General features: G+C 40.6%; 2 protein-coding genes across 3 annotated transcripts; one reads left to right on the top strand and one right to left on the bottom strand.

The window, feature by feature from the left end:
- Positions 1–6,241: 6,241 nt before the first annotated feature.
- On the top strand, positions 6,242–7,858 carry CHAC1 (ChaC glutathione specific gamma-glutamylcyclotransferase 1). 2 transcript variants are annotated; one of them, XM_068966246.1, is made up of 4 exons: positions 6,257–6,478; positions 6,913–6,948; positions 7,390–7,431; positions 7,567–7,858. In XM_068966246.1, the coding sequence occupies exons 1-4, from the start codon at positions 6,257–6,259 to the stop codon at positions 7,789–7,791; spliced, it is 525 nt and encodes a 174-aa protein (XP_068822347.1). In that variant the 3' UTR covers positions 7,792–7,858. The 2 variants fall into 2 exon arrangements, with proteins under 2 accessions (XP_068822348.1, XP_068822347.1); XM_068966247.1 differs by having other exon boundaries at positions 6,242–6,478; positions 7,390–7,858.
- Positions 7,859–25,987: 18,129 nt separating this feature from the next.
- On the bottom strand, positions 25,988–118,864 carry INO80 (INO80 complex ATPase subunit). The gene is made up of 35 exons (XM_068964067.1): positions 118,722–118,864; positions 118,304–118,473; positions 118,142–118,209; positions 115,270–115,449; positions 112,896–113,016; positions 111,610–111,824; positions 105,782–105,835; positions 104,522–104,725; positions 102,213–102,408; positions 101,271–101,338; positions 99,961–100,170; positions 99,429–99,509; positions 98,481–98,576; positions 92,864–92,923; positions 92,311–92,453; positions 90,700–90,784; positions 89,706–89,823; positions 88,698–88,783; positions 85,636–85,803; positions 85,282–85,415; positions 84,139–84,206; positions 83,325–83,418; positions 82,385–82,556; positions 68,941–69,081; positions 63,167–63,392; positions 58,336–58,463; positions 48,887–48,981; positions 42,871–42,943; positions 34,347–34,505; positions 33,609–33,711; positions 32,691–32,779; positions 31,035–31,190; positions 30,574–30,733; positions 29,654–29,869; positions 25,988–27,508 (listed from the first exon to the last, which is right to left on the bottom strand). The coding sequence occupies exons 1-35, from the start codon at positions 118,862–118,864 to the stop codon at positions 27,291–27,293; spliced, it is 4,698 nt and encodes a 1,565-aa protein (XP_068820168.1). The 3' UTR covers positions 25,988–27,290.
- Between the last annotated feature and the right edge of the window lie 25,315 nt (positions 118,865–144,179).

Below are 144,179 nucleotides of genomic sequence, written 5' to 3'. Positions count from 1 at the left end.
ACATGGAAACAACCCAATTGCTGATCAACAGATGACTAATTTAAGAAGATGTGAGATATATATATCAGTTCAGTTCAGTCACTCAGTCGTGTCTGACTCTTTGCGACACTGTGGACTGCAGCACGCCAGGCCTCTCTGTCCATCACCAACTCCCGGAGTTTACTCAAACTCACATTCATTGAGTTGGTGATGCCATCCAACCATCTCATCCTCTGTTGTCCCCTTCTCTCACCTTCAATCTTTCCCAGCATCAGGGTCTTTTCACATGAGTCAGTTCTTCACATCAGGTGGCCAAAGTATTGGCTTCAGCATCAGTCCTTCTGATGAATACAGGACTGATTTCCATTAGGATGGACTGGTTGGATCTGCTAGCTGTCCAAAGGACCCTCAAGAGTCTTCTCCAACACCACAGTTCAAAAGCATCAATTCTTCAGTGCTCAGATCTTTACAGTCTAACTCTCACATCCATACGTGACTACTGGAAAAACCATAGCTTTGACTAGATGGACCTTTGTTGGCAAAGTAATGTCTCTGCTTTTTAATATGTGGTCTAGGTTGGTCATAACTTTTCTTCCAAGGAGCAAACGTTTTTTAATTTCATGGCATATATATATATATGGCCTAGTTCCACCATTTACCATCTGGGTGACCACCCAGATGGTAAATGGTGGAACTAGGCTAAAATCTGGACAAGTTAGTATTAGAGCTCATGTATGGGGAGATTTTTCATTCTTCTGGAATCAACAGCTTCATAAAGCAACTTCATCATTTAGCATAATAAATTCACACAATCCCTGGGCTCCTAAGGTACAGCCTTCCCTTGTTTCAGATAATGGTGCCCACTAACACCAGGAGTTGATTACAGTGACTGGAATGAGGAGAAGGAAATTAGAAGTGACCGCTTGGAGGAACAATAAGGAAGGATTAATTTGGGAAAGATTCAGAGAAGGAAGCCACCAGGTATGCATCATGTGCCAATCATGTGCAACTCTGCAAGGTGGAGGCAATAGTCTCATCAGCTGTTGTGAGCTGGCATCTCTGTGTGTATGACGTCTGTAGCCCCACCGAGGGGATTTTAGGAGGAAAGATGGGATAGTTGCTGCCAGTGTTGGAGAGAAACTGGATGAGGTGGGCTGTTTACTGCCTGGGAGTGTCCCACTGGGAGGGAAAGAGACAGATGTTGGCAAGGATAAGCAAGGAAGAAACAGGCGAGACAATTTCCTGGGAAGGTGGTCAAGACCTCTGGGCCAACTTCTGTGGGGGTTCCTATTTTGAAATGGCAACCCACTCCAGTATTCTTCCCTGGAGAATTCCATGGACAAAGCAGCGTAGCAGGCTACAGTCCATAGGGTTGCAAGAGTTGGACACAACTGAGTGACTGACAGTTTTACACACTATTTTAAGAGGGTCAAAGTTAAACCTGTGTCACAAGATTCCTCCTCCTCTGAACTCCAGGGTGCCCTGGACTTTTCCAAGAGCGTCACTTCTACCTCCTTTTGCAGAGAACCTTCCACGAGCCAGGACTGTGCTGGTTCTGCTGGGCCTTCAAAAATGACGTCTGCTCTCTGGGAGCTCTCAAGTTCGTAGGAGGCAGGGTGTCAAAAGCTCATTAACAAGGAGTCTCTGGGGTTGGACTGCCTGCCTTGGGCCCCAGGCTATATCTTGCTGCTGTGTCACTGTAGCGGGTTACCTAACTTTCCTATGTTCCAGACTGCTCATCTGTGAAATGATATTTACCTCGCAAAGCAGCAGAGCTAAATCACTTAGCAAACTGCCTAGCTCGAGATAAGCACTCGATACATGTTTCTGTTATAAGCATGAAGTGGAAGGGACAGAACTGAGGTAAGGGGTCTGGGAGCACAGAGGAGGGAGTGACTAACTCTGCTTGGAGCAAGAGCTGGTCACTGATGAATTCTTCAAAGATGAAGTCGCTCAGTCGTATCCGACTCTTTGCAACCCCACACACTGTAGCTTAACCAAGCTCCTCCATCCATGGGATTTTCCAGGCAAGAGTACTGGAGTGGGTTGCCATTTCCTTCTCCAGAGGATTTTCCTGACCCAGAGTTCGAACCCAGGCCTCCTGCATTGTAGGCAGACACTTTACCCTCTGAGCCACCAGGGAAGTTATTAAAGCCTGGGGCTTTTAGGAGGAAGTCATGGAGAGTTTAGGAGAGTGAGCATCATGAAGATATTGCCCAGGTGATTCTGATATGCTATATCAGAGAACCATTAACTACTTAGCCAACAGAGAACCATTAACTACTCTTTAAAAGTAATTTTCTATTGTTACAAGTTACATTTCATAAGCCTTGCAAAATAGAGAAAAAAATCACCTGTACTCTTAATACCCCAAATCCATCCAACATTAGTATATGGTGTCCCCATCTTTTTCCTCATGAATCTTGTTTTTGTTGTTTTAATAGTTTTAATTATAGTGCATGAAATAGTTCCTGTTTTTGTCTTACTGTGCAATCAAAAGAATTTTTACTACATTGTTTTCCTATTTTAAACTTCTTTTTCTAAACATGAGTAATTTATGTTCTCTTGAGAAATTCTCAATCTCAATTGGTATAAAAAAGGAAGTGCAAATCTCAGTAGTCCTACTACTAAGAGATAATCACTGAGCATTTTTATGTTCTTCTAGATTTTTTCCTATGGAAATGAACACATATAGATTTTTTTAAGTTAAGAAAGTTATTTTAGGTTATTTTATAATCTGCTTTTCACTTAATTACATAAGTATAGTCATACATAATTGTTCCCAATGACTGCACAGATTTAATTTCATGTCTATATCAAATTTATGTAACTAATCATCCCAAAGAAAGGCAATGCCAAAGAATGCTCAAACTACCACACAATTGCACTCATCTCACACGCTAGTAAAGTAATGCTCAAAATTCTCCAAGCCAGGCTTCAGCAATACGTGAACCGTGAACTTCCTGATGTTCAAGCTGGTTTTAGAAAAGGCAGAGGAACCAGAGATCAAATTGCCAACATCCACTGGATCATGGAAAAAGCAAGAGAGTTCCAGAAAAACATCTATTTCTGCTTTATTGACTATGCCAAAGCCTTTGACTGTGTGGATCACAATAAACTGTGGAAAATTCTGAGAGAGATGGGAATCCCAGACCACTTGACCTGCCTCTTGAGAAATCTGTATGCAGGCCAGGAAGCAACAGTTAAAAGTGGACATGGAACAACAGACTGGTTCCACATAGGAAAAGGAGTATGTCAAGGCTGTATATTGTCACCCTGCTTATTTAACTTATATGCAGAGTACATCATGAGAAATGCTGGACTGGAAGAAACACAAGCTGGAATCAAGATTGCCTGGAGAAATCTCAATAACCTCAGATATGCAGATGACACCACCCTTATGGCAGAAAGTGAAGAGGAACTAAAAAGCCTCTTGATGAAAGTGAAAGAGGAGAGTGAAAAAGTTGGCTTAAAGCTCAACATTCAGAAAACGAAGATCATGGCATCCGGTCCTATCACTTCATGGGAAATGGATGGGGAAACAGTGGAAACAGTGTCAGACTTTATTTTCGGGGGCTCCAAAATCACTGCAGATGGTGATTGCAGCCATGAAATTAAAAGACGCTTACTTCTTGGAAGAAAAATTATGACCAACCTAGATAGCATATTTAAAAGCAGAGACATTACTTTGCCAACTAAGGTCCGTCTAGTCAAGGCTATGGTTTCTCCAGTAGTCATGTATGGATGTGAGAGTTGGACTGTGAAGAAGGCTGACTGCCGAAGAATTGATGCTTTTGAACTGTGGTGTTAGAGAAGACTCTTGAGAGTCCCTTGGACTGCAAGGAGATCCAACCAGTCCATTCTAAAGGAGATCAGTCCTGGGTGTTCTTTGGAAGGAATGATACTAAAGCTGAAACTCCAGTACTTTGGCCACCTCATGCCAAGAGTTGACTCATTGGAAAAGACTTTGATGCTGGGAGGGATTGGGGGCACGAGGAAAAGGGGACGACCGAGGATGAGATGGCTGGATGGCATCACTGACTCGATGGACATGAGTCTGAGTGAACTCTGGGAGTTGGTGATGGACAGGGGTCCTGGCGTGCTGCGATTCATGGGGTCGCAAAGAGTCGGACACGACTGAGCGACTGGACTGAACTGAACTGAACTGAATCATCTATTGCAGGATTTTAAGTCATTTTCTCTCTGTGTGTGCATTTCTCCACCTGTGGATTGACCATAATTTACTTGAACATTAAGCTATTTTTGGATATTTAAGTAGCTTTACTTCTTTTGCTTTTGCTATAATAAGGAACAATGCACTGAAAAACCTTGAGGAATATGGCCTTCCACATATTTTTAATAATTTCCTGGAGTTGAAGTAATGGGTCAAAGGGCAGGCTATTTTATGATTCTTGATTTGTATCATGAAGCTGTTTTCAAAGGGTTGTCTGTATCAATTTAGATACTTTCAGCAATGTATTAGTATCCCATTTTCACCTTCCTCTCAACTACCAAAGGAGATAGATGGAGGGGGGATATTTCCCCTGAGCAGCAAAGGAGGTGCTCATATGGACCAAAGAGAACACGATAGAGAGGAGACGAGAAGAGGGGAGGGTGCACATGGCAAATGGAGGGAAGGAGAAAGGAAGAACCAGAAACAACCATTCATCTGTATTTTCCTCCCCAGTTGGACAAGTAATTCATGTTCCTCGAAGAAAATCCAAACTTTTCCATAAATATTTACGTTTAATATAAAAATCCTCCTCTGGTGACAGTCTCTGCTAAAAGTTTAAATATATTATTCCATATTATTTCTTTTACTAATATTAATGTATAACTTACTTTGTTTTTAAAGATCTAGCTTCATACTAGACACACCACAGTGCATTCCTACTGGAGACTTTATCTTAGACACCTTCGGTGTCCAGATCATTTTTAGTTTAACCACCTAATTGCTTTGTCCCCTTTCCCTGCCAGAGGACTCACCCTGCCCCTCATCAGCAGTTCCCCGACCTCGGCAACAGTCCTTTGGAGCCAGTTCTGCCAAGTGCAGGCCTTCTGCTGCCTGTTTCCGTTTGACCCTGGCCGCTACTTAGGGGGTAGGGGGTTAACCCCAGGCGGCACGACATTCTCTGGGTCGTGAAGCCAGTAGCCAAAGGCTGGTAGCTGCTTACGGTCCTCTAGAGACCTCACCTGGGCCCTCCTTGCCTTCCACTTCCAGAACCTCCGTGCCTAAGATTAACCCAACCATTGTTGCCAAAATCTCCTGTCCGAACAAAACTAAACCCATCACCTTGGGGTAGGATTGGCCTGGCTTGCTGGCTTTATGGCTTCTCTCCGCAGGCCTGGCCACCACCACCAGACTGCTGTTCCAAGCGCTCTGACCGGCTTTTCCCAAATCTTATTTTGGGCTTGGAGCGTCTCACACCTGGCCTGGGGCGTAGCCCCCACGTGATGCCCGCAAGCCCTGGCCGCCGGGTCTGACTCAGTCTCGTAGCTTCTGCAGAACACTTTGTCAGCCCCGTGACTCAGTTTCTCCATTTGCTCACGCACGCCAATAGCATGAGGCACTTATGCGGAATGCGGAGATGCCTCCGATAGCTTTTCAAGAGTACGTGCTCCCAGGCGAAGCCCCAGAGATGCGCGTTTACGCCGCCCAGAGCTCTCGTTCTTGACGTGTCCTGCACTGACCCTGGTAATGAATCCGTGCTGCCTGGGGTGGCAGTGACTCGGCCAGGTGCACTGGCAGGAGTGCTTGAGAGGCATCCTCCGGAGACCCGCCCACCATGATTCTTGAAGGGGCCAAAGCATAAAGGGGCTGCCAGGGAAATAACCAATGCCCGCGTCCGTGCCCACTGCCGGCCGCCTGACGCAATCTGAAGCGCCCTTGCTGCATGCCTGATCTGGGAAAACCTCCTCCGCCGTTGCATCACTCCTGCCAGGTTTGCTACAGAGGTGGAGTCGAACCAATCAGCGGGCTCGCTGGGCCCGGGGCAGGCCACGTAGTTACCCACTCAGAGGGCGGCGCGGTTAACTGGACAGGAAAATCCGAAGCTGATTGGCCAAAAGGGAATTTGCCCCGCCCCAATAAACGCGAAAGCTGGCTGCGAGGGGTGGGGCTTCCCGGCCGAAGGGTTTAAAGAGCGCCTCGGACGGGGCCGCGCAGCTGGAGCGACCAAGCGGTGCCAGGCCAGGTGTGCGCGTCGGTCGGTCCTTCCGTGCCCGCGCCGGAGACCAGCCCCGGAGGCCGCCCGGGCCCGTCCCTGTGCCCGGCACCATGAAGCAGGAGCCTGCAGCCCAGAACTCCCCTCCCGCCTCTCCGCCCTCCTCACAACCCCTCTCCGAAGACGGCGACCCCCAAGCGTTGTGGATTTTTGGATACGGCTCCCTGGTGTGGAGGCCCGACTTCGCCTACAGTGACAGCCGTGTGGGCTTCGTGCGCGGCTACAGCCGCCGCTTCTGGCAGGGAGACACCTTCCATCGCGGCAGTGACAAGATGGTGAGCATCCGACCCTGCCCGGGTGAATGACGGGGGTTGGGGCAGGATAGTGGGCGCTGCGCTGGTGCCCTGGAGTATCCGGGCCTATTTGGGCTGACAGTGACTCCGTCCTGATGGGGGAAGTGGGAGAACCTTACAAGGCGTTGTGACTTAAATTCGTGCGCCTAGTGGGTCACTGTGTGATGGCTAGAGCCGATCCTGTGGATCACCGTGTTGATGAATGTTTCTGATGACCAGTCTGGACCACTCCCGTGTGTCTACCTCTCTTACATACATGCATCACTCCCTCCACTCCCACGCCCCCCACCTCGCCCCCCAAGAGGGGGGCTATTTGAGGCCTGCGATAGAAGGGTTACTAAGGGTTTTCTCTACCAGTGATGGCTGAACTCATTTCTAACTTGTTTTCTTTTTCAAAATCTCTCTTCCCTCCCTAGCCTGGTCGTGTGGTGACCCTCCTTGAAGATCGTGAGGTAAGTGCCAGAGTCAAGAAAGAGATCCAGCATGGAGGGGTGCAGACAGGCAGAGCTCATGGACCCTTGGCCACAAGGCTAGATTAGATAGATACCCCCCTGGCTGAGAGGAAGGTTGAGTCTTGATAAGTGCTTCTCACAAGAATCACCTGAGGATCTTTTTAAAACATAGATTTTAATATGAGATTTAGAGTGGCCTGAAACGCATTCCTAACAAGCTTACAGGTGATGCCATTGTTTTTCAGACCAAACTCTGAGCCGAATTTTTGTTCTCTCTGGGGCTAGTCTGCCTTCTCAACCCTGAGTAAGGGAGGGTGAGGGTTTGGTCTGTTGATAGTAGAGGGCTCATCAGCAGTCTGCCCACTTCCCTTATCGAGCACAGGCCTGGGTGGGATCAGAAGGAACTTTGTGACTGACTCTGGTACCCATATTTTCTCCCAGGGCTGCACTTGGGGTGTGGCATACCAGGTGCAAGGCGAGCAGGTGAGCGAGGCCCTGAAGTACCTGAACGTGCGGGAGGCAGTGCTTGGCGGCTATGATACCAAGGAGGTCACCTTCTACCCTCAAGATACCCCTGACCAACCACTCAAGGCATTGGCCTATGTGGCCACCCCACAGAACCCTGGCTACCTGGGTCCTGCCCCCGAGGAGGCCATCGCTACACAGATCTTGGCCTGCCGAGGCTTCTCTGGGCACAACCTTGAGTACTTGCTGCGCCTGGCGGACTTCATGCAGCTCTGTGGGCCCCAGGCTCAGGACGAGCACCTGGCCGCCATCGTGGATGCTGTAGGCACCATGCTGCCCTGCTTCTGTCCCACTGAGCAGGCTTTGGCACTGGTCTGAGGGGCTGAGCCCCTGCAGGGAGTGCCTACATGGACACGGGGGCCAGGTCCCCACTCCAATGCACATAGACAAGACTTGATACAGCTGGAGCTCACTGAGAGGACTCAGTGGGCTGACAGGGGCCTCTCTTAAGCCCCTGCCTGTCCACCAGCCCCCAGATCTCCTGCTTGACACCGACTTACTACTTGAAACTTTATTTATTGCACCATGTTGGTGTGGTGGGCAGGGTGGGGGGCCTGCCCTAGATACAGGGGAACTGCTGAGCAGTGCCCCACCCCAGGTGCCTGGTGCCTGGCTGGAATCCCCCCAGTGCTGCTGCTACTGTCCCCATGCTACCCAGGCCTCCATCTTCCCAGGGAACCTCCAAGAGCCTTGACCGTCTGCCCGCCCCCTCCAGACCAACCATTTCCCAGCCCCAGAAACACCACCTGCCAAGGGTCCCAGCCTGCTGGTGAGGGTGTAGAAGGCAGTGAGGAGAGGGAGCCCTGTAGGATCTGAGGCCCTGCAGCCTGTTCATCCTCCGGGTCCCCAGGGCAGGCTGGCTCTGCAGCCCAGACACAGCTGCTGAGGCTGAGCCAAGGCCTCTTCCCCATTTGGCTTTGTTTCCCTGTTCCTCAGTCTGTCTGTCTGGGCTACTTCTGTCTGTCTGTCTATTCCTGGGAAGCTTATCACTGTAGGTAGGCCCTGGCCCTTTCCTAGTCTGTCCCATACTGTAATCCATAAACTGACCTCATTATCTGTGCTGTGCTGGAATATGGTTCTTTCTTCAGATGGGGGTTTGGGATGAGTGAGGGGGTGTGCTCCCGAAAGACTCATTAGAGGGGGAAGGGCTCCCTCTTCATCCCCCATGGCTCTCCCAGAGAGGAACTGCTGAGCAGGCAGGGCTGCGGGGTTCTTAGTGCACACGAAGAATGCCCCCCAAGGCATGCAGATTCTGCCTGGGCCGCTCCACTTGGCAGCCCTGTGAGTAGTCCTTGCCAGTGGCCTGGTAGCCTGCATCTCCCCCAGCTGCTCTGAAGAGGTGGACAGGTGTGGAGTTCACATCAGGTCTCCCTCCACTTGCAGGGTCAGCTGCTGCCTCTTCTTAACAGGGAAGCTAGACCTCTGGCTTCCTGATGAAGGAGCCATGTGGGTTCAAAGGGCTTCAAGGGCAAGGTGATGACAACTTGTGAGACAGTGCTGACAGTGCAGGCCTGGAGGACCTGGTGGCTCTTTGACTTCTGAGGTCCAGGAGCTTGTTTTTGCCTCCTGGCCCTTGGTGTGGTCTGTGCCTTCTCTGTCACCCTGACCTACCTGCCAGGACTCAAATCCAAAAGGGAGTCCCCTTTTGGACTGGGCACCCCCAGCCTGCTGTTTGTTCAACATCTGCCTGCCTCTGGCTACTCTTCCCTCCCCCAGCCCTCCCCCCCCCAACCCAGGTGCAAGTCCCAGACCCCAAGATCTCAGCCTGACCCTGGGCTCCTCAACTGGAAATGGCCCTTCAGTGGATTGACCCTTTACTCCTGGACCTGTGGAATGGGTGCAGGGGCCAGATAAGGCTCTTGCAGCAGAAGCGCCTGGCTGTAACCCAGCCTCTCCCACACTTCCTCAGTGATCTCCAGAAAAGCCGTCTCTGAGCCTCTGTTTACCCTGGGGTGCTGTGTGGTGGGTGTTGCTGCCACTCTTGTTACGGCTGGTGCCCTGGTTTGGTCTTGGTGTCCCCAGCAGGGTCAGCTCTGACCAAGCTGGGCAGCCGTTGTGCCTGGGAAGGGTGCCCATGTCTTGGCAGCCTCGTGTCTTGGCCATTGATGGGAAAAGAAGTCCAGCCAGGTTCTTCTGGGAGCTTGGTCAGGACAGCACAACAGGAGGAGGTGATGGGAGGCAGGGAACCCTGGGCAGCTGCCTTCTGTGGCAGGGCAGGGCCAGACAGCCAGTCTGGATACTCACATCAGAGCCTGCTCTATATGAATAGGTGTAGCGGTGGGGAAGGTCACTTGCCTGCTGCACATGGTCTCACATACTTCAAGTCATTCATTCAGCAAGTATTTACTAAGGTGCTGCTACATGCCACGCACCAATTTAGACACTGGAGATAGAATAGAGAAGAAATCCTGCTCCTCAAAGACCTCTGAATGGTGACCATTCAGCCTGAAATGTGTCATGATGGGAACAGGGTACTCAGTGTAGAAACGGGTCTTGACCCTGAGGTTGAGGGGAGGTCAGGAAAGGCTTTCAGGAGGAGAAATTATGAGGTTGAGAAGGGGTCTCTAGCAAACAGAGGCAGGAACAGCTTGTACCAGAGGGGTGCAAGATCAGCCCTGCTGGGACAGTGCGGTGGGGAAGAGGGCATGGGGAAGGATGGGTAGCAAGACCTCATTTCACTGGCTGCTCTGGTGAGCTGTGCTGTGGAGGTGGAATTCCTTCTGGGTTAGTGGGGGCCCCCTGTGGATTCTGAGTGGGGAAGAGGCTACTTAAAAAGGAACACTGGCTGCTGTGTCAGACTGGAGGAGGAAGGTCAAAGGCCAGGGAGAGGGGAGGTGGCTGGAGCTGTGGGGTGCAGTGGGAAAAGACAGGAGGGTAGATTTGAGAGCCGTTTAGATAGTGAGGTCAGCAGGATTGCATGTGGCTGGCTGATGAGGAGAGAGTAGACAGCCAGGGTTCTCTGCAGTGGCAGCCTTGGAAAGGGTGGGGGTGGAGATCTGCCCAGATGTTTGCCTTGGGGGCGCCTGTGGGCAGTGGCATGCACATGGGTGTTCCAGTGGCAGCTGGATATGTGGGGCTGGGACTCAGGACAGTCGCATGGGCTGGAGGTAGAGGTTTGGGAGCTCCACCCATCAAGCCAGTGCTTGAAGCCGTGGGAGCAGAGAGAAAGAACAAGCCCCAGGCCAACCCTGAGGCCTCCGGCCCTGGCAGGGTGAGAAAGCAAGAAGCGTTGGGAACAAGCAGCTGGAGAGGCAGGAGAAACCAGGAGAGCGTGGTTTTCTGAGAGCCAGGGTCACACTGCTGAGATCTCAAGGGAAATGAGACCAGAGGAATATCCACTGGATGAAATGCCAGGGGGTCCTCAGTGGTGTCAGTGGTGGGGAACCACAGGGTGGGGCTGAGAAGCTAGTGGGAGGGAAGTAGACAGCTCCCCAGAAAGTTGCCTCTGAAGAGAGAAGCTGACGGGTGACTGAGAAGGCATGGAAGTCTTAGGACCCCAAGAGCTTCTGTTGATGTGGGATATAGCAATTGACAACATTTAGTGTATTAGAAATTGAGAAGTGTAAAACATATTTTATCAAATAAGAAAAATCCATTATATGTTAACATATTTTAAGGAAAAATGATTCTACCTTTTTAATGGAAGCAGTTGAATTCTTTTCCAAATTCACGTATAGCTCTTGAAAACTCTTCTGTACCCTTGTGAGAAAATGAGAGTGAAAGGCTAATAACCTCTCAGTAGTGTTATGAAAATTGTTTTGACCTCACAGACCTCCTGAGAGGGTTTTGAGAACTCCCAGGAGTCTGTGAGCCATTTTTATTTATTTATCTTTTTATTTTCTGTGTTAGTTGAAGGGATTTAGGCAGGATGGGTGCCCAACCATAGACCACTGGCATTCTGGGATTCAGGAGTTAGCAGGGATCTTGGAAATCATGGCTCAGTGGTAAAGAATATGCCTGCAGTGCAGGAGACATAGGTTCCATCCCTGGGTCGGGAAGATCCCCTGGAGAAGGAAATGGCAACCCACTCCAGTATTCTTGCCTGGAAAATTCCATGGACAGAGGAGCCTGGCAGCCTACAGTCCATAGCACCGCAGAGTCCCATAGGGTCTCAAAGAGTCCGACACGACTGAGCGACTGAATGCACGCACAGAGAAATCATCATCTTGTCCATCATCCCTCAAGGGCATCCTTCTGGAGAACAGGGGATGAGCAGGAAGGATCAGTCAGTTCCCTCGCAGTTTGTTGTGTCTACAGCAGGCTGAGGGGCCCTGGACCTCCAGCTGCGGGGGAGCCGGACTAGCAAAGTCTCTCTCACACCTAGCCTGGGGCAACTCCGAGCTCAGGGAATAGGGCAGAGGCAGCCGGGTCAGGGAGGGCCTTAAGGAAGCTGCTGGAATCCACAGAGAGGAGGCGCACTCCAGGTTTGTGGGGATGGCATCAGCAAATGAGGGAGGGACAGCGCGGAGGAAGCCTGCGGGTGTTGGGGACAAGGTGGCAAGCTACCTTGGAGTCAGTCCTTGGAGGAAGTGTTGGACTTTATCTTGCAGGGAAGTAGAGTTCGGTGGTGATGTTTTTGTTTTTCCCACAGAAGGGTCTTTGTTTGTTTTTGTTCTTTTGTTTTGTCTGCTTGTCAAGCAGACAAGTGTTGTGTTCGGGTCTGGGCTTAAGGAGGCTTGTGCTTGTGGCAGGGGAAGGCCGTGAGGCAGGCAGGGGCTGGGAAGGGCTGAGCCAAAACCAGCAGCAGGGAATGTGGGGACACCTCCTGGCAGCCAGTTGAAATGGGGGATAAGCAGGAGGGGATCCCAGGGTTTTGCTGCGTAAGAAGGAAATGGCACCCCACTCCAGTATTCTTGCCTGGAGAATCCCATGGACGGAGGAGCCTGGTGGGCTACAGTCCATGGGTCGCAAAGAGTCGGACATGACTGAGCGACTTCACTTTCACTTTGCAAGGGCACGTGAGCAAACACGACTTCAGCCTACAAGCGCCTTTCTAGGGCTGACGGGCTCTGGGGGCTCTCCAGGTGGCTCCCCGACTGGGTCCCAGGAGGGAGATTGCTCCTGCTAGTGCTGCCATTCCTCTGAGGACAGTGATGGCAGAAACGCGAAAGGAGCTGGGCCTTGAGCGGGGGACACCTTGTCTCTCCCCGGGCCTGGGTCTGAGGAGGGTCAGGGCGCTCTGGGGCCAGGCTGGGGGGATAGGTCACAGGGAGGGTGTCACTGTGGGCCTAGGTGGGAGCGCAAACGCCAGCCTCCTGCCCCAGCTCTGGGATGACCACATACCCCAGAGTGCCGGGTAGACAGTCAACAGGCCTAGTTTGCTCCTGTTGTTCTGAGGTAGTTATTACTTTCACTCTCAGAACATCCAGGTTTGGGTAGTTTAAATTGCATGCTGGCTGTGGGAACTGGGACCCAGCAGTTTTTTGCCGTTGTTGTGGGTTTTTGTTGTTGTTGTTGTTTAGTTCTATTTTTCAGCCATGCAGGATCTTAACTCCCCACCAGGGCCTGAGCCCACGTCCCCTGCAATGGAAGCACCCAGCCTTAACCCCTGGTCGTCTAGGGATGTCCTTGAGCAGGGCTGCTTAATCTGGCGCCTGTCAGAGGCAGTTGACGGAAACCCCTGATCACCCCTGTCCCCTCCTGCCCTCTTCGCCCTGTCCCTGGACCCCCGGACCCTGCCCAGGGGCGCGAGGGCACCACTCTTCTCTGCCCTTTCTGGGTGCCCCTGGAGAGTCCGGCCAGGCCTGTGCTTCCTGGTTCATGGTTGCCCGGGCATTCCGTGGGCGTGAGGGAGAGCAGACACACCCTGAAGTTGCAGCCACCAGGCACTCTCCCCCATCACCATCATCATCCTTGCCCCTCCAGGAAGGAGAGGACACCGGGCAATGCCCACACCCTCCAACTTGATCAACATCCCTGCCCTGCAAACACTCTTCAGGGTAGACCATTTCCCTCCACTACCACCCCCCCCAGGAAGGTAGACCCCCGGGGTGAGCACCCCCTCTGTCACCCTTAAACGTGGGCCCAGTCTCCTTTCTCAGACCTGCTGCTGTCCTCCCTGACCTAAGGGTGCCCTCCCAGCCCTCCCACCCGCTCCCTAACACTGCCTCTTTCCCCAGACCACTGTCATGCCCTCCAAACTGATCCGTGTCCCCAGTTCGATGCCCTCCTGGATATTCACCTTCTACACGATTTCAAATGTAACTCTGACCACCACTCTGCCCACGGATGACTTCCCATAGCGCGTTGTGTCCATCGGGGTAAACGTCCCCGCCCCTAGCCCCTCCATCCTGCTCCTGCTTGCTGTCTCCTCCCACCTCGTGCTGTTTCTGGTCACCATGCCTTTGCTTCTACTACTTTGCCCATGCGACACTTTGCCCAACATTCTCACAGCCTTCGGAACTCAGCGCCAGCATTGTGCCTGCAGAAGCTGCTGTTGACCTGGGCTGGGGCTGGCTGGGGCTGGCTGGGTCCCCACCTCGTGCCCAGGACCCCACCCGCAGGGACGTGATCGCTTGCAGAAATGTCCCCGCTAGGCCCCGCCCATCCCCCTTCCCCAGGGCCGGAGCTGAATGTCACCCTGCACGTAGTACAGCTCTGGGCCCCACAGAAACTCAGGGGACCTATGGGGAGTGGGGTTTAATGAGACACCCCTTCTGAGCGCAGTGTCACGCTTCCCCTTGGAGGGAAAGGCCCCGTGAACACCACGGTCATGGCCAAGGGAAACGACGGCCAAGCTGCCTCCTAGGGCTAGCGTTCAAAGTGAATGTTTCTGTGCATGGCCCAGGAGTGTGGGACAGGGAGCTGCTGGGGCCAGGGCGGACCAGCTCTGCTCGGCTTGGGCAGACCAGCGTGTGCCTGTCGGGGGGCCACTGACTTACCCTGGGCCGTCCCTCTCTCCCCTTCAGTCAGTCGGAGAGAGGTCAGGCCCTAAACACACCAGGGGAAGGCTGCTCTTTGCAGGCAGGTCAAGGGCAGGCTCCGAGACCTTGCTAGCCCTCTCTGTTCTGGGCACCAACCTGGAGGGCTGTTTGTCCTGTCTCCTGGGCTAGTGATCCCTGTCCCCACAGGAGGGGGAGCTGGGCCCTCCTGGGAACGACCTGAGGGTGTTGGTGACTGGTGGAGGAGGGGCCGGTAGTCATGTACCCACCTGTGTCTCCTCCCCCACTCCCATGGTCAGACTCCTGCCAGGCAGGCCGTCATGTCCCTGCCAGGTCAGCGGGGTGGCCCTGGCTGGGAGGATGCGGAGTCCATGGTGGGAAAGCTGCCCACAAGGGGTGCCTGAGTCATCCATCCGCAGGAGTAGGCCCTCATTCATGGGGATTTCTGCAAGAAGGGAGACCCACTTCCTGCTCACAGGTTGCTTGCTGCCCTGAGAGGCATGACACACACCTGACATGCCTGCCACACACCTGCGATGTCCAGGGTGCCTTCTTACTTTGTAATCCACTCTCCATTAAAGCCTCATCCCTGCCGGCTCTGGCCTGGCTAACTCATCACGCAGACCTGAGGGCTCAGTTGAGATGTCCCTTCTCTAGGAAGCCTTCTCTGAACCTTCTCTACTTGTCCATCATGGCCTGGCTTTGGGGCCCTGACACGCATCCCTAATATCTGTGCTTTTTATCTTGCACATTTGATGGCACTGTGCTCCTTGTTGGCCTCCCCAGTGGACTGTGCGCCCTTGACGTGCTTCCCAGAGCCTGCACAGAGTAGGTGGTCACCTTGTTTGCTGAATGAAAGCCCACGCCGTCAGTAAGAAGCAGACCCTGGCAAGGGGAGGATGGGGTCTGAGGAGGCCGTTCTGGGCTCTATCTTCACAAAAGGGACAGTGCAGCAGACGTGGGTGGGCCAGTGGGGGTGCAGGGGATAGGAGGAGACAGACCTGCAGTGATTATCCTCGACCTCAAATCTGCCAGGGCCTTACACCCTGGGCAGGACATTGAATCACTGTTCAGATGCAAAGGAAGAGAACTGGGCCGGGGTCCAGAGTTTCCAGTCCTGTTTTAAGCCTTGTGTGTTAGACCAGGCTCTTTTCTTCTCTCTGGGTCTTCATTTCCTCAAATGTAAAATGAAGAGCTGCATGAGAAGCCTGCTCCCATCCAGCTCCAGGGTCTTCCCTTTTACAGGAAAGACATGGGCTTGCATTTGAAGGGACTGAGTTCAAGAACCAGGGCTCCATGTACCCTGCGAGCCCTGGGCCAGGTTATTCAGCCTCTCTGAGCTGCAGTTTCTTCCTCTTTAAAGCAGGAATGATAATCATATCTCTTGGCTTCTTGGTATTAGATGTGCTATCAGGTGGAAGACCCTTACACACTTTAAAACAACATGTGAATGTTGGTTATTATTTAACGTTGTCATTTTCCACCAACACCTAATTAGTTACTCACCAGAGTGTAAGCTCCACAAGGGCCAGAGCTGGCACCTCCCTGTTCACTGCTGTGTTCTTGGGGCCAAGCTTTGAGCCTGGCTTATCTCAGGCCTTCAAAAAATATTTGCTGGACAGAAAAATGGATAAGTGAAGTTTGTTGAATGACTGTATGAATGAACTCCGTTCACTTAGCAACCTGAGGACAAGTCAGGTTGATGGGCAGAGGGAAAAGGGTGGGGAGGCATAGGAGGAAGGGGGGTGTTCCCTCGGCTGCCCCGCTTTGCTGTGTTGGGGAGGGTGAGTGAAGAAAGGCAGGAGGGGAAATGAGGGAAAAAACAAACTTAGGGCCATAAGACAAGGCCATACAATTCTGCTGGATGTCTTGCAGGTGGCCCCACTGTATCAGCTGTCTCCCTGATGAGGGCCCACCTCCACCTCTCATGGCGCTGCCAACAAATGGAGAAAGGGAGGCGAGAGGAGGGCTGGGCCATGGTGGTTTGTTTACCAATAGCATAGTCCTCCTGGGTCATGACACAGCCAGCAGCATCTGGCCCAGCTAAATATATCTCCTCTGCTGGCCTGGACCACACAGCCAGCCCCTGAAGGCCAGGGACCACCCGCTTGTCCCTCTGGGTTGGGCCCTGGGCCTCCTCCTGACCCCAGAGTTCTGTGTCCCCAGAGAGCCAAAGGCTAATTGGGGCCCAAACCAAATGCAATTGCTGGCTGAATCCAGGAAGATGGTTTCATTTAGATGGTCCCTCTGGGACTTACGGGGAGAAAATCCAAATTTTCCAGCAGTAAGACAACCAAATGGCCCATCTCCCTTCCGTGGTGTATTTGCAGTCATTATGAATGTTTAGAAGAATATTTATTACTGTTCAGAAAACATTTTACTCTTTTTGCAGTACTTTCTTAACATTGCTGTATAATGTTAAATGGAAAAAAAGAGATACATAGTATGAATACAATCATGTATTTAAAAAGCATAGAAATGTCTGGAAGGAATCACTAGGAACTGTCAACACAGTTTGTCTCCCAGGAGGGGAGCTGGGGGCCAGGGGCTGGGATGGAAGGGAGACTTTTTATTCTTATGCCCTTTTGTATGTTTTTGATTTTGAACTGTACAAATAATTACTTATTCATAAATAAGTCAAGTATATAATAAAATGCAGAGCTGCAAAACAAAAGTCCTGAGCACAGAGGCCCTGGATATCCTCTCAGAGGTTAAGAGCACTGATTTGGGTGATGGGCCATGCAGAGAGCTCCCTTTTTCTACCCAGAGGAAAAGCTGGCCCCATGCCCAGGTAAACCAGAATACCTGTTCTGTAAACCCAGAGCAGATATTGATACTCAGAATCTAATGTGAGGGGTGGGAAAACCCATACCTGCCTGAAAATATCTCCGCATGGTATCTGAATTTCTAGTCTATGCTTTTCCCTGACATTCAGCTTCTCTAAAGTCCCCTTGAAAACATTAAGGTGTTGGGGAGGTGCTGCCTTGTCATCATTTTATCAGGAGAACTGAATTGAAATTGGAAGACAATTGTAAGAAAATTTTTTCTATGGAAAATATCTTACTTTCGTTTGGCTTTTGAGTTTTTTTCTAAATTTCCCTTAAAAACCTACTTCTTTTATTAAAGCACTTATAATGATTATATAAAAAATAACACATACTCATAATAGGAAGTTTGGAAAATACAGAATGGTATGAAGAGTTAAAACTCATTCATAATTCCACCATCCAAGAAAGTTTACTTCCTTCTAGTTCTTCTTACTACTCTATTGAAAAACTTACATATATACATAAAAACATAGACCTCATCTATTTTGTGTCCTAGTTTTTCAGCCTAAGATTGAATTGTAAGCGTTTTTCCTATGTCATCAGATACCCTAAAAGATATGATTTTTAACGGTCACCTAGTTCAACATAGTGATGTACAAAATTTATTTAACCAATTCTATGTCATTTCCATTTGGGTGGTTTCCAATTTTTTTGCTAAATTCTATTATGCTGCCACAAGGCCTTTGTTTTAATTGCATACAAAACGGTCTTAAGCCAAGGAGTTATTGGTGAAACTCAAAAGTTATGAGGAAGGGAGATTCTGACAAGACTCACTCTGGGTTCCTGCTCCATTCCCCTAGGGTTCAAAGCCCTGCCCTACATCACACTTGATTATTCCTGAAAATAGACCCCTAAAAGTAGAGTGGCTGGGCCAAAGGCATGGCCATTTCTTAAATTCCTGACACAGATTGTCAAACTGTCCTACACAAGGCCCTATCCCTTTTCATTCCCACCCTGGAACTGGGTGTGTGAAGCCTAAAGCCCCTTTTAAGAAAAAGTATACAAAATTAAGCACAAAAGTGAATATTTAGAACAGAAAAAGAAAAATACCTCAAAAATCAGAAAATAACATTATTATATATAAATAGGTTGAAACATATGAAATTGCCATATTTGTGGATTAAAAAGCAGTTTCATGCTTTTCAACCTAAGATTTTTCCTCTTAAGTTTTTGGCTCCATCTTCTTTTTTTAATGTCTACAATCCTGTTTATTTGGAAAGTCTATGAAATGTGTCTACACTGTAAACTATATATATTTTAAAAATTTTATTTATTTTATTTTTGGCTACACTAGAACTTGGCTGCTGCACACGAAGTTGCAGCGAGTGGGGGCCACCCTTTAGTTGTGGTGCGGAGTGTAGGCTCTAGGATTCGAGGGCTTCAGTAAGTAGCAGCTTGAGGCCTCAGTAATTGTGGCTCAGGGCTCCAGAGCAGGGGCTCAGCAGCTGCAATGAACAGGCTTAGTTGCTACACAGCATATGGGCTCTCCCCAGACCAGGGATCAAGCTGGAGTCCCCTGTGTTAGCAGGCGGGTTCTTAACCATTGGGCCAACAAGTCAGTTAAGGATCACAGGAGAAGTTCAATTAAGTATCTAACTTTTAAGACAGTAGCGGCACCTTGTCCTCAGACTTTCCTCTTCCTATATTTCTGCAAAGCAGCACTAACCATGTAGATGAGGACAGAGCATGGAGATGGCAGAGAAAAAGGATGAAGAGAAACTTGGACCTTAAATGTGTAGTGAAAGTGTTAGTCGCTCAGTTATATCTGACTCTGTGCGACCCCATGGACAGAAGCCCATCAGGCTCCTCTATCCATGGGATTCTCCAGGCAAGAATACTGGGTCGCTATGCCCTTCTCCAGAGGATCTTCCCAACCCAGGGATCAAACCTGGGTCTCCTGCATTGCAGGCAAATTCTTTACCATCTGATCCCCTGAAGGAAGTCCTGAAATGTGTAGAACATACTCAAATTCTTAAGGGAGAGATATATGGATTTTCCTTTTCATATTGTTCATGGAGTTCTCAAGGCAAGAATACTGAAGTGCTTTGCCAATCCCTTCTCCAGTGGACCACGTTTTGTCAGAACTCTCCACCATGACCCGTCCATCTTGGGTGGCCCTACACGGCATGGCTCATAGTTTCACTGAGTTAGACAAGGCTCTGATCCAAGTGATCAGTGTGGTTAGTTTTCTGTAATTGTGGTTTCTGCTCTGTCTGCCCTCTGATGGATAAGGATAAGAGGCTTGTGGAAGCTTCCTAATGGGAGAGACTGACAGTGGGGGAATCTGGGTCTTGCTCTGATGGGCAGGGCCATGCTCAGTAAATCTTTCATCCAATTTCTTTCTGTTGACAGGTGGGGCTGTGTTCCTTCCATGTAGTTTGGCCTGAGGCAAAACAATGGTAGGAGTAATGGCAGTAATGGAGACCTCCTTCAAAAGGATTTATGCCAGGACTGTTGTATTCAGTGCCTCTGACCGCACGGCAGACCACTGTGGACCCGTGCCTCTGCCGGAGACTCCTAGACGCTCACAGGCAAGTCTGGCTCAGTCTCTTGTGTGGCCACTGCGCCTTTCTCCTGGGTCCTGGTCTGCACAAGGTTTTGTTTGTGCCCTCCACGAGTCTCTTTTCCCAGTCCTGTGGATGTTTTGTAATCAAATCCCACTGGCCTTCAAAGTCAAAATTCCCTGGGAGTTCTCAATCCCTTTGCTGGATCCCCAGGTTGGGAAATCTACTGTGGGCCCTAGAACTTTCATAACAGTGTGAGAACTTCTTTGGTATAATTGTTCTCCGGTTTGTGGGTTGTCTGCTCAGTGACTCTATGGTGGGGTTCACATGCCAGGCCTCCCTCTCTGCTACAGCCAGAGCCTTCATCCCCACTGCAGGTAGTCACTGCTGGCCCGTGGCTCCACAGGAGAGACTCAAACACTCAAAGGCAGGTCTGGCTCAGTCTCCCGTGGGGTCTCTGGGTCCTGGTGCACACAAGATTTTGTTTGAGCCCTCCGAACATCTCTGGTAGGTATGGGGTTTGATTCTAAATGTGATTTCATCTCTCCTACCATCTTGTTAGGGCTTCTCCTTTGCCCTTGAAAGTGGGGTATCTTTTTTTTTTTGGTGGGATCCAACATTCTCCTGTTGAAGCAGTTAGTTGCAATTTTGGAGTTCTCACAGATGACCGCACATCCTTCTACTCTGCCATCTTGTGGATTCAAGATCAAACAAGTCAATCCTAAAGGAAATCAGTCCTGAATATTCATTGGAAGGACTGATGCTGAAGCTGAAACTCCAATACTTTGGCCCCCTGATGTGAAGAACCAACTCATTAGAAAAGACCCTGGTGCTGGAAAAGATTGAAGGCAGGAGGAGAAGGGGATGACAGATGATGAGATGGTTGGCATCACTGACGTGATGGACATGAGTTTGAGCAAGCTCCAGGGCTTGGTGATGGACAGGAAAGCCTGGTATGCTGCAGTCCATGGGGTTGCAAAGAGTCAGATAGGACTGAGTGACTGAACTGAACTGAACTGATATGGATTTACATCTTATTTAGAAATTGCATTTCTGGATCTTTCTTATAGATGGTATGCTGCCCTAACCAAAATAGATGATGACATTATTTGCTCAGAGAATTTATGGTCCAACCCATGGAGAGCTGTAATTGAACAGTCCCTAGGGATGACCAGACTTTTCCCATATAGGTGAAGCATGGGGGAACGGAGATTAGAGATCAGGTTCAATTACACTGGCCTTTGAGATCAATCACCCAGTTAATTTTTCTTGCTCTGGCTGAACCCTAGTGATAGAATACATTTGTTTGCATTACCTCCAGCTCTTCCTTGGCAGAGCTGTTCCTAGGTGTTTAAGTTAATCAACTTTTTTTTGGGGGGTTTTAAAAGAGAGATTAAAAAAATCTACAACCTTTAATGAACTGATTCAAACCAGAACAGCCAACCTAGAATACTGGGTTTATCCAGAACTCATGTACTAGAGCCCAGCAGAAGCCACAGGCACGCACTGAAGCTCAATGTCTTTATTCCCAGGAAACTGGGCAGTTCCTCCTTCAGGATATTTACTTTTCCCTGGTTCAGAAGTTCTGAGCTAGGTTAAATGGCTTCTTGCCTCCAGTTTGGAAAAGGTAACTCTGAAAAGGAAGGTAAGTTAGATTTCGGCACAGACACTCAAGGGGCACAGGTTGTGTTCAAAGCAGACTCGAACAGCATACCAGTGTGGCTGCCAGCATGGCTTAGTGTTGGGCACATGGCAGTCTCAGCGAAGGGCACCAGATGCTTCTGTGACCCAGGTCCTCAGGAAGGGTGAAGATATGTTCAGAAGGGTTAAGCTGTGGTATTCAGAAAATCTCTTAAAAAGAGTCCTGTGCGTGCATGCTAGGTTGCTTCAGTTATGTCTGACCTTTTGAGACCCCATAGACTGTAGCCGACCAGACTCCTCTATGGGATTCTCCAGGCAAGAATACTCGAGTGGGATGCCATGCCCTCCTTCAGAGGATCTTTCCAACCCAGGGATTGAACCCTAGCCTCCCTGCGGCTCCTACACTGCAGGCAGGTTCTTTACTACTGAGCCACCTGGGAAGCCCTAACCGAGATAAATTCTGGTGCTTTAAAGGGTTACACATCAGCTCTCTGAAAGACCAAGCTATTCAGATTCTGCATGACAGGGTTCCTGCTGCCTTTTCCACACCCACGGGCTGAGGACCGAGACCTCTGAAACTGCACGGCCCTTGTAATCCACCGCATCACCCCTCAGCCCCTCACACCCTCCACTGCCCTCCCTCCTCAGACTTTCCCAGGCAAGTGCCTTCATGATGACAAGGCATGAAGCTGCCTGGCATCTTCTAGGCCCCCTCACCTGGGAAATGTGAAGAAACAGCCCACATGTAAGCCTGATTCAGGGTGGGGTTTAGGGTGGTGGGTGCTGGTGCAGGGTTTGAGATGTTGAGTGTCCTTGGACGTTCTCCCAGAGCGCGGCTCTCAGGAGCAACAGCTGGGCTGGTGGTAGGGGATGGGGTGGGAGGGGGCTTAGAAAGCTCCCCATCATCTCCTGCAGCTGTGACCCTCTATGCCCCTGCTTCCTCTTCCCTTCAGAGGCTGTGCAGTCTGACTTCCAGTCCAGACTAGACCGAGAGGTCACCTCATCCCTTAGCCCAGGCATTCATTCTTGGCCCTTGGATCCCAGGACCTCAAAATCCCAAGGGGCAGGAGAGCAGAGAGGCACAGGCCCTGCAGGGGTGCTCCCTAGACCCCCCGGGACTTTGGGGAGACACTCTTCCCTCTCTAAGAGAGAGTCTCATGCTCAGGAATCTGTGTTTCTCTCAGCCAAGGTGCCAAGAACCGAAGACCAGGGACTCAGAACTGTGAAATGTATCCTGAGCTTTGTAATTCCCAATGTCTGGTTCTGATTTTACCTGCTGTCTTTGATGAACAAGAAAACCTTTACTATAAAAGGAAGCAAGATGCTCATTTTTGGCAGCAAGGCAACCCCTTCCAGTATTCTTGCCTGGGAAATCCAAAGGACAGAGGAGCCTGGTGGGCTACAGTCCATGGGGTCGCAAAGAGTTGGACACGACTGAAGCGATTTAGCACGCGTGCACACAACAGGAGAGAACCAAGAGGACACCTCCTGCAGCTGGAGGTAAAGGAGGGTAACTGGGATGAGAATGGGCGGCGACTGAGTCCCAGGACCTGATGCAAGGACAAAACAGGAGCACAGGAATTCAGGGGCCTGGTGATAAGGGAGGCACCCAGCTTCCACAAGGACCCAGGAAGTGGGTCTCAGGCATATGTCATCCCTCCTCTTTTCCTTTCCTTCTGCCTCCCCCTACACCCAGCCCTGGGACTTTCCCCTGGGACTGGGATCTCTATAATCCAGCCATGGCACTATTTGCCCCGGACACTTCCAGGATGACAGAAGGGGTTATTCTTTTGAGGGCTGACATAGGTCAAGCTCCTGCCACCCTAGAGTCCTTAGGAACTTCCATGCAGGGACCTCCCCTCCAGGCAGATGCCTCTCTAGCAGCAGCATTTGCTACCATACAGCAAGCACTGGGGTGCACAGTTTTAAGACAACAAGAAGCCCTGTGTTTTCTAGAACAGAGCCTGCTCTCCACAGCCAAGTAGTCTGAAAGCACCATGAAGGTGGCTGGCTGGGACAGCCAGCACCAACCAGGGCTGCCTCCCAAACTGCACGGCTTCACCACACTGGCAGACTCAGCAGGAGAGACCTGGCAAATTTCTCCATGCCTCTGAGAACGGCTTAGGAATTAGTTGAGAAAGCTGACTGGATGTAGCTGAAAAGTGGGCCCAGGGATCACAGACTTTCCAGCAATGAAAAAAGCTACAGCTTGGTGATGACTATACAGGAAAGGGCAGCAGCAGATCAGGGCCCTTCCTTTATACCTGACATGTTTAAAAGAGGTCTGCCCAAGAGAGAAAGGCCATGGAGAATAACCATGGACTGATAGATGTAAAGGCAAAAAAGTGAGAAAACATGTATGGGACCTAATTTTCCTGGTAATGCTAGTTTTTCATTTTCTCAGGTGGATTGAGTAATATAACATAAAATGTATTTCCTGCACAGGGCTTCCTGGCTGGGTGGGGCACACAAGCAGAGATCAGAGTTTATTCTGACAGGGCTGGAGGGGGTGCCAATGCCTTGTTATTCCAGGTGTGGTCCAAGGCAAAGCAGCCATCACCTGAGGCATGTTAGAGATTCGGTTTCAGGTGTCATCCTAGACCTTCTGAAATTGAATATGCACTTCAAGAGGATGCAAGGTGATTCATATGTATATTAAACTTTGATAAGTATTACTTAAGTAATTATCACTTATTAAATGTTCCAGAGGTATTTTTTTTTTTTTTAAAAGCCAAGCCTTTTTTTCCCTTTAGTTTAACGCCACACAAAATCTTAACCTGGCAGTAAAAGCAGAGCTGCTGTTTAATTTGGAGGGCCCACGTCCCTTTTCGCCTATCACTCACAAAAACCCTTGAGGGACACCTGAGGATCTCTAAAACTCCAGGTTCAGGGGGTTTCCAGAGACTCCTGCATGGAGACTGTGCTAGAAAGCCCAGTGCAGTCTCCACATTTCCAGGGCTGTTCACAGGGACTCACAATCTTAAAATCTACTTACCTAAGGCCCCACAACTGGTTCATGTGGAGAGAGGACTCTAGTGGAAAGGATGGCCTGTGTTCCAGGCCTTCTGGAGGGATGATTCTAGCAGGTAGGATCCCTCAACAGCCCTCTTCTGTGTTTAGGGACTGGTTCTTTGGGTTCATAGGTGAGTTGGGCTCTCACGTGGGAGGCGGACAAGTGTTCATAAAGTGTGTAAATTGGGGACAGGACTCAAGTTGTTAATGAGTTTGAAGCCTTCACTTTTAAGATTCAAGCTCCATCTATGAACCCTCAGGTAAGGGAGGGACAGGTGAGAGAAACATCAAGGCCATGAGCATCCCTGAATATGACATGTTAGCTGCTGCTTCAGGGACTGGATTGAAAATGCTAACAGGGGAGCATGGCAGTGTGTCTGGAGAAAGAGATGACTGGAGAGCTCTGGTCCAGAACTCACATGCTTTTCAGGAGGAGACTTTATCTAGCCTATCCACATCTGGGCGAAGGATGAGTTGTCAGGTCTATAGAAAGGTGACCACCGTTGACCTTGGTGCAGTTTGAACAGTCTTGTCACTGAGGGGCAGGCTAGGTAATGAGAACTAGAGAGGATCCATCCTAGTGGGCTTATTGACCAGAAGCCACAGTGGTGACAACAGGGTATGGCTCATTGGAAAACTGACACAGGTTTGCTCTGTGCAAGGCCATGGTCAAGTTTACCAGCAACAAAACAAGACCCAGCACGTATGACAGTGCTACTTAAGATCAGCAAAAGGAGGAAAAGGCTTACCCTTGTGACCAGGAAGCAGCAGATGCTCAGGAGCCAGCCCGCCCCTATCAAGGGTGTGCAGGGTGAGCCAAGGCCCAGGCGGCCACACAGCCAGCACAAACCCCGCTGGATGGTGACGCAAGAGTACATCACTGTCTTATGAAGCTCAATCAGAGAAATACTGCTAGCACAGGCTGGAGGGCTCACTCTTCCCAACTGATCAGAGAGCTAAGTTTTCAAAGCCTGGATGTCTCTGGAATCCCTAGTTACATATTTCACTGTTTTCTTTCACGATTCTTACGACAGCTAACTCTGAAAACAGTGTTCATTTCACAGTTCCTCAGTATTTCTGCCAGCTTAACTGATAGTGGGTACTGCAACTGCAAATGGGGCAGGTTTCTGGGGTTTATATACACATATTTGTATACACATCACATTTCTAGAAACTGGGACCCTTAAGTTCCTATTAGTTGGGGATTCTATGTATAATACATTGCTAGGATAACCTCTCACTTGTGGTTTTTGAAGAAAGAATGTGTCAGTTTTTAGACTGCCACTGTGTAAACCCCTAATGGTGGGCCCAGTCAAGCAGCTGACATTAAAGTCCTGGAGGCAAAGTCCAGAGTCATAAAGAGCCCACACCCCGAGGGCCCTGGCCTGTCAGGCACTTGGTCAAGCCACCCCTCTGATGGCTGGAGGCACATTCCTATGCCCATCAATGCCTACAGGGCACTCCTCGTCCCACTGACCACCAAGAACGATGATGATGTCGGGGTTCTGCTTCCTCTTCATCCTGCCACTCTCCCCCAGGAGCCCTATGATGGCCCCAAGGAGAGGCAGCTGCAAAGACCACAGACACCTCAATTTACATAAAATTATCTCACTCCATTTTATTTAAGATTTTTCTCCAGTTAGTAAAAGAAAGATGTGTCTCTCTTTATACATATGTACAGGTTCAGTTATAAAAATAGACAGCACATTCAAAGAGAAAAAAGGCTTGGCATTTTTCTGATTCCCTCTAAATAGCATCTGTACACAGGAGTCTGGGTTTGGGCAGGGGAATCTTAATGATTTAAATTAAATGATTCCCCTACCACCCCTACTCAAAAAAAAAGTTTAAAAAATCAATCTATCTAAACTCAATTCTGCGATTTTCAGGTGTGCAAATTAGAGGCGGACCCGCCCAGAAGCACCTGCTCCACCAGGGACATCAGGCTGGGGGTAGGCAGAAACACCTCCCATGTGAACACCACCCCTTTGCCGCTTCTGAAGGGAAGCGAGCTTGGGCTGGCGGGGCCAGGCTGGGAGGTGGGTGCTGAGCCTGCCCTTGCTCCATCCTCTCCATCTCACTCCACCATCCCTTCCTTTCTCAGTGCAATACAGACAGTGCATACAGCCAAGCAGGGGGCCGAAGGGCAAGGGCGGGGAGACTGTGCATTCAGGAGGGGAAAGGGGAGCCTGCAAGAGGGGCAGTGAGGCTGTCCTGCTGATTGAGGTGGCTCCTGGTCTCTTACTGGCTTCTGGGAGTCCCGGGGTGGGAGCTGCGGCTAGTTGCTGGTGGGACCTGAAGGTTCTCTGATGCGAACCATGCAGGGCAGGAGAGGAAATGCTGGGAAAACAACTGCCTCTATGCCTGCTGCCTCTAGCCTTGTGCCATCCTCACAGCCACCATCTTGTCCTGTATTTGCTGCTCTCAGCTGTAACACTCTGGTGAATGGGTCTGGAGACTTGGGTTGCTCAGCTGAGAACGCCAACTACATGATTTCCTCCCTTCCGAGCCCCCCAGGAAATCACAGCCCTAAGAGAAGTCTCCACCATGGAAGGCTCTTCACAGCACTTGTAGAGCCTTTGCAAGGGACATGGCCAGAGCTGAAGAGTGGAATGGGGATGGAGACTATGTGCCTGAGCATTGAGACGGGGTCTCTGTCAGCCCTTCCCCAGTGTGAGGTTTAAGACTTGCCTATAAGGTCCTTTGAGAGGCTGTGGGTCTGATCCCTGTCCTTAGGCCTTTTTCTTACAGGCAACCCCAGAGCATTCCTCTAGAGACATGGATGATCCAAGTGCGCACACCAGCCACCTGCCTGTCTTTCCCTTGCTGCAGCTGGTCCTTGCTGCCCCGTGGCTTGGGATGGAAGATGCTGCACTGGGCAAGCTATCCACAGACCGCCTGCAGGCCAGGGCGTGAGCCCCTGTGTGGCTGAAGGAAGCTGGAGGGCCAGATGGTTACCGTCCTCCCGCGGCGTTGGTGCCTTTGCCCTGTTTGCGGACCAGGGAGTCTGGGGCTAGGCTGCTGGTCAAGTGGAGGCTCTTGGGAGTCCCAGGAAGATTATTTCCTTTGCCTAAAGGGGAGCTCAAGGGAGAAGAGGCGCTTGAAGGTCCAAAGTCAGCAAGGCCAGCAGGCCGAACGAGGGACGTCTGCAGAGGACTGCTGGCAGAGATTCCTGCGGGGAGAGAAAGAGAGGCAAGAAGAGTGTAAGCGCCCATCCCACCTGAACTGCCTCAGCGCCTGACCCTGGTTCCTGGAGTCAGGTCTGGAGGTGAGGTTGTGGGGAACCCCGTACCACTTGTTCCTGTCAACTGTTTTTTCCTGTAAGAGAAAACCAATACCTGCCCAGCCCTCTCCACATTACTACATCTACAGGGAGCAGATGTCACCGAGGCCCTCAAGAGCAGAGCACATGTTACCCGTTGGGAAGCCAAGGCTACAGGAAGAGCTGTGACAGGCACTGATGTGTTTTCTTATACAGGCCGGCTTCCTTCCTGGGACAGCACTTGTGAGCTGCTTCCTTCTTAATTTCAGAAGATGTCCTCTACTCTGCAGTCCATCTGACCAGAGGGCACAAGGCTGCCCACTCTATCCTATGTCTACACATGCAGCTCTTGCGTTGCACACAGCCACACTGCTCTCTAAGACCTACTGCTTTTAAGGAGCTGGTTCAAATCTCCTGTACAGCAACTCTTTCTAACATTCCTAAAAAGGAATTCTACATGCTCGGTAGGCAGACTCGTGAATACTCTCACCCACAGTGGAGCTGTAGGCAATGACCGAATCCCTTGCTTTCCAAGCCCAGTCACCAAGCACTGCCAATGTTTCTTGTGACACTCTGCCTCTTGCTGCCTCTAGAAGAAAGCCTGATGAGTGTCATGTTTTGCCCCATGTGGGGGTGAAACCCTGCCACGGCAGCCTTAGCTGTTGCCAGGACTGCTGTTTCCCAAGGATGTGATGAGCTGGCAAGAAGTTAAGAAACACAGGGCTAGGCTATTATACTTTACAGTTGTTGAACAAAGGAGAAAGGAGGAGAAAGGGGAGGTAAATGAACACTTATTGAGAACTTTCTATTCAATAATGCTTTTACTTGCTGCAACACCCTAAATTTTAAGCATGTGTTCTGAATGGAGAGCAGTGCCTGAACGGCAAGCGCTGCCCTTCTCACCACTCTGACTGCCCATGGTCACACGTCTGACGAGCTTCTGCCCATCAGGTCTTTCCAACCTTGACTCCCACAGGCCCTTTGCAGCACAGTCTGACTGACCTGCTTGGTGACCTCCAATATGCCTAGGTCGTTAAACCCTCTGTCAGCAGTGGAAATCTTTGTCAACCTTCTCTTTCCTTCTGAGTCTGGAAACTTAGTCATCAAGTACATACTTCTTCCTCCTTCTGATCTACTACAATTAAGGTCTTTCCTCTTCTCTGACTCAATGCTAACACACTACCTTCTACTGCCGCTAAACACATTCCAGGCATGGCTTCCTTATCTCATTTTCATTATATATTCAGGTACGGGGTCCATGTGTTATACTCCCATGCACACAGGTGTTGGGTTTTGTGTGTTTTGGCACAGTGTGGTTTGTGGGCTCTTAGTGGGATCTGAACCCAGGCCCTCAGCAGTGACAGCAGAGACCTAACCCCTGGACCACTAGGGAAATCCCTACAACAGGTGTTTAATCCTAAGGTGGTGGCTCACAAAGCTGAAAGTTGCTGAGTTGTGTCCGACTCTTTTCGACCCTGTGGACTATACAGTCCATGAAATTCTTCAGGCCAGAATACTGGAATGGGTAGCCTTTCCCTTTTCCAAGGGATCTTCCCAACCCAGGTCTCCCACATTGCAGGGGGATTCTTTACCAGCTGAGCCAAAAGGGAAGCCCAAGAATATTGGAGTGGGTAGCCTACCCGTTCTCCAGCAGATATTCCCAACCCAGGAATCAAACTGGGGTCTCCTGCATTGCAGGTGGATTCTTTACCAACTAAGCTACTGGGTAACTGTTAACTATACTAGTCTGCACTACAGAAATGTAATTATTAAAATGTGAGTCTGGGGGAAAAAATCAGTTCTCAAAGCAGGAGAAATGTTTAAGCAACATGGTCAAGAAATTCACCTTTTTGTTTTTCAGTTACTTCCACTCTGAAGGCAGCACTACACTAGGTCACAAGAGCACAGGGAGTGTCAGGACCACTTGGTGCAGAGGCGCGCTCCAACACGGGCTCTGGGCCCAGGGGTCCTGCCTGCTCTACCTGGCAGAAAGCTCAGCAGCCCTCCAGCCTGGCCCCAGCCAGAACGGCGCCTCAGTCCCTAGGGCCCCCGCACCTTTAGACACGTTGTACCCGTATGCAGCATAGGCCGCGGCGGAGGCTGCGGCAGCCCCTGCTTTGGCTCCTGCCATGGCGGCAGCACTGCCTGCAGTGGACTTCCGGCTCCGGCCCTTCCCGGCTCCTTTGGCTGTGCTTCCCGAACCTTTAGGGCGGCCTCGGCTTCGGGCTGAATGACCACGTCCTGCGGCTGGCATTTCCTGAATGGAAATCCCTGTGGGAACAAATTGGTCAAGAGGGGAAAGAAAGTCAATTTCTTATCTGTGACGAGAATCTTCTCCTGGACACAGAAGATGGCTTTCGGGGTGTTTTGTTTCAGGACTCCTAGGGAGGTCTATGTCCCAATCTAATGGCTGAGCCACACAGTCACACAGCATTAGTAAGAACTGTGAGTAGCTACAATGGCCTGACATGTCAAGTTGCTCTTCATTCTCTAAGAGTGGCGCCATTGCTCCTGATTTTTTCTTTGAACTGGGTCATTACTAAATGAACTCTGGGGGTATGCTACTCGTGATTCACCTGCACAATCCAATGCTCTCCTGCCTTGGGGAATCGACTTTTACTCCCAAGTTGCAAACCTAGAGGGACTCAAGAAATAGCAGCAACACTGGGCCCCATAGAACAAAGAGCGGAAAGGCCCGGAGAAGTTAACTATAACTAAAAACTAGCCAAAATACGGGTGAAATATGAAGAACAGGAATGGCTAGAAAACAAAGAAGTTCGAAATCTTTATGAAGTTCTTATTTTGTTTTCCTTAAGCCTTCTCGTTCTCCCTTTCACTTGAATAGGCTAGTAAAACAAAGAGACTTCAAATGTTTTCTGCTCTACTCCACTCTTCTTTAAAGGAGGTAGAAAATGCCATTATCTGAGAAGGAACCAGGACCTCGCCCAAGTGGCAGGGACAGCTGCATCACTCACCATTCACAGTGTCTGAGACAGAGCCCGTTATGGAAGCAGGAGAGTTGGTGGCTCGGGACTGAGGGGCTGAGGAGGCAGGGTCATCCACAATGACCAGCATGTCGCTGCTGCTCTCATCGGGGGGAATGGAGCCGGTGTGCAGCTCACTGCTGATGGAGATCTAGAGGCGGAAGGGTCATGATCACCACTCCTCTCAGAGCCTTCAGCCCTCGTGCCTCAGTGAGGACATGCTTCCTAGGCCTCCCCACCATTCCCTCTCCTCGCTGGCATCACTCCTGAGATTCAGACCCCCTACTGTGGCTCTGGAGAAGGCAGTTCGCCTTCATTTGCTTTTCTCCTGATGGATTCCTTGTGGAACCCCCTTTACAAGGCAGGCAAATCCCCAAAAAAGCAAAAGCTACCCAGTAAGGACACAGCCCCCATTGCTGCGATGAAGGCATCACTAATAAAAGGAGCCTCACCTCACTGAAAGGGCTGGGCATGGCTGAGTCCACGCTGATGAAGGAGTCGTCCCCATCCGCAGAGAGATTGGAGTTATCAGCTGAGGGAACAAATGGGATCACCAGGTTCATACCCTCCTTTCTCCTTTTGCCATCCAATTCATCTTCTTTTTTCTTCTGGGAACACACAAATCAAGAAATACAGAAAAAAACATGAGGCTAGGCACTGAGAGAAAAGTAGGGTTGGAGAAGAAAGTGATGACAGATATTTGACTCTTTGTAAACGTCTAAGTTTCACTTTATTCAATTAGCATATTATTAAAAAAGAAAAAAAAAATCCCAAGGAAGGAGGAAAGGAATCACTTAGTACAAGTTTATGCATATTCTACCATAATAATACAGAGCTGAAAGGCCAGTCACACTGAATGGAGCTGCGCCAAACAGAATCCGAACAGGGCGAGGGTCGGTCAGCTTCCAGGGCAGCCTCGCAGCACTTATCAGGCTGAACCAATGCAGCCGCACAAGTGGGAGAGCCCCTGCTCTTAGTTTATTTTTGCACATCTGTTTTTACTCTGCCTTCTTTTTAAATATGCATAAGGGGAATGAAGGTTCTTCTCATACACAAGGAATACTGAAGTGGCTTTTCATTACCTCCTCAATTTACACGAAAATGCTTAAGCACTGAATACTGAGCTACACCAAACAGTGCTAGAGCCAAGTTCAGCAGGGCTTTGTCACGGGTTAGCGACATGGAATCAGAGTGTGCTTAGAAAATTCTGGGAATCACATTCGTCCACTGCACCTAACAGCACTTGTATCTAGATCTATGTTAGGATTAATATGGTATGTCTTCGGGGTGTCCCTGGTGGATCAGATGGTAAAGAATCTGCCTGCAATGTAGGAGACCTGGGTTCGATCCTTGCGTCGGGAAGATCCCCTGAAGAAGGAAATGGCAACCCACTCCAGTATTCTTGCCTGGGAAATCCCATGGACAGAGGAGCCTGCTGGGCTACGGTCCACGGGTTCGCAGAGTCGGACATGACTTAGGGACTAAACAACAATAAAGACTAGGTTATGATAAGGATTACTGGCACATGTGCAGAAACAGCAAGACAGGAAGAAATGGAGGGGAACTACATCCCATGTTGCAGCTAGGCTGGTGGGCTCAAGCAGGAAATGTCAGAAGGGATACAAAAACAAAAACAAAGCAAAAAACAGCTCAGCCCAAATCCTTGGCACGAATTGGAGAAAGATGAATAGCGTGACAGTGATTTAATTTTCCAGTAGTAGATGATACTAGAAGAATTGTGGCAGACAAGCTGGATCTAATGACCTCTTAGGCCCTTTTTAAGATTCTGCAGAATCTAATAATCTAACATTCATCTTACTCACATTTGGACTTAAGCTTTTAAAAAAAGTCCCAGCAAAAGGTTTCTACAATTACATGTGACCACAGACCCATATAATATAATTATGTCTGTGTGGGGAGTACAACCCTACCAAGGCTGCATTTCTCCTGCTCGATAGTCAGTCAGGACAGAACTGTTACATAACACACACAGATGGAGCTGGATACCAACCAGCAACCAAGATGACAAGCCTGTATTCTACAGTCTTTTCTGGAAGGACCACTCAGCACCCGCATCAGCCCCAGTCCACCACCCCAACTTGACATACCTTCTCTGCGTACTTTTCCCGCTTGCGCTTGCGTTCTTTAACTCGGTTGGTTTCCTCCTGCTGGCGTTTCTCTTCTTGCCGAAGTCTCACTATCAAGAAAATTTTAAGATCTAATGAAGCACCTGTGGCAATGTTGATACTTATTCTCTGAAACTAAGGTGGGCTTATTCTTTGATATTATGATTCAAGGTATGACTTCTATCCATTTAAGGCAGGCAGGTAACTGGTGGTTTCCTAACTTGGAGAACGAACAGAGTTCCTTGGGTTCTAAACAGTTTTGGGGTTCAGACCATGATTCAGTCTCATTGTCATGGGCCTTTCCATGCCTTTCCTTTTCCCTTTTCTTTTCAGCCTTTTAATATCTGTGCACTGCACAGATCGAGATGGTTACAGAGTCCTGAAAGGTTTTCAGAAGGCGGTGGCACACGTGAGCACCATAAGAAAGGTGCTTCAGCACATTTTCTGATGTGATGCTGTCCACGCCTGCAGAAGTTTACAAGGTTAAGTCTGAAACCCACTTTTTGGCTTCTCAAAAGCCAGAAATACTGGGAGAAGGGTCTGAATATTACATATGGCAGTGTGCTTTTCCAACTTTTCCATTAATTTCACACAAATATTTCTCTGGACAGAAGTGAGTAAATTCATTACTGCTGAGGAAATCTAGGAGATAGCCTTCCTGTACACATTTATTTGAAGTCGTATTACTCTTAAAATACACCTATTTCCTTATACTCCGTAACATATCCTTGTATGAGCTTTAATACAAAATACTAACCAAAAAAGTGTTTCTCCTCAAACATAGTCTGCCTTTGTCTACCCTTGGGACATAGTCAAGGGCCCTTTCGTTTTCAGATACGTGGAGCCAGAGGAATCATCTCTGTAAGGACAGCGCATTAATAAGAGGTCTAGAGTACGTACATTTCTTTTCCAACTCTTCATCGTCTAGAAGAAGACTAACCACCTCTTTGGGTTTCAAGGTATCTGGTTTGAAGTTTCCACCAGAAATCACCATCCGTTGAATCTAATCCAAAGCAAAAAAAAAAAAATCACCGATAGGCGTCTGTTCCCTTATGGAAAATATCCAAAAAGAAAGAAACATGTTTCTCAATCTGTAATTCTGGTGAGGCCCCTGGATTTCCTATTTTTTTTTTTTCATTCATGTGACAGGCTCACCCAGGTCATTTGTGCCAACAGAAAGGACAATGAGAACGTCTTTGCTTGAAACTGTTGATATCTGTAAGATCCAATTATATTGAATCAAGAAGGAAAAGAACCAAAAATGATAATTTCTTTAGAAACTAGCAAATTAAGCATACAGCTCAGAGGCCGATCACACCGAGAATACTAGGGCAGGAACAAAGGCCATTTCTTCTTCCCATGAACGAGAAACTATGTCAAAAACGAGGGCCACAACTGGGGTCTTCTTCAAATGAATGACAGGAGAATACAGGGTGTAGATACCGTTCCAGAAGAAAAGGAGTGAGGAGTGGCTAAGCCAGTGCACGCTGCTTTTGTACAGACTTCATTTTATCTTCTAGTCACAAGAAGTTTCAGCGCTTTCATGACCAGGGAAAGCCGAGCGTCTGCGTCTCGGTCAGTCACTGTGGCTGAACTACTTTCTCTGCCAGCACAGTGCCTCCTTTGCCTTCTGCTTACCTCGCTCTTCTCCTTGGCTCGCTGCAGAATGCGTTCTTCAATGGTGCCCTTACAGATGAGTCGGTAGACGGTAACCTGCTTTGTCTGCCCCAAGCGGTGGGCCCTGTCCATGGCCTGCTGGTCTACAGTGGGGTTCCAATCGCTATCGTAAAAAATCACCTGTGCAGGCAGGACAAGAATACAGCAAAGACTGAGGCGCTCTCAGGGCAACACCAAGAATTCTGACAGCAACCCATCCATTCATCTATTTCAACAGTTTGATACCAGATTTTTTTCTATGATATAAAGATGAAAGATATCTACTCATAAAACCAAGCCATTCCTTCACCTGCTCTGGGTGAAAGACTCTGAGGGTTAAAAAGAGAGTGGCAACAATATTAACACTTAACATCCAGGGCTTACTATTTGCCAATCATTGCACTAGATGTTTTATGTGTATTAACTCACTTAAATTCCACTACCATATGATTTAGTCACTATTAAAAACCCCTACTTTATATAAATAGATGAGGAAACTGAGACTCAGGGAACTCAAGAGACTTTATCCAAGATCACACAGACTAAATAAGCAGTGGGCCTGGGATATGAAATTCTTCTTTTTAACCCTAAGCCTACCTTGGTAAGAGCCAGGCATGGCTTTCCTGGCATTCTCAGGTTCCCATTAACAGGGTCATTTCCTGTCTCTTGAATTTCAGGCAAGAAATGTTTAAAGGGTTCTCTGGAAGCTACTTCTAGCTTGCTAAACAACAAACACAAAGAACAAAATGTACTCCCTACTCCCCTGACCCATAGGTGATCCTAAAACCAATAGAATCTTGGATCTTCAGTCCTGAAGCTACTATCAACACAGTGGATCTCTTAAAAGAAAGCCAGTTCAAAGTTACCCTCATTGCTCATGTGTCTTCCTCTACGTTCAACCAAGTCACCAAATCTAGCCAGTACTTCTTCAGAAACAAACCCATTCTTTCTATATTCCCACTGTCCTTCTCCTGGACCAGGACCTCACCACCTACATCTGGCTCACTGATGCTTCAGTGGGCTGCCGTCTATGGGGTCGCACAGAGTCAGACATGACTGAAGTGACTTAGCAGCAGCAGCAGCAGCAGCAGGTATATACCAAGACAACTTCACTTTTATTCTTTCCTAATATAAACACACCTCTTCCCTTTTGTCAGATAGTTCTCTGGTATCCCTCACTTATGTTAGTTTGACTGTACCACTTCTTGCTCAAGCTGATTTTCTGACTTAGACCTCCCTGATCTCTCTTGCCTGTAACAATGTTTCCTTTTCCTATTCCTTATGAATTCCTATTAGAAATTACAACGGTCGAAACCTGTTAAGCACTTAAAACAGATGTGCATACATATCTCACTAAATTTTCATAAAAACCTGATATATTTCCTTCACCTCATAAATTAGGAAGACTGGCCTGAGTTCACAGTCTTAATAGTCTCCTTTTAGAAGCTGCACTATTAGCAAAATGTTGTATTGCCTATCCTGGTCCAAGCTCCCACGTAATCACTATTTTCTAAAGGTATCCGATTATTTCATATGTATTATGTATTTTACAAATTTTCCTGCCTAGTGCTATTGGAGGACAGACACCATCCACCAGAACAAAGTAGAATTCTACAAATACTAGTCAATTGATACTAGAATCTCTAAGATGTGATCCAAACTAGAAAAAGCGCTAAAATGTAAGCAAAAGAGTAATTCATCTCTCTTGACACTGTTCCTCTAGATGCTTTTTCCATTGCTTAACACTACTTCCCTGGTGGCTCAGATGGTAAAGCGTCTACCTAGAATGCCGGAGACCCGGTTCAATCCCTGGGTTGGGAAGATCTCCTGGAGAAGGAAATGGCAACCCACTCCAGTATTCTTGCCTGGAAAATCTCATGGACGGAGGAGCCTGGTAGGTTATGGTCCATGGGGTCGCAAAGAGTTGGACATGACTGAGCGACTTATGACTTATGACTAACACTGTTCCTAAGTAATTTATTTTCTCATTTAATAATGGAAGCAATTCTTTTGCCATTTTCTGCAGAACTCACTTGATGTGAGGATGGATAAAAGGCATCAGCATTTTTAATGTTTTTTCCTCTAATAGTAAGAACCCCCACTGGCTCTTTCTTATGGAGCTCCTTTTGTCTTGCTCTCATATGAGGTACAATTCCTCAACTTTTAGTGTAAGTTAGAATCCTTGAGGAAAAAGAAATTACAAACTGCCTGCCAAAGAAAGAAAATCATTATGAAAGCTTATTGTTAAGCCAGTGTCCACAGATCTAGGATCTGGAAGTATACAACGTTTGTCACTTGTTAGAGGAATACAGAAAACCTGACCACAGGACATTTTGGAACTTCAACAGGATAGGCAAAATTCTAGAAAATTCAGTTTAAACTTTCAGGGAGAACAAAGGAAGAGAGGACAGAGTTAATGCAAGTGAGACCTCCAACTGAACCGGGGTGGAGGCAACTGTTTGCCCAACAAACCTAACATGACTGCATATGTGGAAAATGAGAGTTGATGTCACACCCAAAAGACAGTACCTTCAGTAGTCCAAGCCTAAGGCAACGAATAGTTCAGCATGAACTCATAATGGGCAACCCTATATTATGAATCATTTCACAAGTGTTTCCTCCATATTTACATTTTTCCTAGAAGTCTCAGTGGCAACCAAACCTGACTCAACTTGGGTTTTTTTGAGGTCATCAACAGTAAGAAGATTGGAGCCTAAGGAGATAGGTTTGCAATTTAACTTTCAAGTCCCCTCTTTCCCCAATTTAGTAGCTTTTATCATTCAAATGGATTAGAAGAGGTAAAGAACTGGTGAGGAAGAGAGAATAAATTAAGATTCTACTTAGCCCTATCTAATAAGCTGTTGATGTTTAAAAAAAAAAAAATTCTACCTAGAAAAAGATACAGAGAAAAATAATATGAAACATGTATAAGCTAGCAAGTTAAGACAAAAATAAGAGAGATATAAACACCAGATGAGATGTATGGTTATTATCTACCTCAACAATAAAAAATGAACATTGAATCAACAATGACATAAACTCAGGGGAGAAAATGTCCACCAGAGTAGGACAGTTACGACACCCGTCTTTATGGAGCTCAGTGACATTCTAGAGAAAAACAAGCAACAATTAAGAATGCAACAACTGACTTAACTAGGAAAGATCAGAGCCACTCCATTCCCAGCAATGACTAATGGGAAATATATTAATTGTCAGCACTTTTATGAAGTTGTAAACAGCAAGCTGGGAGGGCACTGGGAAGGGGAAGCAAAGGAAGAAGGTGAGAGCTGAGATGTGTGGGATGCTCTTGGCTCTCTAAGTCAAAGACAGAGAGTTTCAGGGGATGAGGGAGTGAAAATGGGAAAACTGAGAGGAACAACTGCAAACAGCTGGACCAACACTTGGAGGGAATAGGGGGAGAATGCGTTAGAAGTTCAGTTCCTTGGGAGGGCTGAAAGCTGTCCCATGGTGTCTCATGGGACATAAGACTTCTCACACTGCTTGCTACTATGGGACAAAAGCTCCTCAATCTCTTTCTACACAAACATTTAAAACAGTCTAACACAAAAACAAAACCAACAGTGCAGTTTATAACAATCCCTTACTAAACAATGTCAAATGCCTACTTTAGGAAGAATACACAAAGAACAAGGCAGAAAGTAAGGGGCAGCTGCCATTAATTTCATGCTAAAATCATGTTTTTATTAAAAGAGTGAGTCAGAGTCTCACTGTTTACAAATACATGTTTATATATGCATTCTCAATCATAAAACATTAAGTTTTTCCTGACAGTTTAGGGTGACTAACCTCTTCCTTGTCCATAAATGGTTCTGGGGATCTTCCAAAGCTAAATAATCTCAGGGCAAAGGAAAAATGCCAGGCAAGTGGTTAAACTTATTGTTTCTCTAATAATACACACAGGGAGTATAACTTGACTCCACACAAACCATTACTTAGCAACTCATTTCAATCGTGTAGTTCCATTTTTTTTTTCCCCTGAGTATTCTAAGAGGTTCTAATCTGTGAGTCCCTTAGCCTTCCCCTCAAAATTAAATGTAAACTATATCAGAATTGGAGACTCAGAATATTCAGAGCCTCTACGTCCCAGGATGTAAAGAGAATACCTATTTCTGCTCCTCTAGTTGTGGGGTTAGGGTTCTTCCTCACCAGCAGGAGTAGTTCACCTGTGAAAGACAAGCTGTGAGAACTAGAAGCATGGGACTTCCCTGGTGGCTCAGTGGATGGGAATCTGCCTGCAATGCAGGGGATACAGCTTCGATCCCTGGTCTGGGAAGATTCCACATGCCATGGAGCAACGAAGCCCATGCACCACAATCACTGAGGCCACGTGCTCAAGAGCCCACATGCTCCAACTACTGAATCTCCACCTAGAGTCCGTGGTCCACAACAAGAGAAGCCTGAGCAAAAAACCCACAACACCAGAAGCATGATGCAGCTCTGCCCCCTCAAACTTGCTTATTTTTTGGTTATTCCAATGAATGACTAGGTGAACCATTCCTTAAGAAACCATAGTTCAAACTTGAGATAGCCAGGCTGAGAAGGGAAAGATAGGTTAATCAAATGAACCAATGCTAGGTCTCCCCAGGTGACCTCATCCAGCCTCACGGCCTTAAACATTACCTATGACCTGGTGACTCCAAAATATATCTTGAGCCTCAATCTTTTTCCTAAAAACTACACTCTACTGCCTGCATGACACGGCTACTTAATGTCTGCTAAGAACCTTGAACTTAATACACCCCAAACCGAACTCTTGAGTTTCTTTCTCAAACCCATTCCTCTGTGCACTTTCCCTTAACCAGTAGCTGGTACCTCCACCATCCTAGTTCCTCACATTGAACACCTTGGACTTCTCCTTGACCCACATGATCCACATCCAGTCTTAGCAGCAAACCTCACTGGCTGTGCCGTCAAAATATTGATACACGCAGATTCCAAATATCTCTCAACACCTCCACTACTTCAATCCTTGCCCAAGTCACCACTGCCTTATGTCTAATTCCTAACTGAACCTCCTGCTTCCACCTTTCTCCCTATGGTCTTCCCCAGTCCACAACCCTTGAAGCCAGAAGCATACATTTTCTCTGTTCAAATCTGTCCAGTAGCCTCTCTCTTCAAAATCCTAACCATGGCCCATGAAGTCCCACACAATCTGCTTCTGTCACTCATTTGACACCACTCTGCCCACCTTCATTCTGTTCCCCCTACTAAAGGCTTCGCTTCATTTCGATTATGCCATGCGTGTTCTCACCTCAGGGCTTTGCACTTATCTCCTTTCCCTGGAATGCTCTTGTTTTAGGCCACATACATGATTGGCTTGCTTTTCTCACTTTCTTCAGATCTTGGTGCAAATGGCACCTTATCAGAGCTTTATCAGTCTATATAAAACAGTAATCCCTGATCATGAATGGGGTTTTGAAAAACAATCAGAAGTTCCCCAGGTGGAAGAAGAGGTGTGCCAAGGAGAAAGACTTATGATGAGGGAGCTGTTTACGTAGGCAGCGCTAGTGGTAAAGAACCCGCCTGCCAATGAAGGAGACACCAGTCGATCCCTGGGTCGGGAAGATCCCCTGGAGAAGGGCATGGCAATCCACTCTAGTACTCTTGCCTGGAGAATCCCATGGAGAGAGGAGTCTGGCGGGCTATAGTCAATGGGGTTGCACAAGAGTAGGACATAACTGAAGTGATTTAGCACGCACATGATACAGTATGGGAGGTTCAGGAATCAAGTCAATCATTGTTTCTGGAATATAAATTATGGAAGGAGCAGTAGTCTGGCAATTAGGCTGGAAAGGGAGATAAAGGCCACAAAGTGAAGGGCCTTGTATGTGTAAAAGAGCTTACACTTTATCTTGTAGATGACAGAGACTCCCTGAAGAGTTTTAAGCAAGGGATTAGCATGGCTGATAAAGAAGGGTATAAACAAATTGAGGAGGTATGGGGCTGGGGAGCTGACAGTGGAGTCCAAAAGATCAGCTAGGAGAAAGTGATCAGTCTTGTACTCACATTAAGAGTAAGACTAATTGGGCCCACTGCTGTCAACTCCTAGGCCACGGTCGGAGGATCCCCTTTAAGCCGGGACAGAACTTAACACTTTGCTGAATTGAATCTGTGTCTGGATCAGTTCCTACGAGCTCAATTTTCTATTTCAAATATTCACTGGCTTTGGCTAGTTGGAGCAAAGCCCGGGATGTGGAGGGGAGTGGGTGGGGGAGCATGGGCATTAGATAAATGTAATAACTGGGACCCACCCACACACTAAACAGTGTTTCAACATCCATCCAAGAACCAAGTTACTTGTCTCCAAATCCTCCAATCTGCACCTGGCCTGCCCCATTAGGCACTGCTTGGTATGAGGGAAGAACCTAGTGTGGCAAGAGACATGCTCGGCATTCTCACCCAAGTACCCATGACTCTCTGAGGATAACTGCAGTTGGCATGTGGAGACCAGGGCAAGAAGCGGGAAGCGGGAGACCCAGAGATAAACTCAGGCTCAGTTTTTTGGGGGGGCTGTGCAGTGACAGAGCACTCTTCCAGGAAAGACTTATCTACCAACCCTGGAGGGGACAAAGGTGCCGGAGAAGAGGCTCCTTCCCCTGGGAAGACCCTGAGAGTTTCCACCCTCTTCCAGCCACGCCTCCAGGACATAGCAATGCTGCACCAGTGCAGGGTTCTGGAGTACCGCCTCCCCATCCATCTCTCTTCCTCCTCTGAGGCTCCCAGGCCCCAGCTCTGGCGCTTCAATCCATATCATGTGTGACTTTTTTTTACCCACCCTGGGAATCCAAAGCCTTCCCTGGACTCCCATCCCCAGCTTTCCCATAGTAGCAGAGCTGAGCACAGAGCCAGGCAGACAAGGCCTAAGGGAAAGGAAGGCTATTTGCAGCCTAGTATAAATAACAAAGTTCTGGACCTGGCTCTCTCATTAGGAGCTACAAGGGCCACAGGATCCCTGAGGGCTATTAATGTGCAGGCACTGGGCACACATGCTTTCTAGGCAACATTTCACAGCTAGAGGAGAAGGAAGGATTATTATATTCATTCTATTGAGGAGGAAACTATGGCTTAGAGCAGTCAAGCAACTGCTTCACGTTCACATAGTGAATAGCAGAGCTGGGATTCAAACCCACGTCTCATTTCTCTAATTTGAAGGAATCTAAAAACTATGGAACCTGCCCTCTACCACCCACAAATTTACAACCAAAGTAATTAATCAGAAAAAAGAAAAAAAAAAAAAGAAAAAGAAAAAGACTATGACTAATTGGGCCAGTATGCGTAAAAACTAGAGCAGAGAACCAAGGGGCAAAGGGAAAGGCAACTTTCTGCTAACATGGCACCAAGTGAGCTACCTCATTAGAGGACTTCCCAGAACAACACTGCCACCACTGACTGCCTTCTCTCAAGATGACTGAGGCTTATGATGTACAGGTAAGTCACAGAATCTACCCAGTAATGCCTCTAGCAGACCTGAGGCCATGGAACCCAGTTCCAAAAAGGTTAACTGGCTGAAGTTTAGATGCTGAGGAAAGTTCAGCTGAGTCCTGTGGCTGAGACTCTACTCGGTGATGTTATGGATTCTGTTTTTCCATACTTGAAGGCAAGCAATTCTACAGTGCAGCAGTTAACAAGGAGAAAGAATGGATAGTCTAGAAGTGGAACCTGGGAAACAGGGGGTCTAGTTCAGATCTACTGCTGTGAATTTATCCAAGCTTCACCTTTGGACTTCATTTCTCCATGACCCTCCAGAGTTTGCATCTTTCTCCTATTTGTAGGGATTCTGATGTTCTGTATTTCACAGAGGTACCACAAAGACCACATTAAATGGTATTTGTAGAGTCATGCCATCTACAAAACAATTTCCCACTTATGCATTTTTATGTCTCAAGGTTACCAAAATTGTTTTTAAATATATATTGTATCTTGGGAATAGTTCTGAGATACAAAAGGAATGTTCTTTTCTTCTCCCATACTTCAGATACTTCAGATGCTGAAGCATCCCTCTAAGGAGAGTAGGCATAAAGGGATAATTTGATGTCTTTTTATTTTTTAAATCACCAATTTCATAGCTCTCCAACCATGTTTAGAAGTTTAGGATATAAAAATATGAGTTTTTCCTATGATGGAATAATACATAAGAGTCATAAAACAACCCTTTCTGATTTGCTCAGTTACAGCTCCTAAAACAAATCTTGTTGGCTGAGTTTCCTAACACAGTCCAGGTGTTTAGAATAGTATCAGACACACAGTATACTTTTACTAAATCTGTGTTGAATGAATGTGTAAGAAACTTCGAATAAGAAAATAGAAAAAAAGTCTAAAAAGGAAAGCTGAAATGTTCCAGGGCAAATGCAACTACTTCTTTTTAACACAACAAGAGGCAAAGAAGTAAAAAGTTTGTGACACAGAATAAAGGATAGTATCAACCAAACAACATATTTACAGTAGAAAAACTACATATCCAGTATATTTTTAACTCGTTACTTACGGTATCTGCGGCAGTCAGATTGATACCCAGTCCTCCAGCTCGTGTACTTAGCAGGAACACAAAAATGTCATTCCTGCAGAAGAGAGAGAGGGAGAGATATTTTAAGAGGAAAAACTGAAAATGAAAACTGGCATGTGGCAAAAGAGAGGGATTTCTGGACAGAGAACAATGTCTAGGCCTAGAAGGTTTCGGTGGTTACCCAGACCTGATCCACGTTTCTCTGACACACTGAAAGGTGTCAACAAAGGTGCTGGGTTGCTAAAACGAAATTATAGCAGTCATCTTCCAATCTGTAGATAAACTTTTGCTGCCCACTAATACTGATTGATAGGCAATATAATTTAAAATATTTGGCAAAAGTAACAGAAAAATATGCCATGGAAGTAGAGACGTCTCTGTAATAGTCAACTGTTTAGCAAGTCCAACTATTCCCAGTTCATACAGTGGGGAAAAATAAGTCAGTATTTCCTGATGTTTCCCCAAAGAATCATGACTTTCAATAATCTGGGAACTAATGATCATAACTCCGAAGGACTCAACTTCATATGAAAAAAGTTAGTCCAGAAAAATGACCAGAGGTCAGGATTAAGACTCAGGTTATGACTTCTAAGTATTCAGTTGAATTTAGGATTAATCCATGAAGACAGGCTAAAATTAAAGCACTTTTCTGATGGATGCCAACATTGCCCTTAACAGAAATGATAAGATATAGTTTTCTCAGTTCCCCTCTATATCCTATATCCTTTTGAAGAAACTGAGGATTATACAAATAAATCAGTAGGTGCGCCTGTCACTCATTCAGGCAGTAAATATTCACTGAATATCTTTTAGGAACAAAGGCCATGACGGATCAGAAAGGATAGACTGACTATAAGGTTTATCTGTGTACACACATGCAATTAGGGGCTCAGTTCAAGCCCAGTTCTTGCAGATAACATGAATATATTCAAGACTATCTTGCATTTTCATGTTTCTGTCACCTGAGGTTATTTTCCAGAACATTTCTACAGGAAAGGGATTGCATTATACTGATGAACAAACTTTACAGCCCTCTAAATCAAGCTGCTGATCCCTTTTCTTCATGACTATAATGAGGAACAAAACCAGAAATTCATTACCAGTGTTATTAAAACTGCAGGTCATACCTATCATTGGTCATGAAATCAGTTTGGCGGGTTTGGTACATATAAGTTACAGAAATAAAATGAACAGGTTAGAAAATATTATATCACAGGTCATAAGCATAAGTATTTTTTCTGATTTTCTGACATGGTAGATATGTATTAAATCTCAGTGTAAGATAAATTTTATTCTGTGGGTTCCAGTTTAAGAGAAAAAACAAACACACTGACATCAGGATGCTCTACATCCCTTGATGCAGTTCTTCCTTGGTAAAGTCACTTGACTGCTAAAGGTCTGTTTCCTGCACTGTAAAATGAGGATGCTCTGAATAAAATAGCTGAAGCGACTTAATGATGACATATCAATGGCAAATATGAATACCAGTGAAGGAACTACCCTGAAGTAAGTATCCTGGCTAAATCCCTAGGCTGGGTAGGTCCTAGTAGAAACCTGTCCATTAATTTGCATTCCATTAAACACAGCTTTCCTAGAGGCAGACATGGGTAACAGATCATGTTTGGAGGTTTCTTGTAGGGCATGATTCCAAAAATACTGAAAGTTGTGCTCATTTATCCTTGAATTTTATCATGAAGCCTAATATTTCATAATTTTATTTATATGTTATCGTCTTTCACAGTTAAATCATAAAGGGCAAACCAAAAAGTTAAAAGGCATCTGCCAGTTTACAAACACATTCTCCCCTAGATACGGGATGATGCAAATGCAAGCTTGATACCTCCTAGCCCATAAGAGAATATTTAACCACAATAATGCTTCAAATAAACACTGATGTAGCTTTCCAGGGCCATACTAATCTCTACAAGATAATCTTCTCTACTTTGGCCTTAAGAAGACTGCTCAATCCCATGCATCTCTCTCTCCTGCTCCGGTGGGTACAGAGGCAGGAGTCGGAAGCTTCTTTCCAACATCTGTGTTAGAGCTGATAGAGTCACCTGACAGCCAGGACTTTTTGTTGATGTGGGCATGGGGTAAAGGGTGGGACAAGGAGAGAGATAGAAGGTAGCTGAGATCTATAAAAAAGAATAGAGGCAGAAATATGGGTCATTTCCATAGTCTGCACAGCCAAAGAGATAAGTCCCCAGATGTGGCAATTCTTCACAAACAGGGACTATATACAGAAAAAAACACTAGAGAAAGGAATCTAGTTAAAAATAAATTAGTAACAAAATTTAGAGACATTAATGGTGAAAAATGCTTTTCTGGGGATGTCATCTATATATCAAGAAGATACCTTTTAGTGATAAGGAGATGGTAAGTAGCAATGTTTGGCTGTACTCAGTGTAATTTCATCATACTCTAATGGAAAAATAAGGATTATGGGAGTCTTAGATTATTAAAAGTCAAAGAAATTAGTGTCCACCCCGGATCACACTGCTGGATCATATGTAAACCAAAACATCTAAAATGAACTGCTGAGAAGTTCCTTTCTACTTAATAAATCTAGCATTGATAATGTAAATTAATGTTTTGGAAGCTGACCAAAAGGAAGAAAATAGAATCCCAGAAGGCAACATGATAGTTCGGGTGCCCTCTATGGGGCTAAAAAGGAATCTCAACTCAGGGTCTCTATTGGAATGGGCCTTAGAGACCAGGCTTCAGGGTGGTCTGTGAAGCAGCCTATGAAATCATGTAGCAAAGACATGCCTAAATCTCACTCTAATTCTTTTTTAGATAAGGCCACCTTGCACCAAAATACTGAAATAGTGCTGGGCATGTAGCTGACTTTGGGAAAGACTTGATGATGACTGGAAAAGAGCTAGAATTAAAGACCCTGGAGCTTTATTTATACTCTCACCAAGAAGGAAAAAATCCACACTATGCTCTTACTTTTGCTCATATTTTCTAGTCACCCGAATAATCAGGTAACGGTGGTGGGGGCGGGGTCCATTTGGGAAATGTCATGGGATAGGAGGAAGGGAAGCAAAGGCCAAGGCACCCCAGAGCAAAGCCCTTGTGAATGGCTCAGTCTAGGATCACGTACTGGTCACATGCTCTGAATGTTGCCCAGTCAGGACATCCTGGCCAAACAGTCTTTAGTCTCAGTCAGACTCTTTCCTGGAAGGACCCCTCATAAATCAATCTTGTATGAAGGGAATGTAAATGGCTTTTTATAGGAGCTCTTGTTTACTCTGGCTGACCTTCGAGCCACAGGGCTTTCCAGTTGAAAATTTTTTACAGTTTTTTCTTTTGATGTCTTTTCATTAATAACAATGAAAATATTTGGCAAGGATGCTTTCTTGTTTTCAAAAACACCTGTCTTTTTCTCTATATTGGGTTAGCCTTTCAAATTTATAAGTTGAGAACTTTGGAGGGACCTGTCTCACAGGCTTCTGATCAGCATAGATACAGTTCAGATTCTATACATGAGAGAGAGATTATTTCCTAGCCATAATCCTAATTCTAATCGTCTAGTCTAGCTCATCATGTAGGAAGGGAAGAAGACTTAAGTCTGTTTTTTCATTTTGCCTATTAGATGCCAAGTGTTAAAATGATTGTTACTCACATTGGTTGAGTCTAAATAAAACTCACTGTTCCCTAAGTAATTCTTAGTTGCAGAATCTGGACACTCAAGTAAGGTTTTCCAGGAAAGTTTAAAAAACAAAGTATTTACTAAGTATATCTAGTATAATTTAATGGTGAAAATACCCTTTTTTTAAAGCTAAGCTACTGGGATTGCCCAAGTAATCACAAATAAGAGATTTTAAAAGTAGTAAAATAGATACATCTACTGATTTTTTTCTCCCATGAAATCCCCAGTTTAGGGAATTGGATCAGCTAGAAGAAAAGTTGTAGCTCTATAACTCAGAAGCCCAAATTGTTTACAGATCAACACATTACAGCTCTGGTTGGTTACTGACATCAGCAGAATTTTCTATAAAGTAATATGAAAATATGTAGTCTTAAACACTCATATCCCTTCACTCAGTAATCTCTCTTCTTTGAATCCATAAGAAGACAATAATCTAAAATGACGACAAAGCTTTATAAACAAAGATATTCAACATTTCAACAACAGAAAGATGGTATATCCAATGTAATGGAATATAGGTCATTAAAAATAATGACTATGATGACTTTTTTGATGATATATGAAGATCTTAATGAAATACTGTTAAGTGGAAGAAATGAGGACACATAATCATCTGTACAACATGGTATCAACATGTAAATATAATTACACACACATATCAGAGCCTAGAGGGATAAACCAAAATGTTAACAGTGATGAGACTGTGGGTATTTTTTACTTTATCAAATAACCCCAAATTTTCCTCAATAGGCATTTTATATAATACAAAATGGCCACAACTGTTACTTGAAAAAAAAAAAGCTTTTCTATAGAGGAGATTCTCAAATGTACAATATCAAACATATTAGTGGGGGAAAAAACCACAAACAGTAGTAGGTGAAAGACCAATGACTTGATGACTTTTCTTCTAACACATATGCCTGGAGAGAATATAGGCACCCCAGGGAAAACAGTCTATAGATCTTATATGTAAGATCCTCATCAGTTGGAGCTCTGAACATTGGACTAAATCAGGAATAGAGAAATGTGTTTCATTTGATTTCAAAATCAAGAAAAAATAAAGATCAGCTGGTAAACTTTTTCTGGGGTGAGGGGAGGCACAAAACAATATGCAGTGCTAGGAAGCACTACTATGCTTATACATGTCCCACTTAAATAATCAATTTACAAACTGGCCAAAAGCTTCTGCTAGGTAACAAACTAAAACAGGTCCAAAGAAGTTCTCCCCCTCCATTGCTGGTCAAACAGCCACCTGAATTCAGAAGCAGTTTCAACTCAGGAGTTATTGGTCTGAGTATGCACTGTAAACTAAAATATCAGGACGCACCCCCTTACCCATGCTGTATTACAAAGGATTGTGCAGTAACAAAAATTCTCAGAGGGCATGCAGGCTATGTTGAATTACAGATCTGTTTTATGTTGAAGTAAAACATGTTTTAAAACTGAAATAAAAGAAATTTTAAAATCATAACCTAAATACAAGTGGCTACATGCTTAATTTTCTTACCAAGAATTCAAAAGCTAAATAGTAACAGATTACACAATTAAAGGCCAAAAATTCAGAACTGTTCTGACTTACAGAACATTAAGACCTAGTCTATTCCTTAGTTCTCAAGGAAAATTAAGGGTTGAGTTCAGGAGACCTGTACAGCCTGGCTTTCTCCTTGGAGAAAGCAGTAACTAGACCCTGCTTATTACAATGAGAACCTGCACTTAGGATAATTATGGCTCTGTAGGCCATCAGCATCCAGCAGGCGGTATTTGAAATTTCACAGGCTTATTATCGGGTAGGACAGGTACTGTAAGTGAGAGCTGCCAGATGAATAGACTGCACACTATTGCAATTTGTCAGAGTGCACTGTACCACTACACTATTAGGGGCAAAGCAGGAAAAAAAGAAGGTATTTTTCTTTAAATTCACACAAAGTAAAACAGGTAAGCAAACAAAATGAAAATCAACTATAAGTCAATACCCAGAGATAGCCACTGTTAACATTTATGAATATAGCCTTGTGGACTTTTTTTTTTTACATACATATTATTCACATAAGAAGGATCCTGGTTCACACTCAGAAATTATTTCTTTTATCGTGCAAAGATACAGGTACTGATTCAGTAAGAAAGACTATTTAGAATACCAAAATTACCAACTATTCATTTCCTCTCTCTCTCACAGCCACCCAGATCTGAACCATCATAAGCAGATGGAGCTATCTCTTAAAATGGCAGGAACTGTATCATGACTGCTTAACAACCTGAGATGTACTGGTATTTCTTTGAAACTCACCGTCTCAACTAGAGGAAAAATCAAATGACAATTTCTGTAATTTCTATTAACATTACCTGGTTTGAAAATCAGCAACCATGTCCCGTCTCTCTGAGATCTTAGATGAGCCATCAAGCCTCATGTAGGTATGCTTCCTGTAAACCATATATTCCTGCCAATCAGAGCAAAAAGATATAATAAGCTTGATGCAAATTACTGCATTCTAATTCTCAGAAGCATCTACCCACCTTATCCATGAAGGGTAAGTCATTCTATCCAGAATGAAGACAAAGCAATCTCAAAAGTACAGGAATTTGATTGTAAATAAGCTTACTATCAGTGTGTAAAAATAGAGGGTACCCTGAAGATTACAACCACTCTCAATTTCAACTTAGACTAATCTTATTCCTGCAGACTTTTGTAGATTTTGTGAAAAAACAAACAAGTGAAACAAAATAAAATCTCTAAACCAAAATGGCTTTTCAGTCACCAACCAGATGCCTCTCACGGCTATGGAATATCTGGTTTTCTTTCAGGAAGTAGCACTCACCCCAGTGGGTTTCTCTCCAGCAAATTTTTGCTGACCAAAGTCCTTGAATTTACAACCCAAGCTCCCTTCTCTCAGCACAGCATGCATTACTGTTAAGGGAGACCTAAGCAACAGGGTAACTTTCCATGGCTGAGTATGTTCTTGGTGTCATCTGTAAGAAGAATTACAACTTTTAAGAACAGAGAAGGTATTTCAAGAGATGCAATGGAGGGAATATATATCCATTCTTGGAAGCTGCAATTCTTCTTACAGATGATGTAATGATTTCCTCTTTCTTTATCCAATCATATAGATTGCATTTCAAGAAGTGCACTCATTGAGGGACTAGTATCAAAAGCTAATATACCTGCCGATTTATAAGAAACACCATGAAACAGTGTTTTTTTTTCAGTTCAAATAAAATTTTTTCCTATTGAAAAAGACTAATCATTTCTACATTTGGGAGCTATATATGCTAAATAACTTTCTGTAGTCAAATGCTCTTTTATTGTAATCCTCTCATTATGCAGCTCTGATACCTGGCTGGGTACTTTAGTATGCAAGGTTGTTATAGTCTGGTATGGTTGGTGTAGTGTATGCAGCAGCACTCTTAAAGCAAGCTGATATGTATGTATTTTTTAGTCTTCTTTTTTTCACTATTTGTTTCTGTCTCCAGGGGATTCTTTAAGGACTTTGGTAATCAAAGAGGGACAGAAAATATTCAGTCAAAGCAAGTTTCACATTCAGCCCATATAGCCCTATGATGGGAATGGGTTAATGGCAAAAGAGTAGCAGAGGATGTTTTGGATAAAGAGGAATTCAGGAAAGAAGATAAAAAATAACAGCATGAGGATGGTCTTTAGAGGCTCACTATACCTGGGCAGCTATTCCATCAGATGTGGCCATCCAGAACAACAAAATATCTAGATTATAGAGAGAAAGCCCACAGATTTGAATTTTAACCAAAAAGTAGACTTCCTGCATAGGCACTCTTTTGCCTTTTGAACCAGAACTTCTGAACTTTAATGACAGCAGTGATGAATGAATCTTCCTGTAGATCTTGCTGTACACATCATTTATATATCAAGGTCAGAACACCACCAGAGATATTAATCCTAGACCATAACCAAACCAACACTGATTACAGACAGCTTGTTACTGAGGCAACGGAACTGAATCTTTCCCATTTGCTGCTTTAAGCCTCTACTCTCTCACCCACGGGAATAGTGGCATTTCAGAAGGCTTAGATGAGTCTAGATCCTATTTCAATAAATAGCTTCAAAACAAGTACATGGACATGGAAACACCAGTTAAAAGCAGAATAGAGGAATAGCTATATTCTCACACTACAGAAAAACATCTAAAAGGCTGAGCTAAAGAGACAACTCAGTATTTCTTTCATTCACAAATTTTGGTTTGTGAGCTAGAAACCCCCAAACTACCTAGTTTGTGAGCTAGGTAGCCCCAAAGCTACCTTAGACATCTCTCTAGAACTCTAGGATTTCCCTGGTGGCTCAGATGGTAAAGCGTCTGCCTACAATGCCGGAGACCCGGGTTCAATCCCTGGGTTGGGAAGATCTCCTGGAGAAAGAAGTGGCAACCCACTCCAGTATTCTTGCCTGAAGAATCCCATGGATGGAGGAGCCTGGTGGGCTATAGTCCACGGGGTCACAAAGAGTGGGACATGACTGAGCGACTTCACTTAGAACTCTAGGCTGTTTGAAAAGATACTTAATTTAATAAAGTATTCATCTGGAAAGAAAAGCCTTATTTTTTCCAAACATTAATTTCAAGAGCTGCTCCATTCTTAGTCTAGTTCTCCTATAATCCTAAAAACAACTAATGATTTAATATAAAATTCCGTTCTTTTAAATAAAAAGATGAATTCTAACAAATGATTTGATAGTAGTCACAGAACTTTTGAAAATTTAATTTAAAAATCTATTTAAAAAAACACAGAGCAATTATTTGCCAATTAAAAATAAATTTTAAAAATCTATCCCCACTTAACAATCTCTATCAAAAGGTTTTCTGAGATCCATTTTAAGTGCCTTGCTTAATATATTCTTTTCAAAGCCAGCAGCTAAGAGTTGCTTAATCAGTACTATTTTTTGAGTTTTGCAGTTAAATATCTTTTAAGGATGGCACAGGATTCCCATTCGCCCCTCAATCCTCTGAATTCACTCCCATGCCTGAGGACCACAGCTGGATGATTACCGCTTGCTGGATGACTGTACTATGCTGTGTAGGAACCAAGTCATGTTACCAGTCCAGTGCTTAGAACTCATGTGACAGGACGACCACTACCCAGTTCTTCCTGACATCTGGCACTGTGGAGAAACCAAGGGCATTCTCTCACTCAAGTCTACTTGGGTTATTTAGGAAAGGCTAAAAAAACGATCTATCAGTATGACTGAATTTCTTGGAACCTTGTAAACCAAAAATTCCTTTTGCTCCACTTAAAGCAGCAAAGAGAGGCACTTCTTTGGCAGTCCAGTGATTAAGACTATGTCGCGGGTGACGGTTCAATCCATGATCAGAGAACCAAGATCCCACATGCTGTGCTGCCCACCCTCCCAAAAAAAGAGCAGCAAAGAGAAGACAGAAACCAAATGTAGACCTTCCTCTCCCAAAAGTCTCATAATTTAGTACTCTCCCCTAATTAAACAAATATGAACACCAGTATTCTCAAGTGGATCAATAACCACCAACCAAAGTAAGCTCTAATCCTCCTTGAATTAATAAAATACAAATTATAGCTTTTAACATTTAGGAAGTCTTTAGACCTATATAGTTCTAGTAGATGCTATTTTTAAAAATTACTGGAAGGCAAAGGGGTTATGGACAAGAGGTACTCCTGCCATCTGAGGACTGACTTTCAACTAGGATTAAAACTCCTGGGTCCCACTCCAGGAATTCTGACTCTGTAGGTCTGAATTAGGGCCTAGACTAGTCTATTTTTTAAAAGTTCCAAAGGTGCTTGCTGATATAAAACATCCAAAGATGTTATAACCAGAGCTGAGAACAACCACTCCAGAGTGAAGGCAGAGCAGGGTCCCTTAGAATCATGCTATCTCAGCATGCCCCTCAGATGAGCAACACATGAAGTGTGTTAGAAATGCAGAACTGAGGAGCATACCCCATATATCCAATAAATCAGAATTTGCATTTAACAGGAGTGACTTGTAAGTACATCCACACTGTTACAGAATACACCCTTATGTTATTTCTAAGGCACGGGAACACTTTTTTCAAGAAAAATCTTATATGGAACCCCTCTAATAGAAAATAGATTAAAAAAATTTACTATTCTAGTTAACAAACAAGGGTATGCAGTCCAGGGCCTCACCTATTTAATGTCTACACTTTAAGTCTCCTTTCCTGTATCCAACCCCATCTGTTGGAAAACCACTTTCTTAGAATACAAATTGAGAGGACAGGTCAGTTCTGGAACACATTCCTAAGTCCTACTTTTTAAGCAGGAGCATGTGAACAGAGGTATTAGCAAAACTCAAAATAGTTTCAGGAATGCCTCTCAATCCTTTAAAGTACACTAAATAAAAGCAAACATTCACACCAGTGATGTAATACAAAGGGTCTAGGTTCACCTTGAAGGAGTAGTGATAACGATGATGGTTTGCATTTACCGAACATTTACTAAATAACAATCACTATTCTGGGTATTTTATCTGGTTTTGCTTATCTAGAAAGGCTATTTCAGACAGGTATTATTATTGTCAATCCTATATTTAACAGATGTTAAGTAAGATCTCTAAAGTGACACAGGCAGTAGGTAATGGAGCTAGGATGAGAATTCAAGTAGACTGGATCCAGAGCCTTTAGCTTAATCCTACCTACTGCCTCCAGACAGAAGAGAAGTTCATTACCATTAGAGGAAAAAAGGGGGCAGGAGAAGCCCCATAACCCTCTGTATAACTCTCATCCATCATCAACATAGAGAAAGAGTTAATTGGGCACTTGAAAAAATAAAGGCAAATGTTTACATATCCCTACAACAAACCTTCCATTCTGAGACTTCTTTTTTATTTCAAAGTTGTCTCTGGTGTTCATTTTAATCCAATTTCACTGTCATAAAACAATCTGAAGGAAAGTCAGTATTATCCACAAACCTGCAGACCTAGTGTAACTTTATTTTTCTAGACATGCCCCCTCCCATCCTTGAGGTTCATCACCAGCAAAAAGTGAGACTTCTCTCAATGTCTACAATTTCTCTTTTGTCCAAGCAAATCGTACCAAGTGACTGAAATAGGGCAGTTATCCTTCCTTCATCTAATATAAAGCCCTATGGAGCAAGACTTGATTACAAGGCACCGAAGGGCCCACCACAATCTGCCTTCACCCTACTTGTTATTCCCCTTTCTTCTATACAATATGCTCCAGTTACACTGAACTCACCCCTCTTTCCCAACCCACACAATGTCATGTACCCTTCAACCTCCATGCCTTTTTACATGTGGCTTCCTTAGTCTGAAAATGCCCTTCTTCCCCATGGTTGAAATTCTATTTAAGTTTGGTTTTATGTCATTTTATGTGAAGCCTTCCTGAAGTGACCAAGTTAGAAATAAATGTATCCCTCCTGCTATCTTCAGCTCTGGTCATGCTTTATTTTTGGCATTAGTATCAGGGTATACTTGACAGTTATTTGTGTGATGTACATACACATAAATTCTTCACTCAACACATCTCTTGAAGCCGAAGACCACATTTAACTGGTGTTTACCTCTGCCTGGCACAACACCTCCCTCATAAAGAGAAATGAACTAAACAGGAAAAATATAGTGTGGTTGCAAACACAAATTTCCTTCTATCATTTCTAAGACCTAATGAAAATGTTAGTTTACAGTGACCTCAATTTGCTTTTCATTCCATGGAGCAGTTATAAAATATTCAGTTTCCCTGTATGTTCAGAACCATAGTTCCCAAAGGTTATTTGGAGTGCTAAGAAAATCAGCCCATAAATGACAGAATGTCTGTTTGGGATGAATCCTTCCCCAGTGAGGTACTTGCTGACTACGCAACTTATACGACCCAGTGTCTCAAATATCATCATTAGCTATGGATTATCTGGATTTAATTCTGTGTTGTATTATTTTCATATATTGGTGCAGTGCAAGATTTGTCTGGGTTTCAATACTTAACAATCACAACACATACAGCACCAGCTGGCTGACCCTTCCCAAGTATTCTTGTATTGCATAGAAAATATTGAGACTTATTTCCTTAAACTACAGACTCAGTTGCTTGATGCAACAGGAATGAATCTCAACAGAGATGATGCAGAGATAACGTAAGTCATCTGTAGTGAGTTAAAGCTCTCTGCAAGTTCTAAACTATGGGGAGTGAAGGGGAGTGTTGCAAACCAGGGTAAAACGGTGGTGGTGGGGAAAGTTCTGACATCCAGCTGGATGCCACCATCCCAACTGGACAAGGGCTATGCCTGTGTTCACAGAAGCCGCATCAGCCAAGATCCTATATGTGACTCGGTAAATACAAAATAAACCGATAACATAACATTTAGTGACCTGCCATACCTTCCTCTATGTCCTTAACTTCTACCCATGGCACACTAAAAGTTCTTGGCCCTGGAAATTACTTTCCTTTTTAAATCCCTTATCCAGAAATACTATTTGGATACCATGGGAAAAGATAAAATATTTCTGAAAACAGAATTCTATTTGGAAGATCTGACACATTTACTAGAAATTTAAATTAAAATCAGATTTTTGCCCAAGAGAAGGAGGCTATTAATCACTTTAGAAAATACTGAGCAAAGACAAAGTGCCTTGATCTAGTATTTTGCCCAAAATGGAAACCTGGCCATATAAAAGTGTGTGAATTTTTACTATCTTTTAGTTCTTCTGAATCCCAGAAACAAACACAGAGCCAGGGTTAAAGCACAGAACAAAAAACCCAAAAAGGCTGTTGGGTAAACGAGATGCTAACGTACTCCACGGCTACACAGCAGAGCGTCAACAGCCCCATGTGAGCTCTAATTTCTGCTCTACTGTAAGTTTTTCTTCCCTCTTTGATATACAAGATGCAAGATATCCAGGGAAAAAGACAATCCTGAAAACTTTTTTACTCTAAAAAGTACAAAAAGTAAAAAAAAAAAAACAACACAATACCATGAGAATGAAGACTCAAGGCCAAGGTGAAGATATTTTTTCTTTTTTAATACTTGGTCATGTACTAAAGTGGAACATGGCTCTAATGAAACATGGAACATGGCTTTATAGTGAAAACTTCCATCATGAAAGTGACTGGAAAACCCATAATACTCTGAAAAGAATGAAAAATAAACCTAATCCTGCATTGTCCCAAGATTCACAACACATTTACACTTCTATGAATGATTCAGTTCAGTTCAGTCGCTCAGTCGTCTCGGACTCTGCGACCCCATGAATCACAGCACGCCAGGCCTCCTGGTCCATCACCAACTCCCGGAGTTTACCCAAACTTATGTCCATCGAGTCGGTGATGCCATCTGACTATGAATGATTAGACATGTATTAAACACTGTGGGCACTGTAATTCTATGCCCACAAAATAAATTCGAGGACTAACCTCTTGGAATACAAAATGTAATTCATTTGAGTAAACAGTATTAAAACAAATGAACAGACTTTAAAAAAAAGAAACTTTTAAATTTAATGTTGAAGGAAAAGAGTACAGTAGTAATAGGAATAGTATAGTGGTAAGGAAACTAGACAACAGTTTCACTTTAATTTTTCAGTACAAACAGTTGCAAAACTCGCTGGCTTCAGCATCCTAGATGCATGTTCTACACATGGCTAAAGAATGTTAGCAGTTGTGAAATTCAGGGTTTGAATTGGCTTTTCCCTAATTTTTAATTCCCCATAGAGTGATGCAACTACATTTAGAGAAGCTTCTCAAGCTGCCCGTATTTGCTAAGCCTACCCACATAGTCCATCCCCTCTAAAAATCCTGCTGGATCATAGAGACAGAGGGAGCCTGGTGAGGAGTGTTTAGAGCACTCATCCTGAACAAAACTCATCTGAATATACTTTGAATTACTTATCTTAGTAATAAGTAATATTTATGAATACCTAGAAATGTGCAATATACAGAATAAGGGACTAAAATGCAGGACTCTGTCAAACTTAACCTACCCACACTCACCTTCATCTACCAGAGCTAGCTTATGTTTTGGTGGCACTCCCTTTTTCCTGGAACTTCCCTTTAATGTGAACCAGCTTTTAAGACTTTACAACATATTGATATAGCCTTGGGGAAACAAGATCAATGATTCCCTCACAAAATTTGCTTTTTGCTTATTGCTTTTTTCTATAATTCTAATCAGTGAAACATTACTACTTCATCTATACTTTCCTGACTCTTCAGGAAAAGGCAAGAACATTTTATCTTAAAAAAGTCCCACTGAAGGAAAGTTACTCATATTATTTTGGCATCATTTAGTTTGAGGAGAATATTAAGGATTCAGGCATAGACTTTCAGAACAAATGTATGGATACCAAGGGGGAAGGGAGAGGAGTGGGAGGAACTGGGAGACTGGGACTGACACAGATACACTGCTGATACTATATACAAAATAGATAACTCACGAGAGCATACTGTCCAGCACCGGGAGCTCTACTGAAAGCACCATGGTGGCTTTACAGGGAAGGAAGTCCAAAAGGGAGGGCAGATTACATGCAGATTACGACTGACTCATTTTGTTGTATAGCAGAAACTATCACAACATTGTAAAGTAACTATACTCAATAAAAATTAATTAAAAAAAGAAACAGATCACCTACTCACAATACAAACAAGAAACTTTCCCTCATTGACAGCTTTCTAGAGGCTAAATACTTTTTATTAAACATAAAACTCAGTGATTAAATTGACCCTGAATATCATTTGTTATGTCTCTTGCTAAAAGAAGTTGCATGCTTTTGTAAGAGCCTGCCACTGAATTCAGATAAACTGACTGTAAAATTCAGTGAGCCAGCCTTGGCTTCTGAAGAACCTAAAATTCTTATTGCTACCCTTCTTTCCTTCTGTATTGACAGAATCTCTAACTCTCTTATTTCTAGATAGGGATAGTCATGGTCCAGTTTCTACTTATTTACTCAACTAGTCTCTGAGTAGCAGGGTTAAAAATTAAAGCCTTAGATAGTTAAAACACATGAAAAAAACATGAGAATATTTATACACTATTGACATCCAGGTGCTTTAGTCTCTTGACGGATGATTTTCCAAAGTTTTTGCACTAAGACTAACTCTACTGGTCTGTGATCATTATCCTCATTTTCACTCCTCTGTTTATATGTCCATGACTTTCTCTCCCTCAAATAATAAGCCACTACTTTAGCAACAAGAAAACAGAGCAAATGTCAACCCAGAGGTAACAAAAGAAACAAAATATGTTCTGCAAAATAAGACAGAGCTCTCTCTCTCACCATAATCCACTGGTTGCTAACTTTGGTTATATATTAGAAGCCCCTTGGGAGCTTTTAAATATGCTAATGCCTAGGTTTTGTTCTCAACTTTTAATATTAATATAAGAATCTCTGAGGATGGGACCAGACATTCATATTTGTTAAAGCTCCCCCAGAAGACTGCAAAATGTCATCAGGTTGAGAACTACTACACTAACTCAGGTAGAACAGCTGGTCTCTAATAGAGAACTAATTCCAAATCTTGTTTTCCATATGGAATTTCACAGGACCTTTCAAGAAATTCCTAGGCTCTGATCTACTCGAAAATTAGGGAATTTCTTCCCTAGTAAAAGGAGGAAAGAGGGGATTCTATTTCATTGCTATAAAGAAGGAGGAAGAAGTCCTTTACACACTTTTATCTCCGCCAGAAGTTGCTTTCTCTGCCTTTACAGATGGTAAAAGCATGAAGACAAGTTTGGTGTTTCCATTAAGCAGCACTGACGTTAGTCATACCCGTCTGATTCTTATAAGTCAAATGCCAAAGTGTCCTAGTCCCCACAATTCTTTCTCCTACCTCCAGCAGGTCTATCATCCTGGTCATCTGGGAGTAGATAAGGACCCTATGTCCTTGAGACTTGAGCCGAGTCAGCAGGACATCAAGGGCATACAGTTTTCCACTGTCAGTGATGAGGCTCTCCTTGCCTAGGGAGAAGAAAAGGGGGAAGTGGAAAATTGTATTTAATTTAAGCAGCAAAATCACTCACTGCAAAGCTGTATGCAGCCAAAATTACTACAACCAGGATGCTTGTCCATCAGGAAAGCAGGAAAGTACTCTAGAGAAGAATGCAAAGTGCTTTAAAATCATAGCCAGTAGTATTCTGGGAAGAAATATCCTGAAGGAGGGAGGGAGGTCCCTTCCCAACTGACAGTTACCAGTAAGACATCTGCTAAGCAGCTAAGGTACCTGAAAATTTCCCTGTTCCACATTCTTATTCAAGAGACAGCAGGTCATGTAGACATCTAAGAGTAACATCCATGCCATACCTGCTGTAAGTGACCTGAGAAATCTATTTTTCCTTTGTTCATTCTATCTCTAGGAATCTCTTTCTGCCAGTTCTATGGCTAAATTAAGGTTTACCTCCTGAAGGCATGAGAATGTAGAGAAACAAGGGCTTCTCTTCAGTTCAGTTCAGTTGTGTCTGACTTTTTGCAACCCCGTGGACTGCAGCACGCCAGGCTGCCCTGTCCATCACCAAGTCCCGGACCTTGCTCAAACTCATGTCCGTTGAGTCAGTGATACCATCCAGTGATACCTCATCCTTTGTCGTCCCCTTTTCCTGCCTTCAATCTTTCCCAGCATCAGGGTCTTTTCCAATGAGTTGGCTCTTCGCATCAAGTGGCCGAAGTATTGGAGTTTCAGCTTCAGCATCAGTCATTCCAATGAATATTCAGGACTGATTTCCTTTAGGACTGACTGGTTTGATCTCTCTGCAGTCCAAGGGACTCTCAAGAGTCTTCTCCAACACCACAGTTCAAAAGCATCAATTCTTCATCACTCAGTTTTCTTTATGGCCCAATTCTCACATCCATAAGTGACTACTGGAAAAACCATAGCTTTGACTTGATGGAGCTTTGTCGGCAAAGTAATGTCTATGCTGCCTAGGTTGGTCATAGCTTTTCTTCCCAGGAGTAAGTGTCTTTTAATCTCTTGGCTGCAGTCACCATCTGCAGTGATTTTGGAGCTCAAGAAAATAAAAGTTCTTACCTGCCCCTAGAGACACTTAAACACCAAGAAATACACTAAAAAAACAAAACAAAAAAACACTCTCTTTTGGATGATTTCAAATAGGTTGGCTGGTAAATATCATTATCCTAAGCTGTAATAAAGGCACTAGGGCTTATTCAGCTTTTTCAGAAAGACTTTGGGTTTCTGGGAAATGGAAGCTGCTCTCACTCACTAATTTGTGCCTTTCTCCTTCCTCCTCCCATTAAAAAAAAAAAAAAAGGCATTTCAGCCAGAGATCTTTAGAGAACACTTAACTCAGAAATTTTCATTTTATCCATTCAGTATCATTCAACTCCCATCACATTTCAGGAAGTAGAGTTTCCTGTTTGCAGACTGGTCCATAAACATGCCCTAACAATTGCTGATATTAGGAGGGGAAGAGATGAAATTTAGGGGAATGAGAGAGGTAAGAGTATATTTGGAAGTGGTTGTGAGACATAAGAAGGGAGACAGAAAGACTAGAAATACAACTACTAAAAGTAAAACAAGAAAACTGTTAAGAAAAACATATTGTCTACTTTTAGTTTCTAGGTCTGAACCCATGGTTTTTCTCCTCTGAACTACAGAAGCTGGCTGTTGAGAGCAATCCAAGAGTTTTCAATGGTCATTTCTCTGTTCTCACCACTATCTGCCAAGTGCACAACTGATTGTATAAACTGAATGAGAACGGATGTGCTGACAGCATCACAACAAATCATCAGCCACTCTGTTTTTGCTACAAAGCCACAGGCCCTGGATGTTTACTCCTCTGCGCTACTGCCTGCCTTTTCCCACCTTCGGAACATTGCCAGGCCGCATTTCTCTCCCTACCCCCACTCCCTGTGGCACACACCTTTGTTCAGTCTCTTTGTTTGGTCCTGTTTAGATTATTGAAATGCTCTCCTTTTTGTTGGTCTCCTGACCAACACAATCAAATGACTGCAGCTGGGACAGAACCGACTGCTAAGCCCTCTTGCTGGCACCAGACAAGGAGGCCTGTATAAATTCCCAGTCTGATCAGGCAGGCAATGCTTTCAATAACAACTCCAAGGGTTTCTCCTTGTCACAATTACCCTTCTTTTAATTGGGTTCCCTGGGGTCCCTCAATTTTGATAGCTCCTAAACATTCCCCACAGAGGTACCAATCAGCTTCAGACAGTAAGTTTCCTTGTTTCTCATTAAAAGCACAGGAAGGGGAAAAAAAAGAAACCCATATATTTTTCAGTCACTGAGTAAGAGCGGGCAAGCTAAGAGCATCAGATTTCTGCAGCTTGCTTATCTCCTCTTTCCACTCGCATATACTCCCTCAAGACAAATATTTAAGCATATACAAATCTGTCTTGTGTGTGAATTTTGAGAAGTTTCAATTCATCTCAAAATCACGATTTGATGATTTTCACACATTCCTGCTTCTCACATCTACTTTACTTTGCTAAGCAGAACACACTGATGCTAGGATTAGGAAAACTCAAAGATGAAGATGTACATACACTTAGAAGAGAACTCTGATGAACCTAAAAGAAGCAAGAAGCTGTACCTAATGTCAGCTTGTTACTGCTTAGGTGGGGGAGATGGAAGTGGATGGACTGATTTCTTTGGACTTGCCTGAAGGAAAAGATCTAAAAAGAAAGTGACCAGCAACACCCTTAAAACACTTCAGCAGAAAAGTGTTTTCTTCCATGGCACACACCAGTGCCTTCTGGGACTGACATCCATTACTCAGTTTTCAGGAGCTACCAAAGTTGCCCTGGACAAGAATACCACCTGTAGCTAAGCAGGGCATAGAGTCAAGAAGAGCACAATTCCCAAGAAATTAGGCTGATTCTGCCAAGTCAAACCTGGGCCCAGCTCCTTCTTTAAAACAGAAGCTCAAAAAATGGTGAGATGAACAGATCTATGCTACCATCTTGCAGTCTTTCCTACAATCCTGCAATGCAACCTTATAGTATTTTCACTTAGACACAAGCTCTTACTGACCACAGTATAAGATGTTGGGTCACCGACAAAATGAATGTATCCAGTGGCAGTAAAATTAGGATAACAGGTAAAAGACAGTCTCCTTTTTCCAAGGAGAGGAGACTTTTGAAGCGACTGTACATACTTCTTTTGGTGAGACACAGAGACACATTCAAGGTGTGAAATCCAGGAGATTCTTGATCAGTCTTGCAAGGAATATAATGAAACCAACTCTTCCCAGGGAAACAGAAAATGTAAAAGTATAGAGGAAAGAGAGATAAAATACAGGTTCCAGTGACCCCCTCCACCCCCCACTGCCCTGCCCAGCCAGTCTACTGAGCACAATGGGGTCAGTGAGGAGCTGGTTGGTTCTCACAGTAAACAGCCAGTGAGGCTGGTGCTTTTTATCGATGCGAAAAGAACTCAGACACTTCCTGCTATTTAAACAAGGTCCATTTTTCTTTCAAAGAACAGGAAAAGCCACAAGAGATTCCCACAGCGCCAGCAATAAGCCTTCTCCTTGTGTACTGGGAACTTGGGAGTCAGAATGAAGAAGGGAGAAAGGAGAAATAAGGTGTTATCTTATTGCTTTCAACACCTGTGCTCATTTTCTGCTTGGGACTCTGCGGTTTCCAAACCTGCTGGATTTTACTCCTCTATTCCTACTACCATCCAGGTCTGCTTTGTACCTGAGCTTCCCCTTATTTTCCAACAACAGACCTGCACCCACTGCTTTCATCTAATTTAAGTCAGATATGAAGTCATATAAATACTGCTCTTGTATACACAAAATGGTATCTTCCAGTTCAAAGCACCCCCAAAGCAACTAGCAGGTTGACCCAAAGTCCCTCAACACTTGACCAAGTTAACATTAAATGGAAAAGCCAGGCCTTAAAGCCTAGAACCCAGTTGTCTATTAGAAAGAGCAGAACCTCTGTTTTGAACACTTAACTCTAGTTTACTTCCTTCATATGCCTGTAAGATGAACATAATTAAAGTGGCAGAGAAGTTGGACAACTGAAACAAACGTGGAAGCTTTAAGCTACTACTTCAGTGTGCCAGCAGGTGTAACAAAGAACATAAGCCTATGAACCCTGTATTCAGTTTCCTTAAAGTAGTCTCTCTAAAGTGAAGATGAAAACCTAGTTTCCTTTCAGCCCTCGACCTTGATCCTAGGAGGTCTGGGAATCTGCTAGCATTTTGGCACAAAACACTGTTTTTCTTCTGGTTATCATTCAGATCTCTAGTGCTTCGTGCAGAACACTGTTTATGCTACTTAAACTAGGCTTTCTGCGAGTGACGACATTCTCATTCATTCCACTGGCAAGGGCACAAGACAACTGTACTCATTCGACCTAAAGCCTTTCTTACCAAATTTATTTTCCTACACTCCCTGCACTGCAGCCCCATTGTCACCCCAACTCCGGATCCCGGCCACCAAAGAGTGGTATTCCTTTCTCTTGTCAAAAGAGAGTATTCAGGCAGAAATCTAAAATAGATTTCTCTTTCCAGTCAAGTCACAAATTACTTCAGTATTCTTACCTACAGTCACTAAGGGTAAAAGAGGAAATAGAAACACCAAGAACTCTTGAATTCCAAATATTTGAAATCACTGCATGAAGTTAACAGCCTGGTTCTTCCCTTGCCAAAGAATGAACACATGCCAAGAGAAAGGAGAAGTTACCTGGAATTCTGATGAAAGACCAGCCATTCTGAGGCCTAATGCTCCACAGTCCTCCAGCTGGTTCTGGAAAGAACTGGGACCGTCGATTCAGCCAGTCTGCCGCCAGTTCAGGGGCCCCATTCAACAAACACTGCTTGGCTGCCAGACTCCCTCCTTCCTTCAGCACTCGCCGCTCATATTCTGCACTTCGGTCATTGCAGTAAGAATCCAATGGCACTGCGGTGACCTGCAGGGAAAGATTCACGTGAGATGGTTCTTTCACATTTTCCACACGCACTAAGCCCTTTGGGAACTTTGACTTTGAAATGAGACTTATGTGGATAATTCTTAGGTAATGCTTTTAACTTCCCTGCTTTGACAAACTTAATAACTGACTTAGTGAGGTTCCCCAGATAAAAGGCCAATCTCCATAACATGAACTTGCAACAAACTAAGGATCCAGAGACTGCTGGAGTTTGCAGATAACTGGGATACTAGGTCAGGAGTAATTCTATAGCGAGAGTCACTCTGCCATCTCCCTTCACTGGCACAGTGCTTCTGGCAAAGTTCTATAAGCCATACACAGTGTGGTGAGGCCACCAAGGGAGTGTGAGACAGCCATCATTAAAGAACTGAAGAGTGTTCTCCTGGCGCATTGGAAGCTGTCTTCAATGCTTCTGTGGCGCAACGCCCAAGTTTATCAACATTTGTTTTTCCTCTTCCCTGACCAGGTTGCTGACTGACAAACCCAATGGGAGATAAACAGACTCTTTCTTTCAGGATACATGCTGTGGGGAGCACTAGGTGGTAGGGAACAGAGAAAGCAGTTGCCAGAGAGTAGCGAATTCATTTCTGGGCTAGGGCAGGGGCTTTGCACAAATTTTTATCTCACCACAAGATGCATCTACATTCAAATGCTGACCCCCCCCCAACAGAAAAGTAGTCTGTCAATTTAAAAACTTCGACTTTAATTCTTTTTTAATGACCTGAGTCTATTCCCACTCTAATAAGCAACTATGCATTCAACTGTCTGTGAATCATCTGGGTTGATAAGAAGTCTGAGGTTACCTTTTGTTAAAATTTGGAGGTTTTGATTATGTGTAAGCCCAGGTTGATAAAAAGGCTAAAGTCTCATTATTAGCAGAAAATTGCTCAGAAGAGTCATGGAGCTAGACCAAGAGATAGGAAGAATGTGGCTAGAAGGAACAAGGGCAGAGAGATGGGAGAGATCAGAACATGAAGTACTGTACCTAGTTATAAAGTCTTATTGTTCCTATTATTTTTTAGAAGTTAGACATTTACAAAAATCTACCTTACTACTAACTTTTCTATTTTTATGCTCATCAATATTTAGGGCAATGGTTGTCAAAAGAACCTTCTTGGGAGTTTATCTAATGTGCAGATTTTGATCCAGGTCTAAGCGAGGAGTCACTAGTTCTAGGTTTTTGACATGCACCCAAGCATCTCATACTATTCATGGCAGGAGGAGAAGGGGGCAACGGAAGACAAAATGGTTGGATGGCATTCACTGACTCAATGGACATGCATCTGAGCAAACTCCAGGAGATGGTGAAGGACAGGGAAGCCTGGCATGGTGCAGTTTATGGGGTCGCAAGCAACTGAACAACAACAAAGCCAAACCTTGAGAAATACTGCCTTGGAACAGATAAACAAACAGACAGCTAACTATGGGGCCACTAGTTTCTGCTGGAAACTAGTAGTACTAGTGTTAGTCGTTCAGTCGTGTCCGACTTTTTGCAACCCTAAGGACCGTAGCCTGCCAGGTTCCTCTGTCCATGGGATTCTCCAGGCAAGAATACTAGAGTGGGCTGCCATGCCCTTCTCCAGGGGATCTTCCTGATCCAGGGATCGAACTCAGGTCTCTCACATTGCAGGCAGATTCTTTACCATCTGAGCCATCATGGAAGCCCTGGTGGAAACCAGAGGTACCAAAACTGGAGAAAGAACATCACTTACCAATTTACGAAAGAGTACACTACTCTGGCCTGCAGATGGAAGCTAAACTGAGTTTGCTAGGAAGCAGTGCCATCTATGGTCCAGATGCAAAAGTACAGTGGGTAGCTTGCTGAGACCCCGCACTCCAAAACCTAGGAGTGTGAAGTGAAAGTCGCTCGGTTGTATCTAACTCTTTGCAATCCCATGGACTATTCAGTCCATGGAATTCTCCAGGCCAGAATACTGGAGTGGGGGGTAGCCACTCCCTTCTCCAGGGGATTTTCCCAAACCAGGGATTGAACCCAGGTCTCCCACATTGAGGGCAGATTCTTTACCAGCTGAGCTACCAGGGAAGCCCCCCAAACCTAGAAGGCACAGGCATAAATCAATTTACCTAGACAGTGCTAAGAACAGGTTTTGGTAATCTCATATCACATTTACCCACTCCAAAAGGAGTTTGTTCTCTTGCTTTCAAGTTATTCATTTTTTTCCCACTGAAAGTTGAACAAAGGCAAATAAAGACTGAAAACACAAAGCAGATGATTAAAAATTTTACACTCAAAGATGACCACTTTAATTTTCTTTAAATTTTACTGAAGTATAGTTGATTTATTATAATGTTGTATTAATTTCTGCTATATAGCAAAGTGACTCAGTTATATATATTCGTTTCCATTATGGTTTATCACAGGATAATGAATACAGCTCCTGTGCTACACAGTTGGCCCTTGCTGTGTATCCGTCCTATGTATAAAATAATTTGCATCTGCTTTTCCCAAACTCCCAATTCTTTCCTTCCTCCCCCTTCTCCCTTGCTATTTTTTTTTTAAAAAGCAGAATATACATTGGAATTATATAAAAACTTTGGGCCCATGTTCTTGAGATGAAAAATCAAAAGCTAGAAATTCATGAAGGAACAAGGCAAAAACAGCTGACACAGGAAAGAATGTTTTTCCTGTCTGGACTCATTTCTAGTCACTCTTTTACAGTTTAAAAACGAAACAACTTTTTTTAGTTATAAACGTTCGCCTGTTTTCCAATTTCATTTTGCTAATAGCCTTCCAAATTCAGGATTAAAAACTAGGAGGTTCCGAAGGCACAGCTCGTAGTGAAATATTTTTTAATGTTTCGTTAAGCTTACTTGGCAAGAGCCCTGAATCAAGATATATACAGAATCACAGATGTCATGCTTTAAGTACATAAGTAGTAAACCCACGAGGTCCAAAAGGAGGTAAACATGTCCATTTCTACTTAAATCATGCCTTCCAAGTCAGCTCTACCCTAAACAGCCCACCTCCACCCATTCTGCCCACCCCAAGCAGCCTTCCCAACTGCTCAGAAGCAGGGGAGATGAAGTATGACATACCATTCCTGCCTCCCCACAAATGGAAATGCACACTCCCTTTCGTCTCACATGAGCTGACCCCTGTTGCTTGCTTCATTAATTTCCTAAACTCTAGTATCTTTAGGGGCTGCCTCCTCAAGCATTCAGCGCGTCCTTCCTGAGGACATGTAGATTCCTGCTCTAGCTCTAAGAAGCGTGACCGCTCCAAGCACTTTAGTTTTTTGGTATGATAAATTCCCAGGGTCTTAGTTTATTAACCTTGTAGAACGATTTCCTCAGCTAATGATAATTCCTTCCTTAGTGACACAGTTCTTCCTGAACTGACCCTAAAGTTTTCATAGCATGTGCCATGGAAATTAATTTGTCTTAACTCAAGGCCAGGGTTGAGGCTTCAAAGGAAATCAGTTTCTCTCCACCACAGATAGGTTAGAAATCAATATAATTAAAATATCTCATGAAATATTGCCTTACTCACACCCCAGGCCTGATCTGAAGATGTGTGTGTATAAAACATTCAGACATGCTAAAAACTTTTCTTCTAATTATGGTGTGATTACTCCCATTTCAGATTTAGCACAAGCTACTGAAGAAACTCTACAAACAAGTATAGGGAGAGGGGCAGAAAAGACAAGGATGCTGGAGAGGAACCCTTCAGCCAGATGAGAAAAGCTTTCTCTTGCTTCCTGCTTGCCCCCACACCTTTACACGATTATAGTCTTCAATTACTACTGCTTTTTAGGGAGATATCAGTATCAGACACGATAGTTCAGACTTCAGCCTCCTCAGAAATAATACTTAAGTAGAACAGTGGGAATTTTTACGTGTAAATTTGTCAGGAAAGTGGGGTTATTCTTCAGAATAGTTGGCTACAGAGCTCCAAGTGGTATAAATGAAAAATTTTATGTCCATAAATGCAATTACCGTCCAGGGCAGTTCACTCTTTATTGGCTCCATAAAACATGGGGAATATGAGAAGTGAAAATGTCCTGACAACCCTCTCTCAAAAATCCAGACTTCCTCTTATAGGTCTCTCTGTATACATTACAGATTAGAAGAAAAAAAGGAAACAACTACACAACTATGAAACCTGAAGGCTGCTTTCTATGTAAGCACTTGGCTTTAAATTTTGCCTAGAAAAAGTGCTTTTCCCTACATCAATTTAAGCTTCAAATACCAAGAATGCTTTGGAAGAAGTGGGTACATACAAAACCCAAATACTTTCTGGATAATCAATATAAATCAAAGTTGATCATGGGAAGGGAATCACGTTTGTGTAGCACAGGATCAGCAAAGAAATTCGGGCAGGCAGGAATCAATGGGCCTCAGTACTATCATCTCATTTCCACCTGTCATCTTTCTTTGGACCTTATGCCAGATTCTGACCTTTGATAACTTAATAAAGTAAGGATGTAAGCTTATATAAACAGTGGTAGAGAAACATCACAAACAAGATTTAAAGTCTTCACCTTCTTTGAATGGAACTGTGAAAATAGTAGTCTTGCTAGGATAAGTGGTGAAAACAAGATAAAAACACAGAAAGGTAAGAAAAGTCAACCTCTTAGTGTGTCCTGGGCTAACTGAAAGCTGCCCCTTAAAGCAAATGGAAACAAGCTGGAAAGACAGAAGCTAGTTTTTGCTCTAACAGCAGTCTGGCCACATCACTACTTTGCCCCTCTCCCTTCATGTACTTCTTTGTGGTTTAAGAGAGCTTCTGCCTGGCTCTTATCAAAAAGACATGAAAGAGTGGAAGATGTAAGCAAAGTAAACAGCTGCAGTGTTCCAGGAGAGCCTTTGGAGAGACACTGTCAGCTATCACCAGAGGGCCCTGTTTTGATAAGCAGGGTATTAGGAAGGATCTAACAGCTGTTTAAAGTTGAAGCCACAATAGAAATTACTCCCAATCTACAAGTAAGACTACAACTACTGAATGGAAGATATGGCACAACAGTCACTTTTCAGAGGGAACCTACTTGTGGACAGTCCAGGCAGGGCTGCTAAAGAAAGCTAAGAAGTTTCTTGATGCTGGAGTATTAGTTTCCCTTTGTTATATGGAGACTATACCAAGGCGATAAGGCCAGATCAAATCTCCATCCCAATCTGGCCCCAGCCTCTGAAAAACCTTCAAAAACCTCCAAAAACCTCAACACAGCTGACAAATGGCTCCCTCTCCTTTTCAAATATTCCACTGTCCCTGTCCCTGCTACTGGGTGGTAATCCACCTGACAGATGGCCTGCTCCCATGGTAGTTTAGAACCCTGGACTAAATAAGAGGAACTGCACAGATGCAACATCAGAAAAAGAAGCCACTTCTAGCTGCCATACAGCGGTTCTCAAGCCAACACAATTCAAAGTGAGGGATACTGTCTTAGGAAAGCTAGGACCACAGATCCTCTTTCTAAATACTGAGCATTCTTGTTAAGACATGGACCCCCTGAAAACTAGTTTATTTCTTTAAACACCACCTATTTTATTGCTTCTCTACTGTAGCACTTACTCGTGGACTGGCCACACACAAAAAAGATGGCAGCTCAGTGAGCAGGCAGCAACGAAGCGAGGAGGTAGCTGATCTCCGCTGATGGATGACCTGGTCTGAGTAGCCACTCACTGCTTTACAGTGGCTGCTGAAAACCAGAGACTACAAAACAAAGATGCAAATTAGTGCTACTGATAGTTGTTTAATGTAAGCAAAACCAAAAAAAAGTCACAGTCAAGGTTCACGCTAATTTCAAAATGTGCTTTAATCAGTGTACTTTAAGTAAATGCCATCTCTAATTCTACCTTTTTCCGGAAGTGAATACTGTTTATTATCAATAGTTACAGCAAAATTTTCATTAGACAAAACAACATTTCGTGTATCTCAAGGAAAAATTGGTTCATTGTTAAACTGTTGATACAATCATATTTTGAGTTAAAAATGATGACCAACAACATTTCCTGCCAAATTCTTTTAGGCAGATGAATTTAGTATTACATGCTTGTACTAACAATGTAGTATAGTTCTAGCAAGGTTAGATGTTCTATTTATTTGGAGACATCAATACAAGTGGTCAGGAACAAGGAACAGACTCTTTAGTTTCTCTAACTACCATTAAAAAAATTAAATCCTTTACTTTCATTACTGTATGAATTCATTTTAAGAGACTTAAAGCTCATGTTAAAGCTTCAGTTTGCAGTGATTCATATGAAAGATTTTTTAAGTATGGAATGTTCACATACAAAGAAGCAGTCAGTGGGATCAGAGTAGTGTATATTGTAGCTGCAGTTCCTTCTTCAGCTCAGTGTTAGACACTTTACCTTTGGATCTTCGTTCTTCATTATTTCATTTATCTGTCTTATTGGTTTCTCAAGGCAAGTCAGCATACAAATAACCATATGAATGAAGACAATACAAAAAACTGCAAGAAGAACAGTAACCAGGACCCACTGCAGGAGAAAAACAGTTGTAATTCCAGTACCACGTGTCCAGTGCCAAATCTCCTCAAAGACTCTGTAGGTATCTTCTCCTAAAGTACATGGGTTCTTTAGGATCACAGTTTGAAAGACTCCATCTCAAGTGTCTAGTAAGACAGGTGCATCATAATCTACTTTAAAGAAGCAATCAGCATCTTCTAAATATCAGTCATGAACAAACTGAAACGCTTTAACTGTTTCCTGCAGGGTTGGGATGCCTTTAGTGACTTCTAATCACACAGTTAGGAAGTCTTTACAACCCTTTATTATGATGCTGGACTCGTGTAGCTTTGACAACTTTGCTAATTTTCTCCAGATGTTGAGGTCCAATCATTAACCAGGAAATAATGTTAATCTTCTGATATCATTTTTCAATAATATTTGTATTCTCTTTATGTTGGCTAGCATCTGCACTGAGGTTTATCCACCTTTCTACATATTTATCTTCATTATCATCTGAATGCCTGAGGATCGTTATGAAGATAAACAGACCAGGTGTCACCCTGTTCTTTCAATATTGAATTCTGACAAGCTAGGATCAATTACAAAAAAAAACACAACAAACCTTATTGCTGACACATAGTTGAAGGTTAGAGAAATATATGTATATATATATACACATACACACACATATATATAGCCAATTTCCTTGTTTTTTTTTTCGAAGTTCACTTCTGACTATTAGTAACAGTTCTTGCCCCTCCGGGGGTGAAGATGACATAAGCATAGCAACTGCTGCTCATGTGTAGTATTTCAAGGCTGCTAGCTGCAGCGTCCACCACCACGCAGGTGGCTGAGATGGCAGCAGTGGCGGGCCTAAAGACTTTTGAACTCTTTCCTGACCAGTATCTAAACAGTATCTCAGTCAAGACTCTCTTAAAGTCAACCTCATTTTCAGTATTCTTAAATGGCAAAATACAACAGGTAAGAGATGAAAAGAATGACTATTTCCTTCAATTATTTTCTCTTCAGCACTGTACCTATTAATAAGAAAGGGATACAACAGTCACTATAGGGAGCCTTTTAAACACACTATTTTGCTTGAGATACCTTTCTAGAAAAAAGTCTAACGATAATTTTATTTCTGGGGTCGTCATTCCTAAATTAGGATGTGTTCATTTGTCTTATCTCAGCTAGGTTAAGATGGGATTCTCATTTGGAGTCACTAAATCAAGGTGATCTACAGCTGATCCCAGATTTAAAAAATAATTCACTAGTTTAAAATGCTCAACATACACAAGCCTTAGCTTTTAAGAAACCCTGACTACTCCTAGTACATTTCACTCATCTATATACTTTTCTAGGTTATTTTCTCTTAATGTGGTTTTATTACATCTTCCCCAGTACAGGTAGTTCCTGGTACCAAACTGCCTCATTTCCTCCACACAATGACATGAAGGGCTAGGTATCGCTAGATACAGAAAAATTTAGTGCTTAATACAGAAGAACATAAAGGACACCTTAGACACTACTGTGCGGGATATGGGCGGGTGGGTGGTACAGAAAAAAAGGTTTATTACTTTTTCAGTCTATTTTGGCCTAAAACAGATTAGGAAAAAAGAACGCCACACAATGAGAGATGTGACCTGGTAATAAAGTGGTCACAAGTCTTGCTCTTCTGTTGTCCCTTCCTCGTGTCCTGGACTATCTCATTACTCTGTAGGCACTGGCAATTGTGAGTCCTGCTGCCAGCACCATAATATGCACACACGTGAAGGCAGGCTTCGTTAGAGTCTTCTGGCACCATGCAAGTCTCAAGGGAAAACCACAAAGCAGTATGATAGGCCCCACAGCGGCATATTTCGTGCCACAGTGTGGCAGAGAACACACTGTTATCTGTATTTTCCCCTCAGATACAGATTTGCCCACTTAACAAGGGGCCATATTTTGTTTTCCATGTCTTCTTTAGAATTAAAAAGAGTACTTACGCTAATGTTAGGCCTTCATTACTTAGAAATTAATTTTCTGCTTTTGCTCTTAAAGAACACACAAACCCAGATATAGAGAAATTGTCTCACTTAAAATGAAAGGGCACAGTGTTTACAGACCAATTGCTAAGATTACATGGATTCTATTTTCACAGATGGAAATACAGAAAAACTCTGAAAACAATGGTTTTCCAGAGCTTTCCACAAGGGTGCTGGCAGCTCTCATGATTTCAGGAAATGATGATATAGATACTGCAGTTGCAAATTAACATCTAGCGGAGGAGTTTTTGGAAACTTCCTGTTTGGAAGATTCTTCATCAATAGCCATTCAAAGCTCTCTAAGCATTTAATAGAGTACAGTGTTTAAAATTAAAAACAAAACAAAACAAAAAAAACACATCACTTCTCCCAAAACAACTCTTTATGTTTAGATTCTTTTGTATATTTTAAACTGCAAAATCTGAAATGCCCTCAATTTCTATGAGTTAGCTGGCTCAATAGAGTTGTAGTGAGCCAGTTAACTCATATAATACCTAAGCAGACCATTACCATGACAACAGCTTCTCAGAGACTAGGATAGGAAATGAAATCGATGCTGTACCCTTTCTGCCAATTACCATTTTTAACATATTATTTAACTGGATATAGTATAAAATCTGTTCCGCCTCCCTGAAAGATGGCTCGCTCAATGGTATATTTCCTACAGATTCTGGTTTTTGTCTTTAGTTTTCAAAGCAAAATAAGATTGAAAAAAAAAAAAAAGATTCATGTGTATGAGACTTGCACTCTAACCCTTGCAAAACTGTACAAGAAAGGAGCTCTGGTGAGAGCCCACACTGGGGAGGGAGGTATGTGAGAATGAATTCACAAAAGTTTTGAGCTAAATACTATTCCTTCTTGGATTCATCACCAGTAAAGCAGGGTAAAGAACAAACAAGAAAAGGATAATCAGAAAAGCACTTACGTCAAGTAAGAGATTTTAAAAGGCCCTAACTTTGTTCAAAATACTCCTGAAGTGTCATCTGATCTGTGTCCTTAGCCTAGTTTTTAGTTCCTTGATGTTTCTGTATACCCCCACAAAGCCAGTATTATGAGAATGATACTTCTTCGAACTCTGTAACACAGGATTCAAATTTAACATTCACTGCTGGGTAAGAAGAAGAGTTTTACAGGTATACTCAGTGGGAAAAAAAGAGCTTCCCACTGTTAAAATTCATTCACGTCCACAAGCGGCAAGAAAGATGGGAGGATTGGATTAGACTGCTGAATATAACTTAGGTAATATGTTATTTAAAGATAGACTACCAAGAAAAAGATGACAACATGTAGGTAAGTCAACATTCAATAACTTCCTCCTCAGAGGAATAAGAAAAAAGCGTTCACCTTGATCTGATGATAGGAAGCTGTATTTAGGAGACAGGCTGCTGGAACAATACCTGCTACTATTTATAACATAAAATACATGAGGACACAGAAGAGAACAAAATAAAGGGTTTTCTGCAATAAGAGGATAAAAGTGAATATGGAAAAAATTAACTAAAAATTAATCTGATAGCTCCAAAGGAATTTTACTCAGAATTATTATCTGAGGGCTTCCTTGGTGGCTCAGGGGTGGAGAGTCCGCCTGCTAATACAGGAGACAGGGTTTGACCCCTGATCCGGGAGGATCCCACATGCCATGGTGCAACTAAGCCTGTGCACCACAATTACTGAGCCTGTGCTCTAGAACCTAGAAGCCACAACTACTGAAGTCCAGACATCCTAGAGCCCGCGCTCTGCAATAAGAGAAGCCACTGCGACAAGAAGTCTATGCACCTCAACTAGAGAGCAGTCCCGACTCTCTGCAACTAGAGAACAGTCTGCACAGCAATGAAGACCCAGTACAGCCAAAAATAAAAATTATAAAAAAGTTATTATTTGAATAGTATAAGTATCCTGGCACACACTTTCAATTTTAGCATTTCCCTTTGTCTCTTCTCTCAGGTTTGCTTGAGAATAATCCCCAACTTTTAAGACTGATTTTGAACATGAAATCAGGATTCACGTTTTCCCATCAAAACATTGAAACAAATTTGCATTTACTATGCATATAAAACAAGGCCACTCTACTTTGTAGTATCACAAAAGAAATCAAAAGCAAAACAAAGGAGCTGGAGAAATAGCATCTCTACAGCATTTTGTTTCCAAATAATCAAAGTTACATAATCAGAACTAAGTAGGCAAATAAAATGAAAATGCAAGATAAAAAGAACAGAGCTTGCAATGAAAAAAATTGTTCACAAAGAGTTAGGGTTTATGAGCAATGAATTTTGGGCTGAAGATAAACGGCATATATTACACCGTATCAACAGTTTCCCCAGCTGACATTTGCTGCGGCTAACAAAACTGAACAGACAGGTAACATGGAGAGCAGGGAGTGATGATGCCAGCATCCCTTCCAATTTAAGAACTTTCATGGTATCACAGTCAGAACTCATCTATCACCTAAGCCAAAATCTCACAACAGAGAACACCAAAACAAACTTGGTAATGAAGTAACTAATATAAAAGGCACTGAGGCTCCTCCGTACTCTCTCTCCTGAATCACTCACTCTGGGGGAAGCCAGCTGCCATGTCATGAGGACACTGAAGCAGCCCCATGGAGAAGTCCACATTTTAAGGAACTGAGTCCTCCAGCCAAAGTGGGCACCAAAGTATCAGGCATATAAGTGAGCTGGTACTATGGCTCCAGTCAATCTTTCAGGTAACTGCAACCCTAACTGATATCCTGACTGCAACTTCGTAAGATTTTCTGAGTCGGAACCACCTACCTAAGCTGCTCCCAAGTTTATGACCAACAGAAACTATGAGATATTAAAAATGTTCACTGTTTTATGCTGCTACATTTTTGGGTAATTTGTTTTCTAGGTATAGATAACTATTAATACTACAGGGGTAATATCCACAATTGATACCCTTTTTATAATTACTCTTTGAGATGTCTAAAAATTAGCTTCTTTCTGCTGGTATATGGAGAAGGCAATGGTACCCTACTCCAGTACTCTTGCCTGGAAAATCCCAAGGACGGAGGAGCCTGGTAGGCTCCAGTCCATGGGGTCGATAAGAGTCGGACACGACTGAGTGACTTCACTTTCACTTTTCACTTTCATGCATTGGAGAAGGAAATGGCAACCCACCTCCAGTATTCTTGCCTGGAGAATCCCAGGGACGAGGGAGCCTGGTGGGCTGCCATCTATGGGGTCACACAGAGTTGGACACAACTGAAACAACTTAGCAGCAACAGCAGCAGCTGCTGGTATATTTCTTATTCCCAAGAAATGCCTCTAGATTTCAGCTCAAATGCATGGCAAAAATAACCAATGTGCAATAAACTCAATGCATGACCAAACAAGTTACCAATGCCACCTGTATTTCCCAACATCCAAGGAAAGTTAGAACCCTTCAGAAAATTTTATTTTAAATAGAGAGGAAGATTATACTTCTAATTTTAAGTTGGAGGACATTCTCTCAGATAAGAAAACATACAAAATTCCAAAGGGGGAAAAAACATCCTTGTGGTCCAGTGGCTACGACTCTGAGCTCCCAATGCAGGGGGCCCGAGTTCAATCTCTGGTCAGGAACTTGATCCCACATGCCACAGCAAAAAGTTCACATGCTGCAACTAAGGATCCCACACCTGCAACAAAGATCAAAGATCCCGAGTTCTGCAACTATGACCTGGCACAGTCAAATAAATTAAAGAAAAAAAAAAAGACAGAACTGAGCTGTTTTTTTCCTTTTGGCTATACCACTTGGCATGTGGATCATAGTTCTGCAACCAGGGATTCACTCCTCCATTGGAAGACGGACTCATAACCACTGGACCAATAGGGAAGTCCACCAAAAATGGCAGAATTATTTAATAGCATTTTTTTAGAAAATGTTCAGCTTGGTTTCAGTCTTTCTGAATCTTGTAAAATATTCCTTGTGTTTGAAAAGTAGCTTTCTATTAATTAAAGAGCACCTACCTGAACACTGGTTCTCTACCATGTAAAAAGCAAAGTTAATCACTTTTGCATCCTTTATCAATCATCTTTCTTGTATGTCTGATTTCCCTTTTAACTGCCTTCTTCCTTTTTCATCTTCAAATCTGAGTCTCCTTTCTCTTACAAACCTCAGCTTTAACCCAACAGTCTCTCCTGAAAGGTCTTCCTATTCTTTTTAATTGTCATACTTCATTACCCACTTCCTAACCAGAATCTCTCTCCTTGTAAATCCCTGCCACCTGGGCCTTCTCTATTCTACCTGTACTCATAATATCAAAGAGCTCCTAATCTCACTCTTAAGTGTTCACCTGGAACTTTAGTTTAATACTCTCCTCATCACAGATCCCCATGTCCAATCTTTCCTGTTGTTATAATCTTAAGATTAGTCATCAAATACCAGTGGCAGAGATCTCCACTGATGAGCTGTAATGACGAATGATTTAACAGCCTTCCTAAAACCAACTACCAGATTATTCCCTCCCAAAGCTTGATAGTAGCCACCAAAACTTTATCCCCCCAGGATTACAATGTAGCATCTGCTGGAGAAGGTGAGTCAAAAAAGGTTGAAACTCCTGGTTTAACATCTACATCCCAATAGACTGGCATTCAAAGATTCCTTTGGAAGAAAGGTGACTTACTTATCCAGCCTTTTTTCTCACCACTGCTCTTTATTTTGGCTCAAATCTTTAACTTGGAATATTCTTCCTCCTATCCAGGTCCCTACCACTCAAGATCCAATTTTAAACAATACCATTTCCATAACAGTTTTTTTGGTCCGTTTTAACCTAAAGTGATCTTCCATCCTGAACTTTACCACTAGTCATCTATTATTATTTTGGCAGTGTAATTATGTCTTCAACGCTGATCTTGAGTCCTTTTAATTTTGTGCGTGTCTTTTTACTATATGCATGAATGATTTTTCAAACTAGAAAATAGAGACTATGATTGTTAACACACCTCGCCCACAATAGGCAGTGATGCGTGACAGGTTCAAAAACCACATTAATTATAGTACTTTCTCTTTGTAGGAGTAGACTGCCATTGGGGAAAGGCTACTCTGAAGGAGCATTAGAAAAACCCAACCTTAAGCCAAGATCACATTCCACCCCTGGAGATTCTTTCAATCAACAAGCTCTTCTGATACACATACAAATAATGGACCCATTCGAATGCTCAATCTCATTGGCCCTTGGGGATCAAGCAAGTGAAAAACAGCAGGAGAGAAAGGGTAAAGAGTGTGTGGAAAACAAAAAAAGAAGTACTTTCTCCTGTAAACAGTTCTCTCCTCTATTAACATTTCTTACTCAATTAGGCATCTTTTGCTGTTTAGGTCAGTGGTCTCCAGAGAAATTACGGCAAGCTTCACAATGTAAATAATATTAACATGTTATTTGTGTATCATTTTAAATGAAATAATACACAGGTACTGGATAAAAATGTTTTAATAACAGGGGGGCATAATCAAGACACATGAGGCTAGTGGTATTGCTGCCAAGAGTTTAAATTAAGACAGATGAGCTGATTCTAAATTTACATGAAAATGCAAAGGGCCAAGAACAGTAAAGGCAATACTGAAGAAAAACAAAGACAGAGGACCTGTGCTACCAGTTTCAAGTCTTATCATGGAGCAAGAATTATTAACAACCGGTACTGGTCAAGGATAGACTAATGGACTAATAGAACAGAACATGATGAGAAACAGGCCTACACATATACAGCCATCCGTTTGACAAAAGGGAAGCTGTAGTGGAACAAGGATGGTCTTTTCAACAAAAGAAGTTGGGTCAAATGGATATGGATATCTATAAGTAAAGAAATGACAACCCATAACATACACTAAAAACCCAGTTTCTTGTAGATTTGAACGGTAAATCAAAAAAATTTTTGGAGAAAAATAGAATAATCTTCACCACCTCGATAAAGACAAAGATTTCTTTCACAAGATACAAAAAATGCTAACAATTCAACAGAAGACAGTACTGAGAGTGAAAAAGTAATAGGTAGAACAAAGAAAAATAAGCAAGTGTCTTGAAGAAGCATTTCACAAAGGAGGTTATCCAAATGGCCAATGAGCATCAGAAAAGGTATTCAATATCATTATTCACAAGAGAAATGTAATTTAAAGCCACAGTGAGATACTATCAAATGGAAGGACTAGAATGAGCAGACAAGACAATGTCACACGACTTGTGCATTTTCCTATATGTATGTTAATATCTCTAGGATAGCCAAGGCAACAAGAGAAAGGCTAAAATTTTTAATATATTATACCCATTATTTCTTCCTGTTTTTCTAATCACCTGGGCCTGTTATCTACTAATGGAAAGCAAACAGTCATATTTTCAGGATCTACTTAGCTACTTCTTAGGTTCATGAATTCAAATGGTTATTAATTAATATCAGTGGAAAAAAATTTTAACTCTCTAATCATTGACTAGGCTACTTCCTGCCCTCTCAAGCTTTAACGACCCACAATTATATGCCAGTCTTTTTCTAATCTTTCAAGACTTTTCTTGTCCTTCCTGAAGTTCTAATTCATCATAGGAATGACAGCGAATACCTTTCAAGTCATATTTTCAGGACATATGCTGAAACTAGCAAGCACAGTTATAAATCTGCTTCCTGTGAAAATAAAAATTTTCTCTCTGACCCCACAGTAGTAGCATCCCTGTATAAGCAAAGGGCTCTTTCAGGGGATCTGTAAATTGTATTAATAATGCCAGAATTTTTTTGTAGATCTCAATGACAACAAACAAGTCACGTCAGGAAAAGGCACAAAGCACATACATGATGAATTTATCCACACAAATGACAAACAAAAAGAATTCAAGACAGGGGACTTCCCTGGTGGTGGTGAAGAATCCACCTTTCAATGTAGGGGACACAGGCTTGATCCCTGGTCGGGGAACTAAGATCCCACACGCTGTGGGGCAACTAAGCCCTCGTGCCACAACTAGAGAGAAGTCCATGCACCACAACGATAGATCCCACATATGACAACTAAGACCTGATGCAGCCACAAATAAATGAAAAGAATCCAAGACCTTGTATTTAAATCCTATCAACAAATCCAAACATTATCAAGACAATTATTAGACTTAAGTCTCACCACTGTTGTCCAAACTTGACAAGTCACCTTCCCCCCACCCCCAAAAGACTCTTTTTTTTGTAAAAAACTGTAAATTGGCAGGATTAGAGGAAGTGTGTTTTTCATATATGTATGTACACTAAAATGTCATGCATCTTAAGTTTTAGGTTTTACTCTATACTCTTAACTAATAAACTTTGGAAATCTGTTTTAAAGAATTAAGTATTCAAAACTTCCTTCTCTACTCTTCTTGCAAAACAGGCAATGTCATGTTCTCTAAAAAAATATTTCTTGAATAAGAAAAACCTGCTTTGGAGAAATCAAGTGTCAGAAGCAGCATGACAGTGTTGAGAGGCATATTCTAGCAAAGCCACTCTTGGGGGAGATTTTCCATAATAAACTATCTGCTCAGGTTTGAATTAGGTTTGTTTTTTTTTTTTTTCAAAATTACTTAACTTTATTTATATGATTTTTGAATAGGAGGAATATAACAGGTACATGCCAAATATACTAAGACAGTCATCAGTAGTAGTTGATCATAAACTACATGTCAGAGTAACTGCAATGAAATATGTATACTGCTCTCTGAGTAATTTCTGATGGTCTCTTTCACATTCAGAAAGTAAGACCCTTCCTTAGTCCCAAAATGTCAGTTTCTTTCCTTACTATTACACAAAATGATCCAGAATCTTTCTACATGGTGATTCTATTCACCTAGTCTTGATTCTTACATAACTACAGGTAGTATAAAATATTCTTGTGAGTCATGGCCAGATTGAAAAAGCCACAGTTATAATGGGCTTTATTAATTGTTACACATAGAGCTTCAACAAAATAATTCTTCAATCAGAACACAGTCTAACTTTTAAGGCTAGATATCATGTAAAGATCATTCTACTTAATTGAAAGCAAGTATTTCTTAGAAAAGATGTATCAACCAACTCTGGCAAGGTGCACTGCCTGGTTGATATTTCAACATATATATGTTGGAGATAAGGATGAGAGCCAAAGCAGAACAGCATCCCTACACGTCCACTATTAGCTTTCAGCTACCTGTGGCTCAGTAACTCAGTTCTACATGCTAAGCTACTACAAAAGCAAACGTCTGCTTACAACATGAAATAAAAGTAAAGAAGAAGAAATGGAAGTGAATCTAACTTCGGAAAAACCAATTTCACATAAAGCATGCTGCCCACATCTAAATTTCTCAAGAAATTCACTGACTGAAGGACAGCACGGAACAGGTGCTCTGAACACACTACTCTATTTTCAGAAAGCAGAAGACTACAGATAACTGATTCATCTCTTTCAGTGTTAGGTAAGATTGAAGCATTGATGTAATAGGGCACAACAAACTCCAAGGGGCAATAGTGCTTTCTGTATCAAAAATAAAACTAGTAAAAAAAAAAATCTGTATCTTTAGCAATATACAGTATCAAATGTAAGGAAATCAGACTATAAGAGAGAGGTTAAGCAACTGTCTACTAAACATAGCAGTATTTACTAGAAGGAAGTCACCTCGCCATCACTGACTATATTATTCCAAACAGAGTTGGAACCCAATTCTATTCTCCTTCTGCATTACTGACTTTATCTTCAGAGTCCATAAAAGTACATGGAGCAACACTTGAGAAAGAAACGGGAAAGAGAAGAAAAAGAAACCACATGGGTTCTTCGGTGGACAGGGGTCAAATACCAGATGAAGCCAAAGAACATCCTACATTCTACAGCAGTCACCAGTGTGACTGAGGACCCCTTACATTTTCTAGAAGATACAAAGAAAACTTCTACCTTTTAAACTTTTAATCTAGTTAAAGAACTATAAAATATAAACATACATATCGCTTCTCAAAATTCTCCAGCGTTATCCATTTCATTCAGAATAAAACACGTAAGGTCCCACATGATCTGAACCTGCACCTATCACCTATCACTTTCCCCCTTACCTACTATATGAAGGTGAACAATTATATGAAAAAATGTTCAACATAATTATTTTCCATGGAGATGAAACTAAAATCACAAATTCAAAAAATGAACTGACAGTACCAGGAGTAGCCAAGGAAGATGAACAGTAAATCTCTCACACTGTTGGTGGGAGTTTAACTTTGTAATACCATTTTGGAAAAATATTTGGCAATGGGTTGTTGTTCAGTCACTAAGTCGTGTCTGGCTCTTTGCGACCCCATGGACTTCAGTACGCCCAGCTTCCCTGTCCTTCACTATCTCCTTGAGTTTGCTCAAATTCATGTCCACTGAGTCAGTGATGCTATCCATCCATCTCATCCTCTGCCACCCTCTTCTCCTTTTGCCTTCAATCTTTCCCAGCTTCAGGGTCTCTTCCAATGAATCAGCTCTTTGCATCAGGTGGTCAAAAACTGGAGCTTCAGCTTCAATATCAGTCCTTCCAATGAATACTCAGAGTTGATTTCCTTTAGGAACAACTGGTTTGATATCCTTGCAATCCAAGGGATTCAAGAATCTTCTCCAGGACCATATTTCAAAAGCATCAATTCTTTGGCACTCAGCCTTCTTTATGGTCCAACTCTCACAAGACTACTGGAAAAACCAGAGCTTTGACTATAAGAACCTCTGCCAGCAAAGTGACATCTTGGCTTTTTAATACACTGTCTAGGTTTGTCACGGCTTTCTTTCCAAGGATTAAGTGTTTTAATTTCATGGCTGCAATCATCATCCGCAGTGATTTTGGAGCCTAAGAAAATAAAATTTGTCACTGCTTCCACTTATTTGCCATGAAGTGATGGAGGCCATGATCCGAGTTTTTTGAATGTTGAGTTTTAAGCCAGTTTTTCCACTTTCCTCTTTCACCCTCATTGGCAATGGGTACTAAATCTAAACATACGTGTGTGATGATACAGCAATCCCACTCCTGGATATAAACACCAAAGAAATTAGTGCTTGCATTCATCAAAAGACATGTACATGAATATGTACAGCACTTTTATTCATAACAGCCCCAAACTGGAACCAACCTAAATATCCACCAACATTAGACTAATAAACTGTGATTAGAAACAGGCAATGGACCACTTCACAGCATTAAAAAAAGAGTATCTTTTTTTTGGTGGTCTGTTCTGAATTTGAGGTTTCAAATGGGAAGAAGTATGAGAAAGACTTCTGGGTGCTGGAAATATTCTATACCTTAATCTAGGTAGTTGTTACACAAATGCATATACAAGTGTAAATGTACTTCCCAGTGAAGTTATATATAACATATATATTAAAATATAAATGCACATATACTGTATACACACATAAAATGTCTATTAAGTTATATGTAATAAATTGTTAACAATACACTGCTCTCACTCCTATGGGAACTTTTTTTGACTGCCTCAGGTCATCTTTTACTTTATTACTTTTATTGATTGAAAGAAAAGGGAAGGGAGTACTACACAGATAACTGATGCTGAAATAATTGCTTACCTTTAACAAAGGGCAGCTGGAAAGGTTGGGAAAGGAGAGTGGAAAATTAACCCCAAGAAGGAAATCCTTGTTTCTCAGATATTTCTCCTGGCTCTCCCCTTCCGGCTCTCCCCAGGAGCGCAGCTGATGGAGCCTGTAGGAGGCTTTCAGAGACAGGAAAAGAGCTAACCATCTGAAACAAACCACAGCAGACATGCTTATTCAGTGCTCCATGGAGGTTTGCGGGTAGTTCATAGCAGCGAGGAACCTTGTCTCTCATTAACTGTCTCTTCTGTCAATCTTGGGCATTTTAGACACAGTTCTTTCAAACAAAGTCGCTTCATACTTTTGTTCTATAAATTCTATCTTTGACATGAATTGGGTTTGCTACTATGAAAATGAAAATCCTCCGTAAAGCTCCTCTTAGTGTTAAGGAATATTCAACTTTTATCGCAAAACCTCTCATAAAAACATCCTCTTATAAAGGAGATAAGCCTCTCCTAATGAGGTCATTATTTTTTATACAAATATAATACAAAGCAGTAAATTAAGTAAAAGCCATTATTCCAAAGAAAAAGAACAGAGAACTAAGTTTCCCAGAATACATAAGGCAGGTTATGCTACAATCCCTACTAAGTAAAGGAATCATCAGCCATCATTTGCCCTGAAGAAACAAATAAAACAAATTTCCACCTAGAAATTAAGACTTGAAGACCTTCTGGTAGCATTTGGGAGAAGAACCTAAACAGTTTTTATTTAAGGTACAGCATGAAGCATTGTACAATTATTAAATTTTCAAAAGAAAGTTATGATTTCCTTACAAAACTTTAATTCTTAATACAAAAAGAATGAAAGGCTCTGTAAGATCATATAATACTAAATATTTAATTTCACAGTATTCAACATTTGCCCCTATTTATTCTCAACTGTTCTCTCATTAAACAATGAACAAACTTCTCACCTGGCTAAAAGTCCCTGAAGCATGAGGTTTGCCATTTCAGCTGGAGATACATCAATAAAGCGAAGGAAAGAGAAACAGCTTTCTTCATTAACACCTGGAATATCAAAGAACAAAGTGAAACCCAACAGAAAACAAGAGACAACACTCAACTAAAGCCTGCTGAACTGCTGAATTTTGACTTAAGAATTTAAAACTATTCTAAGGTTCCAATACAGCCACTTTGACAGAAGACAGTGTCATATTTTTGTACCACAATCATAAGTGAAAGAGGCAGACGTATGAGATATGACAAATATGGGCCAGAGTGGAGCTGGCTCATCAGTTACCTCTGGGGTTTCAGACCCTTGGCTAACTGCCCTCCTCTTTTTATTGTGCCAGGAGAAGGAAAAGAAAAGGAAAGCACAGAGGTGAAGAATTCTGAACTTCTGCCTCAATACTTTGGACAATGTTCAAAGTTGAGCAGCTTCCTTTCCTTAGACTAAGCAGAGGGGACCTAAAGAATCAAACTAACAAGAGCCTGCACTGTCTCTATCACACCTCTGTAAGAAATTTTAAAGAGACAGATATAAAATAAAGATGGAAGGTCAACTGAAATGGATAGAAGTTAAAAAAAATTTTTTTATACTTTCTGTTATAACCACAAAGCCTACTAGCATCTACAGATAAAAGACAACTAACTTACTTAAATCTTATCAAGACTATAAACAGAAGCCTAGCATTCAGGCAAAGCCACTATTAGTTCCAACTCAGCAAAACAAAGAACATCCTGATAAATTCTTGGCCTACTTTCCTTCTCAAAGACCAAAACACCTACCTTTTCTGTGAAAGAGAGACTGTTGGATATAGTCTGGTGCAAATGGAGAAAGAAGAACCCTTAACCACCTGTAAAGTAAGTAAAATAAAATAAATCCAAACCCAAATATAAGTATCAGGAAGTTAACTAAACTGGAGGCTCCAAACTAAAAGAATCTTTGAAGGTTTAAAACTGTTTCTACCTTTGAGAATTTTGTTGCCAGGCAAAAACGATACCATATAAAATGACTAAATATTTACTAAAGGTAGTAGATGATAATACAAGTTCAAAGCGGTCTCATTTTATTTCACATTTCCAGAAACAACTCCAGCACTGCAAGTTGCCATTACACTATATTAAACAAAACCTACTACAACTCTGTTCTGTTAATCCCCTTGCCCATGTAAAGTATTAGCCTGGAGCTATCACAGACAAAGCATTCTAAAATTAAACCCAAGAAATCTGTCTCAGTTTCAGTAATGTTAGGCTAGATGTTGCTGATGATTATTTTGATAATATTGTTTATACAGTTTCTATACAGAAAGAGCTTTCTAAATCTATGGTTCTCAAGTGCAAGTGTACACAAGACTCTTGGGAATTTGTTTTAAAAATTCAAAAGCAATTGTTAAATTTTCAAAATAAAATCATTATTTTCTGACTGATTCTGCATGCAGAGGTGTAGAATGGACCTACACATCTATTTTCTGAATGGAAGTGGTTTCTAGCATATTACCATTAACAACACTTCATTTTTTTTTTTTAACCAAATCTGTCACTGCTGATTCTGGGAAAAAGGTAAATTTGAAATCAAATCAGTTTTTCTACAAGTGCTATTCCAAGGGTGAAATAAGCCACTACAAAGCAATTTCAATACTTAGGCAGAGATATTTGTTGATCTCTGTTGGTACAAGTATATCGTGGCACACAGGTGAACATTCCTCATTCAGAAAGGGAACTGCAAGTAGTTAGGGCCTTTCAGGTCATCCAGTTAAACTCTTGATAGTACACAGACCCTATCACATGATCCTTCAACAAACAGTTGTCCACCCATTGCTTAAATACTTCGCTGTTGTGGAACTCATTCTCAATTATCTACTAAGCCACAAAACCCCAAATTACAAAAGCACTCTTAGAGCAAATAGGTATTAATTAATATGTGCTCACCTGTCTCGTGAATGGTTGAAGACCCTGATCTGTCCATGACGATAGATAAACTTTGAAATCTGGTATGGCTTTAGGGAAATATGAAATGGAGACCAAGTTTCTTGTCGTTCAAATAATTCTGGATGATTACATACCTGAGAGAAAGGGAAATGATAAGACAATAGTGTTCTGTGCAGACATCACTATGAAGCAATGGGGGAATCCTAAACCCTGCAGGTTTACCTTTATGAATATATATATTCCCATTTTCATTCTTTAACAACCTTTGTTTATTTGGCATCAAGGCTAGATAGAGCCTCTTCCTTGAAGTAGGTTAATAAAGACAACTCTAGGGCGGCTGACCTGAGCTCTTACCTTCCTAAACTGCATGACCAGATTCATGAGGCTGCTGGTGGTTGTCTGTGCTTGCTGGGTAGAGCCCATAGAAGACTGTAATAAATCTTCAATGGAAATTTTGTTCTTTAGTGCCTGATACAGCAGTTTCTGTCGGCTGGTCAGTTGGCAATACATTAGAATCTCAATCTAAAAATCAATAAGGACATTTATATTCTGAAAAACAGTTTGTAAGAAAGTTCAGTATTACCACAAAGTTGGAAACTCATGCAAGGCAGATTATGATTGGAAAGAAAACAGTATACATATCTCAAGAAACTCAGTATCTCTATAAACTTGTGATATGGCTAATTCAAGAAACTCAGGATCTCTATAAACCTATCATGTGGCTAACTATCCAAAATATGAGCTTTTCTTGATCCTCTTCCCTTGTCACTCACTCTACATGCTTTCCATGGGCAACTTCTTCCATTTCTAATAGCACCAACTACCATCAATCACAGTAACTTGCAAAAATATATTTCCAAACATCCCTAAGCCCTATATTTCCAACTACCTACTAAAATAGTATCACTCAAACAGTCTGTAGCAATTGCATTTCTGATGTATCAGAAAAAAATTTCTCTTTCACAATTTACTTGATTAACAGCATTGTCATTTACTAAGTTGCCCAAAAAGAAACTTCAAAAAGTCAAAAAGTCAGCTCCGATCTCTTCTCTTTCATACCCCATGTTCTATCATTTTCTAAGTTCCTCAACTCAACCTGGAAATTTTTCTCTAACCACCCTGACATACCACAGAATCTCACCATATCTAACTTAGACTGCTATTACTACGGGAGCTTCCTGCCCCAATCTCTCCTAGTTCCAAGAAACCTGCCATGTAAATCTTCTAAAGTACCCAAGTGCTGGAAAACCTTCAATGTAAGTTACTGCCTATGGTAAAATATTACAAATTCTCCTGTAGGCAGAGGCCTCCCATAGTCTAACTTACCGTATTGTCCCAATCTCATGATGTTCTCCTGTATTTCTCAGCAACAACAGTCTAAATAATGTTTGCCACACACGCTGCCTATTTGAATACTGACCTACCTTTGTTCATTCTTGTTGGTTAGCACCCATTTCCCACCATATTTCCTAGTAAAAGCCAACTCATTATTCCAGATCTAGCTCACATGTCACCTCTGCTTTGCTACCTTCTCTAACCTTCCCTAACAGAACTATCCCCTTTCTGTGTTCCCATTATACTTCACATAGATCATCACTATATATCCTATGATACAGTACCAGCTATCTATATATTCATCTCCCTGGGAAGTCTGAATCTCTCTACATATCAGTTGCTCGCAGACAGTAATAGTTCAATAACATATATATTATTTAATTCACAGATTAGAAACATTGCTGATGTTTAAGAAATTTATAATACACGCAGTAATTAACAACCACACATCTTCTGATCACCTCGCTGCTGCTGCTGCTGCTGCTAAGTTGCTTCAGTCGTGTCTGACACTGTGCAACCCCATAGACGGCAGCCCATCAGGCTCCCCAATCCCTGGGATTCTCCAGGCAAGAACACTGGAGTGGGTTGCCATTTCCTTCTCCAATGCATGAAAGTGAAAAGCGAAAGTGAAGTCGCTCAGTCGTGTCTGACTCTTAGCGACCCCATGGACTGCAGCCTACCAGGCTCCTCTGTCCATGGGATTTTCCAGGCAAGAGTACTAGAATGGGGTGCCACTGCCTTCTCCATCACCTCACTAATAACCACTAAATAAGAGACATTATGATGCTGCTATTGTTTTTAAGCTGTTTCTGATATAAAAGCCTCAAAGATCTATTTTTTTTTTAATGAAGTATTTTCTATCAGGGACATCTGTGTGATACTTCTATTTAGGCAAAATCAACCAGTTTCACAAAACAGCCATAAAGTTTTTTTTTTAAGGAATAAAACAAAGATACACTTCTTTCCCTCTCTTTGAAGGTGTATGTCACCACCACAATCTTATGAGAGTTACAAAATGATCCAGCCTCTGGCAGTGACAGTGAGAGCCACCTGACATTATCAAGAACCTGGAAAGATGACTTTTATATAGACAGGAGAACTGTGAGAAACAGGTGTAATCTATGTGAGGCAGGAAATACTCCAAAGGAGTTAAGAATTGGGAGACAAAAAAAAGATGAAAGGAGAATATTGGGAGGATTCACAAGCAATAACAGAAAATTACAGAGGTCGGGTAAAAATTCAAAAAAGATATTTATGAACCATAATTATAGACTTTATGAGAAAAAGTAATACAACCCAAAGCACAGTAAACTTCTAAACCTACCTCTCAGTCTGCAGAAATACAGGAGACAGAGGAACATGTCAAAGAACACCACAATGATGCATTGAGCAAAATTTGATATGTGGAAAACTCTGGACAAACCACCCAGTTTCCTCAACAAAGAATTGCAAAAGGGAAAAAAGAAGGGTGGGACTAAAAGATAGCTAAGGGACCTATCACCCAAACACTACATATGAACCTTGTTTGGATCCTGACCTCAAAAAGTGAACACTTTAAAAGAGAAAGGAAGAAAGAAAGAAGCATACACAAAGACAACTGGGGATATCTAAGCACTGACTGGGTATGTGATACTGCAATGAAGTAACTTCTTTTTTTTTTTGTAGAGATGATAATGATATGTGATTATATATTTTAAAAAACACCAAATCTTTTAGAGATACATAGGAAAATATTTATAAATGAAACAAAAGACATTCAAGATCTGCTTCAAAATAATCTGAAAGGGTGAAGAATGGTCATGGGTTGATCATTTAGGCTATATGGAGGATTCATTATACTATTCTTTCTTTTATAATATTTCAAATTCTCCGTTATAAAAAGTATAAAACAAAAAAGAAAAAACTATTACTTGCCTTGATTATTTGACTCATCTTAAGTCTATGTTGACCCTCCCAAGTTTAAAGGTTTTCTCTCAAACTAATTACGTTTCAACTTAACATTTACCAAGGAAATTTTTTTTACCCTGGAATTTTAAGTTGGTGTTTATTAAGTCCTAAACTCACAAGATTGACTTTCTTACCTTGTCAGACAATTCATTTTCCACATCTTTCTTGATTCTCCTCAGCATAAATGGCTTCAATATCATGTGTAAGCGAGAGAGTTGATCTGAAATGGCAGGAGACCCCCCCCCCAGACAAATAATACATTATATCAGTTTAACACAAACAAAAGAAACATCATGATCATCTCTCACTAAATACCTCTGGCATAATGATTTATTTGCAAGACTGAAACAATTTTTCCCAGGTAGGAAGCCAAGGATCTGAACTTTCCACAGCATCTTCCTATAGTCAATTGGGCAAATGCGTTTTGCTATCATTTACTCAGACCAATAAGGATGACTTTATTTTTATCAGAATTCACCTTCAGAATGTTTCAAGAACATTTTATCAATAATAGGGTTCTCAAACAGGTTTAATGCAAGCTATATGGGACTCCCAGTGTTGCCCCAAAATCATTTTTCAAAGTGTGTCGGCATATTAACAACATGTAGTATAAGAAATTACTTAAGGACTTTTCTAATGGTAGATATCACTTCACATTGTGTAATAAATACTCCATAACTCTCTTAAAAGGTACTAGTCAAGAGATCAAAAAAATTTATAATAAAAATTCAAAAATGTTCAAAGAAAAAATAAATCCTAATATGTAAAGAAAAATACCAAAAATTACCCTTCTAATATTTTGTTTTTATTACACGCAAAAAGTCTTACCCCATTTCACAAAGAATATAAAGTTTTTCAGAATCTATGTGGAAAATGAGGATTTTGCAAGCCAAAATGTGAACTTTGCCTGTTCTGCCTTGAGTAAATAGTCAACACTACAGCAGCATCACTTGATAAGTCCTTTTTTGACTCTTAGACACACACAAAGCACATAAAAAAGAAAAAAAATTTATTTTAAAAGAGAAAAAACTTTTGTCTCAGATCCTCTTATGCATACTAGAAGAAAATTCTTTACACAGAAGAAAAGATACAATTACGTGTTGGCTACACTAATAAGAATGAAAGTTCATAGAAGTACTCACTCTCATCTATGGCAGATTTGTTTTCGGCATGGCTCTCAATGTCCTTGGAAAACCATTCATTAAATTCCTCGTGTGAATCAAATAACGTTGGCATAATGAAATGCAACAGAGCCCAGAGCTGGAAACAAATGAAAAGTGAAATAGCTACAGAGCAATGAAATGACAGGATGTGAAGACATAATGAGTTCAGAGAGAGAAACTGAACTTCCAGATTTGTTTACCTGTGTCTAGGCGCATGCATATGTGTGACTAAGTGAGAGTGTATAGGCACACGTCTCATCAACCAACTTTAACAAGGCACTGTAGCAAATTGTGGTATTTTTCAATTAATTTTACACTCAAAGTCTCAAAGTCCTGCTCAGATTTTGCAGTGAGACAGTTTTAAAATTTATACAAAGATCCATCCACAACTGAACACAGTATGAGGTAGCAAAACTTGCTAATAACAACTCTAGATCAGGGATCAGTAAATTATGACTTCTGGTGCCAAGTCTGGTCTGCCATCTACTTTTATAAATCAAACTTTATAGTGGAACATAGTCATACCTATTCTTTTATATATCATCTATGACTGCTTTCACATTACAATGGAAGGTTGACTAGCTGTGCAGTGACTATATGGCCCATAAAGTCTAAATATTTACTATCAGATTCTTTATAGAAAGTTTTCTGATTCCTATTTTAGATGATAAGAAAGAATTTTAGCTCCTCTCAGTGTTAAAGAATATTACCTTTTCATCCTAGTATAAAAATATCTCTGCATCAGATGAGTAGGATTCTTAATGTGATCATTATTTAAGTACCAAAGAATAAAGAAATTTACTTGCCTTGTGCCAGAGAATAAGAAAATAGGAATGATGCCTCCTCTGCACCTCCCCACAAAACACCACATAGGGCAAATTCTTCTTTTTACATGGGGGATTATAAGTTGTATACAGCTGTAACACTCTGGGTGGGCCTAGGTAAAGAATTCCAATCTGTTACTTGTGCCTACCTCTGCCATGGTGTTCTGAATGGGGGTCCCAGTTAGCAAAAGCCGATTCCGACACTGAAACTGCAAGAGTATCTTCCAACGAACACTGTTCAATAAAATGAGCAATAAATTCCAAGTTAGCAGTAAATCTTTATTCGCCCTACTGAGAACCCTTATTTCTAGAAATGCTTTTCAAAAATAACAAACATTCAGAATCAAGCAATCTACAATAAGCACAACTGAAAAATATCATTCAACAAAGCTGACAGGAAATTTCAAAGGAATTGACTTCTCCATACTGAAAACATGATATTAAGGTATTAAAGTTTTAAAACGTCCTCAAATAGGCAGTGAAAGTGTTAACTGTTCAACTGTTTGCAACCCCATGGACTATAGCCTGGCAAGCTCCTCTGTCCATGGAATTCTCCAGGCAAGAATACTGGAGTGAGTAGGCATTCTCTTCCCAACCCAGGGATCGAACCCAGGTCTTCTACATTGTAGGCAGATTCTTTATGATCTGAGCCAGCAGGGAAGCCCAAAAAGGCAGAGTAGGATCCGTTCTGACTTGATAAAGTCCTTCACTACCTTTAGTCAGTTTTGTTGATACAAACCATATAACTGGTGGCACTAGTGGTAAAGAATCTGCCTGCCAATGGAGGAGACCCAGGAGTCACAGGTTCAATCCCTGGGTTGGGAAGATCCCCTAGAGGAGGAAATGGCAACCCATTTCTGTATTCTTGCCTGGGAAATCCCATGGACAAAGGAGCCTGGTGGGCTACAATTCATGGGGTTGCAAAGAGTCAGACACAACTAAGCGACTGAAAACGCATAGTGGAAAGTTTTAAAATTATTATTCTATATGCTTGTAGTGTGAGTTTGGAGGGAACAATGGAAAATGAGAAAGGGTGTGAGAAGAAAATACAAAGTGAATGAATCTATTGCTCCTGGCCACAAGCATGCCCTACTTCAAAAGAGTGAAACAGGAAATTATGCTCTTCAGAGAATGGAAAGGTCCATGGAAAATACTATTCTGCCAGTTAACATGGACTCCTAAGAAAGTCCTATGAATTCACCAAGAGTTAATAAAATCCATCAAACTCAAGGTCTAATACCACTGAATAACACTTCACAGCCAAGCACTCATTTACTATTCAGTTTGGGAGCTTGAAGGTATTAGAACATTTTAAACATGTTAACTTCCAATTAAAGGATTCTTGGGAGTCTAATAACCATCCAGGGACTAGGATAACCTGAATAAAATAGTAGAAGCTATAATCCACAGAATTTAACATTCTGCTTCCTACCAAGATCTGTAAAGTAATCCCTCAAGCAAAGGGCAGCTACCCCTTCCCCCACAGAAAATTTCCCTCAAGAATGAAAATCAGTTAAAATGCCATAATTATTGAGTGAGGAGGAAGAAGCTGAGAAAAATCCTCACACTCTAAACATTAATATTTATATTCCATGAAAATGCAAAAAAAGAATTTATGCCTTCTGGTCAGATACATGGTTTACGCAGATACCACGTTTTGAATTCTCTCTGACCTTCATTCTTGAGTGCGTGTGTCATACACATATCTATGTATCCGTACGTCCTCAGTCCACAGACTTTATTTCTACTACTTGCATTACCTGGAGCTACTCTTGAGCGCCTGAGCCTCATCCAATACCATGTACTGCCACTTGACTCGCTGGAAATACTTTACATCCTGTACCACCAGCTGGTAACTGGTGATAACCACATGGAAGGGGGCATCCTGAGTGTAGAGGGTCTTCTGTAAATATAAGAGGGCAAGGGTGAAAAGAGAAACCTAAACAATTCATAATAAGACAATGAGGAATGGATTGTATTTCCTAAGGCCAAGAAGTTTAAGATAGCCTTAAAGATATGTTTCTCACGTAGGAGATGTGTAGTGAATTAAAGTGTAATTGTTTTTAAAGTAGTCACCTTAATCACAAACCTTGTTAAAAAGTAGTCAGCTTATTAAAGAGTAAAGTTCTTAATCCTGACTGACTGTCTATAACAGGAAAAACATTGTAAAAGAAAAAAAATTACATCTGCATAGAAACATGTAAGATTTTATGTAAGAGAAATTATTCAAATCAACTGGAGAAATAATGAATGCATATATGTGTGAATATGTATATGTGTGTATGTGTATGCTTACAGTAAGCTGAAAGTTACCTGACTCCAAAACCTCCTGATGACTTTTCTGTCATGAGGATTTCCCCAATATGGTAGCACCTGGAAAAAGGAACAATATGTATATTAGTTTCTACTGATAATCTTAAAAGTATCATCGTAAATATAGGATTTTCTGGTGGCTCAGATGGTAAAGAATCTGACGGTAATTCAGGAGACCTAGGTTCAATCTCTGGGTCAGAAGGATCCCCTGGAGAAGAGAATGGCTACCCTCTCCAGTATTCTTGCCTGGAGAATTTCATGGACAGAGGAGGCTGGGGGGCCTACAGTCCATGAGGTCGCAAAAAGTTGGACATGATTGAGTGACTAACACTTTCACTTTCATCATCACCAATACATTATTCAGAAAGGCTTTTTTAAAAACCTTAACAGAAGGGAGGTGGGAGGGGGTTTCATGTTTGGGAACACATGTAAGAACTAAAGATTTTAAAATTTAATAAAAAAAAAAAAAAAAAAAAAAAAAAAAAAAAACCTTAACAGAATGAGTATAGGAATTCCTCTTCTATCATTACTGCACTAGGAGTTGGACTAGCACTCTTTCTACTGACCCAGTTAAAACACAGATGCAAAACAACTGTTTGAAAAGGCATCAGAGAGCTACTTGGGCAGTGAAGAATTATAGTCTAGATCTAGAAAAGACAGGAAAGCCTGGCATTGTACATGTTCCCCTAGAGAGTGCTGATCCTTCCCAAAAGTTCCAGTTGAGACACTATGAAACTGAGAAGTCGTTTTTCTTTTTTTAAAGGGACACAGGACCCACAAACAAAAAACTGTAGTTTACCTCCCTGGCCTTAAGTTGGGAATGAAGAGATACATACACACTGGTAGTAAAGGTAAACTATACATACACTTGTTTTATCAGATTCTGAAATTTAGCTTCAATTCATCCCAACTCCTGACTTAGATTAATGGGGCTTTGGATTATTACTGTCCCAGAAAAAAATTACTGTAGGCAAAAAATCCACAACAAAACCCCAAACACACATTAATCCTCTCTCTGGAAGAAGAAATTAACATTCAGAGCACACAATTATCTCCAGAATTTTTCCTATACATCTGGCATTAAAACAAAACCAAAACAAAAATTTTAGAAACAAACTTTTAAACAAATTCTTGTTTGTTCACAGAATTAAAAGAGGAGATTCAGAACTTCAGTGTTATACTAGAAATTACAAAAGAACCAAAGGCAATTTCTAGAACTGAAAAAATAACTAGAATTAAGAATTAAATGATGAGTTCAATAGACTGAATCAGTTGAAGAGAAAATTAGTGAACTACAAGAGAGGTCAGAAGGAAACATCCAGACCAAAGCATGGAGAAACAAAAGAATGCAAAACTCAGCAATTCTATAATGTACCTAGATGTAACTCTCATTCTTTGTATTGTTACGGGATTCAAAGTGCTTCTTGAATCCATAGCTTGATATGTTTTGTTCTTCTGAAATATCTCAGAGATGGAAGCACAAATATGCAAGAAGGGATGAAGATCAATGAGAAATGAATGTGAATAATATGAATAAATCTAAATAATTTCAAAAGTACAAATAATAGTAAAATGTCTTCTGGGGTTTAAAATATAAAATATATACAAAAACAACTGTGTTAAGTCTAGAGATGGGGAGTGTAGTTACAGTACTATACTAAGGTCTTTCTATTATCTGAAAAGTATTAACAGTATTAACTTGTATTTTTTTTGAGAAAGTTAAGCATGCATGTTGTATTTTCCTGGGAATCTACTGAGTAACAGAATGAATATATAATTAGCAAGTTTAAAAGGGGTAAGAAATACTACTACTTCCCCAGTAGTCCAGTAGCTAAGAATCCACCTTGCAATGCAGGGAACTTGGGTCAGTCCCTGGCTGGGAAACTAAGACCCCACACACTGTGAAGCCAAGAAGCCTGTGCTCCACAACTACTGAGCCTGCAGACCACAGCTAGAGGGCCATGTGCCACAACAAAAGATCCTGCATGATCCAACAAAGATCCCTCGGTCTGCAACTAAGACTCAATGCAGCCATATAAATACATAATACTTTATTATTTTAAAATAAATATTATTTATTTTATTTTTGGCTGTGCAGGGTCTTCCTTACCACAGATGGGCTTTCTCTAGTGGTGGTTCATGGGCTACTCAGGGCTCAGGTGCCCCGCAGAATGTGGAATCTTCCTAGATCAAGGACTGAACCCATGCCCCCTGCATTATCAGGCAGATTCTCAACCAGTGGACCACTAGAGAAGTCCCAATAAATAATATTTTTAAAAAATAAATAAAAGGAAAAAAAAAAAAGGATAAAATCGAATCGATTCAAAAGGACTCAAAGGGAAAAAAGGAAAGTTAAACAGGTAAAAGAAGAAAGCAAAGAGGCAACAGATTTAAATGTAGCATATCAATAATTACATTAAAAGTAAGCACAGATATTCCAAATAAAAGAAATACATGTTAAATATAAAGATACAGAATAGCTAAAAAGAAAAAAGGGAGCAGGCAAACACTAACCAAAAGTGTCTGGTTAGTGAATATCAAAGAAAATAGATTTTAAGATTTTCCTTCTTAAAGAAAGAATTTCGTATTAATAAAAAGTTCATTCACCAGGAAGATAAAACTGTAAATCTGTGTACATCTCATTGCCTCAAAGTAAAAATAAACAAGAAAACAAAAATGCATAATTCCGTAACTGTTGTCAATATTAACACACTTCTTTCAGTCAGTAATAGGACAGGCAGACCCCCCAAAAAAAAAAAATCAGTAAAGATGTAACAGTAAAGAACAAGTTAACAAACTTGACCTAATCAACATATACACAAAAATGTACTTAACAAGTGCAGAAAAACTATTTCCACACACACATAGGACCACTTACAAAAACTGCCCATGTGCTGAGCCATAAAAGCAAAGCTCAACAAATTTCGAAGGATTAAATTAATAATAAGAAGCATATTTTCTTATCAGTGGATTTAAGCTATAAATAACAAAAAGATATCTAGAAAATCATCCTTTGTTTAGAAAATAAGAAAAACATTTTTAAGTAACCCATGAATCAAATAAGAACTTGAAGTAGAAACTGGAAAGTATTTTGAATGTTAAGATAATAAAAATGTGACACCTCAAACCTCTGGATGGCTATGGTCATGCTAAGAAAACAATACCCTTGAATAAACATTAGAAAAAGCTGAAAAGAAACCATTTAAGCTCCATCTCAAAATGACAGAAAGATAAAGACGTTTACCCAAAAAAGTAGGAAAAGAATAAAAAGAGTAGAAATAAATGAAATAGAAAACACATTGAATACTCAATTTTAGGAATGAGAAGTGGTACATTAGTCAAGAGAAACAATGCAAACCTATTTCATGAGGAAAAGGAGAGAGGTCATAGGCACTAATCATACTAGAACCATAAAACCAGTGTTACTCAGACAGTTGCCAAATAAAATGAACTTTTAGATGTTATCATAATAGATCTAAGTATCTTTTGAATGTAACCAGACCTTAAACTTGAGTAATGTCTACTTCTGACTAGGTGCTGCAGGGAAGTGAACACATATCTGACAATTTGAAGGAATAATGGCAATAGAAACAATGAATTAATAGACCAAATGTCATCAAACTTTTTCTATAAATAGCCAGATAGTAATTTTAGCTTTGTATGCCAGTCTCTGCCACAACTACTCAACTCTGCTGTTGTGATGTTAATGCTGCCACAAATAAAATTTAATATTTATGTAATATATATATCAAACAATATATGTGTACTTAAATTTCATATTTCATTTGCAATGAAATATTATTCTTTTATAAGCAACAATTTTAAAAAGTAAAAAAAAAAACAAACCTATTCTTAGCTCATAAGCTGTACCAAAGAATAGGAGGTGAATTCCTCAATAAATTAAATAAAAAGTGATAGCATTTCCACCCCTAGGTTATATCCAAAAGAACTGAAAAGAGGACAAGTGTTCAAATAGAAACCTGTACATGAATGTTTACAGCAGTATTATTAACAATAGCCAAAAAGAAGAAACAATCAAAATATCCATCGACAGGTGAATGGATAAACAAAATACAGTATACCCAGAAATTCACTATAATAGTATACTCACTATATGTTATGACTGAATATTATTCAATCAGAAAAAGGAATGAAGTGCACAACATGACGAACACCTTGAAAAAACTGCTAAGTGAAAAGAAGCCACATGAAAGGTCACATTCCAGGTATACCAAATATTCAGAATAAGCAAATCCACAGAGACATGAAGACAATTTGTGGTAGACAGGAGGGGCCAGAGGGAAAGGGAAATAGGGAAAGAGATTTCTGTTTGGGATGATAAAATTCTGCAGTCAGACAGCAGTGATTATCACAACAAATGTACTTAATACTACTCAACTGCACACTTTCAGCTGGCCCAGAAGTCCTATTCTACTGACCCCTAAACTAGAGCTTCAAAAGGAAGCTCAACATACAAGGGAAAACTCAGTTTCAGGCACTGGTATGAAGTCAAAGGAGAGGTACCAATGATGTTAAGGAGTACTACATTGCCATCTATTGGCCTGTGAAGGAAATATTGAAGGTGGTTTCTAAGAAAATTTTAAGACTTAACTTTTTGATCTCCTAATTGTTTACCATGTAACAACAAAAGAGCAGAAAAAAAGATGAGGCACTCCATATTCAATGCGAAAAAACTCTATAGAGAAAATACTCAACAAATTGCCTTAGAATGACCTCACCTCCTTAGAATGAGCTGGCCAAGCTAAAAGCCATATAGATAATGTGCCTTGTAAACAGTTCTTAGGTCTATTAATTCAGCTACAAAGGTGGGGCCAAAAGTGCCCCAAAGTGGAATATCTCAGAAATGTCCCTATTCCTTACGAAGCATAAGCCAGAAAAACACCTCCCATGCTCTTAAATTGTGTGGAACCTGTTTATTATGGAGACCCAAGATCAGAGATCATGTCAATATCTCTTGATACATAATCTCCATAAAATCCTTCTTAACATGCAACTTCATTATCATTATATTCCTTTAGAGACAAGTATTTAACATTTCCTTCTTTTTACTTGCAAATAAGATAATAAATCCTATCCATTCTTTCTTACATCCCAACAGCTTTGCATAATTAAACTCCTATTTAAATCTTGTCCATATTTGATGTAACATACTTCCTTGCTGATCACTTCCTATGTCAATCTCAATTATTTTCCTCTACATTAGTTAAAATCAATTTTCACATTGTTACCTTAGGGCATTATAACCTGGACCAAGACCAAAGAGGTGGCTTTGGAGTGTCAAGAAAACTGACTATGATTTATCAAAACCTACATTAAGTCAGCAACATAGATACTTTCTATTATGGCAGTACAACTGGGAGCTACAATTCATGTGGCCAATACAGCAAAATCACTCAAACTGGACTTCGGCTTTCTCATAAAACAGAAGGATTCAACATGCTCTCTTATCGTTCCCATCAGTAACTTCAATAGGAAGTGTATGCAAGGTTATTTGAAAAAAATACAAGAATTAGAAGCTATTATAAGCAATTAAGGAAGGCAGCAAAAATGGAGTCAGAATGTTTACTTTAAAAAGAGAATTATTATTGATTTTTACCTTAAATTTAGGAACAAATCTAGTAAACTCCTGGTGCCAATTGTTAAGTGTGGATGCAGGCGAAATTATTAAAAAAGGTCCCCAAATGTTCTCTCTCTGAAACAGAAAATCTGCATCAGCCAACTGCAGAAAAACTGAAGAGATTTAACTCAAAATTATAATTAACAACAAAAATAGTTTAATAGGCAATGTACTGTAACAAAAGAAATGGTTCCCATTTCTCATACCTGTACACTCAATAATAATATCATATGTTAAAACAAATAATATTCTATGTTACAGTAACACAAACAAGGAAGTTGCTAGTAACATCTTAAGAAAAAAATAGCAAGCAATTACTCCCACTCCCACCTCTTACAGGTCCTAATCTGTATCATTCACAAAGCATTTATGACATACTGACTTGTATGTGTTGCTTTTCCTTATACTAGATGATCACAATAATATTACTATTATTTAATTGGAATAGAGCGTTTTGCTTTTTTCAAAATGACTTCACACATTTTTTCTCATTTAATTCTTACAAAATTCCTGTAAGGTAGGTATGAGCCCCACTTTGCAGAAGTGGAAACTAAACCTCAGAGAGTTAAAGGGAAGTCAGGTCAAAAGAGATAACTGTCCAAATTAACACTGCTAGTAAGCATAGAGCTGAGATGTGAAACCAGGTCTTCTAACTAACTGCAGTGTTTTTGCCACTACACTGGTGGTTCTCAACAAAAGCAGGGGATGGGGAGTGAAAACACATATGCTCAAAACCTGTCCTAACATTCTTGAAAACTAGAAAGTTTCACCACACTGTGTCACCTTGTAAAGGCTTTTAAGACAAGGACCAAGACCTAATGTCATGGTATGCTATAGAATCTAGCATAGTGCTTGATAATGGCTCAGTAGAAAACAACCCTAGGATTGAAAGAGAGGAAGATGAAAAGACTGCATGCATCTACCCACCTCAGCCAGATGGGCCAGGAGGGCAATGCTCTGTACTGTTTTACCAAGGCCCATTTCGTCTGCAAGAATGCCATTAATACCCTGGAAAAAAAAATAAGAGTTTTTTCTCACGCTTCAAAACTGCCAAAAAGAACTACCCAAAATGTCAGACCTGTTCAAACAAAAGTGACTAGAGATACCCAGTTTCAGCACTATTACTCACTACTGTAATGATTCCTTTTGTCAATTCCAAGCTATAACTCTGAATCATGATACATGAGACAAATGGGCCAAACCCAGTTTTTCAGCTAATCTAATCCAGGTACAAAAGCAATCAGGCTTACTAAGACCACTTAAGACAAATTTTATACACGATACAAATATTTCCCAATAAAGCTTCCAGGTTAGAAATAGAGACATCTTTCTGGTTCCTGCCAAAAGACAACACTTTTTTTTTTTTTAAAAGGATGAAATCTAAAACATCTTGTGCTCATTTCATAATATATAATTTACAAACAAAACAGAGGGGGTAGCACATAGTTCTAAAATTCACCTGTTCATAGAGATTTGCCAACCAATTCATGCCTTTCAGCTGATAACCTTTTAATTTGCCATTAAATACTGTAGGCTGTGGAATATCCTCACCAGCCCGGATAGATGGGTTTGCCAGGCTATAACTCTCCCCAAACCCAGTGCCAGATTTGTTTGCTGCCCGCAGGGCAGCTGCTCGACTTTCTTTTGCATCTTCATCAAATGACCTTGTCTGGAAAATAAAAGTATATTGGAAGAAAAATATAAGAGGAAAATAATTAAATTCAAATGAAATTCATAATGCCAATTTATCTATCTTGTGCTGGCTGGAACAAACTTCCCAATAATGTAATATATCGTATTACATATAAAGCATGATATAACTGACTCTTGAACAACAAGGGTTTGAACTGTGTAGGTCAATTGACATGAAAATTTTTTCCACTAAATATGTACAAGAGTAGTACATAATCCTGCCATTGGTTGAATCTGTGGATGTGGCTCCATAGACATGGCAGGCTGACTGTAAAGTCGTACAAAGATTTTTGACTTCAGGGTGTGTTGGCACCACTAACTCCCAGAGTTACTTAATGGTCAACCGTACATTAAAGTATATTACTAATATTTCAAAATTAACAGTTGTATTAAGCATACACTTGTGATAGACAGGCACTAAGCCATATTACATAATTACTTGCTTCATCAATTAATTTATTTCAAATGTGATATAAAATCTATTTGACTGGTCAGGGTTTTTTGTCTCTATCCTTGACTTGGATTCTGTCAAAGTGACACAGGGGCTCCTATGCAGTATATTAAATGGTGTTTACTTAACTGTGTTTAATTAATGTTTACTTCTTTACTTAATTTAATCTGTTGTTTCTTTCTGATTTCATATGTCACTGTATCATGAATAAGCAAGTTATTACTAAAGTGAAAGAATGTGCTAACTTAGCATTTTTTAGGCATGATATAGCTTTCTTAACAATTAAGAGTGTGGTATTTTTCACTAAACAATGATGCACTTCACTTGGTATTATCCATACTTACTGGAGAGGACAGAAAAAAAAAATAAAAAACTCTCGTAGCTTTAGTCAACACATTTTTAAAGCTTAGAAAAGCGAAAGCTCGTTTCCCATCTTCCCTCAAATATTCCTACTATTATTCGAAAGTAAATAGAGCTACAATCCCCATCGAATACAGTCTCATACATATATACACATTCAACAATGTTTTTAATTGAAAATATGATTAAGTTTAAAGGAAGACTACCTAAGTGAAAGGCTGTAAGGGTATTTCCAGGACCCAACAGTTCATTTCTATAAGACTCACCCGAGCCTGATGAATATGATAAGCATTTTCAGCATTCTTCAGGGCCTGGGCTTTGAAATGGTTACTATCTGAAAAGGGAAAAACTCTGATTATAACATCTCATTAACTGACCTCTTTCCAGGATGCAATTTATACAAGCATATGTGGATCCCTGATTTCACATTCTGTTTATCCCTAAATTCAAAGAGGGTAAGGGAGAAGAAAAGGATCTAATTATTTGACAGACGTAAGGACCTGGAAGTGGTAATGGAGGCAGGGGTCTCCCATGGTCTCCAGGAGCCAAAGTCAGCTCACAAAAGCCACCAGGAGACTGAGCTCCAGTTTCCCAATCCTGCATTTCATGCACGAAGCAATGCTAAAGTCAGGAAAAGCAAGACAACAAGGATTCAAAATTGTAATATATTTATACTGGGTGAAACTATTCTAAAATAAAATAATAGAGAATGTTTAAATCCCAAGATAATCTGAAGCACTCTCATTTTCTCTTACTCAATATGATCTTGAGTACTATTCTCTGTGAAACTCCTTTTAAACTTTGCACCAATTCCTCCCTCTCTGTGTGGTCACTAAAGTATCAAAATAGTCTCTTCTCACGTTTTACTTGCATCACCAAGAATCCTGTTGTGTGAGAGACAAATTCACTGCATTCTTCTGATAAAATATCTTTTATTTCTATTAACAAATCAAAACACAAAATCTTCCCAAATTTGCCAGATCAAATAATCACATCTTTTCCTCTTTAAATTCTTCAATAAAAGCTTTTCATATGCTTATTTTATAGAAACATTCATACTTTCCCTATTCCAGTTAAAATAAAGTTCCCTTTTGATCAACACTACTTATTGATCAAGACAAAACTTACAAGAATTAATAATGAATATAACCTGAAATACGAAAAAATGTGGGGTATCTCCTTTCTCTAATTTCTGATTCAGGACTCACCATAATCCTCCTGTGTGATGTTAACTACCACCCCTCCACCAATGTCAATTTGTCTCTGTGCAGAACTATCTTCCAGTTTCCTTAAGATTTCTTCCTGGATCCCATCATGACCCATGTCTCGTTTACGACTCATGAAATGGGCATATAACTCTGTCTGGGTGATCAGGAAGTTCAGTTTTCGCTGTTGCCTCTTAGCCTAAAAGGGAAAAACGTTGAAAGTGAAAAGAGTCAAATCATCAATCATATACAGGGTAGTCAACAGCATTCACTAAACCTATACATAGTCTGCAAACAACTCCTTTACAAATTCTTTACATTAAGAAAGGGAAAAATTGCTAATGAACAAATTTTATTTATAATCAAGACAGTGGCACTAAAAGCCAGGAATAATCCTCACTTATAGGCTAATAATAACCTATATTTTGCTCTCGTTTAAAAAATGAAATCTTTTTTCCACTAGGCTGCTGTCTAAAACGCTTAATTCTTTATTTCTTTACTTTTAACAGCACTACCATACCAACTAAATTCAAACAACATATGTTACTTAATAACTTTGGTGACAAATATATGTGTACAGCTTTATTTTTAAAAACATATATGTGTTCAAAACTCTAACATTGAAAGTCAAAATAAGTGATGAAGAGCTATAAATTATTCTGCAGGAGGTATCTGAGACTAAGAAGCCTATGAAAAAAAGAAAATGCTGCCCAAAACAACCCATTGTTCATCTGTGATAATGAGAGCTACAAATCATGAATACGGACTAAATATAATATCACAAACACATAATTTTTTTTAATGAGAAAGATAAATTCAAAGTGCCTCAAATTATCTAGTAAGAAAAATAACCATTATGTCAGTAAAAATCGTTCTTCAAGATAAACAATAAAATGAGTAAGCAAATGATACAAAAGACTGAATTACAGGAAATACAGCTCACACAATAATACCAAATCAAAGGGTCATTAATTTTGCATGAACTATTTTATAGTAAAACTCCTATGAAGTATACTTGAGTTATCTTTGATCCACCTGTACAAAAGAAAAACAGTACTAAAATAAGTAACGTGGCCAAGGAAAGATATAAGTCCCAAAGTATGCGACATAAAACCAGACTCCTCCTCAGGGTTTTTCTTTTTTAAAAACATTTTAGCCAGATTCAGATTAGGGAAAAAAATCTGAGAGAAAACAGATTTCTTTTCATGAAGTATATGGATTTTCACTAAAGCTAAAGTACCATCAAGAAAACCTTTCTAAATTAAAACAAAAAAGCAACATTCCCTCGTACTGAAAGGAAGTAAATTACTATATGTTTAAATAAAGAAGGCAAATTAAGGGAACAAGGATCCATCAAAACTGTCTTAATTCAGAAACTCACAGAAAAAGATGGAAGTCAACATAATCACAGATGCAACTCTTATCAGTTAGTTACCAACATATTGAGACAATGTCAAACCTACATTATAAGCCAAGTCACTTTCAAAATTTCAAGATCTATGACTAACTCAAATGCCTATAAACTCAGTGAGCAAGTATTTCTAACAGCATCAAAAGTTTACTAACTCAAAACACATGTGTGTAAAAATACACATTGCCCAGGGACTTAAGAAACCTGGGCAAAATCTATACTGCCCATCAAAGGCATGAGACACCTCTACAGCTCTGTTTGACAGCAGTACTACTTATACCTGAAAGAAAATATCCAATCCTCCAATCCTTTTCCTTCTCCAGACCTCAACTGTCCCTCCACTCATCCCAATGAACCAATGGCAACACAGTGGCTCTGTCTTCTTAATCTCTCCTCTTGCTTACCTGAATAATATGCTCACTTGATATCAAGCTTAGCAAGAGAACTGACTGCAAGTTAAAACAGAAAAGTAGGTGGGAGAATGGGTCTCAGAAAACTGCAACCAGTCCTGATCTTCCAACAAACTGAAATTACAGCCAGCACCTGGAACTAAGCCAAGCTAAACTATAAGCTGTTCTCTTTTTCTTTCATTCCTTCCTTTTCTTTCCTTTTTTTTTGGGGGGCGGGGGGGGACGAATGTCCTCCAGAAATAAACAAAAGAATAAGGCTACAAAGAATATAAGAAATTAACACAAAAGAGAGGTGAAGGCCAGGGAGAAGACCTTACTAAAAGAATAAAAACAACTGATTTACTGGACTAAAATCACTATCCTCAAAGTCATGTGTTAAAATATTTTTTCGATGGTTTCACTGGTTAGATTTATAACTTATGAAATGTAAAACAATCTCTCAATATGGCTGCAGCTATTATGATTTTCGAACTTTCATGCTATTGCCCTACCTCCCGCATTTCTTCATCCAACTTCCGCTGCTCCAAGGCTTCCTTCTCTGCACGTTTGCGGTGTTCCTTCTCCACTTTCTCATACTTCTTCCAGTATAGAAGCATTTCCTTGGTGAGGCGGCGGGCACGAGGTAAAGTCTCCTTACAGTTTTTTTGGGCCTGCAAGGCGGCTCGACGCACCTCCTTCATGCATTGGTGGGCGAGCTGCAGATGACAACGTAGTATGACAATGGAGGAGGACCCAACACTGGGGCCAGTTCTCCCTGGACTCTAAACCACAGCATCCCTCAACTTGCCCAGTGCATATGTCGTCCTCCTATGGCCATATCTTTTTCTCTTCCAATCTGATTAACATCCCTGAACAGGAGTGTGAGCTAGTCCCAGGTCTGTGAGAAATCTACAGACCTTAGAAGATGAAAAAAATATATAGTAACCTACAATGTTCTAGGAAGTTTTGAAGTATTGTTAAACACATTACTATTAAGAGCTGTTGGGAACTCCCTGACAGCACAGTGGATAGGACTCCAAGCTCTCACTGCCAAGGGCCCTGGGGGTTCAATTCCTGCTTGGGGAACCAAAATCCCACAACCTACATGGTGTGGCCAAAAAACTAACAACAACAAAAAACAGAGTTGACAATATTTATTATATGCTAGGCACCATTCTAAGTTTAACGTAACTAATTCATTCTCCATAAAAACCCTATGAAGTTAGTATTTTATGTATAGATGAGAAAATGAGGATGAGTAGCCCAAGGACACACAACTAGTAAGCTTACCTCATCTAATTCTCACAACACTCAAAGTCGTACTGTTGTTGTTGTTGCTCAGTTGCTCAGTCCAATCCAACTCTTTGCAACCCTGTGGACTGAAGCATGCCAGGCTTCCCTGTCCATCACTATCCCCCAAAGTTTGCTCAAACTCTTGTCAATTGAGTCAGTGACAAAGTTGTATTAACTCTTTCTATGAGAAAGTATTAATACCACCATTTCTTAGATGAAGAGTCTGAGCACAGGATGATGCCATGGTTTGACCAAGGACTTAAGAGTGGGCTATGGTCTTACCCAAAAAGGTATGAAAACCAAAAAGGCAAGGAAGAGCAATTCTATTTATAAAATAGATTGAAAACATTTAGAAACTCTCTCAAGTACTATTAGATTATCAACAGGTCAAAAGAGATAAGAACAGCAAATATAGATCTAAATAACAAGAACATATTCCAGCAAAACATAAAATGGGAAATATAAAATTATAATCTTACCTTGCGGCTATTGGTGAGAAACAAGTTACGAGCTGAAGCTTTCTGCTTGTTGGCCTAAAATATTTAAAACAATATCTCAATTAGGATTCCTTTTTGAAAAAAAGATTGTGTAGACTGGTACTGTCATTTATTGATCTCTATGAAGGTTTTAAAAATGTCAAACCAAGCATATTCAAAGTACATTACTTTTTCAATTAAAAAAGACACATCACTTCCAAGAGTTATCCAAATGTACCACTCAGAACCACACATAAAGTCCTAAAGCAAAGTTAAAAAGAATAAGCTGGTGCTGTGTCTGCCTTAGATCTAATCTTCTGTATACTTCTGGGAAGAATTTAAGTTATATTTAATGCTTGAACTAGGAAAATGTAACAACATATACTAACCCTGATTAGGACACTGCTTTCTAGGGCCAGTCTGCAAAGAAGCTGAGACAGCAGGGCACTCACATACAGAAATCATTTGGAGAAAGGTGAACTAGCCTCTCAGTTTGTGATTCCAGTTCTACCTCCAGCCAAGGAACACCCACTGCCACTATTACTTAATTTAATTTCTACCACCACTTGACCTCATCTTCTTCAACATAAATTCCAAGGCAGACCTAATACAAGATGAGTCAGCAGCCCACAACCAAGTCTCAAGCTGCTTATTATGTCTTCCACTTCAATTAAAAAAAAACAAGCAACCTGGGGCTGGTGCATGGTGATGACCCACAGAGATGTTATGGGGAGGGAGGTGGGAGGGGGGTTCATGTTTGGGAACACATGTAAGAATTAAAGATTTTAAAATTAAATTTAAAAAATTAATTTAAAAAAAATAAAATAAATAAAATAAAGGCTCAAAAAAAAAAAGAAAACAAGCAACCATCTGCAATAAAAAAAACCTGATTTCCCATGAGAGCCCATTTATTTGATGTGAAGAGACAGAGCCTAGTGGCTCTCTGATTATTAAAGAACTTTCCTGACTATAAAGAACCAATAGGTTTAAAGTTACACAAAGGGCCTGAAAGTCATTTCTATAATAATCCCACCTCAGACTGTCTGATTAAGGGAATTTTTTTAGGGCTTTTATCAAAAACTTTCTCTAAAGCAGCTATTGCCACTCTAAAGATAAAAATCTAAAATATTCTCACTGAATTCCTTATCATCTGAAGGCTCTTCACCAGGTATGAAATGAATTTTTCTATAACTTTTCCCATTAAGAATATTCATACCAAGTCAACAGGGCACGTGAAAAGATGCTCAACAGCACTAATCATCAGAGAAATGCAAGTCAAAACAAAAAGGAAATAGCATCTCACACCTGTCAGAATGGTCACTATCAAGAGGACCACAAATAACAAATGTTGGAGAGGATGTGGAGAAAAGGCACACTGTTAGTGGGAATGTAAATTGGTACAGGTGCAATGGAAAACAGCATGGAGATGTCTCAAAAACTAAAAACAGAACTAGCACATCATCCAGCAATTCCTCTGCTGGGTACATATCCAGGGAAAACAAATCCATCAATTATTTTATGAAAATATTAATTGATTCAAAAAGATACATACACCCCAATGTTCACAGCAGCACTATTTACAATAGCCAAGATATGGAAGCAATCTAAGTGTCCAGCAACAGATGAACGTGTGCCATTTGCAACAACATGCATGGACCTAGAGAGTATTATGCTTAGTGAAATAAATCAGATAGAGCAAGACAGTTACCATATGTAGAATAAATTCCACTTTTATGTGGAATCTAAAATATAAACAAATGAATATAGTAAAACAAAAACAGTGTCGTAGATATAGAGAACAAACTAGTGGTTCCTAGAGGAAAGAGCGAAGAGAGGGAACAAGATAGTGATATGCGATTAACAGGTTCAAACTACTATGTTTTTTTTTATACTGAGTTGTGTGAGTTGTTTATATATTTTGTATATTAACCTTTTGCCAGTCACATCATTTGTAAATATTTTCTCCCATTTTGTAGGTTTTCTTTTCATTCGGTCAATGGTTTCTTTTGCTGTGGAAATGCTTTTAAGTTTAATTAGGTCCCATTTGTTTATTTTTGCTTTTCTTTCTTTTGCCTTAAGAGACAGATCCAAAGAAATATTGCTACAATTTATGTCAAAGGTTGTTCTGCCTATGTTTTCTTTCACGAGTTTCATATCTTATCAGATCTTCAACTCGAGTTTATTTTTGTATACGGTGTGAGGAAACTGAACTAACTTTAGAGTTATGGAAAAAGTGCAAAAAATAGAGTTCCCTTACTACTCCCCACCCCCGCTTTCCCTAATTTTAGCAATTTATATAATCATAGTACAATTATTAAGAAAGGAAATTAACACCAGCAAAGTATTGACTAAATTACAGGTCTTATCTGAATGCCAAGAATTTCTGCACTAATATCCTCTTACTGTTCCAAGATCCTAGAACAGGATCCAACAATGCATTCATTTAGTTGCTCTTCTTAATCTCTTCCTCGATGTAACATTTCCTCAATCTTTCTCTTTCATGTCCTTGACACTTTTGAAAAGCACAATCAGTTATTCTGCAAAGCGTCCCAAAATGTGTGGATTTTCTCGTGTTTCCTCAAAACTGGAATGACATTATGCACTTCAGCAAGAAAAGCAGAGAAATGAAGCACTGATGATGTACTCCTCCCAGCGTGCCACATCAAGGAGTTCATGGTATGAAAATTTATATTACTTGTGATATTTACTTTGGTCATTTGGAAAAGGTGCACTCTGCCAGTTTTGAGGCTATACAAATTCTGTTTCTCCTCTTCCGCCCTCTAATTTTAGCATTCATAAATGCATCTAGTCTGCAACAAGTATTACTGTGGTATCTGCATAAGGATAATTTTATTTTCTTCTTTCTTTCTATATATATTAACTGAAATTTCATACTGAAAGGTAGAGATGCTCTGTCTAGACCTTTGTCTATTCAGGTATTTATGAAGTACGGACTGATAACTATTTCTTTTATTCTGTGGGTTAAAATTCAGTATCATTATTATTTTGTTGCTCAAATTATTCTAACTTTGGCCATGAAGTGGTCCTTTAAGTTTGTTCCTGTGTTCTTTTGACAAACCCCTCCTTCCTCTCCAACTTTTTTCAGAACTTCCTTACTTTCTAGCAGCACTTAAAAGTGTTTTAAGGTTTATTTTGCTGGTTTTTTGGCGGGGGTTAGGAGGGGACAGAGGGCAGAGGGGTGAGTAAAGGCTATGCTGTGTGGCTTGTGGAACCTTAGTATCCCAACCAGGGATTGACGCACCAAGTTCTAACCATTGGACCATGAGAAAATTCCCTAAGGTTCATTTTGCATTCTCCCTGCTGAGTTCTGGAATATGGTACTTCTTTAAGGAGCCCTGATTCCTTTTACTAGAGAATAAAAGTTGTTTAGAAACCAAGAACTGGTTGCCAGGTATCCTCATTGTTACTAGGGTGTCACTGCTACTAGAGGTAGAAGAAAAAACATACATACACACCCAAGTATATCTCTGTATCTGGGTGTGTATATAAAACCATGAATTTATACTGATACCTCTGATTCCAATCAAATTTCATGGGCTTCATTTTAACTTTCCCCTTCCTTCTTACTTTTAATTTCTTTCTCCAGAAGTGAAAACTGGCACTCACATACAATGTATTTACTGATTTGTTCAATGCCAATATACACATAAAGTAGTTTCAAAACTGTTAACCTAGACCCCTGGGAGAAACACTTTTTCTGTGTCAATCATGGCATTTACGTATAGCTCCATCAGTCCTTACCCTTTCATATCTGATCAAAATACTGTTTCCCTCAGTTACTTATATGAGTTCCTTGTTCCACACTCCCTGTAACTTGATTATATTACTCATTTCTAATACAGTTAAGTATATTTGTTCCTATTTTTATTCCATTTTGCCCACACATCCCCCTAACCTTCCTCTCTAGCCACATCCTGACTGGCTTGATATTTTATTTTGAAGTATGTCAGAGACACATAAAACATTAGTATGGTTCTGAAAATCAGCCTTGTACAAGATACACTCAAAGACTTCCTCCTCATCCCTGCTACCCTGTTCCCATTCCTTCCCTTCTTTCTATCCTTTTCCCACCTGCCCTTTATAAGGAATCAATCACTTTAATTTCTGGTTGACCCTTCTTGAATTTCTTTTGAACAGGTATTTGTGCATTTTCTTAATATTCCCTTTGTTCTCACATGAAGGGTATATTTACTTTTTAATGTTTTGCCTCTTTCATTTAACTGTATGTCCTAGAAATTACTTTATATCAGCTCAGAGAGGTCTTCCTCATTCTTTAACAGCAATATGATAATCCACTGAGTAGACCTGTCATCGTTTAATTCAACCCCCATATATGGACATTTAGACTGTTTTCATTATTTTGCAATTACAAATAATGCTACAATGAATAACCTCATTTACATGTATTTTGTGTGTTTACTTTAAGGTAGATTCCTAGAAGTGGAAGTACTGATTTGAAAGGTAAATACATCTGTTGCCAACTTTCCCTCTAATACAGTTCTAATTTGTATTCCGAGCAGTAATGCATGAGACCACCTGTTTGCCCAAAGGCTCCTTAATAGAATGAATTGTTATATTTTAAAATTTTTGCCAGTGTAATAGGTGACAAATAGTTTTATTTTTGTCTAAGGGTACCTAATTGGTTTTTCATTTGTATTACCCCAATTATGAGACACTTTGAACTAAATCTGTGGTAATTTTTCCCCTCAATTGTTAAGTTCTTTCTGCTATTGTTGGAGACAATGGCCTTGTAACTATAGTATTCAATGTAAATAATGTCTCATAATTTGTCAGCTGTCTTTTGTCAGGCAAACTCTTATTTTTATGTGGTCAAATTTAAGAGTATTTTCTTATATTACATCTGGATGTTGAATTATAAAAACTCTTTCCTACACAAAAATTAGATTAGAAATGCAATCATTTTATTCTAATATTTGTATGATTTCATTTTTTTACACTGACATCCCAAATCCATTTAGAGTATATGTGTGAAACACAGACCTAATTTTACCTTTTTTTGAAAAGGCTATCTAGTTGTCCAGCACCACTTAGTAAATGTACTAGTCTATCTGCCTATTCATGTGTCAATATCATGCTATTTTAATTGCAGAGATTTCACAGTGTGTTTGAACGTTTGGGAAGGTTTTTTTACTTTTTCTCTAGCAATTCTTGCATACTGACTTTTTCCACAGAGTTTAGAATCAGCTTCTAAATTCATGAAATATCCTGTTCATATTTCAATTAAGGTTGCACTCAATTTATAATGAAGCAATTAATTGAATAAAATGCAAACCAATGGTGAATCTAAGGAATACAGACATTCCTTGCATTATTTCTGCAACTTTTAAGTTTGAAATTAGCAAATCAAACTAAAACATTCAAACAAATTAAAAGAGCAAAATGAATGCTTATATATGTTTTTCCTAATCATTCACATTTTCTTCTAATACCTGTGATTATTCAGTAACATCTACATGTTTACGGTGTCTAAGAAAACACATCTCCATCATATTGTTTTAATCTCCTGTATTATCACTTTAAATTTTGCTGTCAAGTCTCTATTATTTTATGTAAGAAAATTGTATTTCTTCCTCAAAGAGGTCTCCCTCCATTTTTTTGGCAAAGGAGCATAACACAACAATTAAATCCTTATCAAATTCTAGAAAATCAATTAACCAAGGAGAGAACTATCCAGGATTCTCCTAATTCCAATAGATAGTTTCTTCCTGAATCCTGTGAAAGAATCCAGCTCCCCCAGCTTCTTTTTGGAGGGCACGCAGAGAAAATTCTACCTGGAAGCACTGACTGACCTTTGGTAGTTCCTTCTTCACAATGCTGAGCCACACTTTCCTGCGACGGGCATTGAGCTGCTCAATCGATAAGTGCTTCTTCTTGGTGCCAGGAGGAGGTGCATCATGAGAGAACTTGGCAAAGACTTTGGTCTGGTGGTGGTGGCGACGAGGGGATTCTTCAGAGGAAAGTTCTTCATCTCTTCGCCTTTTCTTCTTCACTTTTTTCAACTTAGCTGCAAAGGAACAGACTCTCAGAAGGTTGCCTTTCTTTTCTTCCACAGGAGAAAGTCATAAAACAACCTTATCACTTTAAGAAAAATCAAGATTCTTTTCTCATTCCACTTAGACTAGCAATGTTTATCCCTTTATCTATCCAGGTCCATGAATATTCCAAGAAGATCACACTACCTTGGAAAAGAACACTGGATATCCCTGTTTACATGAATGAGAAATAAAACAGAATGTTGAGAACTGTATTTCTTTTGAACCCAACAATAGGAAGGGAGGCTTACAAATTATCATGAGCTCAAGTAATGATCAGAAGGAAGGAAAAATTTCTATTTGGTGGCAATGTGAAGTGACTAAAAAAAAATAATAACAGAGAAATAATGCATTTGCTGATATTACACTAAGATCTGTGAAAAGAAAATTATACATGAAGGAAAAACCTAGCTTGAAAGGGAGGGTAGAAGGACGAGAGACTACAGAGATAAAACAAGGAGGATGTGGAAGAAACAAGGGAAGAAGGCTAAAAAGAGTTTTTCTGAATAGCGTTTTTAGGGGAATAAAATCTGCCTAGTACAGATAGTCTAAAACTTTCCTTTCCATTTCCTTCCTGATTTCCAGACTCTTGGAACTCAAAAGAGGAAAGAGACATTTCCTGGCAAACATGCAAACAAATACTCCTGAAGATCAGGAGGTGATCTATTTTAAATCACTACATACAGCAACAATTATATCTTATTCCAAATACTTCAGGTTACTCCTCATACCTCCCTATGTAACCAACTTCTTTCTCTCCCAGAATACTTTCACTATTTAGACAGTATGTAGAAGAAAAAAAAGGAATAAACTAATCGGCTTAAACCTCCGACAAAGAATCTATAGTTCTCATGTCTTCATAATTCTAGAAAAGATCACAAACCAAACAAAATAAGTTCAGTTATATTTAAAATTAGTGATGAGATAAAGGAGGCTAGGGTTTTTCAGATGAAGCAAATTTCTACTACATGGATTACGTTCAAAGTCCAAATGCACCTGAAACTGAGAATGAGTAAAGGTAGAAGGCAAGTCAATATGCTTACCTTTAAGTTTCTTTTCTTCCTTGAATTTCTTTTTTTTGGGTCCTAGAAGGTGCCGCTGCTGCTCATAGAAAGGGTCATAGGTGGAGAGCAGCCCTGCACTGTAGTACTGGTACTGCTGCAACTAAAACAGGCAAAGACATGATGCTTAGAAGGGCCCGTCTCTCTTACAGCTCAGTCTTCAAATCATCGCTATTTAAAAAAGCCATTCCAGAGGAAAAACCACAGTTGCTACATGTACTGTTCTTCCCATATATGTATTCTTATAGTATAAAAAGACCAATGAAGATCTAATACATCAAAGTGAATTATTTCCTTAACTTCAAAACAAAATGGTTTCACTGGTTATGCACACAGCAAGTTGTTGAAAATAACTTAAAAAATCAAACAAACAAAAATCCTTCATAATTCTGAGTCTCCACCAGAGTATTTACTTTGCTCTGACACATATTTGTCATTGCCGAAAGGTCTCCTCTTGAATTCATCAACAAGAAACAAACATATTTCTATTACCAATAGGTCCTCAGATTTACTAAGATTCCTAACACCTGCTTTTCTAGCTCTTAGTTTTATATTTGGTTTGAATAGTCCCCAGCCATCCAATTCTTCATTGTTTGAATTCTTCTCTCTTCATTTCCCACTAAGAGAGTTTGACATTATACATAGTGTTTTTGTTACCAGAATTCAAACATACGAATAATCTACTTTTTTCTGTCCAAAGAGTAATCTTTTCAAACATTTCATTTAAATTGACTTCCAAAGTTCAATGGGTAACCATGATGATAAATAAATAAAATTAGGTAGTCCATTGTTGAATCTCTTTCCTGAATTATAGCCAAATGAATTGTTCAAGGACTGAAGCTAGCATAGGAGAGTGCCGTGAAGAACTACTACAAGGTCTATTAAAACATTCATCGAACTGCACACTTAAAATCTGTGAACTTTTTCACATGTGCGTTTTACTTCAATTTAAAATAAACAAAACCAAATGTTTTGAATGCTGCTGCTGCTAAGTTACTTCAGTCATGTCCAACTCTGATCCCACAGACAGTAGCCCACCATGCTCCTCTGTCCCTGGGATTCTCCAGGCAAGAATACTGGAGTGGGTTGTCATTTCCTTCTCCAATATTTTGAATACCAATTGCCTTAGCACTGTACTTTAAGAAGGAACTCCTTGTCTAAGTCAGACGTCATATATTTTACTATCTGTCACTTCTACAGGTTTATAACTTTTAACATATTATTCAAAGCTTTCTAAACTCACTTTGGACCTTAATGGTGGAAAGCTTTTAGGTCTTCAAATATCCTATTACTCATGTACAAAGTGTTGAGACTTCTGACAAAAATCAGAAGGCATTGATAACAGCATGCAAATAACTGCCACTTAAATCATCAATCTAATGTTATTATGTGAAGAAAAGGAGTTTTTCCAAGATAGGAACACTTTCAAAAAAACAACTGCATTAAAAAAGCAACCATAAGAATTTTAAATGGTGCCTTGGAAAACAGGCTGACAGTTCCTCCAAAAGCACAGAGTTACCATATGACCCAGTGATTCTTTTCCTCAGTATACGGTCAAGAGAATAAAACAAACTCACACAGAAAACCTATACACAAATCTTCATGGCAGTATTATTCATAAGAGCCAAAAAGTGAAACAGCTCAATATTCATATCTATGATCCATAAAGCTCAAAAAGTAGAAGCAATCCAATTAGTTCATCAAATGATGCATGGATAAATAAAATACAGTATGTCCATACAATGGAATATTATTTGGTAATAAAAAGGAAAGAAGTACTAATAATACATGTTACAACATGAATGAACTCTGAAAATATGCTAAGTGAGAGAAGCTGGACATAAAGCACCACATGTTCCATTTGTACAAAATGTCTAGACTAGGCAATTTATAGAGAAATGGTGGATTGATAGCTGCCTGGAGCAGAGCGGAATGAAGAGAATGAGAGGGAAGTTTCCTAGTAGCTAAGTGGTTAAGATTCCAGGCTTTCATTTCCGTGGTCTAGGTCAATCTCTTATCAGGAAACAGATTCCTTAAGCTACAAGGAACAGCCAAAACTAAAAAAAAATTTGAAAAACAGAATGAGGAGCAAGAACTAAGTGGAATGAGACTTCTTTTTGGAGAAAATATTCTGAAATTAGATAGTGATGACAGTTACAAGTTCTAGAATATACCAAGAACTGAACGGTATACATTAAAACACTGAACTTTTTTGGCATGTGAAATGTTTTTCAATTATTAGAACAACTACAACCACCATCTAAATATAAAGTTACAAAGATATAGTTACAATTAATATAAACCAGAGGGTAAACACCCAGCATGAAAACCTGAGATTTCTCCTGGAACTCTTTACCTCCTTCTCTTTACTATACTTATTCTGGTGAAGTTTCTTATACTTGTGCAGTCGCAACATATTATGAAGATCTTCTCTGCTGAGACTGAGTTCTTCCTCTTCGTCATCATCATCTTCTCCTTCATCGTTGTCTTCACTATGAGAATCTGCCTCACTGGATTCATCACTCAGCAAAATGCTCTGAAAAAGGGAGGAAATGGAAATGGAACCTCTGATATGAAACAATTACTTTCATAATCCAAGGATTCTTTTTTCCACTTTTCAAAACAACAAAAACAGCTGGAGGATAATCATTCTGGTTTCCCTTATACTATTCTTTACCAATTCAACTGAAAAACAAAAAGGTAATCAATTAAACCTACTACGTCAAGGCTGTATATTGTCACCCTGCTTATTTAACTTATATGCAGAGTACATCATGAGAAATGCTGGGCTGGATGAAGCACAAGCTGGAATCAAGATTTCCAGGAGAAATATCAATAACCTCAGATATGCAGATGACATCACCCCTATGGCAGAAAGTGAAGAGGAACTAAAAAGCCTCTTGATGAAAGTGAAAGAGGAGATTGAAAAAGCTGGCTTAAAGCTCAACATTCAGAAAACTAAGATCATGGCATCTGGTCCCATCACTTCATGGCCAATAGATGGGGAAACAGTGGAAACAGTGGCAGACTTTATTTTTGGGGCTCCAAAATCACTGCAGATGGTGACTGTACCCATGAAATTAAAAGACGCTTACTCCTTGGAAGAAAATTTATGACCAATCTAGATAGCATATTCAAAAGCAGAGATATTACTTTGCCAACAAAGGTCCGTCTAGTCAAGGCTATGGTTTTTCCAGCGGTCATGTATGGATGTGAGAGTTGGACTGTGAAGAAAGCTGAGCGCTGAAGAATTGATGCTTTTGAACTGTGGTGCTGAAGACTCTTGAGAGTCCCTCGGACCGCAAGGAGATCCAATCAGTCCATTCTAAAGGAGATCGGTCCTGGGTGTTCTTTGGAAGGAATGACAGTAAAGCTGAAACTCCAGTACTTTGGCCACCTCGTGTGAAGAGCTGACTCATTGGAAAAGACTCTGATGCTGGGAGGGATTGGAGGCAGGAGGAGAAGGGGACGACAGAGGATGAGATGGCTGGATGGCATCACCGACTCAATGAACCTGAGTCTGAGTGAACTCCGGAGTTGGTGATGGACAGGGAGGCCTGGCATGCTGTGATTCAAGGGGTCGCAAAGAGTCGGACACAACTGAGTGACTGAACTGAACTGAAACCTACTGATCCCCAAGTAAAAAGCACTAAAACATAAGAAATGCTATCAAAAGCAACAAGGCTAAATTTCACTTAGTATATATACTACACATAAGATAATTTAACTAAATGTCAAATTCTAAGACAAAAAACTAACCAAAAGCTAAAAAACTAGTATACCATAAAAGGGAATATAGAATGCTAGTTGTGATGGCTGATAAAGGAGAAACAACCCCAAAATCCATTAAAAGACGAATGGATAAACAAAATGTGGTATTATCCATATAACAAAGTATTATTTGGCAACTGAAATGAAGGAAGGAGTACTGACGTGCTGTAACATCAATGATCGTTGAAAATGTTATGCTAAGTAAAAGAACCCAGACAAAAAAGGCCACATTTAATGTTTCCATTTATATGAAATGTCTAGAACAGGCAAATCCACAGAGACAGAAAACAGGTTAATGGTTGTGAAGGCCTGGGGAAACTAGAGAATGAGTAACTGCTAATGAGTAGAATTTCTTTCTGGAGTGATGAAAATGCTCTTGAATTAGGCAGTGGTGATGGCTGCAATAACTTTATGAATGTACTCAAAATTATTAAATTATAAATTTTAAAAGGGAATATTTAATGGCATGTGAATTATATCTTGATTTTTAAAAATATGATGGCGAAGCATAGAGGTTACTGCACTCCCAACAGTTTAAAACCTCACTCACATGAAGCAAATCAGGACTTTACTGAGTCTTTTAAATGCCCTGGTGATAAAAATGAAAGGATAACTTTAAACCACATTGAACTCTTCACAAGAAAAGTATGAAACAGAGAAATAATTAGTTTCATTAGAAGAAAGGCTATCCTTAATTGAATTGAGCTAATGACAGTAATCTTGTAAGAGTGTAAATGAGATTACGTCACTCCCTTGCTTACAAATACTCCAACTGCTTACCACTGTAACCCAAGAGTTAAAATACAAATTCAACACAGTGTACAAGGCCCAACATGATAAGCCAACCTCAGCTTCTACTATCCTCTTACTGTACTCCAGCTGTATCAGCCTTCATTACTTCCCCAAACATACCAAGTTGCTTCGTCCCTCAGGACTTCTGCCATTTTTCCTTCTTACTGAAATGCCTTTATCTTAAACCTTCAGAGAGTTCTCTCTGATCATTCAGCTAAAATGTTACCTCTTTAAAGAAACTATTTATTTACTTATGTACAGGCTTACTCCCTCCATTAGAATGTAAGCTACTCAGGGTGGGAACTCTATGTATCTATGTACAACAATGTTGCCCAAGGCAGGATGCCTCAATCAACATCTGCTGAATGAATGAACTACTCAGATACAAATAAAAAATAAACTGTCCTTACAAGCCAGTAAAGGCAAGGATCTAATCTATTTCTGTACTCCCTTGCTTAGCATAGGGCTTTATTCCTAAAAACTTTGTTAAAATGAACTTTGCTGAGTCCTCTAGACTTTTCTCTATAATCTCTTAAAACACCACCCAGAATAAAAAACTCCTGTCTAGGAAAATCTCTGCCAGTGTACCAAAATTAATCAGTTACTTTTCTATTTGTAATTTTAGTGGGTTATTTAAATTATAAACGTTCTACCTTATCTCTTACCTTTAGCCACTTTCTGCTTTTCTTCAACTTAGAGAAGTTATATAAATTCCCTTTGTCAAATTTTGATTCTGTGTAAAGAAATACAAAGAATTAAAAAAAAAAGAAAGGACAACTGACCCAAGAAAACTGATAGTTCAAAAAGGGATCTCATACCACACTAACCTGACTGTAGAACTCCATTCAATGAGTATGTGTTTAACATTTCAGAAGTGCTTGCTCCAGAAGTCTCACCAAGCAATGAATTTGGAGGTTCTTCCTTAACTTGTATCAAGGGATCTCCAGACTGAGGTAATAGAGGATTACTGTCATCCAGTCCATCTTCACTTTCATCACTACAGATTAAAGAATGATGAATCCACAATAAAAACTGACCCAGAAAAATATTATAATTTATGATTAGTAGACTAAACACTTTACAGAAGAAATTGATCCTTTGGTTAAATTGACTGTATTTTATTTGAAAGAGAGAAGGGAAAAAAAATTTCTAAAACCAGTAAGATATTTTAACCCTAAAATCTACAGGAATAATGGGAATCAGAACTGTGGTAAAACATTACATTGGGAAGATGGAATACCATACCTAGAAATATTCCTGTTGAAGATGGCTGATGTTTGTCGCAGGAAATGGTCCAATCGGAGGGCCCTCTCCAGGTATTGAAGGTAGAGGGGCTTTGCCAGCTCAGTGCAGCCGCCATCGTCCCCGGCACCCAACTCCGAGGCCATAGAACAAATCTGTCTTCATGCACAAGGGTTTCCGACTGCACAGCTGCAGAATGGAGATAAGCAGTACAAAGATGAAATGCTATTCCCTCTCCCTTTATTTTGCCTGCTTGCTACCAATGTGAAGAGAAATCAAAATATAAGTCTACAGATGATAAGGCACTGCCTCCTAATGCAAAGGCAGAAGTTAAAAGGAAGAAAAAAAATCAAAATATAGAAATACTGTCATCTATCATTATGAAAATTCATGATACTTTTAATAACTACTCACAACTATCCAAATCTGTACCATAAATTCACTGTTGTACATCTCATTGAGGAGCACTTGTTCTCAGCATCACCCTTCCAAACAGCTACTTCCTTTTTCATTTTGTATTTACATTCATACGTATGTGTGAGGTAGTAATTGTAATCCATTTACAAAGGATTAGATACACTGGCAAAGTATTTTACTATACACTCTCTTATAAATATGCCATTAAATATAAAGATTTAGAAATGATTTTTAAAACTGGAGCAAACAGAATAAAAGTGAGAGTGAGAAACCTGAGCATTTTCTTTGCTACCTTATGTTGTTAAGGAGAATGTTAGAGACAGGACATCTTCACTAGAGAATTGACATGACAACTTTCCCCCAACTCTCTTTCATGTAACATCTACCTCATAACTGGGTCTCTTTAAAGAGTTATGCGGTTGAGCCAGGATTAAATAATGGGACAATACAGAGCAATTAGCCCACCATCTGACACACAGTGAGTACTCAACAAATATTAACAGTAAATTATTTTGTAAAGTTGATAATCCAATAAATTCAGGTATAATCTTTAAAGGAAACCAAAGTATCTTTATATTGAGTTGTCTTCTCTTTTTATTATGAAGCATTAGTCACTCAGTCATATCGGACTCTTTGTGACCCCATGGACTGTAGCCTGCCAGGCTCCTCTGTCAATGGGATTCTCTAGGCAAGAATACTGGAATGGGTTACCATTCCCTTCTCCAGGAGATCTTCCCAACTCAGATATCAAACTCAGGTTTCCTGAATTGCAGGCAAATTTTTTACCACTTAGCCACCAGAGAAGGGGCCTTTTTATTTTTATTATAGATTTAAAATTTTTCCTAATATAATCTTTCTCTTATACTCCCTTAATTTTTTCTTAAGAGAATGTTAAAAATTCTCCCCTGATTGTGCTACAGATTCAACATAATCCCTATAAAAATCTCAGCAGGCTTTTCTCCTCCTCCCCGCCCCCCAGCCCCACCCAGAAATTGACAAGCTGATTCTTAAATTTATATGCAAACTCAAAGAACCTAGAATAGTCAAAATAATTCTGAAAAAGAACAGGACTGAATGATTTATACTGTCTGATTTTAAACGTATTTATAAAAAAGCTACAGTCATTAGGACAGTGTGATACTGGTATGAGGATAACCACACAGACCAATGAAATAGATCTGAAAAATCCAGAAATAAACCTCATATTTATGGCAATTCATTTTCAATGAAGGTGCCAAGGCAATTTCAATGAGGGAAAGGATAGTCTTTTCAACAAATTGTGCTGGACAACTGACTGTATAACATACAACAAACTGAATTTAAACCATTTACCTCATACCATGCAAAAAAAATTCAATATGGTTCAGAGATCCAGGTGTAAAATCTCAAACTATAAAACTTCATTCTACAAGGAAAAAAACCCTCATAATTTCAGATACTTTGCCAACAAAGGTCTGTCTAGTCAAGGCTATGGTTTTTCCAGTGGTCATGTATGGATGTGAGAGTTGGACTGTGAAGAAAGCTGAGCACCGAAGAATTGATGATTTTGAACTGTGGTGTTGGAGAAAACTCTTGAGAGTCCCTTGGACTGCAAGGAGATCCAACCAGTCCATCCTAAAGGAGATCAGTCCTGGGTGTTCATTGGAAGCAATGATGCTAAAGCTGAAACTCCAATACTTTGGCCACCTCATGCGAAGAGCTGACTCACTGGAAAAGACCCTGATGCTGGGAGGGATTGGGGGCAGGAGGAGAAGGGGATGACAGAGGATCAGATGGCTGGATGGCATCACCAACTCGATGGACGTGAGTGTGAGTGAACTCTGGGAGTTGGTGATGGACAGGGAGGCCTGGCGTGCTGCAATTCATGGGATCGCAAAGAGTCGGACACGACTGAGCGACTGAACTGAACTGAAAGAACTCTGGCAACTAAATAAGATAAGTCAAGTAAAAAATATGCAAAAGACTTTGAACAGATATTTTACCAAAGAAGATATACAAATGATTAATAGAACATGGAGATGCTCAACATCAAAAACTGCAAATTAAAATTACAGGATACCATTTACACCCACTAGAATGGTCCTGGTAAAAAGATAATAATTGCTAGGGAAGATGTGGAGAAACTGAAACCCTCATACATTGCTGGCGAAAATGTAAAATATTATAGCCACTACTGAAAAGTTAGGCAGTTGCTTGAAAATTTGAATACAGAGCTACCATGTGATCTAGCACTTCCACTCTTTGTTATCTATTCAAAAGAAATAAAAACACACATCTACCATTCAAAGCCTTTTATGTGAATGTTCACAGCAATATTATTTATAATAGTCAAAAACTGAAATAATCTAAATGTCTATCAGATAGTGAATGGATAAACAAAATGTGGCCTGGACAATACTAATCAGCAATAAAAAGGAATAAACAATTCATATATGCAATAACAGGAACGAGCCTCAAAATTTTGTTACATAAAAGAAGGGAAATACCAAAGACCACATACTGTAAGATTCCATTTATATAAAATACCCAGAAAAAGAAATCTATAGATACACAAGGTAAAGGACAGTGAAATTTAAAGATGCTTACTCCTTGGAAGAAAAGTTATGACCAACCTAGACAGCATATTCAAAAGCAGAGACATTACTTTGCCAACAAAGGTCCGTCTAGTCAAGGCTATGGCTTTTCCAGTAGTCATGTATGGATTTGAGAATTGGACTGTGAAGAAGGCTGAGCGCTGAAGAATTGATGCTTTTGAACTGTGGTGTTGGAAAAGACTCTTGAGAGTCCCTTGGACTGCAAGGAGATCCAACCAGTCCATTTTGAAGGAGATCAGCCCTGGGATTTCTTTGGAAGGAATGATGCTAAAGCTGAAACTCCAGTACTTTGGCCACCTCATGTGAAGAGTTGACTCACTGGAAAAGACTCTGATGCTGGGAGGGATTGGGGGCAGGAAGAGAAGGGGACGACAGAGGATGAGATGGCTGGATGGCATCACCGACTCGATGGATGTGAGTCTGAGGGAACTCCAGGAGATGGTGATGGACAGGGAGGCCTGGCGTGCCGCGATTCATGGGGTCGCAAAGAGTCGGACATGACTGAGCGACTGAATTGAACTGAAAGGAGGAGCAACTACAAATGGATACTAGAGATCTTTTTTTTCAGGCGCGTTGGAAATGTTTTAAACCAACACTGTAGTGATGGTTGCACAATTCTGTAATTTTGCTAAAAATCATTGAATTGTAACTTAAGGTGAATTTCAAGGTATATAAAATATTAGCCTTGGTAACAAAGTAAGCAATGTCAAAAATACTTAAAATACTTTTTCTCAAAATCTTTATAAAAAACTTTTAAATGAAAGTTTTTATTTTTAATAAAAACTTCAATACATTCTACTTTTCAAATGAGGCCTAACATGTACCCATTCCAGATAATTTCATAGAAACTTGGTGTTTATAAGCAAAAGGACTTCCCTGGCGGTACAGTCGGTAAGAATTCACCTGCAATGCAGAGGACACGCGTTTCATCCCTGGCCTGGGGAAGATTCTACATGCCGCAGAGCAACTAAGTCCATGGGCCACAACTATTGAGCCGACACGCTGCAACTACTGAAGCCCAGGTGCTAGAGCCCGCGTTCTACAACAAAAGAGAAGCCACTGCAATGAGAAGCCTGTGCACTGCAACAAAGAGTAGCGCCCTCTCGCCACAATTAGAGAAAGCCGGTGTGCAGTAATAAAGACACAGTGCAACCAAAAATAAAAACAAATGAATAAATGAAATAAAGCAAGGGATTTCCTTGGTTGTCCAATGGCTAAGACTCTGCATTCCCAGTGCAGGGGGTCCAGGTTCAAACCCAGATCAGGGAACTAGATCCTACGTGCTGTGACCAAGATCCAGTGCAGCCAAATAAATAAAAGTAACCATTAAAAAAAAACCCACCTATTTAAAAAAATAAAGCAGAAGTATCTTAGATAATAATGTAACACATTTAATATACATACAAATTAAAGCACATCAAGCTGCTACTTGGAATACCTAGACAGTCATTTTTCCAAAGAAGACATAGATGGCCAACAGGCATGTGAAAATATGCTCAACAATGCTAACTATCAGGGAAATGCAAATCAAAACTACAATGAGGTATCACCTCACACCCATCAGAATGGTCACTATCAAAAAGTCTACAAGTAATAAATGCTGAAGAGGGTATGGAGGAAAGGGAATACTTCCACTCTGCTGGTGGGAATGTAAACTGATTTATCTGCTGTGGAAAACAACATGCAGTTACCGTATGACCCAGCAATGCCACTGTTGGGTATACACCCAAAAGAGATGAAAATTCTAATTCAAAAAGATAAATGCACTCCAATGTTCACAGCACTATTCATAATAGCCAAGACATGGAAGCAACAGATGAACGGATAAAGATGTGGTATATATGTTGCAGCAACCTGGATGGACCTAGAGAGTATCACCAAGTGAAGGCAAACAGAGAAGGACAAGTATCATTATGACATCACATACATGGAATTTAAAAAATCATACAAATGAACTTATTTACAAAACAGAAACAGACTCACAGACAGAGAAAACAAACTTATGGTTACCAAAGGGGAAAGAGGGAGAGCTGACTCATTGGAAAAGACTCTGATGCTGGGAGGGATTGGGGGCAGGAGGAAAAGGGGAAGACAGAGGATGAGATGGCTGGATGGCATCACTGACTCGATGGATGTGAGTCTGAGTGAACTCCGGGAGATGGTGATGGACAGGGAGGCCTGGCGTGGTGCGATTCCTGAGGTTGCAGAGTCGGACACGACTGAGCGACTGAACTGAGTAAGAGATACACATCACTGTATTAAAATAAAAAGGTTTACTGTTACTGAACCATTTTTCTGTACACCTGAAACTAACACAATATGATTAATCATCTATCGTTCCATATAAAAAGAAAAAATTGCTGCTTGGCTCCCTCCTAAGGTTTTATTACAAAATAATTGATATTATGCTTTACTTAATTTGCCTAATAGAAAATGATCTTAATTAAGGGACTGTGAAGGTATGACTACAAAGAAAACACTAGGTGATTCAAAAGAACTATTTCTTAAATAATTCCTTAGTATCTAGGCTGCATACTAAACATGAACTCAAAACCAGTTATGTCCAGGAAAGATCAGTTATTTGTATAGTCTTACAATGCTCAATGTGCCCCTTGGGACACCCCAGTCCTATCGTCTGATCTCCCAGAATCGCCTTTGTAGCGTATCACCACTGAGAGCTGAAATGACAAACATGAAACAGCACTCTCTTATTTCCACAGGACTCAAGGAGGTGTATGAAGTTCTCCACAAGAAGTTTTATGACGATATCTGGAGAGTCAATTAATATTTTTAAAGTGCTTGATTAGATTCTGTCATAAAATACACATAAAATTTACCATTTTAATCACTGTTAAGTAGAAAATTCAGTAGCATGCACAAATTAAGAACACCCTGAAAATGCTTCTAAACTTCCTGTTAGATCCATCCCCATTTTCATGTGAAGAGTGCCTTTTAAGATTCATCCAACCACAGGCTCTCACTGCAATTTCAAAGGATGAAAGAACTATTAATACACAATGTCAGAGCAATTCACCACTGAGTGACCTGGTCCATACCCTGAACTCTGGCTCTTTAATCCTGATTACCCTGCAACTTGGACTGTGATCACCCTTTAGTTCTCAAATAAAGCTTGATATCCATGGTAAAGTATCTGCCTTCAAATCAAACCCACATACATCAGACTTACCTACCTATGTTCATGTATGGTCCTATGCTGACTGCTTTGCATTCTCTAATCACTGCTATGCCTTTATGGATACTGCCTTGCCCTTATCCTATAAATAACATCTCTGTAATAAGTCTCACCAAGCTGAGATGAAATCTCTCAAAGACAAAATGATATAACCTGTTCCAGGAAACACTTTCAGATTATTCTTAGCTAAAACTTTCTTCTTCTTTGAACATCTATATGGTTATTTACAGAAAGGATGGCACTTACATGATCTTACAGTTGACTAACTGTACATATACATGCATGCCTTAGCTCCCTTACTAAATAAAGTTGCTAAAATATTTGGGCAAAGAATCCCTATCTAACGAATCTATTTGGTTCTGATATTAAAAAATGACCATATTAATTTGCTTTTCAAAACACAGTCTTAAACGTCAAGACTACAAAACTCTAGTTCTAATGTTACTTTCTATATAAAGACAATCTGTAGTCAATGACCATAGGCCTCCACGTCCATCCTGGACACAAGACCTGCAGATAAAATTTAAATAAGACAAATCAAAGATAACAAAAGTCAGGTAACAGAAACAAGGAGAGTGGATTCAATCATTTATTATCCATTGAACAACAGAAGAATGCATGAACTGAATGAATATCTTTCAGGGAATCCTCCATAAAGTTGTCTCCCAGGCAAGCTTAGATAAATATGGGGATAGAAGAGATCACGGCGTTACTTCTAGACAAGAAGCTGAAGGATACCTGCACCAACTGCCAATTCTTAGCTGAGAATTTCCATCCTCCCCCAAATGAAAGACCTAACAGGGAAAGCCACCCTACTTCTGAATAGGGGTGAGCTAACAGGCTCTGTTCAATGGTAGCCTAATCCAAGAAACAGTTTTTAGCTTAATTTTAATTTTGTTTTTTTTAAGGGAAAGAGGTGAGTTCTAATCTTTATTTCTTAACAGCAATAGTAATAACATGCTATATCACAACCACCTCATAAAATACTACAATTCTGGCTATTAAGTATTTGTCAAAAGAGCTAAACATTTAGATTTTCCATAATTCCCCTCCCCGATTTCTCTTTATAAATATTGCCCCAAGTTAGTTTCACACCAGTCATTTAGAGAACCATTTCCCAAAGTTTACTTCTCTAAGTCCTAGCTAGAAATTAATAAATGACCACGGATATTAAAAACATCAGGTTTCCCTGGTAGCTCAGCTGGTAAAGAATCCGCCTGCAATGAAGACGACCCCGGTTCGATTCCTGGGTGAGGAAGATCTGCTGGAGAAGGGAGAGGCAACTCACTCCAGCATTCCTGGGTTTTCCCTGGTGGCTCAGCTGGTAAAGAATCCACCTACAACATGGAAGACCTGGGTACAATCACTGGGCTGGGAATATCCCCTGGAGAAGGGAACGGATGCCCACTCCAGCATTCTGGCCTGGAGAATTCCATGGCTTGTGTAGTCCATGGGGTCGCAAAGAGTCGGACATGAATGAGCGACTTTCACTTTCATTAAAAATATTAATGCATTAAAGTCAGACTTAAGATTCTTCACATTTCCAATATGCTAATGTGCTTAGTCTCTTTTCAAGAGGAACTGTCAATTTATTTGACCATTTTATGGCAAAATCACTCATCAAAATATTTAAGAGAAGACCAGAATGAGAATCACTGACTTAGTCAGATATCTAAAGACAGTTCAATCATAACTGCCTTTCAGAAGTAATTCCTGGTGGGAGGGAGGTTCAAGAGGGAGAGGAAAATACATATACCTATGGCTGATTAATGTTGATATATGGCAGAAACCAACACAATACTATAAAGCAATCCTCCTCCAGTTAAAAATAAATTTTTAAAAAGAAATAATTTCTAAATTTATCTATATTAGTACAGAAGAGGCTGAATTAAAGTACAGCTCTTGTGAAAACTATAGCTTTAAAGCATTTTAAGGACTGAAGACAGTCTATAGCAGGTTATAGGCTAAAGCTCTAAAAGGCCAAATATTAAGGTAACAGAACAACTGGATTTCCCACCTGCACTCCTCCATAACTCAGGCAATCTGTAACCCAAACCTATTATGACTGAATGTGATTTACTGAGTTCAGAGCCACAGGCTACATTAATAATCTGCAGGGCTATGGCACAAACAAGCAGGATCAGGCCAAATAAAAAACTTTGTAATATTTTTAAAGAAAGAAATAGACCAAAAAAGAATGGAGATGTTATTTGCACATGAATATTAAAGTCACATTTCACTCATTCAGCTATTCAATTGCTGAACTCAGTGTAGAAAAAGGTATTTCCTTCAGAGAATTTAATGAATAAAAAGAGAATAAAAAGCACACATGGGAACTTATTTAAGAAATGTACAGATAAAGTGCAATGGAAGTTCAGGAAAAAAACTTCCTGAACTTATGAGTGTCAGACTATGTTAAATGCTAAACAAGGAATCTGGATGATTTACAAATATCTATAACTCTGAATTACAACACAAGAGAAGACTCTATACGTGGACATCACCAGATGGTTAACACCGAAATCAGATAGATTATATTCTTTGCAGCCAAAGATGGAGAAGCTCTATACAGTCAGCAAAAACAAGACCTGGGAGCTGACTGCGGCTCAGATCCTGAACTCCTTATTACTAAATTCAGACTTAAATTGAAGAAAGCAGGGAAAACCACTAGACCACTCAGGTATGACCTAAATCAAACCCCTTATTATACAGTGGAAGTGACAAATAAATTCAAGAGATAGACAGAGTGGCTGATGAACTATGGACGGAGGTTCGTGACACTGTACAGGAGACAGAGATCAAGACCATCCCCAAGGAAAAAAAAAATGCAAAAAAACAAAATTGCTCTCTGAGGAGGCCTCACAAAGAGCCGTGAAAAGAAGAGAAGTGAAAAGCAAAGGGGAAAAGGAAAGATATACCCATTTGAATGCAGAGTTCCAAAGAACAGCAAGAAGAGATAAGAAAGCCTTCCTCGGTGATCAGTGCAAAGAAATAGAGGAAAATAATAGAATGGGAAAGACTAGAGATCTCTTCAAGAAAATTAGAGATACCAAGGGAACATTCCATGCAAAGATGGGCTCAATAAAGGACAGAAATTGTATGGACCTAACAGAAGCAGAAGATATTAAGAAGATATTAAGAATACACAGAAGATATTAAGAATACACAGAAGAAATGTACAAAAAAGATCTTCATGACCCAGATGATCACAATGGTGTGATCACTCACCTAGAGCCAGACATCCTGGAATGTGAAGTCAAGTGGGCCTTAGGAAGCATCACTACGAACAAAGCTAGTGGAGGGGATGGACTTCCAGTTGAGCTATTTCAAATCCTAAAAGATGATGCTGTGAAAGTGCTGCACTCAATATGTCAGCAAATTTGGAAAACTGAGCAGTGGTCACAGGCTGGAAAAGGTCAGTTTTCATTCCAATCCCAAAGAAAGGCAATGCCAAAGAATGCTCAGACTACCACACAATTGCACTCATCTCACACCCTAGTAAAGTAATGCTCAAAATTCTCCAAGCCAGGCTTCAGCAATATGCGAACCATGAACTTCTAGATGTTCAAGCTGGTTTTAGAAAAGGCAGAGGAACCAGAGATCAAATTGTCAACATCCACTGGATCATGGAAAAAGCAAGAGTTCCAGAAAAACATCTATTTCTGCTTTATCGACTATGCCAAAGCCTTTGACTGTGTGGATCACCACAAACTGGAAAATTCTGAAAGAGATGGGAATACCAGACCACTTGACCTGCCTCATGAGAAATCTGTATGCAGGTCAGGAGCAACAGTTAGAACTGGACATGGAACAACAGACTGGTTCCAAATAGGAAAAGGAGGACGTCAAAGCTGTATATTGTCACCCTGCTTATGTAACTTATATGCATAGTACATCATGAGAAATGTTGGGCTGGAAGAAACACAAGCTGGAATCAAGATTGCCAGGAAAAATATTAATAACCTCAGATATGCAGATGATATCACCCTTATGCCAGAAAGTGAAGAACCAAAGAGCCTCTTGATGAAAGTCAAAGAGGAGAATGAAAAAGTTGGCTTAAAGCTCAACATTCAGAAAACTAAGAACATGGCATCCAGTCCCCTCACTTCATGGCAAATAGATGGGGAAACAGTGGAAACAGTGTCAGACTTTATTTTTGGGGGCTCCAAAATCACTGCAGATGGTGACTGCAGCCATGAAATTAAAAGATGCTTACTCCTTGGAAGGAAAGTTATGACCAACCTAGACAGCATATTCAAAAGCAGAAACATTACTTTGCTGACAAAGGTCCATCTAGTCAAGGCTATGGTTTTTCCAGTGGTCATGTATGGATGTGATAGTTGGACTGTGAAGAAAGCTGAGTGCCAAAGAATTGATGCTTTTGAACTGTGGTATTGGAGAAGACTCTTGAGAGTCCCTTGGACTGCAAGGAGATCCAACCAGTCCATCCTAAAGGAAATCAGTCCTGAGTGTTCATTGAAGGACTGATGTTGAAGCTGAAACTCCAATACTTTGGCCACCTGATGTGAGGAACTGACTCATTTGAAAAGACCCTGATGCTGGGAAAGATTGAAGGTGGGAGGAGAAGGGGATGACAGAGAATGAGAGGTTGGATGGCATCACCGACTTGCTGGACATGAGTTTGACTAAACTCTGGGAGATGGTGATGGACAGGGAGGCCTGGCATGCTGCAGTCCATGGGGTCGCAAAATGTCGGACACGACTGAGCGACTGAACTGAACTGATAACTCTGAATGAGGAAACAGCAGAGTTTAGGATATGGATCCTTCTGTATGAGTTAATGAGTAAAAAACGAAAAGTGTGATGAATACAATCACCTAAAATTTAATGCTTCCAAAAACCCAGCCCAAATGGCTCCACCAGCGAATTTTTCCAAACATTTAAAGCAGAATTAATATCAATCCTTCACAAACTCTTCCAGATAACAGAAAGGAAACTCTATGACATCTGCATTACCTTGATTTTTAAAGCCAGGCAAAGATATCACAAGAAAAGTACAAGTCAGCCCTTCATATCCCAGATACAGAGCCCACGGATATGGAGGGCTGACTATACCATTTTATAGAAGGGACTTAACTTCCACAAATTCTGGTATTTGCAGGGGATCCTGGAATCAATCCCCCACGGGTACCAAGGAAAGACTACAAAGACTAATTACCCTTTTAATATAGATACAAAATCCTCAACAAAATACAGCTGACCCATGAACAACAGGGGGATTTGGGGCCACCGACGCTCCTTGCAGTTGAAAATTCATGTCGTGCTGTTCGGTACCTAAGGTTCCATATCCACAGTTCTGCATCTATGGATTCAACCAGCTACAGATGGTGCAGTATGCAGTTATTGAAAAACAATCTACATATAAGTGAGTGCATGCAGTTCAAACCCATGTTTTTCAAGGGTTAACTGCATCATACACAGAATCCAACATTATATAAAAAGAATTACTGCTGCTGCTACTGCTGCTAAGTCGCTTCAGTCGTGTCCGACTCTGTGCGACCCCATAGATGGCAGCCCACCAGGATCCCCTCGTTCCTGGGATTCTCCAGGCAAGAACACTGGAGTGGGTGGCCATTTCCTTCTCCGCTGCATGAAAGTGAAAAGTCAAAGCGAAGTCGCTCAGTCGTGTCTGACTCCTAGTGACCCCATGGACTGCAGCCCACCAGGCTCCTGAATCCATGGGATTCTCCAGGCAAGAGTACTGGAGTGGGGTGCCACTGCCTTCTCCAAATTAGACACTATTACTAAAGTAGAATTTATCCTAGGAATGCAAAGTTGGTGTCATACCTGCAAATCAATGTGTTACACCTCATTAAAGCACAAAACCCACTTCATCACCTCAACAGAAACAGAAAAATGATTTGACAAAATCCAACACCATTTCAAAATAAAACAGTCAACAAACTATGAACAGTCTTCACTACTGACAGCCGTGTTTAAGACTCCATGCTTCCACTGCAGGGGGCAGAGGTTCCATTACTGGCTGGAGAACTAAAATCCCACAGGCCACAGAGTGTTGCCAAAAAATAAACAAAATTTTTAAAAGAGGGTGGGGGGGACTCCCTCAACCTGATAAAGGACACTGACACAAAACAGAGCTAACACCATACCTAATAGTGAAAAACAGAACGCTTCCCCCTTAAGATCAGGAACAAGACACAGTTGTCTGCTTTCACAACCTCTATTCAAAACTGGACTGAAAATTCTAGCTAGGGCAATTAGGAAAAGGAAGGAAGGGAGGGAGAGAGCGATGGCAAGCACCCAGACTGAAAAGAAAGAAGTAAAACTATATTTACAGATGACATGATCTTGTACAAGAGTAGATAACACTAAGGAGTACTCTAAAAAATGATTAGAACGAATAAGCAAGCTCAGTTATCTTGTAGGATACAAGATCAATATACAAAAATCAATTATATTTTTATATACTGGCAATGAACAATCTGAAAGAAAAACTAAGAAAATAATTCCACTTACGTTACCATCAAAAAGAATACACACTTAACCAAAGAACTGCAAGACACTGTTGAAAGAAATTAAAAGAACTAAAAAAATGACAATATCCCACAGTTCATGGATCAGATGATTTAACATTTTTAACATCTCAACAATACACATCAAAAATCCAAGCTGCCTTTTTTGAAGAAATAGACAAGCTGATTCTAAAATTCAGGGAATTCCCTGGTGATCCAGTGGTTAGGACTCAACACTTTCACTGCTGTTGTCCAGGTTTCATTGCTGGTCAGCGAACTAAGATCCTGTAAGCCACAGTGCAGCGAAAAAAGTAAGTAAAAAATAAAATAAAATTCATATGGAAATGTAAGGGACCTAGGACAGCCAAAATAATCTTTGAAATGACAAAGTTGGAGAATTCATACTTTGATTTTAAAATTATCCACACAGCTGAAGTAGTTATTAAGATATATGGTGCTGACATAAAGTGAGAAACATTGATCAATGGAACAACTGAGAGTCCAGAAATAAACCCTTACATTTAGAGTCAACTGATGTCCAACAAGGGTGTCAAGATAATCCAGTGGGGAAAGACCAGCCTTTTGAACAAATGGCACAAGGACAACTGTACAGCAACATACAAAAGAATGAAGCTGGAACTCTTCCTTGCACTACACACAAAAAATTAACTCAACAGAGATCATAAACCTAAATTTAAGAGCTAAAAGTATAAAACTCTTAGAAGAAAATGTGAGAAAAAAATCATGAGCTTGGATGAGGTAACAGTTTCTTAGATAATATACCAAGAGCAACAGCAACAAAAGGAAAACAGATAAACTGGACTTATCATCTTTAGTGCTTTAAAGGATACTCTCAAGAAACTGAAAATTCACTAATAGGAGAAAATACTTGCAAATCATATATCCGATAAGGTATTGATTGATATCCAGAATATTTTACAAAGCTCTTAAAACACAGTAATAAAAAGGTACTCAAATTAAAAATGGACAAAGGGGACTTTCCTGGCAGTCCAGTGGTTAAGACTCTGCACTTCCAGTGCAGTGGAGGCAGGTTCCATGCCTGGTCAGGAAACTAGTAAGATCCCCCACGCTGTTTGGCAATCCCCAAAACATTTTAATTAATTAAAAATGGGAAAAGGATGTGAATAAATATTCCTCCCAAGGGGATATTTCAATGGCTAGAAGTACATGAAAAGATGCTTCAACATCATTAGAGACCAGGAAAATACAAAGCAAATCCACAATAAAACCCACTAGGATGATTATAATAGAAAAGACAGACAATAACAAGTGTTGGCAAAGATATACAGAAACTAGAACCTTCGTACACTCCTAGTGGGAATGTAAAATGGTGCAGCCATTTAGGAAATGTCTGATACTTTTTCAAGTAGTTGAACATATGTTTACCTTTGTCCCAGCAAATCCACTTCTAGGTATACCCAAGAGAAATGAAAATATATGTCTGCAAAAAAAGTTAAGACTTAAATTTTCATAGTAATATTCATAACAGCCAAAAGGTGGAAACAACATAATGTCCATCAACTGATGAATGGATAAATATAATGTGGTATATCCATACAATGGAATATTATTTGGCATTAGAAAGAGTTGGAATAATTACTAACAGACACTGTAACACAGATGAACTTTAACATTATACTAAGTAAACAAGCCAGTCAACAAAGGCCTTATATTGTTTGATTAACTTATGAGGTATCCAGAACAGCAGCTCCATAGGAAACAAAAAATAATCAGCGGTTGTGTGGGACAGGAAGTTGGGACAGGGTTAAGTAGGGGCTTCTCTGGTGGCTCAGTGGTAAAGAATCCAGCAGCCAAAGCAGGAGGCATGAGAGACACAAGTTCAATCCCTGGCTCGGGAAGATCCCCTGTAGAAAGAAATGGCAACCCACTCCAGTATTCTTGCCTGGCTTTTTCCATGGATAGAGGAGCCTGCTGGGATACAGTCCATGGGGTCTCAAAAGAGTCAGATACCACCTAGTGACTAAACAACAAGTGTGAATGGCATGTGACTGATAATAAACAGAGGTTTCTTTGGGGGCTGATGAAAAGGTTCTGACACTGAGGTGACTATTGCCAACTCTGTGAATATATTAAAACCAATGAATACACTAAAACTATATACATTTTAAATGATGACTTTTATCAACCAGAAATTATATCTCAATAAATGTTACAAGGTGCCATTTCTGTACAGGAAAAGTTTAAAAATGAGCAAAAATTATTTATAACACTATACAAATTTAAATATCATATGGAGGGTTCTTAACAAAATTCTAACAGTAGTATAATACCTCTAGCACAGAGAACCTACTGGATAATTTTGTTTAAAAAGATTATTACTATTATTATCCCACTTACAGATAAGGAACCAAAGGCTTACACGTTAAGTAACTTGCTCAAGTTCATACCACTTTAATAGGGAATGTGGATTTGAATCCAAACAATCCTTGAACCACTATAAGACTAGAAATTTATTATATAAAGGGAATCATACTGCATAGGGTCACAAAGAGACAGACACAACTGACTGACTAAACAAATACTGTATATATACTTTTCTATCTGAATTCTTTGAGGTTTTGAGTATGTTTTTGAGATTTATCCATGTTACTACATACCGTTCATTCCTTTTTGTTACTGAATCAGACTCCATTACAAGAATGAATATAATTACAATTTATCTATTCACTTGCTGATGGATATTTGGGTTTTCATTTCTCTTTGGGTAAATTCTGAGGAATAGAACTGCTAGGTTATAGGTAGGTATACGCTGCTAAGTCGCTTCAGTCGTGTCCGACTCTGTGCGACCCCACAGATGGCAGCCCACCAGACTCCCCCAACCCTGGGATTCCTCAGGCAAGAACACTGGAGTGGGTTGCCATTTCCTTCTCCAATGCATGAAAGTGAAAAGTGAAAGTGAAGTCGCTCAGTAAGTGTCTGACTCTTTGTGACCCCATGGACAACAGCCTAACCAGGCTCCTCCGTCCATGGGATTTTCCAGGCAAGAGTACTGGAGTGGGCTGCCATTGCCTTCTCCAGGTAGGTATATGTTTATCCTTAAAAGAAACCACCAAACAACTTTCCAAAATTGTTCTATTTTACACTCCCCACCCCCAACAATGCATAAGAGTTCTAGTTGCTTCCCATCTTTGTCAACACTTTGTATTATAATATCATCTCACTGTTGTTTTAATTTGTACATCCCTGATGACTGATAAAGTTGAGTACATTTTCATACGCTTAATGGCCATTTGTGTAAATTCCTTTGTGAAATGTCTGTTAAAGTTTTTCAACCACATTTCAGAAAATCTCAGTCTCTTTATTACTGAGTTATATAAGTCCTTGATATATCACAGATATAATTCTTTTGTCAGATATATGTATTACTATAACATCCTTCATGTACATTGGCTAGTTCATCTATAGATTTCTCAATCAAATCCCAGTTTTTGAAGAGGCTGACAGGCTCAATCTAAGCTTTATATGGAAATACAAAGGATGCAGAATAGTCCACACAAGTTTAGAAAAGATGGCTAAGGATGGGAGTTCACTGAAACTTTCAGTAACTCTTGAAATCAGTGTGATCAGATGGTGCTGCATTGGCAGAGGATAGACAAATCAACAGTACAGAAGAGAGTGCAGAAAGAGATCCATACTTACACAGTCACACTGTTCTTGACAAAGGCACTAAACAATTCAATAGGGAAAGGAAGGGTTTTTTTTTTGACAAATGGTACTGGAACAACTGGAGATCTATATGGAGGAGAGATTGAACTTCAAACACCTACACTTCATATCATACACAAAAGTGATGTGAGAGACAAATCAGACTTAAATAGAAAGTTAAAACGATAAAGCTTCTAAAAGAAAACATAAGAACATATCCTTGTGATTTTGGAGTAGGTAAAAATTTAATAGATAGGGGGTACTAACTATGGAAGACAGGAAGTACTAACTACAAAAGAAAATATTGATAAACTGACTTCATCAAAATTAAAAACTTCTGCATTTAAAAAAACTAGTCAGTCCTTCTTTGCTTGGTTTCATTCTTTATCAGTTTGCAACAGTATTAACAGTCTGAAGAGAAAGGGTATTACTGCAAACTATATGTAATCAGACGCAGTAGCCCTCTTTGCCATATCCACACCAAATAAAGGTGCAAATTCTCTCTAACACAAAAGCCTTACCAAGATTCTGCTGGGTTCCAAGGCCACTCAGAATTACTCCAGAAGATCCTTATTACACTTTCCCTTTTGCTCTTCAGATTAGGATTCAATTTCTAGCCACTGCCCTTAAAGTACTTTTATATTTCTCCAGTGCCCTTAAAGTATTTTTTGTATTTCTCCAGTACCAGGTTGGAGAAGGAAATGGCAACCCACTCCAGTGTTCTTGTCTGGAGAATCCCAGGGACGGGAGAGCCTGGTGGGCTGCCGTCTATGGGGGTCACACAGAGGCGGACACGACTGAAGTGACTTAGCAGCAGCAGCAGTACCAGATAACACAGATACTAAAAGTTCCCATTAATATATGCTATACTTAACCAGTATTCCTTACTGTTAAAACATCTTCCCTAACTCTCCAACATTTTACAGGCAGCAACAATTTACTGTATACTTAAATGGGCCAACTAAGTAACTCCCATTTCTCTTAGTTCTTAGTTGGATCTGCTATTACTGTGACTGTTCTTTACCTTAGGTCTTTCTGTATTACCTTATTATCTGTTGTTTACTAAGTAAGAAATCATATGCAATATCAGAAGTAGGTGGAAGTTTAGTACCTGAATACTCCCCTCTTTGGTTCACAATGTGGAGCCTTGTACTAATGTACAAAGTACAACAAAAACTGCTTTTCTTTAGTTTCCTTTTAAAAAATTCACAAATAATTAAAAGGGATTAAATTTGCAGAATATAAAAAACATGGGGGAAATAATCCAAATTCCAAAATACATAATCTGTACAATATACTGACAAGAAATTTAATAAAATTCTTATTTAAATCACTTGTTCCCTAACCAATAAAACATTTGTATCATTCCATTTAGCTGAAATAAAGACTATCAGCAACTTCTTCCCATTACTATTAAATATTATATAGTTTATATTTTATAAACTATTAAAATCTATTAAAGTATCATTTAGCCATTCTACAAAAAATAATCAGGGTAAAATTTTTTTCTCATGAATGCTTTGAAAGAGTAATTAGGTTCTACAGGCATTTATTTCCTGCCCGCCATAATTATACAACTTCAACAAAAAAAAAAACTCAATGGCTCAGCAAAAAAACATTTCTGCATTCACTGAAATCTTTCTCATAACCTTAACCATAAAAAAAACTTTCAAAGCCAGCCTCAGTTGGAAGTATAACTCTCGTTATGGCCTGATGAGAGAAGGACAAGGGACCTATCACTGAATAAGAGCCCACTAGTCGTGAGGGGCTTTTCTGCCGCTGCTGCTGCTGCTAAGTCACTTCAGTCGTGTCCGACTGTGTGACCCCATAGATGGCCTCCTGCTTTAATAATACTAGCTCATTGAATCCTCATGGTAATTTAAACTGTATTCCCATTTTAGTTAGGTTAAATAACTTGCCCGAGCTAGAATTAGAACTCAGATGTATTACCAGTGACTCAAAAGCCCCAATTCTTCACCACCCAATTCTTTACCACAGACTCTGCTATGATAAAACAACAAAGAGACAAGAGTGATCCCATGAGCAGGTCTGCCCATGACAGTTCAATTTTATGCCTGTTGTCTGAAACATAATTACCAACATTCTCTCCTCACTTCCAAAAGTATCCACGTTTGAACAGTATCTGGTCACTCTACACATGGCAAGTTAAAGAGGAAAATAATTCATTAGGTACTCTTTAAATATTCTAGTTGAACCTAAACTTTCCATTCAAACCACTGAATATGCACTAAAAAGCTAAAGAAGCCACTATGTCCCAGGACTGAACTAAGCAGGAAGGAAAAACCTTGTCCTCAAAGAGCACAGGCTGACAGTGGCCTCTACATAGGTTGACAGGAAGGCCAGAAAGCACCTGCTCCACCAAAGCAACAGTTCCTACTGTAAGAGCATAGGAATAATTTAACAAACCCAAGGTTTCCCCAAATCAAAGTCTGAGACAAAAATTACACCTGCATGGGCTTTTTTTTGGCGGGGGGTGGCGGTGGACTGGGGAGGGGATGGTTCTTGCTACTCGGCTTGCAGAATCTGAGTTCCTCAACGAGGGATCGTCCTTGGGCCACCATGATGACAGTGCAGAGTCCTAACCTCCTAACCACTGGATCGCCAGGGAACTCACTACATCTGCACTTGAAATGGAATGAAGAATTCCTGGCTAAAAAATCATGGCCCTTTCAGAGAGTTCTAAAATGGCAAAGAGAAAATATTTTGCTTATCTTATAGGTATATTGTGAGAAAGAAAAAGTACTTATCCATGATTACCTTTCCCTACTTTTCTTCCTCAATAAAATCAGAATATATATCAAAATGAAGTATGTTTCCAAGGATGACGACAATTACAATGTGTTTGCTTTCTTCTAGGTAAAGAATCATTTCAGCTTCCTAGAATAGCATCTTCATCAAGACAGGGAACAAACTGCATTTTATCAAAATAATAAAAAATAAATTACTAGCACAACTGCCTACAGGGGAGTTCTGTAGTATACACCACAGACATGACATCTGGTCAAACAAGTTTAATCCCTGTTAATTAAGAATTAATTAGAGTCTAAATCAAAAAAAATCCAAAAGGGAGGAAATACTTCCTGAGGTAGCCAGTGGACCTTTCACATGGTAATTAAAAAAAAAAAAATTTGTTTTATGTTAGCCTATGATAGAGGTCCCTAGTATATTTCACAAGTCTTCTGGTGAAAAGAACCCAATCTAAATTAATGACAATTTATCAAATTAAAAATTTGAAAACAAAGCTAAAGATTCCTCTTACTGAAGAATTATTGACTTTTAACAACTTTCACAGCTAAATTCATGAAAACACTTACCTTTTTCAGGGAGTGAGACAGCTGACAAATATATGCACCAGTAAAAGGGAAATTACAGAACTGAATCCACAGGCCCAAAATCTTGAGCAATTCAGTTTATTTCTCATCAAAAGGAAGTTAACATTAACTTACTTGATAGACATCTGCGAAAAATAGAGATTCTCACAAAGAGCTGAGATAACTTAGTTATCAGTTCCATATAGTTAACTGTCCATTATTACAAAAGTAATGGTGAGAGTTTATTATTGAGAATAAAAGGTAAGAGACATTCATAACCAGCCAATATTATAAAATTCACTTTTCTACTCAGTTTTCCTATACTAAAAGTCAGTTTTCATTTTGGGGCTGAACACAGTAACCAGTGTGGGTGGTAACAGAGAAGCCTTTCTTCACCAAAGGAAGTCTGAGAAATCAAAGTTCAGGTAATTCATCCTGGCAATGAATCATCTATAAACAAGCATGAGGTGAATTGTATACTAAACAGCTCTTGCTTTTCAACTGTATTTCAGTCACTTAAGACATGATATTTTTATTAACACCAAATATAATTACTTTCATTATCTTTATTTTATAAGATACACAGATATTATAAACAAGGCAAGTAAGTTTACACCAAACTAGGCGTCCAATAAACACTTTTTTAACTATTCAAGAAGCTTGGGGGTAAGGGAACTTCATCACAAGGAATTCCAACTGAGAATTCAAATTTTTTATTTTGTTGCATCAAATGCAATAAGACTATGTACACACATTCTATTGAGAACCACATGCCATTTTATTTGCATATGCACTTCATATATACATTCACATATTCAATTCTTTTATGACATAGACAACACTATAACCCTTATTTTACAAACAAAAAAAAAGAGTTAAGCTTAATGTCTCCCCTAAGGTCACACAGCCAAAGTGACAGAGCCAGGACTGGAATCCAACAAGTCTGACTCCAAACTCCCACATATTTAACTATTCCAACATTGTCTGAAGGACCTCCAACAAGCAGAGGCTCCAAGGGCATAAAGCCATGCTAATGAGGTATTCCAAGCAGTATATTCATTTATTCAATCATTTATTTAGACCAATATAGAGTCATAAATATTGATTTTATGTTATGGGTTATAATCCAATGCTGCTTTATTTTGCTGCTCAAATCATTGAGTTTTGACCACTGGGAGCTTTTTCAGTTGGTCCCTGTGCTCCTCTGACATATCCTCATCAATGTGGAATGCTGGTGGTGGGAGCTGTAGTACTTCCTTACCTTCTGATGCTCCAGGCTCATCTTGTAGATTTCCTGTATCAAACCTAGAGTTAGCTACTTCTCCAAGGAGCTCCAGTTCCTTTTATTACATAATGGTATAAGAAAACACGCTGTGGGTACTAGGTATGCTCCTAGGTTTTTAACCTTCTCTGCACAGAGCACAGAAATATACCTGTGTGTATATAAACCCATGTTATGTATGTGCCTCTAAAAATTTGTATCTGCAACCACCTATACCTGTATCAAGCTAAACACGGATTCATACTGATGACTCCAACTTTAATCCATCACCACAAGGATTATTCTAGCCTCCTTCCCTTGATTATCCGTAAATTCTTACTCTGACAGTAAGTAAGTAGTCCGTCTCCCACCATCCATTTACTTAATTGTTCAATTGTAGTCTCTCTGTGTTTCAGTATCACAATTAAGTGGTATATCTCACAGAACACAATTGTAACAATTAGACTACAGTGCTCATATGCAGTTCCTTAAGAGTCCACTCATTTTCAAGGTTACTTAGGTTAGCAGTTCCCTCCTCCTAATTTTAATAAGGCGGTTTCATACATTTATAATATTATATTCTCCTTTCACAATCCGCATTCCTTCCTGGAATCCTTCAACCTCCGAAATGATTTTCGCTTAATTTGGACATACTGAAGTTTACTCTGTGCTATAAAGGCCCTGCAAGTTTAGCAAATGCATAATGTCATGCATCTACTACTACTGTAGCCAACAGAATAATTTTCTCAAGCAGTATTTCAAATGAACCAAATGGTATTACAATCCTCTATGGAAGCAGCATGGTTCGGTAGTAGAAAGAGAAGGTGAAGTCAAGAACTTTAAGTTTAATGCTACTGACAAGCCATACAGACTTTAAGAATAATAGCTATCCTTTCAGGGTCCCAAGAGTCTCAGTGTAAAATGAGGGAGTTTCAACTAGATGACAATAATTTATAGCATTTATTAAACACTTTGTGTCAGGGATGATGCTAAGCACTTCACATGGATTATTTCATTTATTTCTAACAACTCTGCATATAAAGTAAATACTTTTATGTATTATCCCTATTGAAATGATGGAATTAAAGGCTTAATATTAACTAGCACAAGATCACCTAGCCAGAGAGTTACAGAGCCACGACTCTAGAACAGGAGTTGGCATGCCCCGCGAGTCAAACTCAGCCTGCTGCTCATTTTTATAAATCCTGACAGATAAAAACGGTTTTTAAGTTTTGAAGTAACTGGGGAAAATTCAGGACACATGGAAATTATATGAAATTACAATTTCAGTCCCCACAGTTTTACTGGCAAATAGCCCCACTCATTCAGGTACATATTCACTTTGGCTGCTTTCACAATGCAATCGCAGACATGAGTGGCTGAGACAGAGAAACATGGCCAGCAAAGCCTAAGACTTATTATTTGACTCTACAGAAAACCTCTCCCAAGCCCTACTGTAGAGTCTGGCTTACTATTATTTTCTAAGAATGATTCTAAAAAAAGGCAAATTATTACTAACATTAGAATGACAACCTGGACAGAAATATTTTAGACCCTGAATTAAAAAGTTTAATGTTGTAAAACATCATCTCTTTGCACTACAATTTTAAGTAGAAAGATATTTCTATCTACTGGTATTCATTACATAAACACAGGTTAATGCATTGTAATGATTTTCTTTACTGATGTATTTTTACCTGTTATCTAAAAAAAGACTTGAGATATTGTCTATTCATAATAAAAAGCTTCTGACTTCAATACTTTACAAACTAAAACTCTAGATTAAACTGTCAAAACAAAATGGTACTTACAATTATAGCTAACGCTTGTTGAGAGCACCCTTTGCCAGGTTCCACTGTAAGAATTTTTAGGTCTCTGTGAGCAAGTGAGTGAGTAAAGTAGGTATTTCTATTATCTTAATTTAAAAGATGAATTAACTGAGGCTTAAACAGCTTTCCAGAGGCAACACAGTTAATAAGAGAGCTAAAATTTGAACCCAGGTCATCTGGCTCTAGCATCTAAAAGGGGTCTGGCTATACTACAAGGCCACTGGATGACAACGCTTCTGTTAACAAGGCAGATTAGGACCTTTAAACAAATGAAAAGAATGTTTCACTATATTAAAACAAACAAAAAAACCTAAGTACTAGTAATTTATATCAGCACGTCAAGAGAAACATTTAGGTTTATACTTTTACACTTATCCATGGCACCCTATGGCTTCCCTGGTGACTAGTGGTAAAGAATCCACCTGCCAATGCAGAAGATGTGGGTTCAATCCCTGGGTCAAGAAGATCCTCTGGAGAAGGAAATGGCAACCCACTCCAGTATTCTTACTTGGGAAATCCCAGGGACAGAGTAGCCTGGAAGACTATAGTCCATGGGGTTGCAGAAGAGTCAGACACGGCTTAGTGACTAAACAACAAACAAAAAATGGCATCCCAAGAGTTTGCACAATTCTGTTTCTCTTTGCAGAGCCCCTCTGTACTCTCCATACATAAACATGTTTTTGTTCAGAAACTAAGTCAGGTACAATTCTTTTGCGATAGGATTTCCCAGGCAAGAAGACTGGAATGGGTTGCCATTTCCTTCTCCAATATATATACATACAATTGGATTAACTCACTTGTACACGCCCAACAGAGTCTTACCACAGTCCCTGAGTGTGGCAGATGCTCAACAACTCACTGTTGGGCGGATCAAAGCACATTCAGTATGTGTTCAATAAATAAATATTGAGTGAATGAATGAACAGAATAAGGAGTTTCCTAAACCATTAGGTTCAAGTATCATTAAATGGTTGTTGACCTGAAATGAACTAGGGATGGAAAAGTCTCTGGCTTTGTGATATTTAAATTCGATCTGGTCTGTTTATGAGTTTTAACCACTTTCTGTATTATTAAGTTTCATAAACAAACCACTCATTATACACCTATCTAACAATATTTATCTTTCAAGCTAGTTCTAATTTTCCAGATTAACAATTTAATAATATTCCATCTCAGTCTTCATCACTCCATTGTGAAATCAAATTTATCTTCATATGCAAACCTCACTGTTGCCTTCATTATTTATATTGGAAACTTCCCTCCTGCTTAATTTGTTCTTCTTTGAGGTGTAATAATTTAAGTCTAAGAGTGAATGCATTGTGGTTTTCTACCAAGATAATACAAATACAGTCCATTTCTCAATTTTATTTTTCATACCTCTCTCAGGAGTGACTTTATTTTAAACATTTATTTACTTATTAGACACACCATAAGACATGTGGGATCTTAGCTCCCCAAGAACTCAAACCCATGCCTCCTGCAATGAAGCATGAAGTCTTAAACCACTGGACCAACAGGGAAGTTCCAGGAGTGACAAATATGTTGACAGCCTTTCTAGTAATATCCAGACAACCATCTCAGAGATAAATTGACCACCTGGCCTAGCATTCCTTTTACCATACTGATGTTCACTAGCCATTTTTCTGTTCATACACAAGGAAATGAAAGATTTACCCAGTTTATCCTCCTCAGTTAACTAACTTCTTGCCCAGAAAATGTAGCTGTCACATGCAAACCCAAAGGCAGCTTATCTGTTTATATTCATAAGAAATATGAATCATTTTGGTACCAGTACAAAAAGGTGAGCACTATACATATACCCCGAGAAAACCCTATATGCCATACATGTTCTTTCCTACTGCACAAGTTTCCTCTTCCAAATCAAAACTAAAGGTATGTTAAAGTTTTTGATATGTTCTTCAAAGGTGAAAATAAACTAACATTTCTCAATATGCTGTCTTATAGTTGATACGTCATTTAATCTCAGAAGTGAAAATTATTGTACCTGTTTTACAAATACAGAGAACTGAACAAGTTCATTGGCTTGTTCAGTGCTAAGCAGGACTCAAACCTAAGTCTTTTTAAGTTCAAAACCAATGTCTTTCTATTATACAACCAGGTTTCTCTTCAGCTAAATTATCACTCACTTTTCCCCTAAAAAGTCCTGTTCATGTGAATGCAAGTTTGAGCCAACAATCCTTCTACTTCTTAAAAAAAAAAAAAAGAAAAAAAAATCACTGGTTTGATACATATAAAATGACTTAGCTACATGTTGGACTCTCTAGGGCAAAGGCTCTTTAAACTAGGGTTCAAGAAATTGGATGGGAAAAAACGTACATCCTTATTTTCACTAACCTATAACTGAAATTAACATTTTCTTCTATTCTGAATGTAGTTCCCGTAGCATACCACAGCAGTATGAGCAGGACAATCACTAGTTGTTAAAACGTAAACTATATCTTATACATTTGAAAAATAAAATTCTGAGAAGGGGTTCAAAGGTTTCTTTAAACTATAAAGGGGTTCAAAGCACATAAATAATGTAAGGATACTGCTCCGACACCATCACACTGTTACCAAACCTTGGTAATGAAGGTTTACAAAGGGATGCCACACAGTTTATTTATTGTCTTTTCATCAGTTTAAAATATGGG

Source organism: Capricornis sumatraensis, chromosome 2 (genome assembly GCF_032405125.1).
Source record: "Capricornis sumatraensis isolate serow.1 chromosome 2, serow.2, whole genome shotgun sequence".
In the NCBI taxonomy this organism is placed as follows: domain Eukaryota; kingdom Metazoa; phylum Chordata; class Mammalia; order Artiodactyla; family Bovidae; genus Capricornis; species Capricornis sumatraensis.
This window is presented reverse-complemented; position numbering and strand designations above follow the sequence as displayed.

What these genes read in the sequence shown, in the direction of transcription:
- CHAC1 (XM_068966247.1), top strand. Translation starts at nt 6,257, where the DNA reads ATGAAGCAGGAGCCTGCAGCCCAGAACTCCCCTCCCGCCTCTCCGCCC. An exon ending in ATCGCGGCAGTGACAAGATG is followed by an intron (nt 6,479 to 6,912) that starts GTGAGCATCCGA and finishes TTCCCTCCCTAG; the next exon opens with CCTGGTCGTGTGGTGACCCT. An exon ending in CCCTCCTTGAAGATCGTGAG is followed by an intron (nt 6,949 to 7,389) that starts GTAAGTGCCAGA and finishes ATTTTCTCCCAG; the next exon opens with GGCTGCACTTGGGGTGTGGC.
- INO80 (XM_068964067.1), bottom strand. Translation starts at nt 118,864, where the DNA reads ATGGCCTCGGAGTTGGGTGCCGGGGACGATGGCGGCTGCACTGAGCTG. An exon ending in GGATGATAGACCTGCTGGAG is followed by an intron (nt 48,982 to 58,335) that starts GTAGGAGAAAGA and finishes TCTGATTGGCAG; the next exon opens with GAATATATGGTTTACAGGAA. An exon ending in TGAAGAGTTGGAAAAGAAAT is followed by an intron (nt 32,780 to 33,608) that starts GTACGTACTCTA and finishes TTTTCTTGATAG; the next exon opens with TGAGACTTCGGCAAGAAGAG.